Source organism: Bufo bufo, chromosome 8, assembly GCF_905171765.1.
Source record: "Bufo bufo chromosome 8, aBufBuf1.1, whole genome shotgun sequence".
Taxonomy (NCBI): Eukaryota; Metazoa; Chordata; class Amphibia; order Anura; family Bufonidae; genus Bufo; species Bufo bufo.
The window spans coordinates 65,588,703-65,732,881 of NC_053396.1; the positions used below are offsets into that span (position 1 = coordinate 65,588,703).

General features: G+C 44.3%; 1 protein-coding gene across 2 annotated transcripts; it reads left to right on the top strand.

Annotated features, from left to right (window-relative positions):
• Positions 1-36,962: 36,962 nt before the first annotated feature.
• On the top strand, positions 36,963-104,281 carry PIN4 (peptidylprolyl cis/trans isomerase, NIMA-interacting 4). 2 transcript variants are annotated; one of them, XM_040405903.1, is made up of 4 exons: positions 36,963-37,091; positions 54,995-55,065; positions 61,345-61,464; positions 104,090-104,281. In XM_040405903.1, exons 1-4 carry the CDS (start codon positions 37,061-37,063, stop codon positions 104,246-104,248), a joined length of 381 nt encoding a protein of 126 aa, XP_040261837.1. In that variant the 5' UTR covers positions 36,963-37,060; the 3' UTR covers positions 104,249-104,281. The 2 variants fall into 2 exon arrangements, with proteins under 2 accessions (XP_040261837.1, XP_040261838.1); XM_040405904.1 differs by having other exon boundaries at positions 36,979-37,091; positions 54,998-55,065.
• Positions 104,282-144,179: the final 39,898 nt, after the last annotated feature.

Consider the following 144,179-nt stretch of genomic DNA (forward strand, 5'->3'; position numbering starts at 1 on the left):
CTACCTGCTACTGGACAGTTTTGGTCCTGCAAGGGAAATAAAACGGAGAAAGGCCAATGTTAGTAACACACAGGACACATTGAAAAGCATTGCTTAATACTAATCATCCTAAAGATAATCCTTATTAAGTCCAATAGGTTGTAAAGTACACAGCCGGCGAATCCATGACATCTCTCTCTCCCGCAGCACCGCCTGGCGATCACCTCCTCTTCTCAGGGGAGGAATCCAGCCAATTACCTGAAATCGTAGTTGGCTGATGGCGTTTTTGTGTCCAATGAAATGTTCGACTAGTGGAGCGTCAGTCTTTTTGGTACGAAGAGGTGGGTAAAAGTCGGGCCCTTGGTAACATTGCTGCATTGGGTGCATGAGTGACAAGGGTATGTGCCATTAATAGGGGAGCCTGTGATGGTGGTCTGAATAGAGGTGCCCTTACTGCTCCCAAGATCGGATTTCACTAGTAAGTCTCTGATGTTTTTTGCCCTTTTGTAAGACATTAGGGGCATCTCCTTGAAGACATTGGGAAAATTATTGGTAAGAATATGCCAATTTTGTTCACAATTCTTTTAATATCTCCTTGAAGACATTGGCATATTCTTACCAATAATTTTCCCAATGTTTGTTCCCAATTCTTTTAATATCCATACTCTGGTGCGAGAATGTAGTCACACTAGGGATCCGTTTCTGAGTGGATGTTTGGGTACGCAGTTTAGGTGTCAGTAAATTACCTCTTGAGATATCTATTACTTTGTGGGTATGTGTATCAACTGTGATCGAGGTAACGACCGGAACAGGCCTGGGGGGTGAAAGCTATTGAACCTAAGTAGGCTATTTCTGTCCGTCGGTTTGGTATATAAGTCAGTGTTGATAATGTTATCTTTTACCTTGAGACAGACACCTAAGAAGGCGATTTCCGACCGGCTTAAGGAGAGAGATAGAGAGAGAGATAGAGAGAGAGATAGAGAGAGAGAGAGATAGAGAGAGATAGAGAGAGATAGAGAGAGATAGAGAGAGATAGAGAGAGATAGAGAGAGATAGAGAGAGATAGAGAGAGATAGAGAGAGAGAGAGAGAAAACACTTGAGTTGATGTCCTGGTGAAAGAGAAGGAGATCTTCCTGTGTACCCTGCCAAATACAGAAGAGGTCATCGATGTAATCGAACCCAACAATAGGCAAAATCATTGAACATAGCATGAGGATAGACAACTTTTTCTTCGAAGGAGTTAATATAAATAACGGCAAATGTAGGCACTACGTTACAACCCATCGCTGTCCCAGATGTTGGCAAATAAAATTGGTTTGAGGACAAATGACAGCAGGGACAGTATGAATTCCTGTTCACCCGTGGAGAATTCCACCCGTTTCAGCAATGCGGTCTTGACGCACTCAATGTCTGCATCCGTGGGTATATTGGTATACAGGCTTGTGACATCCATGGTTACTAGGAATGGGGCATTATCACCTAGTTGGACCTTTTGGATTTTATTCAAAAAATCTGTGGTATCCTGGATGAACGATCTACCACTAAGGGCATAGGGTCTAAGCAGATTATCAAGCATTTTTGCTGCTGCCTGGAACACAGAATCGCACCAGGACACGATGGGTCTCCCAGGGGGATTTTCCCTATTTTTGTGGACCTTTGGTAGGGTATAAATTATGGGGATGCGAGGATGTTGGGGAATCAGGTATTCTACCATCTTACTGGTCAGGATACCATTTTTATGGGCATTTCCCACAATCACAGATAGCTCTGTCAGGAACTCTCTAGTGGGGTCATGATCCAGTGGTACATACGTCCCATGGTCCCTCAAGTTGTCCCAGAATTTCAGTTTTATACTTAGAGCGATCCATTATTACTACCCACGAGCCTTCGTCAGCCGGCTTGATTACTATGTTCCTGTCGCTAGAAAGGTTCTTTAAAGCACATTGCTGTCCTTTGGACAGGGTAAATCTCACCTTTCTTGAAGATGGTCTTTTCTCAAGGCTATTCACCTCATCTTGAACCTTCGATATATAGGATATCTGTCTAATTCCTGTAGGTTGATCTGGTCTGGATTGGTTCCCGTGATTGTGAGCGGTAATTCTGTCCGCCTCTTCCTGTGTTTCTTCCCCGCCCTCCTTGGCGGCCTCTGCTCCTGGCAATGCCTCTGTCTAAAAAATCAGTGTCACTGGCACTAGAGGAGCCTGAGGTAAGTGCAGTGGCAGTGCCTGAAGTGGGAAAATTCCGGGTAACCGTACGATAAACCTGGTTCGTGGTATAATCCTGGATATCTCTCTGGAACTTAGACTTTTTACGTTGCTCCATAAGTATGAGCTCTTACTCACAGGAGTTTTGTTCTCTGTTATTTATATTTACATATATTTTCAGCCTGCTTTCTGTGATGTGGCTTGGTGCTTAGAGCAGGTCTGCGGTAGTTTTTGCCGCACGCCTGGTCTGACCTCCCTGCCACCTCTTTTAAATCCATTTGTTATATGGATCATCCCATTGCCTGATCCTGCTGCCTGTTCATATACTTTATGGCATTTGATTATGTTTAGGGCCCATGTACCCTCCCATTTCTTTGGACCCTGTCTCACCAATCATGTCCTAAATTTTGAACAGACATATAATCATGTCTTAAAGAATATACTATCAACTACCACTCTATTATCTGTTTATATACTCCATGGCAGTGGTGGCGAACCTATGGCACGGGTGCCGGAGGCGGAACTCAGAGCCCTCTCTGTGGGCATCCACACCCTGGAAAAGGTTTAAGGTGTACCAATATGCCTTAGACTTTTCCTGCCATTCATCAGTGCAGGGCGCACTATGAACAATGCAGGCAGCGCATTAAATGTAGGGAGGTTATTATAGCTCAATGATAAAGTACATGGAAGATATACTATACTGGACTGTAGTATTCAGGCTAAATTGCCGCGTTGGCACTTTGCGATAAATAAGTGGGTTTTGGGTTGCAGTTTGGGCACTTGGTCTCCAAAAGGTTCGCCATAACTGCTCTATGGCATATCATGATGTTTGGGGCTCAACCTGCCCTGTTTTGAACCTTGTCTCATCAATTATGCCCTATCTTTGAACAGATTTTTTTTTGCAACATTGTATAATCATGTCTCATAAATTTATTATGAATTACCATTCTATGAACTATTTTCTGTATATTATGTTTTGTCAGCCTGATGAAGAGTGTATGTTAGCCCGAAACGTTAGACGCAACTGATATACCACTGTCTCCGGTTGAAATAATATGAAATAAATCACTATTTATCATCATCACGGAGTGCTGTCTAAATATCTGTGTGATATCTACAGTTCTTGAGGTGGAGCAATAGAACACAACCCAGACGTGCACCCACCCCTGCAATTGTTTGAAAAGAGTGCTGTGGCCTATTGAAGAACACTGCACCACTGTTCCACGTGCACCATTCTTGACTTATTCTAAATGTCGTTCCTTAATGCAAATACGCAACACGACACTAGTGGAGTTTTTTCGTTCTCGGAGGAGGACGCAAGAAGAATAACCTCTTCAGTTACAGCATCTAATGAGTTCTTATCCAACTCTAACCCAAGGGCTTCTGTGAATTCACTTGAGAAAGCCTATAGAAAAGCAATTTCCTTGGAGCTACACATGGTTACCTTAGCGGAATACTATAAGAGGAAAATTATTCTACGAGGTCTCTGCTGTAATCTCTGACCAACTCTGTTCTCAGAAGATTCTGAGTTCTGTCTACAATTTGAGAGAATACTCATCAAAGCATCGTTCGACATTATCCTTTAAACTCTTGAGAGTGCTACCAAAGAGATTAAGAAGACGAAGGAGGAAATCACCACTTTGGAACATAACCTATTCCAGGAGGCCCCTACGGAAGAAGCAACATCAATTCGAACCAACCTCATCCAAAAGAATAATCACTTTAGACGTAATTTAGAAGAACGTAAAAAGTCTAAGTTCCAGAGAGATATCCAAGATTATACCACGAACCAGGTTTATCGTACGTTTCCCCGGAATTTTCCCACTTCAGGCACTGCCACTGCACTTACCTCAGGCTCCTCTAGTGCCAGTGACGCAGATTTTTTAGACAGAGGCGTTGCCAGCAACAGAGGCAGAGGCCGCCAAGGAGGGCGGGGAAGAAACACAGGAAGAGGCGGACAGAATTACCGCTCACAATCACGGGAACCAATCCAGACCAGATCAACATACAGGAATTAGACAGATATCCTTCATATTCTGAGGATTTAACCATCAACCTATCGAAAAGTGTCCTCTCGACGGATGAAGTGTCTGCACTGAATTTGGGTCTTGGCTTCGTCACGAATAATTTCACTAACCCATACCTACTGGACAAAGAAATGTCTCGCTTCTTCCGTTCCATCAGATTAAGGGCTTATTTGGACATTGAGAAACCATCTTGGATGCATGACCAACTACCACTATCTTCACCATTCCAAGTACGGACCAAGGGATGCAAACCACCAAGCAAGTACATGCCACCGAAAAGATATGACATGATTGAGAAATATATATCGAAGGTTCAAGATGAGGTGAATAGCCTTGAGAAAAGACCATCTTCAAGAAAGGAGAGATTTACCCTGTCCAAAGGACAGCAATGTGCTTTAAAGAACCTTTCTAGCGACAGGAACATCGTAATTAAGCCGGCTGACGAAGGCTCGTGGGTAGTAATAATGGATCGCTCTAAGTATAAAACTGAAATTCTGGGACAACTGAGGGACCATGGGACGTATGTACCACTGGATCATGACCCCACTAGAGAGTTCCTGACAGAGCTACCTGTGATTGTGGGAAATGCCCATAAAAATGGTATCCTGACCAGTAAGATGGTAGAATACCTGATTCCCCAACATCCTCGCATCCCCATAATTTATACCCTACTAAAGGTCCACAAAAATAGGGAAAACCCCCCTGGGAGACCCATCGTGTCCGGGTGCGATTATGTGTTCCAGGCAGCAGCAAAAATGCTTGATAATCTGCTTAGACCCTATGCCCTTAGTGGTAGATCGTTCATCCAGGATACCACAGATTTTTTAAAATAAAATCCAAAAGGTCCAACTAGGTGATAATGCCCCATTCCTAGTAACCATGGATGTCACAAGCCTGTATACCAATATCCCAACGGATGCCGGCAATGAGTGCGTCAAGACCGCATTGCTGAACCAGGCGGAATTCTCCCCGGGTGAACAGGAATTCATACTGTCCCTGCTGTCATTTGTCCTCAAACGCAATTACTTTCTATTCGAGGACCAATTTTATTTGCAAACATCCGGGACAGTGATGGGTTGTAACGTAGTGCCTACGTTTGCCGTTATCTATATGAACTCCTTTGAAGAAAAAGTTGTCTATCCTCATGCTATGTTCAATGATTTTGCCTATTGTTGGGTTCGATATATCGATGACATCTTCTGTATTTGGCAGGGTACACAGGAAGATCTCCTTGTCTTTCACTAGGATATCAACTCAAGTGTTTCCTCCATCTCTCTCTTTCTGAGCTTCAGCAGGTGGAAAATCTCCTTCTTAGATGTCTGTCTCAAGGTAAGAGATAACACTATCATCACTGACTTATATACCAAACTGACGGACAGAAATAGCCTACTTAGGTTCAATAGCTTTCACCCCCCAGGCCTGTTCCGGTCGTTACCTCGATCACAGTTGATGAGGGTGAAACGTATTGTGTCGGATCCATCCATTGTAGATATAAGACTAAAAGAAATGTCAACTAAATTTATTGCGAGTGGTTTTCCGGCCCATATCCTACATACACATACCCACAAAGTAACAGATATCCCAAGAGGTAATTTACTGACACCTAAACTGCGTACCCAAACATTCACTCAGAAACGGATCCCTTGTGTGACTACATTCTCGCACCAGTGTATGGATATTAAAAGAATTGTGAACAAAATTGGCATATTCTTACCAATAATTTTCCCAATGTCTTCAAGGAGATACCCCTAATGTCTTACAAAAGGGCAAAAAACATCAGAGACTTACTAGTGAAATCCGATCTTGGGAGCAGTAAGGGCACCTATTCAGACCGCCATCACAGACTCCCCTATTAATGGCACGTACCCTTGTCTCTCATGCACCCAATGCAGCAATGTTACCAAGGGCCCGACTTTTACCCACCCTACGTCAGGAAAAACGTATAACATCCAGGGCCACTTCTCATGTCAAACTAACTTTGTCATTTACCTAATTAAATGCCCTTGTGGGCTTGGCTATGTAGGTCAGACTATTCAAAAAAATTAAGGAACGTATTTGCCAGCACAAGTCCAATATTCGTACCAAAAAGACTGACGCTCCACTAGTCGAATATTTCATTGGACACAAACACGCCATCAGCCAACTACGATTTCAGGTAATTGACTGGATTCCTCCTCTGAGAAGAGGAGGTGATCGCCAGGCGGTGCTGCGGGAGAGAGAGATGTCATGGATTCGCCGGCTGTGTACTTTACAACCTATTGGATTGGACTTAATAAGGATTATCTTTTGGATGATTAGTATTAAGCCTTGCTTTTCAATGTGTCCTGTGTGTTACTAACATTGGCCTTTCTCCTTTTTACTTCCCTTGCAGGACCAGAACTGTCCAGTAGCGGGTGGTGACATCCACCAAGCACATTCTACGGTCCCAGCATCCTCCATGGCTTACCATTACTTTAAGTATCCCATACGTCATTTTGAAGTGACCTATAGCTTATGTAAACATTGTTTCACACAACGCTAGTGCAATGGTTTTTGCCCTATCCATTTATTTGTATGCAACAATGGCCCTCCGTATTTCAACTGTGGTTGGCCCTGGAATTATATATAATGATTCATGTTCCTATAATCTTATAATTCCACGGCCACACTTATTTGTATGGTTTCCTCCACTAAGGTTGGCCCTGGAGTTATATATTGCTAAATATGTTTTTTTAAGTATATAGTTCCACGGTCACATTTCCTTGTGTATACTCTAATCACATATTTTTGCACCTATTGCTATATCTAGCAATATGATGAGTCTCCCCTGATGCCTGTATTTTGCCACCTTGTAAGATGGCTGCCAATGAACACTTAGGGTGTAGCGCATGCGCCATGAAGGTGTGGCCCTCCGCTTCCTTGTTACCCCGTCTTTTCAATTCAAATTGATGGCGTGAGAATACTTATGTAGAGTTACATGTCCATTGACACACATTGCATTGTTTTATTTGGTGGGTTAGTGCGACTCCGTGACAGACACGTCACTTATTCTATATGTATCCCTTTCCCCACTCACCAGTAGTTCCGCCCATCTGATTTGAATAGGCACGTCTCTTCCGTCCTGCTCTGATCCCGTGATGTATGGGTCACATGACGCGCATGTCATATCCCCTCTGCGCCAGCCACTTTGCGTCCCTAGCCTTGTTTTGGGTATGGTACCGCCCACCGAGGTTGTCACATGCCGCTGAACCACCAATGAACATCCCCTAGTTGCTATTTAACGTGGCGATCCGCATTCTATGGTAGCGCCGGCCATACACTTGCTGTGGTTCCAATAGTGGTGAGTTTCTGAGCCTGCAGCTCCTACATTTTGGCATCATTAGGGACTTATCTATGTTCTATATAAATAGAATATTGCTTCCACTGTTCTCCTGCCTTCTTGTTCTCTTATCGGTTCTGCTCCTATGCTTTGTAGCATTGCTCCATAAGTATAAACTCTTACTCACAGGAGTTTGGTTCTCTGTTATTTATATTTACATATATTTTCAGCCTGCTTTCTGTGATGTGGCTTGGTGCTTAGAGCAGGTCTGCGGTAGTTTTTGCCGCATGCCTGGTCTGACCTCCCTGCCACCTTATTTAAATCCATTTGTTATATGGATCATCCCATTGCCTGATCCTCCGGCCTGTTCATATACTTTATGGCATTTGATTATGTTTAGGGCCCATGTACCCTCCCATTTCTTTGGACCCTGTCTCACCAATCATGTCCTAAATTTTGAACAGACGTCATATAATCATGTCTTAAAGAATATACTATCAACTACTACTCTATTATCTGTTTATATACTCTATGGCATATCATGATGTTTGGGGCTCAACCTCCCCTGTTTTGAACCTTGTCTCCTCAATTATGCCCCAACTTTGAACAGATTTTTTTTTATAATCGTGTCTCATAAATTTATTATGAATTACCATTCTATGAACTATCTTCTGTATATTATGTTTTGTCAGCCTGATGAAGGGCGTATGCTAGACCGAAACGTTGCATGCAACTGATATACCACTGATATACCAGTCTCCGGCTGAAATAATATGAAATAAATCACTATTATCATCACGGAGTGCTGTCTAAATATTTGTGTGATATCTACAGTTCTTGAGGTGGAGCTACAGAACACAACCCGGACGTGAACCCACCCCTGCCATTGTTTGAAAAGAATGCTGTGGCCTATTGATTTGAAACTTGGCAATATGTATGTTTCTGTGGCCAAGAGCAGATGGGTTTTGACTTGGGACATCGCTCTCGAGTCACTAGCTGTTGTGTTAATCTTTTGTCTTCGTCGTTGCCCCACTTGTCCCTGCAGGCATGAATGCCATGCTGCTCAGTCTGTTGCCTTCGCCCCCGCTTGTGTCCTTCTGCTAGCAGTGGTACCAGCCACTGGCCTTTTTAGTGCACCTTTGGCACATGCTTGTTCTCAGCCTCTTAATGGGCCAGTGCATGCACATCCTAATCCTTCCCCAGCCTATGACTATTGGTAACTGGGTATTTCAGGCACCTTTCCCAAGGGGAGCGTGCTTGAGCTGGATAGGTCATGATTATCTGTTCAGTTGGGGTCCAACAGACAGACCCCCGCCAAAGAACTGTTTGAGAAGGCACCAGCACTCGCAGTAGTGCCAAGGCTTTTCTTAGCAAACCAAGCACAGCTCCATACATAGTATAGTGGCTGTGCTTGGTATCGCAGCTCGACTGAGCTGCACCTAGTCCATGTGACCAATGAACATGATGTCACATGGCCTAGGGAAAGCTGAAAAAAAGCCTCAGCACTACAGCCCAGGTGTCAACCCTCACCAATCAGATACTGATGGGCTATCCAGAGGATAGGTCATCAGTGTAAAACTCACAGAAACCCCTTTAAGGTTTCTAATATCTAGTTATCCTGTGAAGGTGCATTATTCTGTTTAACTACTGGCTTAACAAACTTCTGTCTGATAACCGAATAATTCTCCGCTAGCCCATCCTGACCTTAGCCCATTTCTTGTATTGACCTACTGTCACCTGCCCTGATATGGAGTTGTTTCCCGAATATGTTGGTACGCTTCCTGCCCTGACCTCGGCCTGTCTCAAATGAATATAGTAGCCTGACCCTTTGGTGCCTCGCACCGGAGTCTCTGAGCACTGTGGTCAGCGCCGTTAACTACAGCAGGGCTATCTCAAGAGGTTGTGGCAGGGTGACTAGTCTGCAGCGAAAATCAGATCCCTGTATAGGATGAGCATAGCTGAGTACAGTGCTCGCTTATCTCCAGAACTCTCATAGAAATTAATGTAGCGGCCGCATGCATGCCCGTACGGCCACTCCATTCATTTCAGGAGACCTCCTCAGGGTACAGGGTCCACATTCTCATGATTGGTGGCTGTCCCAGTGGCAAACCCCACAGATCTAATAGTTCTCCCCTATCCTGTGGATAGATGGTTACTTTACATAAACGGAATACCCCTTTAAGAGTAGCCCCAAGTAAATTCTGTTTGACACATTGGTTCCACAAACACTGCAGTAACCGCGGCCCTGAGAAGTGCAACAAAGTGTTGCTGGCAGACATGCACAGTAACGTTACAATAGTTATATACATTTCCGTACCCGCCCCAGACGTGTGTAGCATAGAGCACACTTCGGTAGGCGCACTGCTTGCGGCGGCTGTAATATGTGCCTCTCAGATGTTGAGGTCTCCGCCCCTTGGAGACGGCCGGCTGCCTGGATGGTTATCTTGCAGTATTGACACGCCGCTGTATTAAGCGCTTCCTGGAACTGCTCAGTCATGTGACCGGGGGTTGAACAGGTGATGCCTCACATGACCTGGTCGGATGACGCTGTATGACGTAAGTGGGCTGGAAATGAGCGGAGCAACACGGCTTTTAGAAAGAGCTGCGAATGTCTCTCCATTGCTACTGCCACATGCAGGACGCCGAGGAGCAGCATCCGCCTCATCGATCTGTGGACAGTTGACATCCAACACTGGACAGATGAGTGGTTTTTGATTTTGTGCTTATATATCATTGCTGTTTAGCACTTAAGAGCACACGCCATTGAACAGTCTCTGAACATTTCCTGGTGTGATTAGACCAGGAGAGCTGTTTCAATGTGTGTTAGCTAATACCTCAATGAACAACATTGGATGGAATTAGATCTAGGTTGCGTTATTTGTACCTGGACAATATTCACACCGATGAGTAAATTTATATATCAGTCGTGATTGGTGACCTGAAGACGTGTGGTCACATGAACTGAGGGGAGACTTGGCCATAATTGTCTGGAATTAAGTTGACGTATGGTTGAGGTTTACCTAGAGACCTGTTGGTGATTTGACTGGTAAAAGGATACTGCATAGGCACCAGCAACCAGGATTGATTGCAGTGCATAATCTTGGAGTTTTGTATAAAGCCGGGTCTTCTATGCACTTCCCACTTGAGCAAAGTGACCTAATACCAAGGGGTCACTGATATAAGATTTGGTCCCCTGAGGAATCAGCAACTATTGAGGAAATGCGTCAAGACTCTTTACTAACTTGTTAGCAACATAGTTACCATTGTAAATGTTAGAGTGTTGATTGCACTGAGTATTGCGGGCTTCTCACAGCCACACTGCGACTTAGTCCAATCAACCTCATTATTCTGTCAGTTCAATTGCTTTCCTTATAACCGGTAGATTAGTTTGGGATCCTATGGACCTTATTCTGTCTGTCGGGCAAAGCTGGGCAGTCCATTTTTAGGGAGGGTGACGGCAGGGACATTATATTAGATAAGGAGGACGAGCGATAGAGTTAGGGACACCTAGGGTGTTCGACCCAGCACTGTGTCTCTCTGTCTGTGCGTCTTTTCTTCTCACTCTATTTGTTTTTGACACTGCTATCCCTGCTTTGGTCCTCTCCCATCTTCTTGTTAGCATTGCTTCCAAAGGAGATTAATGCAGCCAATTGGTTGTATTCTTTGTTTGTTTCATTATTTCAGGGCCTACTATTTTATTCTTGGACATTATTAAATGTTAAGTTTTAATAAGCTACCCACTAGTTGTGAATATTATATACATTTCCGTAGCCAAATTTGTACTGATTATAATCAATTATATTTGCTTCTGGCATATATGTAATGCACTTTCCTTTATTATGATTGAAAGTACATCATATTGCACTGTATTAAACTCTCCCACTACTTTTTCATATAAATAAATGAATCTGGAGAATTGCCTCTCAGACTCTGAATATACACTATAACTGCATTTTCCATGTTTCATTGGCTCCTGGGCAGTGAATATCTGTGATTTGAAACCACCAAGACGAGCGGAACTCAGTAGGTCCCAAGGTTTACTTTTATAATCTTCTATGTTGTGGATAGTTAATAAGTTGTCTCAATAAGACAACTCCTTTAAACAGGAGCTAACATGCCACAACCTTACCAGAGTTCACATATTCCTATGTCTATAGATTTCAAGAGGACCTTTCATCTGTTTTACTTATAGCAGCTAAATACCTGTACTTGCGGGGTACCCCTCACTGATGCTGCCACACAGTTAGGAGCGATGTTTAAAAAAAAAAAAAAAAAATGGTGGCAGCATCAGCAAGTACAGGTATTTAGTTCCCATAAGTAAAACAAATGAAAGGTACTTTTTAACTTGACTGGTTTTGTGGGCAACTGATTAACTTTAGCCATTGTTGCCTATTCTTCTGGATTGTGTGGGGGTATCCTATAATATCAGGAGAACTATTGAAGTGTTCCAATAAATAATGTCATACATAGATTCCCCTTAACGGGGTATTCCTGTTTCATGATATTGATGACCTAATTTCATCAATATAAGATCAGTCAGGGTCCAACATCCAGCACCACTGTTGATCAGCTGTTTGAATACCCTGGGTGAATTCCAGGAAAACCTCAACTACACTAACCGCAGCATCACTGTTGAAGAGATGCAAGAAGAATCAGCCAACATAATCCAACGTGCCCAAAGATACATGAACGGGGACCACTTTCAGCATAGTTTGTCACTATGGGTAATAAAAAAAAAAATCCATTTGCTTGTTCATCTTGTCATACTATTGCTGGAGGCAGGCTACTTTTTCGTGTGCAACCCTGTAAAATATAGTCAGCATGCAAGAAAACACTGAAGAGTCTGCTTCAAACAGACCCCCACCAATCTCATATTAAAAACTGATCCTGAGGATAGGTCATCATCATAAATCCAGAATACTCCTTCAAAAGGGTTGTTCAGGATTAGGAGCAGAACCTGTAGAGCAGGGGTAATCAACAGGGGGGCCACAGTCCGCATCCGGACCTTGGATGCCGGCTGTCCGGACCCCTGCATGTCCCGCATCCAGCTGTATGTGCTTCCTGAGCATGCAAAAATAGTTGAATACAGGGCCGGACTGGAGATAAAAACCAGCCCTGGAAAAAGTTGCATACCAGCCCCACAGCATTGCGTCATTATTTACTTGTTTATAATAGGAGAAAGCATTCATTTTAAAACACGTGTGTAAACACTAATATGAACTTTGCCCCACGATAGCTCTTTTGTAGAACCCCCATTGTTCATATTATCACAGTGTTTTCCCAACCAGGATGCCTCCAACTGTTGCAAAACTACAACTCTCAGCATGCTCAGACAGTGTTTTACCATGCTCTTTGACCCGACCCGTTTTTTGTTTGCCACCTATTTAATGATTGTTGCATGCAGCATTTTACTTGACCAGCTATTTTAGATATTCTACGGCAGTCCTGTTGTCATGGTCTTACCTTCTTGCTGTTCTCCTTCGTTTGACATGTGCTGGCGGCCATCTTGGTTTCTGGGTTTCTTGTAGCCTTCCACCCTGCGGCTCCTCCTTCCCACTGGGAGGAGCTGGATGCCTAGCTCATATATATAGGAGGTCTGTGGCTTCAGTTCCTTGCTTGGTCCTCTTGTGTTCACATGCTTCTAAGACTGCTGCTGCTTCTGGTTCCTGATCCTGGCTTCGTCTGACTACCCTGCTGGTTCCTGATCCTGGCTTCGTCTGACTACCCTGCTGGTTCCTGATCCTGGCTTCGTCTGACTACCCCTCTGGTTCCTGACCTCTGGCTTCGCAAAGACTCTGCTCGGTTTCACCATCCGTTTGGACTTTTGCTTTACAGCTTTATTTTCAATAAAGCCTTCTTATTTTCTCTTATCTCTTGTTGTACGTCTGGTTCATGGTTCCGTGACATTAGGACCAAGCCATGACTTCTGACGGTACAGGGCCATCCTCGCTACCCTCGCTGGTTGCCAGACTTGATCAGCAGGATCACCTGTTGGGTCGGTTCGCTGTGGCGTTGCAAACCCTGCTTGAACGCACGGCTCATTTCGCTCCCGTTGCCGATGGGTCGGTTGTCGCTCCTGGGCTCGCTCCTACTGCCGCTCCGGTTGTTGCGCCAGAGTCTACCCCGACACCTGTTGTTGCGCCTGCGGTGTTTCGGGGTATGACCGGTTCTGCCCCTCTTCCACAGCGCTTTGGGGGAGAGTCAACTCAGTGCCGAGGTTTCCTTAACCAGGTGGGCATTTATTTAGAGTTGCTGCCACATGCCTTTCCTACTGAGAGATCAAAGGTGGGCTTCTTGATCTCGCTGCTCTCGGACAAGGCCTTGGCCTGGGCCAGCCCTTTATGGGAGAACAACAATCCGGTGGTTGCCGAGTTTTCCGGTTTTGTTGCTTCTCTTCGGAAGGTATTCGATGTGCCGGCTCGTGCTGCCTCTGCTGCGAAGCTCCTTATGTCCATCAGACAGGGTTCACGATCCGTAGCTGAATACGCCATTGAGTTTCGTACCCTGGCAGCAGAGGTGGGCTGGAATAATGAGGCTCTGGTCGCTGCTTTCTCTCATGGTCTCTCGGATGCCTTGAAGGATGAGGTTGCAGCTAAGGACCTACCAGTTGAGCTCGAGTCTCTTATTTCTTTCCTGATTTTGATTGACACCAGACTCAGGGAGAGACCTTCCTTTAAGGAGAACCTGCGGAGGTCTTCTAACAGATTGGTGCCTACGTTTGCTGTCCCACCCGTGCCTCCCTCTCCTCCCACGCCTCCTGGGGATGACTTGTCTGGGGGTGAACCCATGCAGCTGGGGTTTGCTCGCCTGTCCGAGGGGGAGAGGGCACTCCGGAGACGCGAGGGCCGATGCATGTACTGTGGTCTCGGTGGGCATTTTCGGTTGGCATGTCCGAACCGTCCGGGAAAACGCTCGTACCTGAGATCCTGTCGGGGGCAGATCTTGGGTGGAGTCTCCTCGTCCCCGGTTTCCCGTGTTGACAAACCACTGATCACTGTTGTCCTCTCCTGGGTCGGGGGCTCGGTGACGACCCAGGCGTTGGTGGACTCTGGTGCTGGTGGTTTGTTCATTGATAGTGTGTTCGCTGCCGCCAATTCCATTCCTCTGCAGGCTCGAGGTTCCCCACTGGCTCTTGAGGCGATAGACGGCAGACCCCTTCTGCCGCCACACGTGACTCATGAGACCCTTCCAGTGGGGATAGCCATTGGTGCCGTTCACAGAGAGTCGGTCTGCCTCCAGGTTATTTCGTCTCCACACTACTCGGTGGTCTTGGGGTACCCCTGGCTCCAGAAGCATAATCCGACTTTCGATTGGAGATCGGTCGAGATCCTCTCGTAGTCACCGCAGTGTGGGGCTAGTTGCATCCATGGGTCTGTCAAGTTGCTGTGTACTTCCTCTGACTCTCTGTTGCCTCCTGAATACGAGGAGTACCGGGATGTATTCGATAAGGTGCGCGCGGTTGCCCTACCTCCGCACCGCCCATACGATTGTGCCATAGAGTTACAATCTGGTGCCGTTCCTCCTCGTGGCAAAGTCTATCCACTGTCGGTAGCGGAGAATGAGGCCATGGAGGAGTACGTGAGGGAGGCGCTTTCACGCGGACACATTCGCAAATCTTCGTTTCCGGCAGGGGCTGGATTTTTCTTTGTGAAAAAGAAGGGCGGTGAGTTGAGGCCTTGCATCGATTACAGGGGTCTCAATCGCATCACGATCAAGAACGCTTACCCGATACCCTTGATTTCCGAGCTGTTCGATCGCCTTAAAGGGGCCACGGTCTTTACCAAACTCGACCTGAGGGCGGCATATAACCTGGTAAGGATCAAGGCGGGCGATGAGTGGAAGACCGCGTTTAACACCAGGACCGGTCATTATGAATCCTTGGTTATGCCCTTTGGGTTGTGCAATGCGCCCGCAGTCTTTCAGGAATTCATCAACAATGTTTTCCGTGACCTGTTGCAGCAGTGTGTGGTGGTCTATTTGGATGACATCTTGGTATATTCTGAATCCATGGAGGCCCACATTCTGGATGTCAGACGAGTGTTGCAACGGTTACGAGAGAACAAGCTGTTCGGTAAGCTTGAGAAATGCGAATTTCACCGATCCCAGGTAACCTTCTTAGGTTACATCATTTCCGCTGAGGGGTTCTCCATGGATCCTGAGAAGGTTTCGGCTGTCTTACAGTGGCCCCAGCCCAGTGGTCTTCGTTCCCTGCAGCGCTTTTTGGGCTTCGCCAATTATTATCGGAAGTTCATCAGGGACTTTTCCATGCTGGACAAGCCTCTCACGGATCTGACCAGGAAGGGCAGTAATTCCCAGGTCTGGCCGCTCGAGGCCATCCGAGCTTTTGAGGCCCTAAAGTCCGCCTTTGTGTCGGCTCCGATTCTGTCGCATCCCAACCCTGGGTTGCCCTTTGTCCTCGAGGTGGACGCGTCTGAGACGGGAGTAGGCGCCCTTCTGTCTCAGCGTAGAACACCAGAGGGTCCTCTGCTTCCTTGTGGGTTTTACTCCCGGAAACTGTCTTCCGCGGAGTGCAACTATCAGATTGGTGACAGGGAGTTATTGGCCATCGTGCAGGCCCTTAAAGAATGGAGGCACTTGCTCGAGGGTTCGGTGGTTCCGGTTCTCATCCTGACGGACCATAAGAATCTGACCTACCTTTCTGAGGCCAAGAGATTGACACCACGTCAGGCCAGATGGGCTCTGTTCTTGTCACGTTTTAATTACGTGGTCTCCTACCTACCCGGTTCCAAGAACATCAGGGCGGATGCCTTATCACGGCAGTACTCCGAGCTGTCCAGGGAGGAGTCGATTCCGACTTCGGTCATACCTCCGAATCAGATCCTGGCCGCCATTCGCACCAGCCTGACCTCTCCCCTGGGTGAGCAGATTTTGGCGGCTCAATCTGGTGCTCCCTCTGGGAGACCCAACGGCAGATGTTTTGTGCCTGAGGAGTTGCGCACTCGGTTGTTGCGAACCTACCATAACTCCAAGACCGCGGGGCATCCTGGAAAGAATCAGCTGTCCTGGGCTGTTTCACGTCTGTTCTGGTGGCCTTCCCTACGTTCCGACATCGCCGCATATGTAGCGGCATGCTCCGTTTGTACCCAGAGTAAGTCCCCTCGGCACCTTCCGTTGGGCCTTCTGCAACCCATAGCCACCGGGGAGCGCCCATGGTCACACCTGGGGATGGATTTCATTGTGGACCTCCCTGCATCCCGAGGCCATACGGTCATTCTCATGATTGTGGATCGGTTTTCCAAAATGTGCCACTGTGTTCCTCTCAAGAAGTTACCCTCTGCACAAGAGTTGGCCACGATTTTTGCCAGGGAGGTCTTCCGGTTGCACGGTTTGCCCAGGGAGATTGTGTCGGATCGGGGGAGTCAGTTTGTGTCCAGGTTCTGGCGCGCCTTTTGCTCCCAGTTGGGGATTCATCTCTCCTTCTCCTCGGCCTACCACCCTCAGTCCAATGGGGCCGCAGAACGATCCAATCAGGCCTTGGAGCAATTCCTTCGTTGCTATGTCTCCGATCACCAAGACAATTGGGTTGACCTCCTGCCTTGGGCTGAGTTTGCCAGGAACACGGCGGTGAACTCTTCCTCTGGGACGTCTCCCTTCATGGCCAATTATGGGTTCCAACCTGCCGTGTTACCGGAGGTATTCTCTCCCCAGGATATTCCGGCTGTGGAGGATCACCTTTCCGTCCTACGTGCTTCTTGGGTACAGATCCAGAAGTCCCTTGAGGTCTCTGCGCAGCGCCAGAGACTCCAGGCTGATCGCAGACGAGCGCCTGCTCCTTCCTACCAGGTCGGAGACCGTGTATGGTTGTCCACCCGCAACCTCAACCTTCGAGTGCCCACTCCCAAGCTGGCGCCTCGCTTTGTTGGTCCCTTCCGAGTGCTTCGCAGGGTAAACCCGGTAGCCTATGCCCTTGCGCTTCCTCCTGGCATGCGGATCTCCAACGTGTTTCATGTCTCCCTGTTGAAGCCACTGGTGTGTAATCGTTTCACTTCCTCGGTTCCTCGGCCTCGTCCGGTCCAAGTGGGCAATCGTGAGGAATATGAGGTGAGCAATATCCTGGACTCACGCCTGGTCCGCGGTCGGTTGCAGTTTTTGGTCCATTGGCGTGGTTATGGTCCAGAGGAGCGTTCCTGGGTTCCCTCCGCAGATGTCCATGCTCCTGCCTTGCTCCGAGCCTTCCACGCACGCTTCCCTCAGAAACCGTTTTGTGCTCCGCGGAGGAGGGGCCCTTGAGGGGGAGGTACTGTCATGGTCTTACCTTCTTGCTGTTCTCCTTCGTTTGACATGTGCTGGCGGCCATCTTGGTTTCTGGGTTTCTTGTAGCCTTCCACCCTGCGGCTCCTCCTTCCCACTGGGAGGAGCTGGATGCCTAGCTCATATATATAGGAGGTCTGTGGCTTCAGTTCCTTGCTTGGTCCTCTTGTGTTCACATGCTTCTAAGACTGCTGCTGCTTCTGGTTCCTGATCCTGGCTTCGTCTGACTACCCTGCTGGTTCCTGATCCTGGCTTCGTCTGACTACCCTGCTGGTTCCTGATCCTGGCTTCGTCTGACTACCCCTCTGGTTCCTGACCTCTGGCTTCGCAAAGACTCTGCTCGGTTTCACCATCCGTTTGGACTTTTGCTTTACAGCTTTATTTTCAATAAAGCCTTCTTATTTTCTCTTATCTCTTGTTGTACGTCTGGTTCATGGTTCCGTGACACCTGTTACAATCCCCCCCAATGAGCCTTTCGACCAAATAATAAAAATATTTATAAAATCTCACCCATATGCTGCAAAAAAATAAGAAATCTGCAATGTAAAATCGATAATAAAGATCAACTACAAACATAAACATATTTCACATGAAAACTTACAGTTACTTGGCTTGGCCCTTGGGGATCTCGGACACCACTTCAACACTTGGCTGGGGGACTCGGCGGAGCGGATGTTGTGTTTTATCCTAACGAGAAAGATTTCATAATAAGGATTTGGAGAAGGGGCAGAGGGATAGCAGAGCAGGGAGAGGCTGGTGCTGCTACTAGGGGGTCATACCATGGGGGAGTAATAAAGCCCACCATAATGCCCCCCCCAGTAGAAATAATTCTCCTTATAATGTGCAAAACATACCCCTTTGTAATGCCCCCAGTTGAGCTAATGTTCCCATAATGTGGCAATATAAAATACCCCTTCTCAGTGCCCCCGTAGATGACCCCCATAGTGCTCCCCCCCTTCCCCATCGTACCCACCATAATATGTCCCAGTATAAAATGCCCCTATACAGAGCCCCCCATATAAAATACCCCTTCTTTTTAGCCTCAGTAGATGCCCCTATAGTGCCCCCAATCATGTGCCAGTAAGATGTGCCCCAATAGATGCCCCCCAATCATGTTCCAGAAAGATGTGCCCCAATAGATGCCCCCAATCATGTGCAAGTAAGATGTGCCCCCATCATGTGCCAGTAAGATGCCCCCCAATCATGTGCCAGTAATAATAGCCCCCCCACCATCATGTGCAGCAGCCAGAACCCCCCATATCATGTGCCAGTAGCCCCCCCTTATGTGCCAGTAGCCGCCCCATAACATGTGCCAGTAGCCCCCATATCATGTGCCAGTAGCCCCCATATCATGTGCCAGTAGCCCCCATTATCATGATCCAGTAGGCCCCCCCTTATCATGATCCAGTAGGTCCCCCCTGCACCGGCCTCTGATAGGCTGCCGGCCTAGTGCTGGCAGCCTATCAGAGGAACAGGAGGGGACACACCTCTCCCACCCCTGCCGCAGCATAGACATCTATATCACCGTCCTGAGGACGGCGATACAGATGACTATGGAGAGGAGCGCTTCCACAATGGAAGCGCTCATCTCCTGCTGCTTTGCCCTGCCGCCCCCACTTGCCACCAGGGCCGCGGCCTTGCGGCACTCAGGACTGCCGGCCTACCGGGAAATTTCCCGGTATCCCGGCAGGCCAGTCCGGCCCTGGTTGAATACCATGGTGAAGCAGGGAGCCAGCAGCTCCCTGCTCCACCATTTCCTGGTCGGTGATCTCTGACCGCAGCAGCAGATGGAATGAGATGAAGTCATCACTCCAGCTCAGTGAGGAGAAGCACAAGGTCCAGGATGATGTGCTCCATTTATTGGTAGAGTAGTTACCGTATTTTTCGCCCTATAAGACGCACCGGCCCATAAGACGCACCTAGGTTTTTGGGGAGGAAAATAAGAAAAAAAATATTTTTAACCAAAAGGTGTGCTGTGTGTTTGGTGGGTTTGGAACTAATGGTGGTCTGTGGATGGCACTATTACTGGGGATCTGTGGATGACGGATACTGTTATGGGGGGATCTGTGGATGACGGACACTGTTATGGGGGGGATCTGTGGATGACGGACACTGTTATGGGGGGGATCTGTGGATGACGGACACTGTTATGGGGGGGATCTGTGGATGACGGACACTGTTATGGGGGGGATCTGTGGATGACGGACACTGTTATGGGGGGGATCTGTGGATGACGGACACTGTTATGGGGGGGGATCTGTGGATGACGGACACTGTTATGGGGGGGATCTGTGGATGACGGTCACTGTTATGGGGGGGGATCTGTGGATGACGGACACTGTTATGGGGGGATCTGTGGATGACGGACACTGTTATGGGGGGGATCTGTGGATGACGGACACTGTTATGGGGGGGATCTGTGGATGACGGACACTGTTATGGGGGGATCTGTGGATGACGGACACTGTTACAGGGGGGGGGGGATCTGTGGCTGGCACTGTTACAGGGGGGGGGGATCTGTGGCTGGCACTGTTACAGGGGGGGGGGATCTGTGGCTGGCACTGTTACAGGGGGGGGGGATCTGTGGCTGGCACTGTTACAGGGGGGGATCTGCGGATGGCACTGTTATATATGTGCCATCCACAGACCCCCTAGCCCATAACAGTGCCATCCACAGACCCCCCCCCCAGCCCATAACAGTGACATCCACAGACCCCCCCCCCCAGCCCATAACAGTGACATCCACAGACCCCCCCAGCCCATAACAGTGACATCCACAGACCCCCCCAGCCCATAACTGTGCCATCCACAGATCCCCCCCCCCCCCCCGCTGCCGCCAGTATACAAATATAAGATGTTATATTCATTTATTGGTTATTAAACTTGCCCCCTCAGTCCTATTACTACCTTACATCCTAATCGCTTCTGTAGAATTCAGGCAGCCCAAGCCGGGCGGCCGGCGCGTCTCTCAATGACGTCACTTCGCTGCGCCGCCTGCATCATTCAGGCAAATGATAAGAGTTACGCTGCAGCCCGGCTTGGGCTGCCTGAATTCTACAGATGCGATTAGGATGTAAGGTAGTAATAGGACTGAGGGGGCAAGTTTAATAACCAATAAATGAATATGACATCTTATATTAGTATACCGGAGCGGCGGGGCGGGCTATACTACACTGACTGCACCGCCCCGCCGCTATTGCCGGCCCCCAGATCCTCCTCCCAGTCCCTCCCCGAGTCCCCGCTCGCTCGTACATCGCAGCTTGCGATGTAAAACGGCAAGCATTCGCCCCATAAGACGCAGGGGCATTTCTCCCCCATTTTGGGGGAAGAAAAAGTGCGTCTTATGGGGCGAAAAATACGGTAGGTAGTGCCCTTAGAGGAACGGGCAATTTTCTGTTTTAGCTTCATAACTTTTTTATTTTCCGTTCACATAGCTTTATGAGGGCTTATTTTTTGCAGGACAAGCCGTATTTTCTAATGGCACCATTTATGGTTACATACAATGTAGTGAAAAGTGGGAAAAATGGGGTGGAATTGAAAAAAAAAATGCAATTCTGCCACAGTTTTATTTATTTTTTATGGCGTTCACTATGCGGTCAAATATTTTCATTTTCCAGGTCAGTATGATTACAACGATACCCCACTTGTATAGTTTTTCTTGTGTTTTAATACTGAAAAAAATGTAAAACTTTCATCATCATATTCTGACCCCTATAACTTTTTCTATAGTTATGCATAGGGAGCTGTGTGAAAGCAAATTTTTTGCAGAGCGATCTATACTTTTCGGTGATACCATTTTGAAGTGTATGTGACTTTTTGATCACTTTTTACAAATGTTTTTGGGGACTTGAAAATGACAAAAAATAGTGAATTGGCCATTTTTTTCCCCGTTACACATTTGCAGTATGGGATAAATATTATTATATTGCAATAGTATGGGCATTTTTGCATTTGATGCCCATGATGTTTATGTTTTTTTATTGGTTAAGTATTTTTATTTTGTGGAAAGGGGGTGATTTGAACGTTTATATTTTTGAAATACTTTTTAATTTTTTTTTTACTGCGGGGGGCATCACTTTGTGTTGGGGGCACTTAAATGGCATCACCCTGTGGGGGACAATTATAGGACATCACCCTGTGGGGGACACTTAAAGGATGCTACTCATTGTAGGAGAATTAAGGGACATTACTGTGTGGGAACTGCTTAATGAGATATTAATTTAAATGGCGGGCAATTTAAGGGATCATCACTGTGAGGGGGACACTTAACGGACATCCTAGTAGACATGTATTTAGGATCATCCTACTCTGTGGGGGCATCTCTAAAGGGGCATCATACTGTGTGGGAAGGCACATGATTAACCCCTTAGGGACTTAGGATGTACCGGTACGCCCTAAGTTTAAAAGTAGATTGCGGCGGGGGTTAATCGGTGCAGGATGCCCGCTGAAATCATTCAGCGGGCATCCTGTCACAACGCCGTATCGGCAATTCAGACCTGCGGCTTGCGGCTTTTACCTGCGGTTGCATCGGGTCTCCATGCGGCTGTGGGGGGGACCCGATGGCATGGAAGACATCGCTCTGCCTTCCGGTGACGAGCCTGTGAGATCCAGCCCCCTGGATCTCACAGGCCGGAAGCTGTATGAGTAATACACACATTATTACTCATACAGCCAATGCATTCCAATACAGAAGTATTGGAATGCATTGTAAAGGATTAGACCCAAAGTTGGACAAAAAATATTAGACCCAAAGTTGGACAAAAAAATAAAGTGAAAAAAAAAGTTGAAAAAATAAAGTTTTCCCCCCAAAAAATTAAAAGTTTCAAGTAAAAATAAACAAAAACGTAATTTTCCCCAAATAAATTAAAAAAAAAATTGGTAAAAAATAGAAAAAAAAAAAAAAAAAAAAGTATACATATTAGGTATTGCCGCGTTTGTATCGACCGGCTCTATAAACATATCACATGACCTAACCCCTCAGATGAACACTGTAAAAAATAAAAACTTTGCTAAATAAACAATTTTTTTGTCACCTTACATCAAAAAAAGTACAACAGCAAGCGATCAAAAAGGAGTTTGCCCACCAAAATAGTACCAATCTAACCATCACCTCATCCTGCAAAAAATGAGCCCCTACCTGAGACAATCGCCCAAAAAATAAAAATAAATGGCTCAGAATATGGAGACACTAAAACATAATAATTTTTTTTGTTTTAAAAAAGCTGTTATTGTGTAAAACTTACATAAATAAATTAAAAAAGTATACATATTTGGTATCGCCGCGTTCGTATCGACCGGCTCTATAAAAATATCACATGACCTAACCCCTCAGATGAACACCGTAAAAAATAAAAACTGTGCTAAATAAACCATTTTTGTCACCTTACATCACAAAAAGTGTAATAGTAAGCGATCAAAAGTCATATGCACCCCAAAATAGTGCCAATCAAACTGTCATCTCATCCCGCAAAAATCATACCCTAGCCAAGGTAATCGCCCAAAAACTGAAAAAATTATGGCTCTCAGACTATGGAAACACTAAAACATGATTTTTTTTTGCTTCAAAAAAGAAATCATTGTGTAAAACTTACATAAATAAAGAAAAGTATACATATTAGGTATTGCAGCATCCGTGACAACCTGGCAGTGCTCCAGACAAAAAAAAATGACCAGGAGCCATTGGCTCCTAAACTAAAAAATTTAGGAGCCAAATTACATTTTTTAGTCGCCAAATTTAAAATGCATATATTTTTTAATATTTTAATAGCTCACACTTTTTGGGACGTGGCGATATGTAATATGTTCTTTATTGTTTGTAAATTTTATATGTAAAACTGGGAAGGGGGCCATTTAAACTTTTAGTATTTTTGTGTTTTTTTTTACTTTTTATTTAACAACCATTTCTTCCCTTAGGGACTAGAACCTGGATCTTTTCTTCATCCCTTGTGCTATTCACCCTGATAGAGCTCTATCAGGGTGAATAGGATCTCACATCTCCCTGCTGCCCTGTGCTCTGTGCACACAGCAGCAGGGAGCTGAACATGGCAGCCAGGGCTTCAGTAGCGTCCTGGCTGCCATGGTAACTATCTGAGCCCCAGCAGTGTAATCTGCCACTGCCACCAATGAAGGGGATGGGACCCTGTGGCCACCATATAACAATGGGAGGGAGACGGGGATGACTTGTGGCCAGTGATAATGGGGGGGGGGGGGCTTTGGAAGAGCGCACTAGAGGACCTTTCATGGGTCCAAAGAATCTGAACTTATCAGCAGGCTGCATAGAGCGGCGCCCAGGGATCTAAGTGCACTTACTATTATTCCTGGGCGCCGCTCCGTTCGTCCGCTGTGGCCCCCGGTATTTTCAGTATTCAGAGGAAGGAGGAGGAGACGCCAGTGTCTCTCCGTCTCCATAACAGCAGCGCTGTCCAATCGCAGCGCAGAGCTCAGAGCCAGGGAGAAAAAACCTCCCTGGCTCTGAGTTCTGTGCTGTGATTGGACAGCGCTGCTGTCAGGGAGAAGGACAGACACTGGCGTCTCCTCCTCCTTCCTCTGAATGCTGAAAATACCGGGGGCCACAGCGGACGAACGGAGCGGCGCCCAGGAATAATAGTAAGTGCACTTAGATCCCTGGGCGCCGCTCTATGCAGCCTGCTGATAAGTTCAGATTCTTTGGACCCATGAAAGGTCCTCTTTGACTCCTTCATACAATTGTCTGCAGCGGTATCGCAGACCGGGCACCCGGCCTCAATAACAGGGCATGCGATCTGTGGCACCTGAAGGGGTTAATTGCCGCGGATCGCCTGCCCTGTTATTGAGGCCGGGTGCCGGGTCTGTGATACCGCTGCAGACACTTATGTTTTACATTCATTTCATTGGCGGCGCAGTGGCGACAGCTCCTCCCCTCCTCCTCCTCCCTGCTATATCCCCATTGGTGGTAGTGGCGGCAGCGTCACAGTGGAGAGGGAGGGACTCCTTCCTTCTCCACTGTGCGGTGTGCTAGTGAAGGGAACGTAGGCTGCGCAGGATCGCGGCGGGACAGTCGCAAATGGCGACAAGACTAAAAAGTCTTGTCGCCATCTGCAAATTTTAAGGCGCATTGGCGACCGTTTTGGTCGCCATCTGGAGCCCTGCCTGGTCTATAAAATATCACATGATCTAACCTGTCAGATGAATGTTGTAAATAACAAAAAATAAAAATGGTGCAAAACAGCTATTTCTTGTTATCTTGCCTCACAAAAAGTGTAATATAGAGCAACCAAAAATCATATGTACCCTAAACTAGTACCAACAATACTGCCACCCTATCCAGTAGTTTCTAAAATGGGGCCACTTTTTTGGAGTTTCTACTCTAGGGGTGCATCAGGGGGGCTTCAAATGGGACATGCTGTCAAAAAAACCAGTCCAGCAAAATCTGCCTTCCAAAAACCGTATGGCATTCCTTTCCTTCTGCGCCCTGCCGTGTGCCCATACAGTAGTTTACAACCACATATGGGGTGTTTCTGTAAACTACAGAATCAGGGCCATAAATATTGAGTTTGGTTTGGCTGTTAACCCTTGCTTTGTAACTGTAAAAAAATTATTAAAATGGTAAATCTGCAAAAAAAGTGAAATTTTGAAATTGTATATCTATTTTCCATTAATTCTTGTGTAACACCTAAAGGGTTAACGACGTTTGTAAAATCAGTTTTGAATACCTTGAGGGGTGTAGTTTCTTAGATGGGGTCACTTTTGATGTAGTTTCTATTCTAGGGGTGCATCAGGGGGGCTTCAAATGGGACATGGTGTCAAAAACACCAGTCCAGCAAAATCTGGCTTCCAAAAACCGTATGACATTCCTTTCCTTCTGCGCCCTGCTGTGTGCCCGTACAGTAGTTTACGACCACATATGGGGTGTTTCTGTAAACTACGGAATCAGGGCCATAAATATTCAGTTTGGTTTGGCTGTTAACCCTTGCTTTGTAACTGGAAAAAAATTATTAAAATGGAAAATCTGCCAAAAGTGAAATTTTGAAATTGTATATCTATTTTCCATTAATTCTTATGTAACACCTAAAGGGTTAACGACGTTTGTAAAATCAGTGTTGAATACCTTGAGGGGTGTAGTTTCTTAGATGGGGGTCACTTTTGATCGATTTTCTATTCTAGGGGTGCATCAGGGGGGCTTCAAATGGGACATGGTGTCAAAAACACCAGTCCAGCAAAATCTGCCTTCCAAAAACCGTATGGCATTCCTTTCCTTCTGCGCCCTGCCGTGTGCCCGTACAATAGTTTACGACCACATATGGGGTGTTTCTGTAAACTATGGAATCAGGGCCATAAATATTGAGTTTGGTTTGGCTGTTAACCCTTGCTTTGTAACTGGAAAAAAATTATTAAAATGGAAAATCTGCCAAAATAGTGAAATTTTGAAATTGTATCTCTATTTTCCATTAATTCTGGTGGAACACCTAAAGGGTTAACAAAGTTTGTAAAATCAGTTTTGAATACCTTGAGTGGGGTAGTTTATAGAATGAGGTCATTTTTGGGTGGTGTCTATTATTTAAGCCTCGCAAAGTGACTTCAGACGTGAACTGGTCCCTAAAAACCAAATTACTTACCGGTAATTCCCTTTTCATGAATCCTCCATGACGGCATACCATGAGAGATGACCCGCCTCGAACCAGGTAGGGACAGGAAGTATAAATTAGACCCTCCTCCAGTTCTTCCTCAGTGTCTTTCTGGACCGATAGCCTAGAGAGTCTTATCCTCACATATAAAGGATTATTATATATCTACAAATATTTATTTATTTATTTTTTGCATTCACACCTTCACCTAATTTTTTGGCCTATATGTGGGCCTGTATGTAAATATTCCTACATATATTTATTCATATACGTAATTAGGGTGGGAAATTTGTGCAGTCATGGAGGATTCATGAAAAGGGAATTACCGGTAAGTAATTTGGTTTTTCCCTTTCATCCTCCATGACGGCATACCATGAGATATAACAGATTATTACTCTTATTGGGGGGGGGGGGGGGGGGGGGGGGGGGACTATGGCCTGAAGCACCTTCCTGCCGAAAAGAGAGCTCCTGACTAGCTGTAGTATCCACTCTATAATGTTTAATAAATGTATGAGGACTTGACCATGTCGCTGCTTTGCATATCTGTTCTAATGAGGCACTTGCCCTTTCTGCCCAGGATGCAGCCACAGATCTTGTGGAATGTGCTGTAAAGGACTTTGGTGGAGGCATATTTGACACTTTATATGACTCTGAAATTGCCATTTTTATCCATCTGGATAAGGAGTTTTTTGTGTCTTTCTGCCCTTTATGTGTTCCACTGAACTGGACAAATAGATAGTCTGTTTTCTTGAACGTTTTTGTAACTTCTAGATAGAGTAACACAGCCCTACGTACATCTAAGGCTACTTTCACACTAGCGTTCGGAGCGGGTCCGTCTGATGTTTCATCAGACGGATCCGCTCCTATAATGCAGACGTTTTCATCCGTTCAGAACGGATCTGTCTGCATTATAACTTAGAAAAATTTCTAAGTGTGAAAGTAGCCTGAACGGATCCGTCCAGACTTTACATTGAAAGTCAATGGGGGCGGATCCGTTTGAAGATTGAGCCATATAGTGTCATCTTCAAACAGATCCGTCCCCATTGACTTACATTGTAAGTCTGGACGGATCCGCTTGCCTCCGCACGGCCAGGCGGACACCCGATCGCTGAGCGGAGGCTGAACGCTGGTAGACTGATGCATTCTCAGCGGATCCGCGTCCACTGAGAATGCATTAGGGCTGGACAGCTGCGTTCGGGGCCGCTTGTGAGCCTCTTCAAACGGAGCTCACGAGGGGACACCCGAACGCAGGTGTGAAAGTAGCCTAAATTGTGAAAATTCCTTTCCCCTTATGTTTTTGGGTTTGAGCAGAATGATGGGACAATAATCTCCTCCTGCCTGTGGAAGTTTGATATCACTTTAGGAAGAAAAGAATTGTCCAGTCTGAATACAATTCTGTCCGGAAATATGGTGCAAAAAGGTTCCACTATTTTTAGAGAATGGATTTCACTCACTCTTCGCGCTGAGGTGATTGATACCAGGAATAAAGTTTTCAGAGATAAATATCTCAACAAGGTTTCTGACAGAGGTTCAAACGGGGCGTTTGTCAAACCTAATGGCACTACATTGAGATCCCAAGGGGAAACTGTAGGTCTTAGGAACGGTCATAACCTATCTGCTCCTTTTAGAAAACAGATCACCCAAGGATGTTCCGCAATTTTTTCACCGAACACTGCGCTTAAGGCTGATATGTGAACTCTTAACGTGTTTGGGCGTAAGCCTTTTTGAAAGCCGGACTGCAGGAAACCTAGAACTGCTTGGACTGAGAACTTCTGTGAAGAAGTTTTTTCCTGGATGCACCAACAGCAGAATTTATTCCACACCTTACGATAAATTTTAGAAGTTACATCTTTTCTGCTGGCTGACATAGTGTTAATAATGGCTTCTGATAGGCCCTTAGCTCTCAAAATCATCCTTTCAGGTTCCAAGCCGTTAGGTATAACCTTTCTATCTGGGGATGGTAGATCAAGCCCTGGGACAGTAGATCCTGTTGCCAAGGAAGGATCCATGGGCTCTGGACTGAAAGAGTTTTCAGTAACGGAAACCATGTTTTTTTTGGCCATAGAGGGGCTATTCGTATCACATGAGCCTCGTCTAACCGAATCTTTTTTAGGAACCTAGGAATTAATTGAAATGGGGGGGGGGGGGAAGGCATATGCTAGTTGAAAATCCCATTTTTGGGACAGTGCATCTACCCCTATGTTCCCGTCGAACGGATTCAGAGAAAGAAACTTTTTTAGTTTTGTGTTTGTGGCTGAAGCAAAAAGATCTACTTGTGGGGTTCCCCACAATTTCGTGATTTGGAGAAAGACGTATCTTTCTAGGCTCCATTCTGTTGTTTTTAAGGAAGTTCTGCTTAAAAAGTCTGCTTCTATGTTTAGGGATCCTTTTAGATGGATTGATGATAGGGATCTTAATTAAATCTCCGCCCAGGAGAATATTTTTTCTGTTAGTTTGCTCAATGCTAAACTTCTTGTCCCGCCTTGATGGTTCAGGTAAGCAACTACTGTTGTATTGTCCGTTCTTACCTGAACGTCTTTGTTTTGTATAAGGTGGGCAAACACCTTTATCGCTTCCCAGACTGCCGTGAGTTCTCTTTGATTTGACGACAGAGATTTTTGAGTGACAGACCACTCTCCTTGGGAATAGAGATGAGAACAATGCGCTCCCCATCCCCAAAGACTTGCGTCCGTCGTACGACTAAGTGTTCGGGGTCCCAAGGAACTCCCTTTAACATCTGGTTTGACTGTTTCCACCACTGTAGGGACTGAAACACTGGTCCAGGAATTAGAATTTTTTCCTCTAGAGAATCTGGGCTTCTGTTCCAACACTCTAAAATCCATTGTTGCAGGATCCGGGTGTGGAACTGAGCCCATCTTACAGCCGGGATGCATGATGTCAGAGAGCCCAGTCGTTTCATTGCTTCTCTGACCGTACATACAGGTTGATTTTGCCAATTTGTTGCCTTTTCGCATATCCCCATTACCTTCTGGTCTGTAAGAACTGTCTCTTGGTGAATCGTATCTAGATGAACCCCCAGGAAGGTTAGTGTAACGGACCGTTTCAGCAGACAAGGGGTTAAAATCCGTTTAGGCGATGTGCCCCTTTCTGAGAGACAGGCCCAGCTACTGCAGAACACCAATGTCCCGAACTGGATACAAAGTAGCCCTCCAAACTGGAACCTCACGAATAGCTGCTAGCAGACGAACAGGAATCAGCTTACACTCCTGGCAATCAGTCTCTAACAGCATACAGCGGATCCCCCCAATAACGAGACAAGGCTCCGTGTTGAGGGTCAAGCAGTGGTCTGAGGTGCTGGTACACCCAGCCTGGTTTTTATTACAGTCTTTTCAAATACAGGACCGCCCACAGGGAGGTATAAAACAACCAATCACATATCAGTTACATCCCACATATTCCCTCCCCTTATCCTGAGAGGAAACTCAATTACACATACAGTTAAAACATACTTTCTACCTAACTTTCATAACTCTAAAACCATACATCACATTCACATAAAAATTACATATTCACAATCAATCCATTCAGGGGAACAACATATTACAAAATGGCATGAATCAGACCAGGGGTTGAAAAGTTAGTAAAAGTATCTTTTGGGCCCTGGCTGGCAGCATGGCAATCTGGCTCAAGCAGGTTTTACAGAGACAATACATCCCCACAATGCATCATGGTTTCCTCCTCTCTGCCCTGGAGACACCCGAGGCGTAATCCAATTATCTCTCAAGACAAAGAGGAATCACCAATACACATGTGTAGACAACAGGACAGACATCACAATTTAAACACACAATGGGACAATGGCACAATAGAAACACACCCAGCATATTCCTCCCAAGCTGACAAGTTACACTTATTATAAATTATTACAACTTTGTGAGTTTACATTGGCCATACATATAACTTACATCAATTTAAACAGTATAACTTGGTATAGTGAGCTTAATCAACTGATGTGCACGTAAAGGATACTTGACTAATAACGACAGGCCTGTCTAGGAATTGCCTCAGCCCGACCAGGACCTCCGGCAAGCATAATCAGCTGACCGGCAAGGAAAGCCTCCTCCACATCACGTGAGACGCTGCGCCGACGCTTGCTTCATCACCACGCGGGACGCCGTGTGAAGGGTGAGGAGGAGCAGGGCAGAGGAGAACGCCGTGAAGCGGGAGGCCGGTAAGAGACGACCGATTACTGGGAGGCGGGCGAGTGGCACATCGAGAGTCTGGTAAGAGACATTCACTTTTAGCTCCGGACAAAATAATACATAGCCGTCTGGCTGATCCACCTAGCGCAGCTCAACCGAGCAGCAAGGTTGAACTGACTGTATGGTGATATCGGAACACAACCGGAATAAGATACACAAAGCTGTATGGACTGTTCTCATTAATTGATTATACTATTACACCTTAAATGAGAGATGCATCATCACGCTATATATTGAATAGCCCTTCCAGAGAAATATAGTGCTGCAAATTTAAGGACTAACTTTCCTTGACCCTAAGGAGGAGTTGTATATAGTGGATTATTTTCTATTTTAGCATTGTATTTTATGATTAATTGAAGTGTTTTATGATTGGGTAATATTTTACCATTTTAATTATTTACTTTAGGGCAATATTATTGTTACAGTGAGGTTAATAAATATCGAATCTTATCATATCCAGATTGTGTGTGATCCCGTATGTAGAGAGTGCCCCTCTTATTTCCATACAAATATTCTCTCTTTATATATAGGCCTGGGGTGAGGCCTCTAGAGGCGAGCACCTCTTATCCAAAGCCGATTGGTGGGTGTAGCCGCTGTTTGTTACTTTATATACATACATATAACTTACATCAATTTAAACAGTATAACTTGGGGACAAACCTATCCAAAATTCACTTGAATAGGTTCAGGGGTTTAAAAGTTAGTATGGGCCATAATCCTGAGGCAAGAGGCTGATAAACAGGCCTCTCCAAAACCCAGTGGCGAGGTTGGTTTCGCCACAGTTAGATTCTGAGATGGGCAAGGATTTGACTTTTTCCAATTTATTAGCCACCCTGTACGGTACAGAGTTTGGCAAGTCAGACACAGAATGTTTTTGAGATCTGTCTCTGAATTGCCTACGATCAACAGGTCATCTAAGTAAGGGAATAATCAGGATGTTTCGTCTTCTTAAGTGAGCCACTACCTCCAACATTACCTTGGTAAATACCCTTGGTGCAGAGGTAATTCCAAAAGGAAGCACCTGAAACTGTAAATGACAGTTTTTTTCCTAAGAAAACCGCTATGCGGAGAAACTTTTGAGATTCCTCGCAAATTGGGACATGGAAATAAGCGTCTTTTAGGTCTATTGATGCTAAAAAATCTCCTTCTTTTAACAGGTTTATTATGGACCTTATTGTTTCCATTTTGAACCGGACGTGTTTTATGAATTTGTTAAATTTTTTAAAGTTTATTATTAGTCGAGATTTTCCATCTTTTCTTTTTTACTAGAAAAACAGTTGAATAATAACCTCTCCTCTGTTGAGAGAGAGGAACCGGGACAATGGCTTTTTGGGCCAACAACTCCCGAATCCCCCTTTCCAAATTTTTCTGTAACACAGCCGATCTTTGGATGGGGGTTATTCTGAATACATTTGGGGGAGGAGGAAGGCGAAAGGTAATATTGTAACCTTTTGAAATGATGTTTAACACCCAGGGATTTATTGTGATATCTTCCCATTTCTTTAAGAACAGCTTCAGTCTTCCTCCTACCTCTCTGGCGTCATTGTTTAGTGGAATCTGTATTTCTTGGGGTAAATAAGAAACCTCTGTTACCACTTTTTTGATTTTTCCCTTTTGACCAAGGAGTATCCCTAGAGGTTCTCTTGGCCTGGAAAGAACTCCCTTTTTTATTCCTACAAAAGGGAAATTTCCTTTTGTTTGTATCTTTGGGAAATGATTTTTTTGAGTCCGCGGCCTTCTCTAAAATGGATTCAAGATCTTGGCCGAACAGAAGGTTCCCATGAAAGGGCAAACTACAAAGCCTTGTTTTTGAACCGGTATCACCGGACCAGGATTTTAACCAGAGAGCTCTCCTAGCTACAACTGCTAGGCCCGAGGTCTTAGCGGCCATTCTGACTGACTCTGCCGTGGAGTCTGACAGGAAATCAACTGCTTTTTCACTAGTAGGGGAAAGGAGTCTTTTAAAGTATCATAAGAGGCTCCTTCTTTCAGGAGAACCTCTAACTGTAACAGCCACCGTTTTAAAGACCTTGATACAGATGTGGCTGCCAGATTAGGCTTAAAGGGTTTCTATCACTTCGTATGACATATTTAGGTGTCAGACACTAGCGATCCGCTAGTGTCTGCTCTGCCCAACCATCCTAATATGATAGGTTTTGGGGCAGCCGTTTTGCTAAAATAACAACTTATATCTATATGCTAATGAGCCTCTAGGTGCTATGGGGGCGTCATTAGCACCTAGAGGCTCCGTCTACCTTCATAAACTGTCGCCGCCCAGCGCGTCCCTCTAGCCCGCCCATCTCCTGCTGAATGCGATCCTCTCCATGCGCGTCTCTGTTCTGCGCATGCGCAATGAATGTCTGACCGCTTCCCTGCTCAGACATCTCCACTGCGCCTGCGCCGATGACATCATAGTGCTCCGAGGAACAGGCGCAGTGGAGATGTCTGTGCAGGGAAGCGGTCAGACATTCATTGCGCATGCGCAGAACAGAGACGCGCATGGAGAGGATCGCATTCAGCAGGAGATGGGCGGGCTGGAGGGACGCGATGGGCGGCGACAGTTTATGAAGGTAGACGGAGCCTCTAGGTGCTAATGACGCCCCCATAGCACCTAGAGGCTCATTAGCATATAGATATAAGTTGTTATTTTAGCAAAACGGCTGCCCCAAAACCTATCATATTAGGATGGTTGGGCAGAGCAGACACTAGCGGATCGCTAGTGTCTGACACCTAAATATGTGATATGAAGTGATAGAAACCCTTTAAATAGTGCTGTGCTAGCCTCCCAGACATTTTTAAGAACCTGATCAGTTTTTTTGTCCATGGGGTCCTTTAGGGTCCCCATATCTTCAAATGGGAGAGCATTAGCCCCTTTAACAAGTTTGGATAGAGATACACTTTGGGGCAAGTTGTTAATAGGGCCTCGTCTTCTTTACAGAATGGGAGGCAACGTTTCATCGTTTTTGGAATAAATAGTTTTTTATCTGGGGATTTCCATTCTCTTTTAATTAGTTCCATTATGTTTTTATGGACCGGAAACACCCTCTTTTTCCTTTGTTCTAGACCGCTATACATTTGGTCCTGGACAGACCTCTGCACTTTTTCATCTGAGAGCCCCATAGTAGCCCTAATGGCTTTTACTAACTCCTTCGTGTCCTCAGAGGAAAAAAGGAAGTTTTTATACTCTGAATCAGACCCGGAAGAGATCTCGGAATCTTCATCCTCCAAATCCGACTCAGGCTCTGAGTCAGAGGATGACGACCTGGAGATGCTCAATTTAGGATCTCTTTAGAGCTAGATGTTCCAGGAGTAACCACCGGACTTTCTGCCATAGCAGATTTCATTTCTTCCCGTATTACATCTCGTAGCTCCTCTCTAATTGACGGAACTAAGTCCTTCACCATATAAGGCTACTTTCACACTAGCGTTCGGAGCGGGTCCGTCTGATGTTTCATCAGACGGATCCGCTCCTATAATGCAGACGTTTGCATCCGTTCAGAACGGATCCGTCTGCATTATAACTTAGAAAAATTTCTAAGTGTGAAAGTAGCCTGAGCGGATCCGTTCAGACTTTACATTGAAAGTCAATGGGGGACGGATCCGCTTGAAGATTGAGCCATATAGTGTCATCTTCAAGCGGATCCGTCCCCATTGACTTCCATTATAAGTCTGGACGGATCCGCTCGCCTCCGCACGGCCAGGCGGACACCCGAACGCTGCAAGCAGCGTTCAGGTGTCCGCTCACTGAGCGGAGCGGAGGCTGAACGCTGGCAGGCGGAACGCTTCAAACGGAGCTCACGAGCGGACACCTGAACGCAGGTGTGAAAGTAGCCTTAGAGGTACATTTTTTGCAAAGTTTTTTGTTATAAGTGTCGGGCAATCTAGCTGAACACATAACAATTTTTTTAGTTTTTGGACTAGCTTTTTTCTGAGCTATATCCATGTCACCGGTTGGAACGCACGTGAACCGCATAGGACTTCCGGTGGCGTTCATTGCGAGAGCCGAAACTATCGGATCGCGATGAGGAGCTTCTAAACAGACTGGAGGGACTACCTGAGTGTCCGGTCGCACATGGACCTCCACGCCCGACACGCCATGCGGGAGGTAAGGAGCAGGGATCCTGACAGTCTTTTCAGCCCCTCAATAGCCAACTAGGGCACGGGTGCTGTCTGCTTCCCTCATGTGCTTTAACCTCCTCCCGTCCGCCCATAGGATATAAACGTCCTATGGGTGGACCTCTATTTCTGAAAGCACGTTTTAAAACGTCCTTTCAGAAATAGCAGCTGCACGCTAATCGTGCAGCTGCTGATCGGGTTGCCCGCTGTCAGTGACAGCAGGGCAACCCTTAGAGAAGGCAGGGAATGTTCCCAGGTGTCCCTGCCTTGTGGATTGCTGCATACACAGCACTCACCGAGCGCTGTGTATGCAGAGCAGGAAGCGCTGTGCGCTTCCTGTTCCGGCCCGGCGGTCATGTGACCGCCGGGACCGGAGAGTGCAGGAGCTGTGTGAGGTCATCCACAGACCTCGATCAGCCCTGCTCTGAGGCTGTACAGCGCTGGATTGCTGCTGTACAGCCTCTCTAGGGGTGCATTTCTTCTGTCAGCCCCAGTTACAGCAGAAATCAACAGTGAAAAAAAAAGAAAAAGTGAAGTAGATGTCCCCCAGAGGTCTTGTATGACCTTATGGGGGACGAAAAGTGTAAAATAAAATTAAAAAAAATAAAGGGTTGAAAAAATAAAATAAAAAAAAGTTTCTCATGTAAAAAAAAAAAGTCCCCAAGTAAGGAATAAAAAAAAAAAATTTAAAATAGAAAAAATAAAATGAAATCTTCCAGTATTCCTCTGTCTCCTGCTGCCAGACTAGTCATCAATAGGAGTCACTGGATTGAGTGGGTTTGTGACATGACATCACTATATCAGTGTGAACGACCTACCACACTACTTCGGGACCTGCAGCAGCGCAAGTAACTTGTCCGTGTTGGGACACAGGACTGACTTTCTGTTTTTTGTATATGACATCACTATGGATGATAGTAGAATTTGTTCCCATTTTTTACAATACGGGGCACATTTACTAATGGACACTGTGACACTTTTAAATGTAAAAAGTGTCACAATTCCTCTTTTCTGTCCGGCCGTGTGACACAATTTTGGGACAGTTTGTTTTGCGCCTTATACGACAGCTGGGCGTGACAGGGACGGGGGCTGATACAGCACCAGCAAATTTACTTATATTTGTGCCTGGAAATAATGTTAGTGACATCATTTTTTACTCCAGGGCAAGGACTGCCACAGTTGCACCTAATTTATCATAATGTCAAAGACAGGTAGCACTTTTGTATTTTTCTACCTCGCTGCCCATCTTGGCCAAATATATTTATCTTAAGGCAAGTAAATAAAACCTATTTTTTTTAAATCCATTCGTGTCTAAGGCAAGTAGGGTATTTGCTATAGCCAAGATAGGCAGTGAGGTAGAATAATTTATGAGGAAGAGCACATGGCAGCGCAAAAGCCGATGTTCTGCCAGATTTCTATACCTTGCCAGAGCGCTATACCGGAAGTGACGCGGCCGCACAGGAATCAGCTGGAGGAGGGTGTGTGCGGCGCTGCACAAGCATACATCGACTGGATTAGCAAAAAATCATTGCAGCGCCGCGGTAGAAGGACTTCATGCGCATGTGCGAAACGTACACCGCAAGTGCGCACTTAGGGGTAGGTAGATTTTCCAGCTCAAAATGTTCCATGAGATCTCCCTACCCGTGAGTGCGCACAAATCATAAGGAGCAGTTCTTCATTACCGCAGAGCTGAGTGCAGAATATCGAGGTCTCCACATAGCAGAGCTGAGTGCTGGATATTGGGGGACACCACTTATGTGGTGACACCAATATCCACCACTCAGCTCTGCGGTAAGGATGAACTGCTCCTGATGATTTGTGCATAACTCAGGGGTAGGGAGATCTGATCTACCTATCCCTAAGTGCGCATGCGCATGAAGTCCTCCCACGGTGAAGTAATGATTTTTTGCTAATTCAGTGGATGTGCGCTTGCGCAGCACACACCCTTCTCCAGCTTATCCCTGTGCGGTCGCGTCACTTCCGGTATAGCGTTCTGGCAAGGTATAGAAATCTGGCAGAACACCGGTTTTAGTAAATGTGCCCTTGTATGCTTTATAAGTGCATGGTGCAGTGCTGTGTGGGTCTAAAGCATACAGTGCACAGCTGCAACCCCAGACCTATCTCTCATGACACACACACACACACCTCTGTCACCAGCGCTTCTGTGAAACTTCCGGTCTCCAACTCCTCCCACACATGTGACTGATCACATGTTTATGACATCATCAAGGTCCTTTAGCCTATTAGGATTTATCATCTACCCTACCACCAACATGTCACTAATGACGTAATCAAAGGTCCTTTAGCCTATTTGGATCTAGCAGATACTGCGGACTCATGCCCCCCAAAGGGAAAGGTGGAGCAAAAGGTAAATAGTTTATCAAGAATCCAAGCAGCAACTTGTGTGTTAGGAAGGAGGTACTCATCTCTTTTTCTGGTAGTCCCATACAAGTGAATGGCGTGCTACCTGGTCACTCATGGGCGCCAGTGCTCCCTTCTCATAGGAGATTCTTTTTTTTGTGAGTTGGACACCCATCTGTTGGGTCCTTTACTAGTTATGGCATTTCCTCAGTGTAATCCATCCCTATTTGGGGTATGGGGGTTTGACGCAACTCGAATTTGCAGGGACTGTCCCTAATTTTCATAGACAGCCCAAGTCTGAAATGGGCTAATATGAGGCAGCAGTTGCTTTGTAATTCGGCAGTTTTTTCACATCATTCGTATTTTATTTTTGTACTCAATTATGAGAACGTTTAACCAGTAATAAAATAAGTTGCAGTGAGCAGTCCTGCAGTAAAATCAGTTGAAAGCAGCATTAAAACAGAAATGACTGGCACATAAATGGGCATCAAAGTGTGCTCAGAAGAGTGTGGTTAAAGAGTTAAATGAATTTGGCCTACTGATCTCACACTAAGAACACACAGAGGGTGTTACCCCGCATCATATGAAATTGAGTTCAGCCTGGCCCAAACAGGTTCTGAACGAGAACTAGCAGACGGACACCTTTTCCGGTTTAAATAAGTAGCTGGTGTTTATATAAGGTTAAATGAATTCACTGCACCATAAGCAGTTCAGTTCAGCCTGGCTTGAACAGGTTCTTGGTACAATAACTGAGAGAAAACATGGCACGTGAATCAGATTGCGTTGTCAGTCAAAAGACACCAAACCTTATGCTAAAAACATACGAGGTGATGATCACAATAATGTGTCTGAGGTAAGAGATTGTTCTAAGTGCCAGGTAGTAAGCTGGAAAAGTTGCATCGTTTGTGCTTATGTCTTGAATGAAGCATTTGCATGAAGGAGTCCCATAGTATAAAGAAAGCCTAAACCTTACGTTCGTTTTGCAGACTAGCACTAATCAAATCCATACTTAACACACACCCACACCAATTTTTGAAGAAAGAGTCTAAGAAAGGGCTCATATACTTGGCCTATGTTCTATATTTTTGAGGATTCCTCTGAATGGACAATGTGTGCTGTCCGTATCTTTTGTTGCCCCATTAAAGTGAATGGGTCTGCATTGGATGTGGACCAAAAACACGCTTATGTGCATGAGCCCCAAGGAAGGAGGTGGGGGTTGGTGGGAAAGCCATTCCTGCAGAATAGACTTTCGTGCAACTTTCTTGACTGCTCCCGTACTGGGACATACATCATGATCTGTGTGGCCCTGGGGTTAGAGGGAGAAGGTTTAACAAGGAAGTACTTGCAAAGGCAGTCACCTGTGTCCTGAAGTTACGTATGGAGGGAAAGCCCCAAAAACTTTTAGACAGGTCTGTGTGCAAGGCATTACATTTCAGTTATGCAGATATAGGTGTCTTTCCATAATGTCATTGCAGTGCATAGAAAGATAAGCTTTGTAGGCAATCTTAATTGTCATATCCCAGTACAAGGCTGCTGGGAAGTAACTGTGTGCTTTGTATAAAGAGCCAGTAAGGTCTTTAGTGGAAAGGTTAGGGAAATGCTGCAACCAGGTCACCATGCAATGTTTCTATATGGACTATTCTAAAGTTGTTCTGATAAAATAATAGTATTCGGAAATTAGAAATTAAATGTTTAACTTTTTTTTTTTTTCTTTTTAAACTTTTTAATAGTTCCGCCCAGGGAACTTAAATAAGCAATCATTGGATTTCTTCTTTCATAGACCCCAATGAATTAGCATTGGAGTCTGTGGGGATTACACTATGGGGGTAATTTATTAAGACCTGTGTTTTAGACGCCGGTCTTAATAACCCCGTGTACTAGCGGTGGATCTGCCAAAGTTATGTAGAGGTGTTGACCTCTACATAACTTTGGCGCATCGACCACCGGTCTAAATGTAAGGCTACTTTCACACCTGCGCTAGGTGCGGATCCGTCTGCACAGACGGATCCGCACCTATAAATGCAAACGATGGTATCTGTTCAGTACGGATCCGTCTGCATACACTTAGTCCAAAAAAAGTCTAAGTCTAAGTGAAGTCAAACGGATCCGTCCTGACTGTACATTGAAAGTCAATGGGGGACGGATCCGTTTACAATTGCACCATATTTGTGTCAATGTAAACGCACCGCTGCAAGCAGCGTTTTGGTGTCCGCCTCCAGAGCGGAATGGAGGCGGAGCGGAGCCAAACTGATGCATTCTGAATGGATCCGCATCCATTCAGAATGCATTGGGGCCAAACTGATCCGTTTGGGGCCGCTTGTGAGAGCCTTGAAACAGATCTCACAGGCGGACCCTGAAACGGCAGTGTGAAAGTAGCCTAAGCCAGCTTCTTTGCTTGCTTCAATGTAGACCATTTTCTACGCTTAAAACAGGTATAGTAAATGATAAATAAGACAGAAAAGATAGGTTGGTGGTTGGCTCACACCTGGGTGGTTATGGACAGGTGCTGCTAACTCACAACTTGGGTGCCCGGACCCAAAGAAAAAGTAGATAATAGAAAAGAAAGGAGTGAGCACTCACACCATCTGGACCATAGGATATATTTATTAAATAGTACCAGTTGTGTCCAATAGATCATTCATATATATGCAGTTGCACTCAAATACAATAAAACTTAATAAAAATGGTAGTTGGTACCAACACATAAAATTACACTGATAAATGGTGAGTGTGCAATCCTTGTGCTATTAGTATTCAAAATTGGCACTTTGCACCGCCTAGAATTTTGCAGTAGGTGGACCACTGTTGGTATTGGTAATACCGCAAACCGCAGTCGGAAATTAGAATGTCCCGAAAGAAAGTACCTATAACTCCAAATGGTATTTAAGTCTCCTCGTGCATGTAAACATATATTTCAACAGAAAAGTCTCTCCAAAGTTGATTTGGTATAACCGCCCAGGACTATAGGTTTCACGCCACTTTGTGCTAGATTAGCAGTTCAAGTTCCTACCTGGTTCCAAATTGTCCCCCGCTAAGCCGTCCTTCCACGAGGAGCGAGTGATGCCGGCTGCTACGGCGTCTCACGTCGCAAGTATCGGGTTACTGACGTCACTGTATCGCGGGATTCGGCAGGCAGGGATAATACTTCGTCAGTGGCACCTGTAGTTGTATCCTGTATCCTGGAGCGGTATTTGTAATAGTGGGTTTCCTTATCGCATGGCCATGCAATATCTTTAGTCAAGGTCCAGTGGATTAGGTGGGCGCTTTTCTTCCTGTCACCAGACGTGTTTTGGGGCGTCTACACCCCTTCCTCAGTGGTAAAAGCGCAAGTCCTCCTTCTCCACCTTTTATAGTCCATTCGGTATTCTAGAAAATCTGGATTTTGGACATGTGTGCTCCATTGCGGTTTTCATGCGGTATCATTGCGTTTTTTTTTCAACCTAGTTGCGTTTTTCCAAAAATTAGGTTGAGAACATTGTAGGATTGAACCATACCCGATTTATACGTTAAAATAACATTTTAATAAATATAAAAACACAATAATAAGCCTAAAAATACAATATAAAAATATAAATAGACATACATCTCAATCATACAAATTTTCCCTATATTCAATCGGCTGAAGGGTATATATGTCAAAAAACATATAAATGTTCATGTCCGAGAATCTGGCAGTAATCTTGGACAACAATATCAGATGGTAAGGTTCAGATGTCCGGGGTGGTGGTACCTGCTCCGAGGAGGGACCCCAGATCCAAGAAATGGTAAACTCTGGGACCCCTCACCGGGGATGGGACCACCATCCTATAAAAAGCCAAAAATCTCCAAATCCGAATTTAGGCCTGCCGGTAATAGGCAGCCGAATTCATAGATGTGTTTAGATTCAGCTCTGGACATCTTCTTGATATAGTCCCCACCTCTCCAATGTTTATTAATTTTCTCTAATGCTGTGGAGAATAGTTTAGACGGGTTCCTGTTATGTACCTCATCATAATGTTTGGAGAGTGAGTGTTTTGCGTATCCCTTTTTGATATTTGTGATGTGTTCGCTGATTCTAGTCTTGAGTAACCTTTTAGTTCTACCAATATATTGGCGTTAACAAGGGCACTGTAGCAGATAAATGACTCCAGATGAATTACATGTAAGGCAGTCATTTATCTCCCAAGTGAAAGAATTGTGTGCTGAGTGTACTGTGTCTATCTTTCTTTCTTGGAGATTCATTTTACATCCTATACACCTCCCGCACTTGAAAAACCCTTTTAGATTCATAAAGGAGCCCAAATTTGATATGGATTTTTTCTCTTTCACTGACGGGGCTATTCTAAGTTTCAAATTCGGGGCCTTCGTATATACACTGCTCAAAAAAATCTAGATCTGAATTAATTAAATATTCTTCTGAAATACTTTGTTCTTTACATAGTTAAATGTGCTGACAACAAAATCACACAAAAATTAAAAATGGAAATAAAATTTTTCAACCCATGGAGGTCTGGATTTGGAGTCACACTCAAAATTAAAGTGGAAAAACACACTACAGGCTGATCCAACTTTGATGTAATGTCCTTAAAACAAGTCAAAATGAGGCTCAGTAGTGTGTGTGGCCTCCACGTGCCTGTATGACCTCCCTACAACGCCTGTGCATGCTCCTGATAAGGTGGCGAACGGTCTCCTGAAGGATCTCCTCCCAGACCTGGACTAAAGCATCTGCCAACTCCTGGACAGTCTGTGGTGCAACGTGACGTTGGTGGATAGAGCGAGACATGATGTCCCAGATGTGCTCAATTGGATTCAGGTCTGGGGAACGGGCGGGCCAGTCCATAGCATCAATGCCTTCATCTTGCAGGAACTGCTGACACACTCCAGCCACATGAGGTCTAGCATTGTCTGGCATTAGGAGGAACCCAGGGCCAACCGCACCAGCATATGGTCTCACAAGGGGTCTGAGGATCTCATCTCGGTACCTAATGGCAGTCAGGCTACCTCTGGCGAGCACATGGAGGGCTGTGCGGCCCTCCAAAGAAATGCCACACCACACCATTACTGACCCAATGGCAAACCGGTCATGCTGGAGGATGTTGCAGGCAGCAGAACGTTCTCCATGACGTCTCAAGACTCTGTCACGTCAGTCACATGTGCTCAGTGTGAACCTGCTTTCATCTGTGAAGAGCACAGGGCGCCAGTGGCGAATTTGCCGATCTTGGTGTTCTCTGGCAAATGCCAAACGTCCTGCACGGTGTTGGACTGTAAGCACAACCCCCACCTGTGGACGTTAGGCCCTCATATCACCCTCATGGAGTCTGTTTCTGACCGTTTGAGCATACACATGCACATTTGTGGCCTGCTGGAGGTCATTTTGCAGGGCTCTGGCGGTGCTCCTCCTGTTCCTCCTTGCACAAAGGCGGAGGTAGCGGTCCTGCTGCTGGGTTGTTGCCCTCCTAAGGCCTCCTCCACGTCTCCTGATGTACTGGCCTGTCTCCTGGTAGCGCCTCCATGCTCTGGACACTACGCTGACAGACACAGCAAACCTTCTTGCCACAGCTCGCATTGATGTGCCATCCTGGATAAGCTGCACTACCTGAGCCACTTGTGTGGGTTGTAGACTCCGTCTCATGCTACCACTAGAATGAAAGCACCGCCAGCATTCAAAAGTGACTAAAACATCAGCCAGGAAGCATAGGAACTGAGAAGTGGTCTGTGGTCACCACCTGCAGAACCACTCCTTTATTGGGGGTGTCTTGCTAATTGCCTATAATTTACACCTGTTGTCTATCCCATTTGCACAACAGCATGTGAAATTGATTGTCACTCAGTGTTGCTTCCTAAGTGGACAGTTTGATTTCACAGAAGTGTGATTGAGGCCTCATGCACACGACCGTTTTTTTTTTTGCGGTCCGCAAAAACAGGTTTTGTTTTTCCGTGATCCGTGACCGTTTTTTCGTCCGTGGGTCTTCCTTGATTTTTGGAGGCTCCACGGACATGAAAAAAAAGTCGTTTTGGTGTCCGCCTGGCCGTGCGGAGTCAAACAGATCCGTCCTGACTTACAATGCAAGTCAATGTGGACGGATCCGTTTGACGTTGACACAATATGGTGCAATTGCAAACGGATCCGTCCCCCATTTACTTTCAATGTAAAGTCAGGAGTTAATATACCATAGGATCGGAGTTTTCTCCAATACGATGGTATATTTTAACTTGAAGCGTCCCCATCACCATGGGAACGCCTCTATGTTAGAATATACCATCGGATTTGAGTTAGATCGTGAAACTCATATCCGACAGTATATTCTAACACAGAGGCGTTCCCATAGTGATGGGGATGCTTCAGGTTAGAATATACTAAAAGAACTGTGTACATGACTGCCCCCTGCTGCCTGGCAGCCCTTGATCTCTTACAGGGGGCTGTGATCCGCACAATTAACCCCTCAGGTGCCGCACCTGAAGGGGTTAATTGTGCGTATCATAGCCCCCTGTAAGATATCAAGGGCTGCCAGGCAGCAGGGGGCAGACCCCCCTCCCTCCCCAGTTTGAATATCATTGGTGGCCAGTGTGCGGCCCCCCCTCCCTCCCTCTATTGTATTATCATTGGTGGCCAGTGTGCGCCCCCATCCCTCCCTCTATTGTATTATCATTGGTGGCCAGTGTGCGCCCTCCCTCCCTCCCTCTATTGTATTATCATTGGTGGCCAGTGTGCGGCATCCCCCCCCCCCCCGATCATTGGTCGGGAGCTCCTCCTACTGGTAAGTGACAGGTCTGTGCGGCGCATTGCTTAATGATCTGTCACTTACCAGTAGGAGGAGCTCCCGGCCGGTCACAGACAGCGCAGCAGGTAAGTATGATGTTTCTAATATTGTTAAGTAACCATGGCAACCAGGACTGCAGTAGCGTCCTGGTTGCCATGGTTACCGATCGGAGCCCCAGCGATTAAACTGGGACTCCAATCGGAACTCTCCGCTGCCACCAATGATCGGGGGGGGGGGGGGGAGGCCGCACACTGGCCACCAATGATAATACAATAGAGGGAGGGAGGGGGGCCGCACACTGGCCACCAATGATAATACAATAGAGGGGGGGCGCACACTGGCCACCAATGATAATACAATAGAGGGAGGGAGGGGGGCCGCACACTGGCCACCAATGATAATACAATAAAGGGAGGGGGGCCGCACACTGGCTACCAATGATAATACAATAAAGGGAGGGAGGGGGGGCCGCACTGGCCACCAATGATATTAATCCAATAGAGGGAGAGGGGGCCGGGGGTGGGGGCCGCACTGGCCATCAATGAAATTAAAACTGGGGAGGGAGGGGGGTCTGCCCCCTGCTGCCTGGCAGCCCCTGATCTCTTACAGGGGGCTATGATACGCACAATTAACCCCTTCAGGTGCAGCAGTCATGTACACAGTTCTTTTAGTATATTCTAACTAGAAGCGTCCCCATCACTATGGGAACGCCTCTGTGTTAGAATATACTGTCGGATTTGAAAAAGCTTTTATGCAGACGGATCTTCGGATCCGTCTGTATGAAAGTAGCCTACGGATCACGGACACGGATGCCAATCTTGTGTGCATCCGTGTTTTTTCACGGACCCATTGACTTGAATGGGTCCGTGAACCGTTGTCCGTCAAAAAAATAGGGCAGGTCATATTTTTTTGACGGACAGGATACACTGATCACGGAGGCGGATGACAAACGGTGCATTTTCCGAGTTTTCAACGGACCCATTGAAAGTCAATGGGTCCGCAGAAAATCACGGAAAACGGAACAACGGCCACGGGTGCACACAACGGTCGTGTGCATGAGGCCTGACTTGGAGTTATATTGTGTTGTTTAAGTGTTCCCTTTATTTTTTTGAGCAGTGTACTGTATATTGAATTGGGTAATCCTATGGGAAAAGTTCTTTGAAACCCTATTTTTTTTCCTTTATGGTCAATTCCCAAAACTCTTCTTGCTGGGGGTTTATAGCGTCTTTCCATTTATGCATTAAACTATTGACTGCTTTTTTTCTTGGTCTTTTGATGTAACAAACATTCATAAATTTTAGAAATTAATTTCCCCCCTGGTGTTAACTTGAAGATATTCATTAACGGCTGCGGGAGGGTATCAATTTGTGTGCCTTTTCCTAGCAAAGTTTGCAGTGCTTGTTTTAGTTGCAGATAGAAAAACCTCAGCTCTATATTACCCAGATCATACTCCTTTTTAAGATCTTCATATAGTATTATGTCCCCCTGTCTCCATACCGGACCCAGTTTGTAGACTCTGTTTCCACCAAATTTTCTGCTCGATTGACTTTAATTCTGTAAGGTGGGTGTTATCTCTCAATAAGGTGTCGGCATGGGGTCCAAGCTGGGACCACAACACTCTTGCTTCCTTCCAGACCCTATCCATCAATTCAAATATCGGAATCTTACTACTTCCCTGTTGTGGCAAAATTCCCGCTTCTATTAATTGGAAGATATTACAATTTTCTAGCCGATAATTTATCCCTGTGATCATAGACTTATATCTTAGCGTATTACTCCACATTATCATGTTTTTTATATGGCCAGCAACAAAATAAAGTTCCAAATCTGGGACGGATAAACCGCCCTCCCTCTCTCCATATAAAATCCATTAAGAGGCTAGCTATTATTTTTTAAAAATTTTGGGGGATTATTACCCGAGAATTCCACAATATACAGGGTGGGCCATTTATATGGATACACCTTAATAAAATGGGAATGGTTGGTGATATTAACTTCCTGTTTGTGGCACATTAGTATATGTGAGGGGGGGGAACTTTTCAAGATGGGTGGTGACCATGGCGGCCATTTTGAAGTCGGCCATTTTGAATCCAACTTTTGTTTTTTCAATAGGAAGAGGGTCATGTGACACATCAAACTTATTGGGATTTTCACAAGAAAAACAATGGTGTGCTTGGTTTTAACGTAACTTTATTCTTTCATGAGTTATTTACAAGATTATGACCACTTATAAAATGTGTTCAATGTGCTGCCCATTGTGTTGGATTGTCAATGCAACCCTCTTCTCCCACTCTTCACACACTTATAGCAACACAGCATGAGAGATGCTAGCACAGGCTTCCAGTATCCATAGTTTCAGGTGCTGCACATCTCTTATCTTCACAGCATAGACAATTGCCTTCAGATGACCCCAAAGATAAAAGTCTAAGGGGGTCAGATCGGGAGACCTTGGGGGCCATTCAACTGGCCCACGACGACCAATCCACTTTCCAGGAAACTGTTCATCTAGAAATGCTCGGACCTGACACCCATAATGTGGTGGTGCACCATCTTGCTGGAAAAACTCAGGGAACGTGACAGCTTCAGTGCATAAAGAGGGAAACACATCATCATGTAGCAGTTTCGCATATCCAGTGGCCTTGAGGTTTCCATTGATGAAGAATGGCCCCATTATCTTTGTACCCCATATACCACACCATACCATCATTTTTTTTTTCTTCCAACAGTCTTGGAGGGATCTATCCAATGTGGGTTAGTGTCAGACCAATAGCGGTGGTTTTGTTTGTTAACTTCACCATTCACATAAAAGTTTGCCTCATCACTGAACAAAATCTTCTGCGTGAACTGAGGGTCCTGTTCCAATTTTTGTTTTGCCCATTCTGCAAATTCAGTGCGCCGATCTCGGTCATCCTCGTTGAGATGCTGCAGTAGCTGGAGTTTGTAAGGGTGCAATTTGTGAGTAGCTAATATCCGCTGAAGGGATGTTCGACTAATGCCACTCTCCAGTGACATGCGGCGAGTGCTGCGCTGTGGGCTCTTGCATTGAAATCTGCTGCAATGACCCGGTTACTGCGTTCACCAGACATCAACACAATTTCTATCCGCTCCTCACGTGTTAACCTCGGCGACATGTCAATGGCTGTAAACAAAGAGAAACTTGGAAATAACTCATGAAAGAATAAAGTTACGTTAAAACCAAGCACACTATTGTTTTTCTTGTGAAATTCCCAATAAGTGTGATGTGTCACATGACCCTCTTGCTATTGAAAAAACAAAAGTTGGACCACCCTGTATAATTCAGGGAAGGTAGTAGGCACATTTTAACCAAAGAGATCCGTCCTGCCATCGAGACGTATCATCTTTTCCATGCGTCTATTTTCTTCCTAATTTCTTGTATTTTAGGGGCCACGTTCAACTGAATATAATCCTTGGGATTTGGGGTTATTTGAATGCCCAGATACTTGACGGGTTCATTGATCTTCTTAATTTCCAGTGCTCCTGGTATAAAATTGTTCAGAGGATCAATCTGGATACCGGCTGATTTAGACCAGTTTATATTAAGCCCAGCATATTTGCCATATTGGTCAAATACCTGGAAAATCTTCACAAGTGATCTATGAGAGCCTACAAACAGCATAATATCGTCTGCATATAAAGCAATTTTTTCCTCGTGTTCACCAAACTTGAAACCCACAATTTATTCATCTTGCCTAATAATATCAGCTAACGGTTCTATTGCTATAGCAAAAAGCAGCGGGGAAAGGGGGCATCCCTGTCTAACCCCCCTGCAGATATTTATATTATCAGAGTATTCCCCATTTAATATCACTTTTGCTGAGATTTCTGTATATAGCAGTCTTACCCATGATATAAAATTGTCGCCAAATCCCATCTTCAGCGTTGTAATCAAGAAGGGCCATTCTATAGTATCAAACGCCTTTGAGGCGTCTTTGGTAACAATCAATCGTTCGCCACAATTTGTGGGTTCAAGCTGGGTGTTCACAAAATAACGCATAATATTATCAGTTGTAGTTTTGCCTGCCATAAATCCTGTCTGATCCTCATGAACAAGCCCCAAGACCACACTTCTAAGTCTCGTTGCCATCTTAGCCAATATTTTATTATCAGTATTGATTAATGAGATGGGGCGATATGAATCCAGAAAAATTGGATCTTTCTCTGGTTTTAAAATCAGTGTAAGGGTCCATTCACACGTCCGTTATAACACTCCTTTTCCGTTCCGAATCAAATCGGAACGTTTTTTCGGAACCATTAATTTCAATTGCCTCTGCAAAAATGCGGACACCAATCATAGTGCTGTCCGAATCACGGAATCTGTTCCGTTTTCCTATTTTCGAGTATGCGGATTCTGAAAAAAAAAATTAAGCTTGTCCTACTTTCTGTCCGTTTTTCGGGTCCGTTGTCCATTCAAGTCAATGGATCCGCATAAATGCGGATGACATGCACAAAACCATCTGAATGTCATCCGATTTTGCGGATCCGTTGACAGGAAAAAAAATATATATATGAAGCCCAGCCCTCTGTGCCTGTGGTGAGAGAAGTTCAGGTCATCTTCTGCTCTCCTTCAAAATGGCATATGAAGTGGACCGATTGATCACTATGATCCAGGAACGGCCCTCTCTATGGAATAACAGACAAAATATGTCGCTAAAGGACCGGTGTTGGGAGGAAATTGCCCATGAACTTTTTCCATCCTCCTGGGACTCAGGCAACTTAGCCAAGAGGGAAAAAATAAGTGAGTAAATATATTATAATATGTGTAATTTAACTTTTCCATCTGTCCTAGAGCAGTATACTGTACGTGCTTGTCATTTTTTTTTGTGCTAATTAGAAAATTGCAGCTTCCAGACATGTGCATTCACTGGTACCCTAGCAACATCTATTCCTCCAACTCTTTTTTTCTTTTGGAAAAAAATATATAAAAAAAAATGGAATAACGGAAACCCGGAACGGATTCAAAAGCACTTTAGTAAAAAAAACGGAAGGTTGTACTGAAAAACGGTTCCGCAAAAATAGGAACGTTTATCTGGAAAGGTAAAAATACTGACATGTGAATGGACCCTAATTAAGGCTTCTCTTAATGATTCTGGCAGTTTTCCTGCCGTCCTCGCCTCATCCCACATTAGTAATAATTTTGGGGTTAATATTTGTTTATATTCGGCATAGACTTCGAACGGGATACCATCTATACCTGGGGCTTTATTCTTTGTCCACTTCCAAGGCATTTAAGGGGGCTTCCAGGGTTTCACATTGTTCTGTTGTTAACCTAGAGATAGTAATTCCCTCCAGAAACTGTTGTATTTGGGCCAGATTCGTATTTATCTTACTACTATATATATCTTCAAAATATTCTTTGAGCAGTTCTAATTTGGCCGCTTGTTCAATAATTTTATGTCCTGATTTGTCTACTAAGCAATGGATATAGTGTTTTTTTATTTTATTTTATTTTTTATCTGGGTCGCTACCAAAGCTGCCAGCTTTTTGCCTGGAATATGAGCGTAGATATAATTTATCTCTCACATAATTTTCTTTTTGTTGTTCCGCCAGTAAAAACCGCTCATCTTCCAGTTTGGACACTTTCTCTATCCACTCTTCATAGTTTTTGACTATGGGGTTTTCAATATACTTTTTTTTTTTTTTTATATTTTTTTCAGCCTCTTGTTCCAAATCCATTATTTTTTTTCTTGTTCCTTTGTTATATATTGCTGTATATTTTATAAATATCCCTCTAATATAGGCCTTTGCGCCCTCCCATACTATATTATTTACCGCTGACCCTTCATTCATGTAAAAAAACTCCTTTATCTCTTTAAAAATCGTGTACCCCTAATATATTTATCCACCCTATGTTTTTTGTGCATCCCTCATGTTTTTTTTTTTTTTATCGTGTTTTTACTTATAATAATTGGATTATGGTCCGAGATCCCACGCTGTCCGTATTTAACCTGTTCAATCTCAAACGAGCCTTTGTTATTAGTGAACACTAAATCTATCCGTGATCAGCTCCTATGGGTCTTTGAAAAACATTAGTATTTTTTTTAATTTAGGGTGCATTACCCTCCAAATATCAATCCAGCCCATTTCCTCTGTGATATTTTTTAGCTTAGAACCTGTGCAGGAAATTTGATTATTACCAACTGTACATCTATCTTTTACTATCCATAACATTATTGAAGTCGCCCATTACTAAAAGTGGTTTATCCCCTACCTTAAGCACAAAATCATGAATTTTTAATAAGACATCTGTTTTAAAGGGTGGCGGTGTATAAAATATTTGCTAATGGTCTTCCTTCCAATACAGTCAATCAGAACATATCGACCTTCCTCATCTATCGCTGTTTTTCCTATTTTAATATCTATATCACGATGTATTAATACACTCACCCCTCTGGCGTATGATGAATAGACTGAGTGAAAAGAGTGTTGTATCCACTGCCTAGACAACCCGTTTATCGTTTCGCCTATCAAATGTGTCTCTTGTAAACAAACTAAAGCAGGTAGGGATCTATGTATTGCATCAAAAACCTCCACTCTCTTTACACCCCTACTCAAGCCCCTGATATTCCAAGAGATAATTCTCATAAAAGCCTATTTATATATCTAGCCCTTTCCAAAGTGTAGTAGGAGGGGCCCCGAGGGAAAGTGGGCAGAAAGGCAGAGGAAGAAAGAGGAGAAGGAGGGGAGAAAAAACAAAACAAAAAAAAACAATCTCCACAAAAACGAGCAGTACAATGAAATAACTAACCTACCCCCCCCACCCCCACCCCCCCTCTCCCTTCTGATTGAGCCAGGCTAACTTCAGTCCTGGTTCTCTATCTTAGCAATTCACCCTCCCAGCCAGCCCCCAACCCTCTTATCCCTCAACTCCTTATCTTTTCTTTGATCCATGTTTTAACCGCTTCCACTGTATCAAAAACCCAATTTTTTGTTTCCCATTCAATCCTCAATTTAGCCAGGAAACATCGAATATTTCACATTATTCAAACGCAAAGTTTTTTTCACTTCAATAAACCAACTTCTTTCCTTTTACCGTTTCTTTTGCATAATCAGGAAATAACATTACTGTTGTGCCCAAATATTCTAGCTTCCCTTTCTTCCTTGACCAGCGCAATATCTCCTCTTTGTCCCTAACCGATAATAAATTAAATATTATGGGTCTCGGTCTCATTTCAGGTGGGGGCAATTTTAGCGGGAGTCTATAGGCCCTTTCCACTAAATTTTTGTAATCCGAGATGTCCTGGCCCAGTTGTTCCATCACCCAAGGTTGCATAAAAGTACAGGGATCTTGTCCCTCCACACCCTCTGGGATCCCCAGACATCTCAGATTAGACCTTCTGGAACTATTTTCTAGATCAAGTAGTTAATTTTTCAAATCCCTGTTTTCTTCCTTTAGGGAGTTTTTTTCTTTAATCGTTATCTGTAAGAGGTCCTCAGAGTCAGATGCCTTTTTCTCTATTTCTATCAACCTTTCTTTATATTTTTGTACATCCGCTCTGAGGAGCCCCACCGACTCCCTAATGTTTCCAGTCTGGAGAGAGAGGTTCTGTATTGCCAAGCTACATTTTTTTATTTCTTGGAAAATATCTTGCAGGCTAGGAACCTGCTCCTCTTTAGTAAGGGCATTTCCTCCAACTCCTTTAACTGTTTACTGCCGGTCTTCCCAGACTGGAAACTAATCTCGGGTACTTTCAGGGCAGAATTTTCCTCTAAAATAGACTCGCCCTCTTCGCCTAAACCCACATTCCCCCTTTTTTATTTTAAGGGACTAATCTGTCCGCGCATATTGGATAAAACTACTTGCTTGGATCTTTCAGTTTTTTTTTAAACATTGGGGAGATTGGGTATTTAGCTCGACTTGCCCCTTGGCCTTTTTTCCTGCCCCCTGTCTAGCCATCTGTATAATTCTCCCTGCACTTCCCCTTCCTCCGCTCACCCCTCCCCACACCCCCTCACTGTTCCACCAGATAAACCACCCAAAGAGAAAATCGTACAAGCCCAAAAACACAATAGGTCAGTCAAAATGTTCATAAAGATGATCAGCTGCTTTCAGTAATTAATATGTCCATGCGTTCACTGATAGACCATCACTGCCTTAGTCCGTTATGATGCTGTTAAATTGATTGTAATACCATATTATTATAGGACTCGCAACTCGGACAGTTAATGGCAAAACGGTGATTAACAATAGCTTAATTAGTTTGGAAAGTTAATTCAAACAAACAGTTTATCCAGCCATTTCATATTCAGTAGTATATAAGCCGTAACAGTGCTCTCATGATTGTAAGGTTCGGGACCCAGACAGTTAATAGCATAGAATGAAGGAAGGAACCGGCACTCCTTTGTACTGCAATTATATCAGGTTTATTCACCACTCATAGAAGAGGGGATGCGCGTTTCGGCACATGCAAGTGCCTTTATCTGCTCACATTGTTTTGATAAAGGCACTTGCATGTGCCGAAACGCGCGTCACCTCTTCTATGAGTGGCGAATAAACCTGATATAATTGCAGTACAAAGGAGTGCCGATTCCTTCCTTTATTCAAGCATCCGGGGTGACATCCGCTAACCGCGCACTATACCTTCACGCAGTGCCGCCCGACTATTCGTAACCTGTTAATAGCATAGTCAATATCAGTCACTCTGTTATTTTTCAGCATTAGTTAAGTTTAATATCAAACCATCAATTCATCCAACCGTCTCATATTTAGCAATATATAAGCTGTGGCTAGGCTCCCGGTAGTTGTAATATTCTCAGCACTGACAATTAGCCATAACAGGTAAGCAGCCACACTTGATTGGTTTGCAGAGTTAGTCGGGTTAATTCAAACTTTCAGTTCATCCAGCCATTTTAAGTTAACAGCTCGACAGTAGCAGTCCCTTATTTCATAGCTAGTTAAGTAGCTCTCCACAAACTTTACGCAGGCCTTCAGGGAGGGAGGGGGGCACCACTCAGATCCCGCATGTATACCTTTAGGACCCGTTCCGTGACCCCCTTCCGACACCCCTCAGCCTGTTCCCTCTCTCCACTACTGTCCCAGCCTGCCGACGACAGGCCTCCAGATCTCCAGACGAAAGGAGAGGCTACAGCACATATCACCACATATTCGCAGAGAGGAGGGGGGGGGGGGTGAAGGCACTCACAAACCACCAAGTTGGCTCGGCTCTCCCACGGTCCTGCGATCGGCTCCGGTTCCACTTGCTGTACGCCTCTCATGCCCCTCAAGGGCAGGACAGCCGGACGATAAATTAGCGGCAGGTCAGCGATGTGACGGCGTGTCAGAGCGGCAGGCGGGGGGATGGAAGAGCATCAGGCTGGGAGCTCCATGGATGGGAGGGAGAATGAGCGTCACCTGCGTGCACACGCCCACATGCCAGTAAAAGCTGTACAAGCATCATTGACTCCTGTTCAGGCCATTTTACTCTCTGAAAAAAGTCCAATACTCCTTAGACTTTTCCCTATGATTCATCAGTGCAGGACGCTCTGAACGGCACAGGCAGCGCAGCGATGTCTTAATGGTTGATCCTGGTGACAGAGCCTCTTTAAACCGCTCTCCTGGCACAGAGCTTCCCGCTCACTCGTTATCATCCTACTGTAGTCAGGCATTTTCTATAAGACACTCCTATCTTTACCACAAATGAAACAAAACAGGGAGGGAACTCATTGGTGCCACTAGAAAGGAGGAGAAAGGTTTTCATGGCACACCATCTTTTACCACTCACTCCATGGCCAAGTCTATGTGCTCGCTTACCTGTAGGTTGATAAAGAAGTCTGTTCCCAGAATACCCATCTGTACAAAGCCAGATGCAGTACTCTATCTTATAGGACCTCACCCTTATCTGCTAGGACTTCTGTCTATGCTAGGACTATTACCACCCACTGCACAGCAACTGCAGCCAAGCCAGTACACTGCTTAAGGCTACATTCACACGACCGTATTTGTTTTGCGGATCCATTGTAGCAATGCCTATCCTTGTCCGCAAAACGTACAAGAATAGGACTTGTTCTATTTTTTTGCGGGGCTAGGGAACGAACATACAGAGGCGGATAGCACACGGTGTGCTGTCCGCATTTTTTGCGGACCCATTGAAATGAATGGGTCTGCATCCTATCCGCAAAAAAATAACGTAACGGAAACAAAATACATTCGTGTGAATGTAGCCTTATACACATTAGATTGCAATAGTAAATATAACCGGGTTCCATCAACAGAGCATCACAGTTCCTATTAAACTTAACGGTTTAACATGATTTAACAGCAGTGCATATAAGGTACAGTTAGACAATACAAACATAGGTAAAAGAATAAGGAATTGCATAAAACTCATGTTCCTAAAGATGTTGTTCAGGTAATTCTGCCAGTGGAGTGTGCCATTCAGTTTTGTCTGTTATCCAGGAAGCTGTGTTCTGAAGTTATCGCATGACTGCACACACAACTCTCTCTACACACATGACCAGGTGGGTTTTTTAAAACACTGGCTGTAGAAAAACACACCCAATATTTTCTTTGCCTAATCATATGGTTAACACAGAATGTTTTCTGATATGTCCTGCCCTCTAGCCAATCCATTTGGTAACCGGAGCTAAATGGATTTGAGGCTCATCTACACTGTCTTCAACAACGGCAAAATGGTGCCTGGCAATCTCATAATCCTCCATTCCCTTGTCCACCTTCAGAGAGGAATGTGAGGCCATAAAACAGCAGGGGTTCCATATTGGCCAACACACTACAATACAGCCATTAACCATTTGAAAGGGAATGTCTCAGAAAATGACTTATTGTTTAAATCATGTTTTTATGTTTAACATATTTTTATAGAATTTTTGATGATATTTAAAATTTTCCAGGTCAAGATCTATATTTAATCAAAATCATAAAATCCTGTAATAGCGAATATAATAAAAAAAATCTGTAATCAGAAAATAAAAACAGATGAGAAAAAAAAGGATGTGTGTTGCCCTCTGGTTTTAACTGGCAGATAACATTTTCGGTGAAATACTTCCTTTTGAAACATCAAGCATGGAGTGTAGTGAGTCCTTGACAACTGTCAATTTATTGTGATTTGTATTTATCTACATTTTTCTAATCTGAATTCACATACCACATAATCTAATGATTTATGAAATTTAAACCCTTTCTCTTTATTTTAAGCAGGTGGCACCTCTGGAGGCGAACCTGCTGACAAGAGAGCCCAAACCTCAAAAGGTGGAAATGCCATTAAGGTACCGCTGTGCACCGATGATTGAGACTGGATAAGAAGTCGATAGGCAGGCACCTCTTATAGTGGCTCATCTCCCCAAAGGACTGAGCATGGAGAAAATCGATATGCCTAATCCATGTTTACCCACCCACCGGCAGGGAACAATGGGTTGAGTAATGTAAATATATATATGGGCGGTTTAATGTAAATATATATTAAACAGTGCCACACCTGTCCACAGTTGACCTGCAGAAAACATTGATGGGTGTAGCACCCAATAGCAGCCTGTGATGGGAATGAGCCTCCCTAGCATCGCGGCCTGCTATTTGCTGCCCCTCCCCCCCCCTTCCCTCCCATCGCCGGATGTTTTGATCCACGCGAGTGGGAGATGGAGGTGGCGGCTGTGCGGGGATCAGGAGCAACACAGGTGCCAGGAGCAGGTAAGTATAATCTATATGAGGGGCCTGGGCATTGGGTTTCATGTGTTAGACTTTGGATAACCCTTTAAAGGGTTAAAACATGTTAAACATATTTTTATATAATTTTTGGTGGTTATTTTTAGGTGAAAAAATAAATAAATCCTGCAGTCTTCGCACTAGCTGGTAATCCTAATAGTAGTCCATGTCTTGCTCTCTACTAATCACTTTACTGCATTTATCTGCTTATCATTACATGCAGGATTAGAATGGCAGATATCAATCATATATAGATTTCAAGGATCCACCATTCACAATAGGAGGAATCACAGTTTATCTACTATCCGCCTGACCTTTACACAAGTCACAGAGCATGCCTAGAAAACTCTTCCCATGGAAGTCAATGAGTCATCCTGTCCATTGTGTTTATATGGCTCATGGTGGCTACTGTAAAGCATATTTCTAAATGCTCTTAAAAGCAGCTCAGGCAAGATGGCCTCCTCCATAATCATGTTCATGAAACAGAATACATAAATCTGCAATCAGAAAATAAAAAACAGATTAGAAAAAAGTGTGTGTGTGTCACTATCTGGTTTTAACTGACCAAAAAAATGGTGACTAATCCCCTTTAACCACCTCAGGACCGCTGTACGCAGGATTGCGTCCTGGCGGCGGCCCTGTTATTCCTCCTGGACGCGCCGATGCGTCCTCTCGCGAGACGCGAGATTTCGAGCATAGCCGGCCCGCACTGCACATGTAATCTGCGCAGGAGAAGGGAAGGGAATTGGCGCAGGAGAAGTTCGTCACCAGCCTGCCAGCCAATGATCATCGCTGGCAGGCTGGTGACTTTTGAAAAATCGAATCAGAAGCCATTTAACACCTTATATTTATAAATATAATGTGTTAAATGGCTTCTGTGCTCTCTGCCGGTTCCTTTTCGTCGGTTGGTCCGAGCAGAGAGCACACATCACTGTGAGTACACCAAACACTTCACACTTAGCCCCAGATCACCCCCCTATCACCCCAATTAACCCCTTGATCACCCCTGTCAATCACTAGTGAAAGGGAAAAAAGTGATCAGTGTAAACTGTCACTTTTTTTTCCCACCAGTATTGACTATTAGGTTTAGGATAATTTAGGCCCCTTTGGTAGGTAGTAAGCGGCGGTTAGCGCCCAGCCCACCGCACTGCAGTCACTGATTCGCTGATTAGCGTATCGCTAATCAGCATTGGTACTTTTTATAGTATCTGTAAGTGATCAGAACTGATCACAGTCAGATCTATAATAGTATTAGTGTGACCTTAGCTCGCCCTCCACCCAAAACGCAGTGTTTGCCCGATCAGGCCTGATCGGTCGCCCACACGTGCGTTCTCCCACGCCCGCCCCGCCGCAGTGACAAAATTTTTATTTCTTTTTTTATCACTGCACAATCACTTCACAAGCGCTGCGGCGATAAAAAAAAATCAGTTTTGATATTTTTTATCAATCGCAGCGGCTTCCTGTACTTCGCTAGCCTCCCATTTGTAAGACAGGCTTGCTTTTTTGATTGGGTAGTCTCAGAGAATACCCCTAAATTTAGTTGACCAAATGGCAAATAAGGGGTATTCTTCTGAAGAGGCCTACAGGATTCTGACCCAGTCGGATGAGGAATGGGAACCCTCATCCGACGAATCCGGCAGGTCAGAATACAAACCTGTAGAAAGCAGTGGCAGTCTGACCCAAAGTTCGGACGATGAGGTTGAGGTCCCTGATACCACCAGGCGTACCCGGCCCCGTGTTGCTAGACCAGGATCCGCTTCAAGGGCAGCAGAGTGGGTCTGGCGCTGTCGAATTACGTGGTGAGGCATACACCAGCAGCGCAGCCCATCCTGGACCTAGTACCAGCACTGCCGTAGAACATGGTGAAGTGGCGAGCACCAGAAGGGCAGTTGAAGCTGGTACGGTGGCATGTGCATTAGTTCCCCCGTCGCAGCCACCGCACAGACATGTCCATAGAGCCCTTAGAGTCCCTGAGGTGCTGGCAAACCCTGATTGGCAGCCCCCAACTTCAGCCGCACCAGTAGTTCCCCCTTTCACCGCCCAGTCTGGAGTTCGGGTTGAGACAGCTCAGATCGGATCGGCACTGGGGTTTTTTGAGCTGTTCTTGACTGCGGAGCTCTTGGACTTAGTCGTGGCAGAAACAAACCAATATGCCACTCAATTTATAGCCGCCAACCCGGGAATCTTTTATGCCCAGTCTTTCCGGTGGAAACCCGTCCAAGTTTCCGAATTTAAAACTTTTCTGGGCCTTATCCTCAACATGGTCCTGACAAAAAAGCATGAATTGCGGTCATATTGGTCCACGAACCTAATTCATCACATGCCCATGTTCAATGCTGCCATGTCCAGGACACGATTTGAGACCATCCTGCGTTTCCTGCACATTAGTGACAACAGCACCTCTCGTCCCAGAGGCCACCCAGCTTTTGACCGGCTCCACAAAATTCGGCCCCTCATAGACCACTTTAACACCAAATTTGCAGATTTGTATACCCCTGAGCAAAACATCTGCATAGACAAGTCCCTTATACATTTTACCGGGCGCCTTGGCTTCAAACAATACATCCCAAGCAAGCGCTTGGGGTATGGGGTCAAATTGTAAAAGCTCTGTGAAAGGGCCACAGGCTATACGCACAAATTTCGAGTCTATGAGGGTAAAGATCAGACCCTGGAGCCGATCGGTTGTCCTGACTACCTGGGGAGCAGTGGGAAGACAGTCTGGGACTTGGTGTCACCCTTATTTGGCAAGGTGTACCATCTTTATGTGGACAATTTCTATACAAGTATGCCCCTCTTCAGGCATTTGTTTTTAGAACAGATTGGCTGCTGTGGCACCGCGCGACCTAGTCGCCGGGGCTTCCCCCAACGGCTCGTTACCACCCGTCTTGCAAGGGGGGGAGAGGGCTGCCTTGTGTAACGAAGAACACGACAATCCAAATAGAACGAGCAACCCGTGTCATTGAAAAGCCCCTATCGGTCCACGACTATAATTTGCTCATGGGAGGGGTGGACTTCAATGACCAGATGTTGGCTCCTTATTTACTTTCCCGCAGGACCAGACGCTGGTATAAGAAGGTGTCTGTATATTTAATTCAATTGGCTCTGTATAATAGTTTTGTTCTCTACAGTAAGGCTGGGAGAACAGGATCCTTCCTCAAATTTCAGGAAGAGATCATCGAGAACCTCCTGTATCCAGGAGGTTCCGTGGCCCCATCCACCAGTGTAGTGAGCCGTCTACACGAGCGACATTTCTCCAATGTCGTTGCTGGTACCTCAACTCAAGCGCCACACCGAAAAAAAAATTGTGTCTGTAGCAGGAGTGGAATAAGGCGTGACACCCGCTATTTCTGTCCTGACTGCTCTGACCACCCTGCCCTATGCTTAGGGGAGTGTTTTCGGAAGTACCACACACAGGTACACTATTAGCATAGCATTGCGTGACACAGGACAGGCACACAGGGCTCTTAGGGCCCTTTCACTCACAGCTGCTGCAAACCTCTCCTTTCACCTGGGACAAAGTGCATAATGTACTTCGCCACATCTCTGGGCGATTTGCGCTTTGCACATTGTCCCATGGAGAAGGAGAGGTTTGTCCTATAAAATGTAAAAAAATCACCGGTAAGCAAAAAAGTTAATGTTCTGTTCCAAAAGTTCAATAAATTTTATAAAAGGTAATGTTCTGTTCAAATGTTATATAAAGTTAATGTTAATAAATTTATTGCGTTGCGGCCTGTTTTTTTTTTTTGTTTTGTTTTTTTACCTTCTAGGTGGACCAACCGATGAACCAGCTGCAGCATTGATGTGCATTCTGACAGAAGCATTTCGCTGCTGTCAGATTACACAAAAGTCGGTGTATGTGGCGCTGCAAGACGAGATTTCTCCTCTGCAGTAAAAAAGATATGTTTGCCGAGGCTTATGAGCTGAGGGGCGGTGTTTATATGCTTTGGCAAACACTTTGTATATAAAAATAAATAAATCCCGGCAATGATTTATTCATCCACATCGATTGATGTGAATGGAGAAATCGGGTTTGCCAGGGCATACGGGCTGAGTGGGTTTGTATGTTGGGCGGAGCTCCTATGTCCTGGCAGACGCCTTTCCCCTCCTTTTTTTTTTTTTGGCAGAGATTTTTCCATCCACATTAATCGATGCGAATGAAAAAATCTGTGCCGTTCATTTTTTCTTTCAGCCCAGAGGCTGAACGGAAAAAAAAAATCTCATTAGCCGTATGCTCAATATAAGGAGAATAGCAGAAACTCCTAATGCTGGCCATACATGTAATGATTGCGGAGACCCTCAAATGCCAGGGCAGTACAAACACCCCACAAATGACCCCATTTTGGAAAGAAGACACCCTAAGGTATTCGCTGAGGGGCATATTGAGTCCATGAAAGATTGAACTTTTTGTCCCAAGTTAGCGGAAAGGGAGACTTTGTGAGAAAAAAAAAAAAAAAATCAATTTCCGCTAACTTGTGCCAAAAAAAAAAAATCTTCTATGAACTCGCCATGCCCCTCATGGAATACCTTGGGGTGTCTTCTTTCCAAAATGGGGTCACATGTGGGGTATTTATACTGCCCTGGCATTTTAGGGGCCCTAAAGCGTGAGAAGAAGTCTGGAATCCAAATGTCTAAAAATGCCCTCCTAAAAGGAATTTTGGCCCCTTTGGGCACCTAGGCTGCAAAAAAGTGTCACACATGTGGTATCGCCATACTCAGGAGAAGTTGGGCAATGTGTTTTGGGGTGTCTTTTTACATATACCCATGCTGGGTGAGAGAAATATCTCTCTAAAATGACAACTTTGTATAAAAAAATGGGAAAAGTTGACTTTTACAGAGATATTTCTCTCACCCAGCATGGGTATATGTAAAAATACACCCAAAAACACATTGCCCTACTTCTTCTGAGTACGGCGATACCACATGTGTGACACTTTTTTGCAGCCTAGGTGCCCAAAGGGGCCCCAATTCTAAAGAGCACCTTTAGGATTTCACAGGGCATTTTTTAGGCATTTGGATTCCAGACTTCAGGTGCATTGTAGAACCTCAGGAAACATGACAGGTGCTCAGAAAGTCAGAGCTGCTTTAAAAAGCGGAAATTCACATTTTTGTACCATAGTTTGTAAACGCTATAACTTTTGCGCAAACCAATAAATATATACTTATTGCATTTTTTTTTATCAAAGACATAAATTTAGAGAAAAATGTATATAGAAATGTAGTTTTATTTGAAAAATTTTACAACTGAAAGTGAAAAATGAATTTTTTTTGCAAAAATTTCGGTCAATTTCGATTAATAACAAAAAAAAGTAAAAATGTCAGCAGCAATGAAATAACACCAAATAAAAGCTCTATTAGTGAGAAGAAAAGGAGGTAAAATTCATTTGGGTGGTAAGTTGTATGACCGAGCAATAAACCGTGAAATTATTGTAGTGCAGAATTGTAAAAAGTGGTCTGGTCATTAAGCTAGGGGAGCTGAGGTGGTTAAAGAATCCTTTTGTCCTGTATTCAAATCAGCACTGCTATACTGTATTTTAACCGCTATATTTTATTCACATGAGGTTATTTGGTGCAAAACAGCATTCCAAATATGAATAAGACAAATCTGCAATACCGTGCACAGCTACCTCTAAGTACATGGCGTGTAGTTTAAACAATGAAAAGGCTGCAGCAGTCACCTGAGTAAGACGCCGCCAATTTGATTGTGATGGCCTTTCCTAAGGATAAGGGTGGGCCATCAGTATTGTAAATTCAGAATACCTCTTTAGCATACACAAAAGTAATGCTCTTTACATTTCTTTGATATTAATGCAGGCAGAATGAACAGTTGGATTGTGTTATTTTTTCAGGTGAGACATATTCTCTGTGAAAAACATGGAAAAGTTATGGAAGCCATGGAAAGACTGAAGTCTGGAGTGCGATTTAGTGAGGTGGCTACACAGTACAGTGAGGATAAGGCCAGACAAGGGGTAAGCTGCACGTTACATTTTAGACTTCCCATGTTATGCCTAAACTATTTTACTGCAGCCAAAGTGGTGCATCAGGTCTTCAGTAGTCGCGATCTGAGATTTCTCCGCATTGGAGCCTTTTGAAAGCTCCCAGGACAGCCACAGTTAACCACTTGCCTACTGCCGTCATAGGGATAGGCAGTTAACTACAACCCTTGTATAAAAGCATCGGGTTACAATACAATCTGCTACCACCCCGTGAAGCAGCAGATTGCTGGGACCACACTGTTATTAGACTGCTATGGTCACAGTTAAGCTCCTGGAGACCAGTCAAAGTGGTCTCTAGGTAGGTGTTCTTTGTGATATGGTGAGTATAAAGCCAGCAGGGGCACTTTAAAGGGCTTCTGTCAGCCCACTAAACCGTTTTTATTTTTTTTGTTTATTAATAATCCTTATACTACGAGCTCTGCATACATAAGTTAAATAATCATTTTTGTTCAGCAGAATTTGATAAAAAGCGATTTATAAAATATGTAAATTACCTTGCTACCAGCAAGTAGGGCGGCTACTTCCTGGTAGCAGCCGCATCCTCCGACCCTAATGACGCCCCCTCCGCATTGTGATTGACAGGGCCAGGGAACGGAATCGTTCTCTGCTGGCCCTGCCTGTTAGCATTCAAAATCTGGCGCCTGCGCTGCGGCCGTACGTATCTTCAATCTGCGCAGGCACACTGAGAGGCGGCCGCTCTCTCCTCAATGCGCCTGCGCCGGGTGTAGATGTGACGTCATCGGCGCAGGCGCATTGAGGATTGAGCGGCCGAGCGAGTGGCCGTCTCTCAGTGCGCCTGCCAGATTGAAGATGCGTACGGCCGCAGCGCAGGCGCCAGATTTTGAATGCTAACAGGCAGGGCCAGCAGAGAACGATTCCGTTCCCTGGTCCTGTCAATCACAATGCGGAGGGGGCGTCATTAGGGTCGGAGGATGCGGCTGCTACCAGCAAGTAGCCGCCCTACTTGCTAGTAGCAAGGTAATTTACATATTTTAAAAATCGCTTTTTATCAAATTCTACTGAACAAAAATGATTATTTAACTTATGTATGCAGAGCTCGTAGTATAGGGATTATTAATAAACAAAAAAAAAAAAAACGGTTTAGTGGGCTGACAGAAGCCCTTTAAAGTGCCCCTGCTGGCTTCTTTAGCAAGGCTGTGGTCGCCTTGAAGGTGTGTTTGAGGTCATTATGTTGAAATACTGCCTTGCGGCCCAGTTTTCGAAGGGGGGGGGGGGGGATCATACTAGTATGTCACAGTACATGTGATAAAAGAACTGGGCACTCTCAGGATATAGGGATCATACAGATATTTATTAGAGCTAGACGCGTTTTGGGGCTTAAGCTTGCCCCTTCCTCAGTAGCTACCAGTCCCCCTAAAAATGCTTCCTTTTCTAATCCTAGACTACTTCCTCAAAACCCGTCATGGATCCTGACCGGAATCGGGACCCACAGTTTACTGGAGCTAATATTCGCTCCTAAAACACCTGGAGCTTTTGTCTTTATGCTTCTAGTGTTTTAAGTTTATAAGCATTAGTATTCAATAACACACAGCCTGTTTATACAAAAATTATTAAAAACACATCAAAGCAATATCAGTTTTAAAAATTATTCATACCAGTGACTTGTCTCTCTCTACTGGTTGTATTGCACCAAAAAACGCATCTGCACCCATGCGATTTTGGTGCGATTTCCATGCGTTTTTTTTATTTTATTTTATTTTTTTCCCCTCTCTCTATGCGTTTTTTACAAAAAACATCTGCTCATATTCCCTGCTGTCTGTTGGGTAGTAGTACAGATGAGAAAAAATAAAAAACAAATTAGAGTGTGTCAGTCAAACAGATTACCTCTTCTGAAAATTTATCAGTAAGAGGATCATGAATGAAGGGCACGGAAGGGCGCCAGAGGTCGGACGGAGATTAGAAGAAATAAAAGGTATTCAATATATTTATTTGTGCTATGGAGGATTAGGCAAAAGGATGTAGGAGAGAGGGGGATCGTGCAGGCTGCCAGGGTAGGTTGGTGTGAAGTATAGGCACTATCACAATTAGTGAAATGGAAAGCAGGAAAAAATACAACCTTAGCTACCGGAAAAAAGAAAGAAGGTGTCCGGCGCCACGCACCCCTAAATGTATAATAGTTGCTGATGGAGACTGTTGTATTATAATATAAATGGGACTCGCTAGTAGTAGATAAAATAGAGAGCGACCATACAGGTAAAGATGTAAACAGAAAAGTACGCAAACATAAATGGTGCGGGATACACACCCTGAATGGAGGGCTTTATAATGATTCCCCCGTAAAATAGTTACACACGGCAATAAGTTCAGCAGTAAAATCAGACTTACTTCACCGGGGAGGAATCCAATAGGATAAAGCTCAAGGCACCTATTGGGTATTCCCCCCTTGCCTAGATCGCAAGTAGAATGGTAAGGGGAAGCAGCAGGTCCACACTTGATTGGAGGGCTTTATAATGATACCCCCGTAAAATTGTTTCACATGGCAGTAAGCTCAACAGTAAATCAGACTTACTTCACCAGGGAGGAATCCAATAGGATAAAGCTCAAGACACCTATTGGATATTCCCCCCTCGCCTGGATCGCAAGTAGAATGGTAGGATGAAGCAGCAGGTCCACACTGGGATCTTCTTGTAACTTCCTTTATTCAAAATACAGGCAATAGGTGGGCTCAACACGTTTCGGGGTCTATTGAACACCCCTTCCTCAGGAGCAGCAGTATCTATAGTGTTCAATAGACCCCGAAACGCGTTGAGCCCACCTATTGCCTGTATTTTGAATAAAGGAAGTTACAAGAAGATCCCAGTGTGGACCTGCTGCTTCATCCTACCATTCTACTTGCGATCCAGGCGAGGGGGGAATATCCAATAGGTGTCTTGAGCTTTATCCTATTGGATTCCTCCCTGGTGAAGTAAGTCTGATTTACTGTTGAGCTTACTGCCATGTGAAACAATTTTACGGGGGTATCATTATAAAGCCCTCCAATCAAGTGTGGACCTGCTGCTTCCCCTTACCATTCTACTTGCGATCTAGGCTAGGGGGGAATACCCAATAGGTGCCTTGAGCTTTATCCTATTGGATTCCTCCCCGGTGAAGTAAGTCTGATTTTACTGCTGAACTTATTGCCGTGTGTAACTATTTTACGGGGGAATCATTATAAAGCCCTCCATTCAGGGTGTGTATCCCGCACCTTTTATGTTGGATAGTAGACATTACATAAAAATTGAGTCTATAACTCCAAAGTAATAAAAACAATTATTTTAAGAACATATTTATAAAAATTACAAAATACATCCATAAAAGCTACTAGGGAGCAGTTTCAATATGACTTTTGGTCTTGCTGTTAGGTATTTCCAATAATTTCAATGTTTCGTAAAGTTGTGGGGGGGGGGGAAATATGAGGAAGGGAGTGGGAGCCCACTGCCAAGGACCATCCCACCTAATAGACAAAATTGGTTGGGTTGGCCTTCAGCAGGGGGCACCCAGCCCTGCTTTAGAGAAAACCAAACAACTCAAATTCTGCATTTAGCCCTCCCGGGAGTAGAGTGTTTAGTTCGAAGATACGCTGTGTCTCCAACCTTGACATTTAGTTGATGTGGTTGCCCCCCCTCCAATCTCTATTCACCTTATCAATGGCCGCGAATTTCAGACCCTTTGGATTTTTATTATGTACTATTTTAAAATGATTGGATAAGGAATGTGTCTCCAATCCTTTTCTGGTATTGGCCATATGTTCAGAAATCCGTTTTTTCTAAGTCCTTTTCGTCCTCCCCACATATTGTTTTCTACAAGGACATTCTATAATGTAAATTACATCAGTGGAATTACATGATAGAAATTCTTTAATTGGGTGTTCATGCTTATTGGTGGTGGAGATAATTTCACTGGTTTTCCGTGGAAAATCTGTATTTTTGCAATTACCGCACTGCCCACATTTAAAAAAACCATTAATATTTGCCCACCCTTGGACTGAGCACCCCTGCTTGATTTGCTGTTTAATCGTTGGGGCTACTTTATTACTTAGGGCTCATTCAGACGGCCGTATGCTGTCCGCAAAAATACTGAATGCTATCCGTTTTTTTGCGGATCCGCAAAAAAACGGATCTGCAAAAAAACGGATAGCATTCAGTATTTTTGCGGACCCATAGACTTCAATGGGGCCATGTCCTGATTTTCACGGACAAGTATAGGACATGTTTCATTTTTTTTGCGGATCCGCAAAAAAACGGATAGCATTCAGTATTTTTGCGGACAGCATACGGCCGTCTGAATGAGCCCTTAGGCTGGGGGCTTTTGTGAATGTAATCAGGGGATTCACAGGAATGGCAGGGCCTACGGTTTTATCCTTTTGTATTAGGTGCCAATGCCTCCGTATTATTTTTTTGTACCTTTTTATAATACCATCCGTATTTCTCCTTCTCTTTCCTTAAAAAAAAATCTTCCCTCTCCATATCCCTAACCTTATTAAGGGCTCCTTCCAGAAGACCCTCAGGGTAATTTTTCTCCAGAAATGCATCCTTCATTTCTTTTGCTTCTATTTCGAAACGCTCCTTTACAGTTGCGCTTTAACCTTCGGAATTGGCCCTGAGGTATATTTATTAGCCAACTCGGGAGGTGGCAACTGCTATATAAAATATAGCTGTTCCTAGAGGAAGGCTTCGTATAGGTACAACATTTCACCCTACTTTCTTCCGCATAAATATTTAGATCTAAAAATTCCACTTTTTCAGTACTAATGGCTCCCGAAAATTTAAGATTATATTCATTAAAATTAATTTCTGCTAAAAAAAAGTCCAACTGCTCCCTTCCAGACTTCCATATAAAAAATACACTGCTCAAAAAAATAAAGGGAACACAAAAATAACACATCCTCGAACTGAATTAATTAAATATTTTTCTGAAATACTTTGTTCTTTACATAGTTGAATGTGCTGACAACAAAATCACACAAAAATAAAAAAATGGAAATCAAATTTTTTGACCCATGGAGGTCTGGATTTGGAGTCACACTCAAAATTAAAGTGGAAAAACAAGCTACAGGCTGATCCAACTTTGATGTAATGTCCTTAAAACAAGTCAAAATGAGGCTCAGTAGTGTGTGTGGCCTCCACGTGCCTGTATGACCTCCCTACAACGCCTGTGCATGCTCCTGATGAGGTGGCGGACGGTCTCCTGAGGAATCTCCTCCCAGACCTGGACTAAAGCATCTGCCAACTCCTGGACAGTCTGTGGTGCAACGTGACGTTGGTGGATAGAGCGAGACATGATGTCCCAGATGTGCTCAATTGGATTCAGGTCTGGGGAACGGGCAGGCCAGTCCATAGCATCAATGCCTTCGTCTTGCAGGAAGTGCTGACACACTCCAGCCACATGAGGTCTAGCATTGTCTTGCATTAGGAGGAACCCAGGGCCAACCGCACCAGCATATGGTCTCACAAGGGGTCTGAGGATCTCATCTCGGTACCTAATGGCAGTCAGGCTACCTCTGGCAAGCACATGGAGGGCTGTGCGGCCCTCCAAAGAAATGCCACCCCACACCATTACTGACCCAATGCCAAACCGGTCATGCTGGAGGATGTTGCAGGCAGCAGAACGTTCTCCACGGCGTCTCCAGACTCTGTCACGTCTGTCACATGTGCTCAGTGTGAACCTGCTTTCATCTGTGAAGAGCACAGGGCGCCAGTGGCGAATTTGCCAATTTTGGTGTTCTCTGGCAAATGCCAAACGTCCTGCACAGTGTTGGGCTGTAAGCACAACCCCCACCTGTGGACGTCGGGCCCTCATATCACCCTCATGGAGTCTGTTTCTGACTGTTTGAGCAGACACATGCACATTTGTGGCCTGCTGGAGGTCATTTTGCAGGGTTCTGGCAGTGCTCCTCCTGTTCCTCCTTGCACAAAGGCGGAGGTAGCGGTCCTGCTGCTGGGTTGTTGCCCTCCTACGGCCTCCTCCACGTCTCCTGATGTACTGGCCTGTCTCCTGGTAGCGCCTCCATGCTCTGGACACTACGCTGACAGACACAGCAAACCTCCTTGCCACAGCTCGCATTGATGTGCCATCCTGGATAAGCTGCACTACCTGAGCCACTTGTGTGGGTTGTAGACTCCGTCTCATGCTACCACTAGAGTGAAAGCACCGCCAGCATTCAAAAGTGACTAAAACATCAGCCAGGAAGCATAGGAACTGAGAAGTGGTCTATGGTCACCACCTGAAGAACCACTCCTTTATTGGGGGTATCTTGCTAATTGCCTATAATTTCCACCTGTTGTCTATCCCATTTGCACAACAGCATGTGAAATTGATTGTCACTCAGTGTTGCTTCCTAAGTGGACAGTTTGATTTCACAGAAGTGTGATTGACTTGGAGTTACATTGTGTTGTTTAAGTGTTCCCTTTATTTTTTTGAGCAGTGTATATCATCGATATACCTTTGCCAGAGCACCAGGTCCGTCCGCAGTCGGGGGGTGATGGTGTGCTCCTCCCCTGACTGGGGACGGACCTGGTGCTCTGGCAAAGGTATATCGATGATATATTTTTTATATGGAAGTCTGGAAGGGAGCAGTTGGACATTTTTTTTGCAGAAATTAATTTTAATGAATATAATCTTAAATTTTCGGGAGCCATTAGTACTGAAAAAGTGGAATTTTTAGATCTAAATATTTATGCGGAAGAAAGTAGGGTGAAATGTTGTACCTCTACGAAGCCTTCCTCTAGGAACAGCTAGATTTTATATAGCAGTTGCCACCTCCCGAGTTGGCTAATAAATATACCTCAGGGCCAATTCCGAAGGTTAAAGCGCAACTGCACTGTAAAGGAGCGTTTCGAAATAGAAGCAAAAGAAATGAAGGATGCAGGGTCCTGAGGGTCTTCTGGAAGGAGCCCTTAATAAGGTTAGGGATATGGAGAGGGAAGATTTTTTTTTAAGGAAAGAGAAGATAGAGCAAAAGATAAAGAACAGACGAAGGAGAAATTATTTATAAAATAATATAAAAGATTATAAAAAGGTACAAAAAATAATACGGAGGCATTGGTACCTAATACAAAAGGATAAAACCGTAGGCCCTGCCATTCCTGTGAATCCCCTGATTACATTCATAAAAAGCCCCCAGCCTAAGTAATAAAGTAGCCCCAACGATTAAACAGCAAATCAAGCAGGGGTGCTCAGTCCAAGGGTGGGCAAATATTAATGTTTTTTTTTAATGTGGGCAGTGCGGTAATTACAAAAATACAGATTTTCCACGGAAAACCCTTGAAATTATCTCCACCACCAATAAGCATGAACACCCAATTAAAGAATTTCTATCATGTAATTCCACAGATGTAATTTACATTATAGAATGTCCTTGTAGAAAACAATATGTGGGGAGGACGAAAAGGACTTTGAAAAAACAGATTTCTGAACATATGGCCAATATCAGAAAAGGATTGGAGACACATTCCTTATCCAATCATTTTAAAATAGTACATAATAAAAATCCAAACGGCAAGACCAAAAGTCATATTGAAACTGCTCCCTAGTAGCTTTTATGGATGTATTTTGTAATTTTTAGAAATATGTTCTTAAAATAATTGTTTTTATTACTTTGGAGTTATAGACTCAATTTTTATGTAATGTCTACTATCCAACAGACAGCAGGGAATATGAGCAGATGTTTTTTGTAAAAAACGCATAGAGAGAGGGGGAAATATTTTTTTTTTTTTAAAGAATTAAAAAAAAAAGGAAATAAATAAATTTAAAAAACAAGAACAAAAAAAACGCATGGAAATCGCACCAAAATCGCATGGGTGCAGATGCGTTTTTTGGTGCAATACAACCAGTAGAGAGAGACAAGTCACTGGTATGAATAATTTTTAAAACTGATATTGCTTTGATGTGTTTTTAATCATTTTTGTATAAACAGGCTGTGTGTTATTGAATACTAATGCTTATAAACTTAAAACGCTAGAAGCATAAAGACAAAAGCTCCAGGTGTTTTAGGAGCGAATATTGGCTCCAGTAAACTGTGGGTCCCGATTCCGGTCAGGATCCATGACGGGTTTTGAGGACGTAGTCTAGGACTATAAAAGGAAGCATTTTTAGGGGGACTGGTAGCTACTGAGGAAGGGGCAAGCTTAAGCCCCGAAACGCGTCTAGCTCTAACAGGACCCTGAACTTTGAAAGTGTGAGGACCAACAGATAGTGCCGGAACTGCGTACCACACCGCTCAACACCACGATAAGGTTAAAGTATAAGAAATTTGTGACGGCCTACAGCAGAGACCAGGCTGCACATGCCAAACTTTTACCTACGTGGGATTTCAACAACCTGACCGCTCAAAAAAGTCTGGAGGTAATTTATAAAACGCGACCTAGCAGAGCGACGGTGTGCAGCGAAGTGGTGAGGAAATATTTTTTCCGGTAAGACTATCTTTTTCATCAAATATTTGCTGGCAGGAGATTTAACAAGACTTGAATGTTATTCGCCCAGTGGGACGCTACTGGTTGAATCTAGAGCGGGACGCCGTTATACCTGTTTGTTGTGGGACTATCACGCCACGTGCCTTTAATAATTGTTACTTTGGAGCTTTTGAGAATTTTATCAGTGAGTTTGGGAATAACTCGCCACACGTGACATTTGGAGTTTTCCCAGTGAACATTCAGCGTTCACGCTATTTATGCGTTTTTTCTTGTGTGAAATTTTTTTTTTCTTGTGTGAATAATTTGTGATTTAGCGATCGATTGTACCATTTTATTGTCGTTTTATTTCAGGAATATGCCATACAAGCTATTAGTACTTATCTAGATTCATAGTGCTAGTAGTGAGGAAGTGCTGTTTAGTCCAATAGGAGGGCCATAGTCTCTCTTTGTATTGTCCTTTCTTATTGTCTTATACTTAATAAATATCTGTATGATCCCTATATCCTGAGAGTGCCCAGTTCTTTTATCACATGTTTTACGTCATTTTAGTGGACTGGGTGAGTCCACTTTACTGAGTGCACCTCTGGTTGGTCTGGGTGTGTTCCTGTGCGCCTCATCTACTATTTTTATGTCACAGTACATGTTGGCATTCATGGTTCCCTCAATAAATTGTAGCTCCTCACAGCTGGCAGCACTCATGCAGCCCAAACCATGACACTCCCACCACCATGCTTTACTGTAGGCAAGATACATTTGTCTTTGTACTCCTCACCTGGCTGCCACCACACATGCTTGACACCATCTGAACCAAATACATTTATCTTGGTCTCATCAGACCACAGGACATGGTTTCAGTAATCCATGTCCTTAGTCTGCTTGCAGGCTTTCTTTCATCATCTTTAGAAGAGGCTTCCTTCTGAGACGACAGCCATGCAGACCAACTTGATGCAGTGTGCAGCGTATGGTTCGAGCACTGACAGGCTGACGCACCACCCCCTTAACCTCTGCAGCAATGCTGGCAGCACTCATACGTCTATTTTGAAAAGACAATCTCTGGATATGACGCTGAGCACGTGCACTCAACTTCTATGGTCAACCATGGCGAGGCCTGTTCGTAGTGGAACTTGTCTTGTTAACCGTGCTGCAGCTCGGTTGAAACGTGTCTTGTTTAACGTGCTGCAGCTCAGTTTCAGGGTGTTGGCAATCTTCTTATACCCTAGGGCCTAGGCCATCTTTATGTAGAGTAACAATTCTTTTTTTTCAGATCCTTTATAGAGTTCTTGCCATGAGGTGCCTTGTTGAACTTCCAGTGACCAGAATGAGAGAGTGTGAGAGTGATAACACCAAATTTAACACACCTGCTTTCCATTCACACCTGAGACCTTGTAACACTAACGAGTCACATGACATCGGGGAGGAAAAATGGCTAATTGGGCGCAATTTGGCCATTTTCACTTAGGGGTGTACTCACTTTTGTTTCCAGCGGTTTAGACATTAATGGCTGTGTGTTGAGTTATTTTGAGGGCACACCAAATTTACACTGTTATACTAGCTGTACACGGACTACTTTACATTGTATCAAAGTTTCCGATTTTCAGTGTTGAAAAGATATAATACAATATTTACAAAAATTTGAGGGGTGTACTAGGGATCGACCGATTATCGGTTTTACCGATATTATCGGCCGATATTAAGGATTTTGAACGTTATCGGTATCGCCATCTACTGTATTATGCCGATATACCGATAACGTATGGGGAACAAGGATCGCGCTGCTGTCAGCGCTCTCCGTGTTCCCTCAACAGCACAGGGGAGAAGGAAGCAGTGTCTCCCTCCCCCCTGTGGTGCTGCTGCCGCTGCCACCAATGAGAGGAGGGAGGACAAGAGGTGGGGCGGCAGGGCTGTGGCCACTGCGCCACCAATGAAGATAAGTCTCTCATTAATTCATATACAGGAGGTGGGAGCTGGCTGCAGAATCACATAGCTGATTCCCGACCTCTATGAGCGGTAGCTGCGATCCGCAGTAGTTAACCCCTCAGGTGCCGCGGATCGCAGCTACCGCTCATAGAGGTTGGGAGCCGGCTATGTGATTCTGCAGCCAGCTCCCGCCTCCTGTATATGAATTAATGAGAGACTTATCTTCATTGGTGGCGCAGTGTGCCCCCCCCACCCCAGTATTAGACATTGGTGGCGCAGTGCGCCCCCCTTCCCCCCCCCCCCCCAAACCCAGTATTAGACATTGGTGGGGCAGTGCGCCCCCCTTCCCCCCCCCCCCCCCCAAACCCAGTATTAATCATTGGTGGCGCAGTGCCTGGGGCTCCGATCTGTTACGATGGCAGCCAGGACGCTACTGAACCTCTGGCTGCCATGGTAAGCTCCATGCTGCTGTGTGCACTATGCACAGAGCAGCAGGGACAGTGTGAGGTCCTATTCACCCTGATAGAGATCTATCAGGGTGAATAAAACAAGGGTTCTAGTCCCTAAGGGGGCTAATAGTTTGTAAAAAAAAAAAAAAAGTAAAAATAAAATAAAACACCAAAATATTAATTATAAATCAGTGATGCCCAACCTTCGGCCCGCATGCCAAATGCGGCCCCCGAAACCATGTCATGCAGCCCGCGCTGTGACCTGGACTTTATCAGCACAGGGAGCGCTGCGAAACGGCACAGGCACCAAAGCGATGCTGCCTGTGCCTGCAATCTCCCCGCCCCGCCTCCTAGCTAATTTATTCACTGCACTTGCCTTTGTGAAATTGAAGAGAAGCGCCGTAATCTCGCACAGGCGCACTGGCAGAGGCATTGAAGTGCGCATGCATCGTGCGAGATTACGGCGCTTCTCTTCAATTTCACAGAGGCAAGGCAAGTGCAGTGAATAAATTTGCTAGGAAGCGGCTCTGGGTGGGGGGGGGGGTGTATCTGTGGATGACACTGAGGGGGGGTGTATCTGTGGATGACACTGAGGGGGGGTGTATCTGTGGATGACACTGAGGGGGGGTGTATCTGTGGATGACACTGAGGAGGGTATATCTGTGGATGACACTGAGAGGGGTATATCTGTGGATGACACTGAGGGGGGTATATCTGTGGATGACACTGAGGGGGGTATATCTGTGGATGACACTGAGGGGGGTATATCTGTGGATGACACTGAGGGGGGTTTATCTGTGGATGACACTGAGGGGGGGTATATCTGTGGATGACACTGAGGGGGGGATATCTGTGGATGACACTGAGGGGGGGGATATCTGTGGATGACACTGAGGGGGGGGATATCTGTGGATGACACTGAGGGGGGGGATATCTGTGGATGACACTGAGGGGGGGGATATCTGTGGATGACACTGAGGGGGGGGATATCTGTGGATGACACTGAGGGGGGGATATCTGTGGATGACACTGAGGGGGGGGTTATCTGTGGATGACACTGAGGGGGGATCTGTGGATGACACTGAGGGGGATCTAGGGAGGGGTGTGGGGATGTTGGGGTGGGTGCTCTGGAAGGGGTGGGAGGTCAGATAGGTATGTGGGGGTGGGAGATCCGGGAGGGGGGGGGGCCCATACATTTTTTTGCTATTGGGCCCAGTCATTTCTAGCTACGCCCCTGATTGGTAAGATTGGGCGGGCACTGGAGCGATAGAGCGCCCTGCTGTAGGAGAAGCCGGCGGGAGATGAAAGGAGGAGGGGCCAGCTCCTGGTGGTGTCGGGCACACGGCGCAAGTATGGCGGTGGAGGATCTGACTGAAGCCTAAAGACCAGACATCAAGGTAGACCTGCAGATGAAGGTGACAGCGCAGTATGTGATGTATACATGTGTGTAATGTATGTAGTGCAGTGTGTGATCATCACATACTGCACTATATACATTACACACATGTATACATCACATGCCCCCTGACAGTAATAATGCCAAGATATGTGCCCTCTTCACAGACGTAATGCTCACACATGCCCCCTCACAGTAGTTATGCCCAGATATGTGCCCCCTCACAGTAATAATGCCAAGATATGTGCCCTCTTCACAGTAGTAATGCTCACTCGTGCCCCCTCACAGTAGTTATGCCCTGATATGTGCCCTGTTCACAGTAGTTATGTCCTGATATGTGCCCTCCTCACAGTAGTTATGCCCTGATATGTGCCCTCCTCACAGTAGTTATGCCCTGATATGTGCCCTCCTCACAGTAGTTATACCCTGATATGTGCCCTCCTCACAGTAGTTATACCCTGATATGTGCCCCCTCACAGTAGTTATGCCCAGATATGTGTCCCCTCACAGTAATAATGCCAAGATATGTGCCCTCTTCACAGATGTAATGCTCACACATGCCCCCTCACAGTAGTTATGCCCAGATATGTGCCCCCTCACAGTAGTTGTGCCCTCCTCACAGTAGTTATGCCCTGTTATGTGCCCTCCTCACAGTAGTTATGCCCTGATATGTGGCCCCTCACAGTAGTAATAGTAATGGAAGCGAGCACTCACTCTATGGCATTACTCAGATAAATTTAATATAATCTTTCAATAAAATAATACATAAAATATACAGTAACCATAAAATACAATCAATATAAAATACAATATAGCCTAAAACTAAATGGTCGACCATAAAAATGACACTATTGAGATAGCAACAAATATCATTCAATATAAATAATGGAAGTGATAGCAGCTATACATATATATATAACGTGGAAAGTTCTGAATTGTGTCCTAAAGTGACACGGATTGGTGTTACAAAAATTAATTAGGTAAATGAAGTCCTAGATTCAGGATTGTGCACATGTGATAGTATCCATAAGATGAGAAAAAATGGTGGATAAATATAAAACAGTGTGTAAAAAAAGGTGTATCAAAAGAAAAAAGAAGGGACACCTATTGGATCCCTGCACGTTGGTGTACGCTGATATACTTATAACACTTCCTCTGACAAGTAGGGGCGTCCAGATCAATGCATCAACCCATGAAATTATCCTCATGAAACGCCATAGCTGTAGTATATATTCGGCTGTTAGGCAATTAATTTATATAGAAAGTCTCAAATATCGGCCAGGCACTTACCTCTGAATAGAGGATGGCCTTTGCTGGTTGAGGAGAGGGTTATCTTACCTCTTGTGATGTTTGTTTGAAAAACTCTTCCTTAACGAAGTCCAGGTAGTACGCTGGAGACACCACTCCGTCCTCACAGCTTGCAGACTCTGACAATCTCGCCCAATCTCGCGATACTAAGAGTGGGACTTCCGTCGGGTCTCTGTACTCACTCGGATGTTTAGGTCGATTCAATTGTCGAAGAGTTTCATTATTCAGTTTGAAAAATCTTTTTCTTTATAGCATGGCCATGCAAAGATTCTTTCAGCGGAGGTTTCAGCAGAGTGTCTGATATTCCAGACACGTTTCGGGATGATTCCACATCCCTTCCTCAGTGGTCATATCCGGCACTCCTAACCTCCTCCTTTTTAAGCGTTTTTGAAGTTCTCTCTAAGTTGCGGTGATCTAATCTGGAATTGGATTGTGATTAACAATTTTTCGCCGCGATGCGGTTATAATGCGTTTTTGTTGCGTTTTTTTCTTGTTTTCAATCCTATTCATTGCGGTCTATCTATATGTCATAAAGACTTGATACAGTGTTGCAAATATCATAAAATTTAATAAAAACATGATATAATTTGTGTAAAATTCATATGACTATTCAGCAGCATAAAATATATATTAAATATATAAGATATATATATAAGAAAAATCATCTACTATGGTCCATTCGGTATAGAAATTCTGTAGATAATATAGATTCCTGTAAGTATTGCTGTACAGACATGGAGTTGGTCGAATTAGGTGGGGGTCCCAAACCAGAGGGCGAGTTCCAGCGCCGATAAACGGCCAAGCTTGGGACTCGCCATCGGGGATGGGGCCCGAACCTCATAAAAAACCAAACAGTTCCATGTCGGAATTCAATCCAAATGGTAGTAGGGATCCAAATTCATATATCTGCCTAGATTCTGCTCTAGACATTTTCTGAATGTAGTCACCTCCTCTCCAATGTTGATTAATTTTCTCTAGTCCCACAAATTTTAGGTCCCCTGGATTACTATTGTGTGTTTCTTTGTAATGCTTTGACAATGAGTGCTTGTCATATCCTTTTTTGATATTGGAGATATGTTCCCTAATTCTTGTTTTCAGGGGTCGTTTCGTCCGACCTATATATTGGCGATTACAAGGGCATTGAATTAAATAAATCACCCCAAATGTATTACAAGAGATGCAATCGTTAATTTCCCATGTATATTTATTCTGGGTTGAACGGACCTCCAAAGTTTTCCGTGACATATTATTCAGTTTGCACCCTATGCATCTTCCACATTTTTAGAATCCTTTCATCTTCATAAAGGTACCTAGAGTATTGTCTTTTTTCTTTTTATTTGGGACAGACGGTGCTACCTTTAAACCCAAATTAGGGGCTTTTGTAAATGTTATTTTCGGTGCATGTGGTAGGAGGTGACCTATTGTCTTGTCACTCAGTAGATATGGCCAATGGGACCTGATCATTTTCTGAATCTTCTTATAATTAGTGTTAAAAGGGAGTACAAGTCTGATGCCTAGGAGTGAGCTGTCTACTTTTACCTGTGGTTTTTCATTAAAAAACTCTTGCCTATCTAGCTGTCTCACAGTATCTAGCGCTTCATTAATCGATCCTATGGGATATTGTTTATCCACAAAATAGCATTTCATTTTTATAGCCTCCTCCTCAAATTTTGTGTCTTCAGTGCAGTTACGTTGAATACGTCTAAACTGTCCAGTGGGAACATTAATCAACCACCTTGGGAGGTGACATCTAGAAAAAGGGATAAAATTATTAGTCGCTGTTGGTTTTGAAATGTACTGCACTTATACCTCCCATCTAGTGCCTCTATCAATAGGTCTAGATATTCTGTCTTGTTTTTGATATTTGAGGTGAAGTTTAAGCCTTTGTCATTTACATTCAACATCTTCAGAAATTCTTCTAATGTTGAACTGTCCTCTCTCCAAATAAAAATGACATCATCAATATAGCGCCGGCATAGGACCAGGTCCCCCCCCCCCAGTCTATGGTCTATAGTGACCGCCTCCCATTCAGCCAAAAACAGATTGACATAACTGGGGGCGAACCTGGTGCCCATGGCGGTGCCCTGTTTCTGTAAATAATAGTCTCCCTCAAAATAAAAATAATTGTGCTGCAAAATATATTTAATGGCCTTCAAAATAAAAATCAATCTGAGCGTTTTCCAAAGAGGCATCTTTAACCAATTGTCTTTGGATCGCATCCAGTCCCTGTTGGTGATCAATCACCGTGTACAGGGACTGGATGTCCAACGTACCCATAATCCAGCCAGGCTCCACCCTCAAATCCTCCAAGATTTTTATAATGTGAGTGGTGTCTGGCACATATGATTGAGATTTTTTCACCAATGGTTGAAGGTGAGTATCAATAAACTTGGATAGATTTGAGGTAATGGAACCTATGCCGGAAACTATAGGACGTCCGGGGGGGGGGGGGGGGGGGTTTTCTAGATTTTTGTGAATCTTGGGCAAACAGTAGAAGGCAGGTAGCCTTCCCTGTGTGCCCAATATAAAATCAAATTCTTGTTGGAGAAGAATTCGATCTTGTAATCCTTTTTCACATAATACCTTTAGTTCTTGTTTAAATTGTACTAATGGGTCCTTTGATAGTTTCAAATAGGTAGTAGTGTCTTTCAACTGTCTCCAACATTCATCGTTGTATTTCCCAGTATCTAATATTACTGTAGCCCCCCCTTTGTCCGCAGGGCGTATAGTAATTTCTGTCTTTTTCTGAAGTTCTTTAATCGCTGAGATTTCTCTTGTAGTCAAATTGTTAGTTACGGCCCTATTACTCATCTTTCTTAGATCTCCCTCCACACATTTTTGGAAGGTGGCCATTTCTTTACTAATTTCGTTTCGTGGATACATTTTTGACTTGTTTCTCAGGGTTGTATAATGAAACAAATTGGTTGGTTGACTCCTTATAGTTTCTAAAGGATTTTTAATAAAATGTTTCTTCAAGCAGATCTTTCTAATAAATTTCTGTATCCCTATATATGTAGAGAATTTATCTATTTGGGCAGTGGGGGCATATTTTAAACCTTTGTTTAATATAGAAATTTGCGCCTCTGTAAGGTTGGTGGAGCTAAGGTTCAGAATAGCATCCTTATTTGATATTATTGATGCTTCCTGTATTTCGTTTCTCTTCCTTTTGCTCCTCCTAGTTTTCCTTCCTCTAGCTGATTGTGGTAATGAGGCCTCTTGGTGTTTGTTTGTTCTTCGTTTGGTCTCCCATAATGTTTCCGAGATGGGGGAGTGTGATAGAAGTTCTCCTCTCTCGGCACTTGATGTGGGGGATTTTTTTTGTCTCAGGTTGTAATGATGAGTGGGTGATTGTTGGCGATAATAGTTCGGTGATTGTTCCCTTTGTCTCATTCGAGTTCTGTGGTGTGCAGGCGTGTGGTCTAAAAAAAGATATTCTGATAATAGGTCATATCTATTGCTAATTGGTATAGCATGTTGAATCTCCCTATTCCCCTCCTGTCTATTCATTGCTCTATCTTCATTAGTATGCGTATGTGTCTTTGGCATATCAGATTTATGAGCACTCTCTCGATACTTAGTCCCCTGAGTCTCTGTGTATTTTTTAGTTTTTTTGTTTATAATATCTGCCTCTGTTTTATCTAATCCTTTGCAGATTCTATCTTGCCACATTGTATATTCATCATTTTTTGGAATTTTGTCTAATTGTTCCTTCAGTTTATCTATTTTCTTATTTAGGTCTTCTAACATTTCAGTTCTCCTTTTAACAATTAGATTCATTAGAGCAATAGATTGGGAAAACAGAAGAGTATTCCATTCATTCTCAAAAGTATTGTTGAGAAGATCTTGTGCTGGAATTTTATTGATCTGTAATCCTTTGGGTACTATCCCATGTTCAATATAATGTTGTAATGCTCTGATTTCCCAAAATTGCCTCAATTGCATTTGAAGTAGGCCTTCTAATTCCCTAAAGCTAGTTGCTATAGATTTCTCTCCCTCTATAGATAAATGTTCATTAGCTGAAAATCTGTAGGATTCTGCTTTGAGTTTTTTGCTCTGAATATGATGCCATAGATCCATCCTGCTGACAGAAGAAGCTCACAACCAAGTGGGCGTTTGTAATACAAAATAGTAAATTGGATGGAGTGGCTCACTGCTGGTAGCGGGAGGTACGGTGCTACAAACTAAAATTGAGGACACCCTACCTCAATGTAATGGATATGTTTGAAATAGTAATAGAAGCGAGCACTTACTCTATGGCATTACTCAGATAAATTTAATATAATCTTTCAATAAAATAATACATAAAATATACAGTAACCATAAAATACAATCAATATAAAATACAATATAGCCTAAAACTAAATGGTCGACCATAAAAATGACACTATTGAGATAGCAACAAATATCATTCAATATAAACAATGGAAGTAATAGCAGCTATACATATATATAATGTGGAAAGTTCTGAATGGTGTCCTAAAGTGACACGGATTGGTGTTACAAAAATTTATTAGGTAAATTAAGTCCTAGATTCAGGATTGTGCACATGTGATAGTGTCCATAAGATGAGAAAAAATGGTGGATAAATATAAAACAGTGTGTAAAAAAGGGTGTATCAAAAGAAAAAAGAAGGGACACCTATTGGATCCCTGCACGTTGGTGTACGCTGATATACTTATAACACTTCCTCTGACAAGTAGGGGCGTCCAGATCAATGCATCAACCCATGAAATTGTCCTCATGAAACGCCATAGCTGTAGTATATATTCGGCTGTTAGGCAATTAATTTATATAGAAAGTCTCAAATATCGGCCAGGCACTTACCTCTGAATAGAGGATGGCCTTTGCTGGTTGAGGAGAGAGTTATCTTACCTTCTGTGATGTTTGTTTGAAAAACTCTTCCTTAACTAAGTCCAGGTAGTACGCTGGAGACGCCGCTCCGTCCTCACAGCTTGCAGACTCTGACAATCTCGCCCAATCTCGCGATACTAAGAGTGGGACTTCCGTCCGGTCTCTGTACTCACTCGGATGTTTAGGTCGATTCAATTGTCGAAGAGTTTCATTATTCAGTTTGAAAAATCTTTTTCTTTATAGCATGGCCATGCAAAGATTCTTTCAGCGGAGGTTTCAGCAGAGTGTCTGATATTCCAGACTCGTTTCGGGATGATTCCACATCCCTTCCTCAGTGGTCATATCCGGCACTCCTAACCTCCTCCTTTTTAAGCGTTTTTGAATTTCTCTCTAAATTACGGTGATTATAATCCGAAATTGCGTTTTTGTTGCGGTTTTTTCACTGTTGATGCGTTTTTTCTTGTTTTCAATCCTATTCATTGCGGTCTATCTATATGTCATAAAGACTTGATACAGTGTTGCAAATATCATAAAATTTAATAAAAACATGATATAATTCGTGTAAAATTCATATGACTATTCAGCAGCATAAAATATATATAAGATAGATATATATATATATATATATATATATATAAGAAAAATCATCTACTATGGTCCATTCGGTATAGAAATTCTGTAGATAATATAGATTCCTGTAAATATTGCTGTACTCCATGTCCGGATTATATCACCGCAACTTAGAGAGAACTTCAAAAACGCTTAAAAAGGAGGAGGTTAGGAGTGCCAGATATGACCACTGAGGAAGGGATGTGGAATCATCCCGAAACGCGTCTGGTATATCAGACACTCTGCTGAAACCTCCGCTGAAAGAATCTTTGCATGGCCATGCTATAAAGAAAAAGATTTTTCAAACTGAATAATGAAACTCTTCGACAATTGAATCGACCTAAACATCCGAGTGAGTACAGAGACCGGACGGAAGTCCCACTCTTAGTATCGCGAGATTGGGCGAGATTGTCAGAGTCTGCAAGCTGTGAGGACGGAGCGGCGTCTCCAGCGTACTACCTGGACTTAGTTAAGGAAGAGTTTTTCAAACAAACATCACAGGAGGTAAGATAACTCTCTCCTCAACCAGCAAAGGCCATCCTCTATTCAGAGGTAAGTGCCTGGCCGATATTTGAGACTTTCTATATAAATTAATTGCCTAACAGCCGAATATATACTACAGCTATGGCGTTTCATGAGGACAATTTCATGGGTTGATGCATTGATCCGGACGCCCCTACTTGTCAGAGGAAGTGTTATAAGTATATCAGCGTACACCAACGTGCAGGGATCCAATAGGTATCCCTTCTTTTTTCTTTTGATACACCTTTTTTTACACACTGTTTTATATTTATCCACCATTTTTTCTCATCTTATGAACACTATCACATGTGCACAATCCTGAATCTTAGGACTTAATTTACCTAATTAATTTTTGTAACACCAATCCGTGTCACTTTAGGACACTATTCAGAACTTTCCACATTATATATATATGTATAGCTGCTATTACTTCCATTATTTATATTGAATGATATTTGTTGCTATCTCAATAGTGTCATTTTTATGGTCGACCATTCAGATTTAGGTTATATTGTATTTTATATTGATTGTATTTTATGGTTACTGTATATTTTATGTATTATTTTATTGAAAGATTATATTAAATTTATCTGAGTAATGCCATCGAGTGCTCGCTTCCATTACTATTTCTACATATACATCAAATTGAGGTAGGGTGTACTCAATTTTAGTTTGTAGCACCGTACCACCCGCTACCAGCAGTGAGCCACTCCATCCAATTTACTCCTCACAGTAGTAATGCTCACACGTGCCCCCTCACAGCGTTTGCATTTCTTTCTGGCAAAGCTACCTGGTTCCGGCCCGCGAAATTCATACCAAGTCTAGTGCGGCACCACTGTTATAAATGAAAAAGAAAGATTTACAAAAAAAACAACTACACGTTAACAATAAACATTCATTTTCAGCAGATTTGAGTAGGAATTTTATTTTTTCAAAAATGAAAATTCACAGAATATTGGTATAAATTATCGGCTATCGGCCGGAAAGTTCACCGATTATCGGTATTGGTATCGGCCCTAAAAAAAACTATATCGGTCGATCCCTATGGTGTACTCACTTTTGTGAGACACTGTAAATACCTTAGGGGGGTCAACAGAAAAAGTCACTTCAAAGGAGTTTTCCAGTACGTCCCTCCATGACAGCACCCACTGGAGGATTTCCTATTGGTCTCTGTAGGGACAGGAAGCGAGTGAGATTAAAAGGCCCCTCCACACCCCCACTCTCCAGTGTTCTTCCTGTCCCTACGGGGATAGGAGCAGAGAGGAGTCCTTGCTAAGGGATGAAGAAAGAAGATATGTAAGGAAAAGGCTGAGGCTGGGTCGGGGGTTTTTTGCTTCTCCTCTCAGCCTCCGGTAGCCTAGGCTAGCACCCCTCTGGGAAGGGGTCCCCTAGCTCTTCCCCGATACCTGAGGGTCTGGGACCATTCCTGGACACCTTATTCAAGCCCCCGTCCAGGTCATGTAACCTCAAGTTCACCACGGTATCGGGGACGCCGATGCCGCTTCTCCTGCTTTGGGTGCTCTGGGTTCGTCTGCGGCTCCTGCAGTCCTCTAGGCGCACAATGGTGGAGGATTGCCGAGCCGGACCACGTTACCGGAAGTGCACGTTTGCAGTCACCAGAAGAAGATGGCAGCGCACATCGCATACTGGAGGCCTCAGTAATCTGAGGCCTCGCTTGGGGGTTGACTCTTCCTTGGGATGAGTCCCCCAGGAAGAGGAGTCGAAGCTTCGCGGCAGCGGGGGGATCGGACCAAAATGGGGTAAGTCCATGTAAGTGATGATGGCTGAGTGTTCAGTTGTGCATCATCGAGGTTCAGATGTCTGGAAAGCAGGAGGCTGGTACAGACTTTCCCATCCAGAGTCATGTAAGTTAAACTCCCTGCCCTGTTTTGTCCGGTGTTATAGAGAGTTCTATATGAACCTAGCTCTCTCTCTCTCTCTCTCTCTCTTCTGCCTTAGGCTGAGAAAGAGGCAGGACACATCCCATGGGGATTCAAAAAAGAAAGCTAAAAAATGTGCGACATGTCCAAAAAAGCTATTGTAGTCGTATAAGAAACCTCTATGTCCAGAATGCTTGTCTAAAATTGTTAAAGAGGAACAACCTTCCTTTATGTCAGAATTAAAAACTATAATAAGAGAAGAAGTCCAGATGGCAGGATTAAACCAGGTCCTTACCCCAGTCCCCTCTCCACCACCCTCCTAACTTCTCAGATGGACTCTGATTCTGAGGATGATGGCTTATATTACTCAGAAGAGATGGAAGAAGAACATCCCTCTTCCTCTCTCTCGGATGAACCAGGAAGATACTTATTTTCCGGAGAAGACTTAGATCCCCTCCTAACAGCAATAAGACAGATGAAATGTTTGGGGGCCCGAGAGCAAAAAAGAAGAAGCTTTTTCCAGTAAATTCAAATCTGAAAGAATTAATAAAAGGCGAATGGGAGGAAGCAGAAAATAAACTATATGTTCCACAGGAATTTAAAAGCAGACCCGGAAGAGACAAAATTCTGGGAAGAGATCCCTAAAGTCGATATTCAAGTGGCAAAGAAAAACACAATTCCATTTGAGAATTCATCCCAGTTGAAGGATCCGATCGAAAAATAGACGGCTTATTAAAAAAAAGCATGGGAATCTTCGGCTGTGTCCATTAACACAAATATTGCGTCCACATCCGTGGCCTGGGCGATGTTTCTGTGGCTCGAACAACTGGAAAACCATCTCAAGCTAAAAACATCCAGGGAAGAAATTTTGGAGTCACTACCATATTAAAGATGGCTACTTCTTTCATGGCGGATGCCTCAGCAAAATCCATCCGGTTTTAAGCAAGGAATGAGTCACTAACCAATACGGCAAGACGGGCGCTCTGGTCAGGGGATATAGCTTCCAAGAATAGATTATGTGCAATCCCCTTCACTGGCTCTTACCTATTTGGACCAGTCCTGGATTCTATTCTGGAGAGCGCGGCAAGCCCTCTAGACAATTCCAAAACACAACGACTAGAGCAGGGGTGCACAACCTGCGGCCCGGGGGCCACATGCGGCCCTTGATACTATTCTGTGCGGCCCCCAACCATCTGGTAACAGACATGTATGCCTATGTCTTGTGGCTGCTCACATGTATTTTTCATGTATTTCTCCCATTAGATGGGAGTCCTGGAAGTGTAACTAGATATTAATGGTATATAATGTGTGTTCAATATGCCATAAGTACAATATTTCAGTTGTTAATGCACCTTTAAATTTTAATTTCGGCCCTCGTCATTCGTTCAGTCTGGCAATGTGGCCCCCAACCAGGAAACGTTGTGCACCCCTGGACTAGAGGGAAGGGTAAGACGGGTAGATGGAGCTACCCTAAGGGAGGAAGAGGATTTCTCTTCAATACAAATACAGGAAAACAATGACGCCAGGTCAGTGGGGGGGAGATTGCACTTCTTCTGGCAGAGATTGGTGTGAGTCACACAAAACCAATGGATTCTAGACTCTATCCGCCAGGGTTTCAGAATAGAGTTCCATTGTCCTCCCCAGATTTTTCAGATCACAGAGTTTCAGACAGATTCTCTGCAGAGTCAACTTCTGGCAGACGTACTGGTAAGACTGGGAGCGATAATTCAGGTGCCTCAGCAATAAGAATTCAAAGGACACTACTCAAAGTTGTTCTTCATAAAGAAACCAGACGGGTCAATCAGGATAATTATCAACCTAAAATTCCTGAACAAATGGGTGGTATATCCCAAATTCTAAATTAAATCAATAAGATCAACAATGCCACTAATAACTCCATGTGCGTTCCTATGCACCATAGAATGTGTCGGCAGATAAGAACCATTTGGCCCATCTAGTCTGCCCAATATACTGAATACTATGAATAGCCCCTGGCCCTATCTTATATGAAGGATGGTCTTATGCCTACCTCCTTCACTGTATTTGTAGCTACCACTTCTGCAGGAAGGCTATTCCATGCATCCACTACTCTCTCAGTAAAGTAATACTTCCTGATATTACTTTTAAACCTTAGCCCCTCAATTTAAAACTATGTCCTCTTGTAGCAGTTTTTCTTCTTTTAAATATTCTCTCCTCTTTTACCTTGTTGTTTCCCTTTATGTATTTAAAAGTTTCTATCATATCCCCTCTGTCTCGTCTTTCTTCCAAGCTATACATGTTAAGGTCCTTTAATCTTTCCTGGTAAGTTTCATCCTGCAATCCATGTACTAGTTTAGTAGCTCTTCTCTGAACTCTCTGCAAAGTATCAAGATCCTTCTGGAGATATGGTCTCCAGTACTGCGCACAATACTCCAAATGAGGTCTCACTAGTGCTCTGTAGAGCGGCATGAGAACCTCCCTCTTTCTACTGGTAATGCCTTTCCCTATACACCCAAGCATTCTGCTATCATTTCCTGCTGCTCTATGACTACTGTCTGCCTACCTTTAAGTCTTCTGAAATAATGACCCCTAAATCCCTTTCCTCAGATACTGAGGTTAGGACTGTATCACTCAATAGAAACATGGACTTAAAGGATGCTTACAACCACATCCCCATACATCAGCAGCACCAACGATATCTAAGATTTGCGATCAAATACAAGGGAAGAATTTACCATTACCAGTTTCAATGCCTGCCGTTTGGGATATCCTCAGCCCCACGCATATTCACCCTCAACTCCAGGACAATCCTCTCAGAGAAGGGAAAAAAACTCCCTATCCTGGTGGGTGAACCCGGAAAATCTAAAGAAAGGAGTTCCCTGGAACATGTCTCCAGCAATAGTAATTACCACGGATGTGAGTCAGAGAGGCTAGGGCGCCCATTTGAGAGATTGCTTCTTTCAGGGAAAGTGGTCCTTAAAGGACAGTCAGAGGTCATCAAATTTCAGAGAGTTGAAGGCGGTACTGGAGACGCTAACGGCAGCAGAGTATCTACTTCAAGATACTTTCAGACAATATGACCACGGTCTGCTATCTGAAGCGTCAGGGAGAAACAAGAAACCCTCTCCTTCAGAATCTGACAATCCAAATATTTACATGAGCAGAAAAGAGAAACATTTCCATCTCAGCTATTCACCTAAAGGGAGCATTCAACTCCACAGCTGATTTCCTGAGCCAATACAAATTCAACCCAGGAGAATGGATGCTCAACAGGGAACTATTCCAATCGATTTGTCACAGGTGGGGCTGTCCACAAATAGACATTTTTGCGTCAAAAGAGAATTCTAAGCTGGATTGTTTCTATTTACTAAATCCAAGAGACAATCCAATGGGAGTAGTTTCTTTAGCTCAGGAGCGGAATATGGACCTGGGATATGCGTTCCCACCTTTACCTCTGATTCCTGCGGTTTTAAAAAATTGAGAGTGAGTTCAACAACTCTAATCTTAATAGCAATCTGCCTGGCCCAAGAGAGGCTGTTCCCAATTCTGAATGAGATGTCTATTGCGGAACAATATCTTCTACAAGGTCCTTTAAAACATCCGGATCTCGAGAAGTTGAATCTAACAGCCTGGATCCTGAGAGGCCTCTCAGACAAGGTAATATCTAACTGGTAACTTCAGCCATATATAACAAAATATGGAAGAAGTTTACTTCATGGTTGTCTCTTACTCATCCAGTTAACACTTCACCTTCAATGGTTTGCATTCTGGATTTCCTTCAGATGGGATTTGATATGGGACTAAAACCAAGTACCCTAAAAGTCCAGATTTCTGCATTAAGTTGTTTTCTAGACACCCGATTGGCAGATCACAGATGGATAAAAAGGTTTGTAAAGGCAGTGTCCAGGATTAGACCTACTTTTAGACAGTCGGTTCCTGCTTGGGATTCAAACATAGTCTTAAATGGCCTTTGTTGCCCCCCCCTTTTGAACCAGTTGATCAAATTTCGGATAAGATGTTGTCCCTTAAAGCTGTGTTCCAGGTAGCGATAACTACAGCTCGTAGAATAGGGGAGATCTAAGCCTGTCAATAATGGAGCCATATTTAACGATTCTAGACGATCGTATAATACTGAAACTGGATCCGTCCTTCTTACCTAAGGTAGTTTCGCCCTTTCATAGGGAACAGGAAATAATGCTTCCTTCATTTTGTGCCCCCTAAAAATGTACAGGAGGAACGATTCCATTGTCTGGATATTAGAAGAACAATTCTGGCTTACCTTCAAAGGACAAAATACGGGAGGAGATAGACTAATCTATTTGTCTAGTTCGGTGAAAGAAAGAAAGGCAACAAGGCTTCAAAACAGACCTTAGCACGATGGATAAAAGAGACTATCAGAGAATCCTACACATGTCAGAATATAGTCTGCCCTTTAACTATAAAAGCCCACTCTACCAGAGCCTGTCACGGCTGAGGATGGGGGAAACCCTCAGCCGTGTGCCGAAGGATGATGGTCGCTGCTTGACCAGGACAAACAGGATTAGGGAGCAGGTCACCTCCTACAGCGTCCCTAACCTGACCCTAACTCCTACCTGCATGGGCCGACCTTGAAGGTAGGAGGACCCATGCGCAGGAACCTCGGATCCCTACTCGCCCTCCGCCGGTCCCTAGGCTAGGAGTCAGAGTAAGACATCCTGTTCCTTCTGGATCCGGAGGAACAGGAGTCTCACTGGCCAAGCTGCAAGCAAGGGAAAACAAATGCAACCTATGGCAATGGCAGGTACTTGCCACAAGCATAACAGAGACCTACCACAGACAACAAAGCCTGGAACCCATGTGGATGTACTGCCCACAGACAGCAGGACTCAGCACACAAACACACAACACACAGGAACCCAGGACCACAGGTGAAATAAAGAAACATAAAACCAAACACATCTTCCAGACACCAAAGGACATATATTTAGCTTATGACCAGAAGGTTGGCCCCCACTGGCAGTTGGTACGTTACCAGGAGGATGTCTACAGCCAGCATGGCTGAAACACCCTCTCTGGCTACTGCCTACAACTGAGGCTTTATAGGGCCAAGAGGCCACACCCAACAATCAGACACACCCCGTGACTGACACACACTGAAAGGGAGTTAACCCTTCCAAAACCACAGAAGGGAAAACATAACTTAAAGGGGAAGTGCGGCAACGACATGGGTGGCAAGCGTGTCCTGGGAGTCAGCCCGAAGGCCGGGACACTGCCACCACATGTACATAATACAACCAAACGTTGCCCCGGACAGCCACAGTGATGGGAAAATGTCAGTGCACACCAAACATACAAAAGTGCTTACAAACGCGCACACAACTCCGAAGGAACCGCACACATAGCTGTTGTCCGCGGCAACCGCACTTGAGGCTAACAACCTTATGCCTCAAGCTGCGGTTGACAGTACAACCCAAAACCACGGGCAACAGTATGCGGCTCCCAAGGAGTCACGGCCAAAACCGTGGCCGTGACAGAGCCATGGCAGCTACGTGGGCAGAGAAAGCCGAGGCCTTGGTTGATCAAATTTGCAAGGCCGCAACATGGTCTAGTTTCCTGACTTTTGCTAAACACTGTAGGCTAGATGCTCTAGCCAACCAAGATCTGGCATTTGGATGGAAGGTCCTCCAGGCGGTGGTCCCCCCCCTAGTTTCTGTCTAACTTGGTAGTTCTCTAATGGGTGCTGTCATGGAGGGACGTCCTGGAAACTAAGATTTAGTCTTACCGGTAAATGGATTTCCAGGAGTCCGACATGACAGCACCCGGTATTACCCCCCCTTTTGCTTTGTTCTTTGTTGGTTGATCTGACTATGTACCACAGTGATGTTAAACATGGTGATTTCAAATAAATAAGTTGGATCCTATCCAGTGTAATACGTTGGAAAACACTGGAGAGTGGGGGTGGGGAGGGTCCTTTTAATCTCTCTTGCTTCCTGTCCCTACAGAGACCAATAGGACATCCTCCAGTGGGTGCTGTCATGTCGGACTCCTGGAAAACCGTTTACCGGTAGGACTATATCTTAGTTTTAGTATTTTGGCACTGTACATCTGTTCTTACATATGGTGCCATAGAACCAGCAATAGAAAAACAGGCCGCAAAAATCCCAAATGCTATCCAGTACAGTAATGCTTTTAGAAATGTTTTGCCTTGAAATATTTTATAACAGTTAGAAAAAAGTTGAGGTCAGGGCTCTGTGCTGGCCAGTTAAGTTCTTCCACAACAAACTTGCCCAGTCTTATGGACCTTGCTTTGTGCAGTTGGGCACAGTCTTCCTGAAATCGTAAAGGGCCTTCAGGAAACTGTTCCCACAAAGCTGGAAGCATACAGTTATCCAAAATGTCTTGGTATGTTGAAGCACTAAGATGTGCCATCACTGGAACTAAGTGCCCTGGGCTACCACTGAAAAGCAACTCCATATCATTATCCTTCCTCTGTAAAACTTTACAGTTGCCACAATGCAGACAGGCAAGAAAATCCTCCTTGCATTTGTCAAACCCAGACTTGTCCATTAGACTGCTAGATAGAGAATTGCGATTTGTGACTAAACAGAACCGGTTTCCACTGTTCCAGAGTCCAATGGTGGCATGCTTTACAGCACTCCATCTGATGCTTGGCATTTTATTTGGTTAGGCAAGGCTTGCATGCAGCTCCTCGGCCATGGAAACAGGTGCAGTTAGACTCTCAGCACTCAGTTTTTGTGCTGATCTCAGTTCAAGATGAGGTTGGGAACTCTGTAGTTATTGAATCAGCAGAGCCTTGGCGACTTTTATGCAGTATGAGCGTAAGCACATGACCCACCCTGTAACTTCGTGACTGAGTTGTTATGGTTCCTGAACATTTATACTTTGCAATAATACCACTCACAGTTGATGCTGAAATATCTAGGAAGGAAGAAATATCACAAATTGACTTACAAATTGAGTTACAACATTGACATCATATTAAAGTACCTTTGCTGGAATTCAGTGAGCTCTTTAGAATGAGCCATTCTTTCACAAATGTTTGTAAAGGCAGGTGCTTGATTTTATAAATCTGTATCAATTAGACTGAATTCAGAACTTGAATTCTATGATTAACCCCTTTCAGACCTTGCGCAAAAACTGAAAATCACAATTTTACTTCCTGCCTTCCCAGAGCCAAAACTTTTTTTTTTTCAGTTCACATAGCCATATAAGTTTTTTTTTTTTTTTTTTTTTTGTGGAACAAGTTGTATTTTCTAATGGCACCAATTGATATAGCTTACAATGTAGTGAGAAGCTGTAAAAAAAAATTTCAAGTGGGGCAAAACTTCCATATTCTATCCCCCATCATTTTTCTATGGTTATGTCTACAGTGCTGTGTAAGCATTGCCACAGGCATGGCTCCATAGGAACTATTGCTGTGGTAGGCTTGAAACCTTCAAAGGGACTGAGGCTACCACAAGAAAGGAATGGCTCCCTCTTATAGAGACCAAGGCTTTTATATAGAAGCAACACCTTCCCCAATCCCGGCACGGGGAAGTTGTTGAAGACCCTGGAGCACAGCACTTCCCTGCTGGGGAAAGCTGCCTCAAGATGCCTTGATCACAATTGACCACAGCATCTAAGGGGTCAAATCTCTGGGATTAAAAGGTGTGTTCAAATATTTTTGTCCTTGTAACATAGTAACATAGTACATAAGGCCGAAAAAAGACATTTGTCCATCCAGTTCGGCCTGTTATCCTGCAAGTTGATCCAGAGGAAGGCAAAAAAAAAAACTGTGAGGTAGAAGCCAATTTTCCCCACTTAAGGGGAATAAAAAATTCCTTCTCGCCTCCAATCAGGCAATCAGAATAACTCCCTGGATCAATGACCCCTCTCTAGTAGCTATAGCCTGTAATATTATTACACTCCAGAAATACATCCAGGCCCCTCTTGAATTCCTTTATTGTACTCACCATCACCACCTCCTCAGGCAGAGAGTTCCATAGTCTCACTGCTCTTACCGTAAAGAATCCACCGTAGTGAATGTTACTATATATTTATTGTCAGCGCTAAGCACTGGAAGCTCCTTTCTCCACTGTCTTCCCTGCAGTCAGTAACTGAGAGAAGAGCAGGGAAGAGAGACATGTTCAGAGCTGTCAGCAATTCAGATAGGTAGAGACACAGCAATGATAGTTAGGGCACATATAGTGAGGCAGGGACTGGGGTAGTGAGCTGGAGGATGGAAGCTGCCTCTGTGTATTCCACACAGTCTCCAGCGCTCTGTACAGCACTGAAGAACAACTCTCCTTAGGAATGCTCAGTTGGAAGACACATGTTTCTCTAATATAGTATATTAAAAAAATGTTTACCATTCTTCCCATACACTATATTAAATATAAACCAAAATGACAGTTGCCTTGAAAAATTTGGATTACGTTGCCTTTCAGTATGCCTAAAAGGGTGGCTTTGATTAATATATTTCTACTACCAGGTGTTATACACATCCTGTGAAATTCTTCAGTGTGTAGTTTTTAAAGAGTTGAATAGCATACATGGCCTTTAAATTCGGAAAGGCAAACTGGCTAGACTTAGCTTCTTGCCAGTTAGAGAAATTTCAGGGGCCCCAAAGATCCCAAATTTTAAGTTATATTTTATAGCTGCTCTGTTGAAATATCTTAAAATTTGGGATGAGATGGCCTCCAATATGATTATGCATTATGTAAATAAGGGGCTCAAATCTTATACAGTGTTCCAGGACAATTTGAAGTGGCTGTCTCAGCAGAGGTCAACGAAAACTGATAAGTGGGGGTCTGACTCTCGACCCATCTGTGCTCAATGAGAACAGTGAGTTCCCACATTGCTTTAAACTGGATGGCGTACCTCTGCAATTTGCTATGACTTCATGCAGATGACTAGATGTGCAATTCCCGGTGCACTGGATTGGGCATAGAGGGCCGATAGAATGGCCCCCAAAGTCTCGGTACTCCTTTGGACTTTATCTGTGGGGTCATTTGTGTATGCAGAAAAATATACATAAAATGGCTCACTTGAAATAGTGCTGTTGAAGAAGTATCACTTGTGGTTCTTCAACGTGTTCCCGTAGGCTGGATTAAATGTTTAACTGTGTGCATCTGGCACAGTAGTGGACACTTTGAACACATCAAATAAAAGGCTTTAGGAAATCTTGACCTCGCTTAACACCTAAAGAGGTAAACATACATCAAAATTGACCTATATTTGATTGTATATGGTCGGTTTCAAAATGGCGGCTGAAAATGTTTCCTCCACCAAGTAATGCAGCCTTTTTCCAATGAATAATTTGACACGTTTGAAATCAATTTTCACTAGTTAAAAAGGTGTATCCAGACATTTGCTCCACCCTGTACAGCGCTGTGCTTGTTAAGGTTGGGTGCACATCACGTTTTTCCCATCCGTTTAACATATACAAAAAATGTATACGTTAAACAGACACCTCAGACTGATGCCATACAGTGGCATCCATTCACCATAGAGTTTCACTGTAAAAAAAAATACAAAAAGTATACTTTTATTTTTACCGGACTGCTGCATTTTTGTATCCTTTTTTTTTCTTTCTAACGTATACATCAAACGGAGGCATAAAACGTGATGCAAACCCACTCTAAGCTGTGAGGAGGCCGCAGTGCTCATTAGAGTGCAACAGCCTCTTCAAATAGCTGATTGGAGCACCCTTCTCAGTGCAGCCTACAGCACTCACCTCCAACATGCTTCTCAGCACTCGCCCCGGGTCATTGTGGAGCTGTTTCTGGAGATCTGTTGGTAGCAGAAGCCACAGCAGCAGCACAATTCTTGATATGCTAAGATGGCAGTCCATACTATGGGGCACCTCTCACTTTGCTTGTGCCAGAGCAGAGTAATAAACAAAGTGCTCATTATCCACTCTGGCCTCTGGTCCAAGCCATTTCAGTATATCTTCTTGACCAGTACAATAACTTGCTCATGTCTTATAGACCTATACCGAAAAGGAACTAAGAATAACCAGGTATAACATCAAAATATATATATATATACAGTACAGACCAAAAGTTTGGACACACCTTCTTATTCAAAGAGTTTTCTTTATTTTCATGACTATGAAAATTGTAGATTCACACTGAAGGCATCAAAACTATGAATTAACACATGTGGAATTATATACATAACAAACAAGTGTGAAACAACTGAAAATATGTAATATTCTAGGTTCTGAAATGGTTTTCACTTCACAGGTGTGCCCTGTCAGGTTTAATAAGTGGGATTTCTTGCCTTATAAATGGGGTTGGGACCATCAGTTGCGTTGAGGAGAAGTCAGGTGGATACACAGCTGATAGTCCTACTGAATAGACTGTTAGAATTTGTATTATGGCAAGAAAAAAGCAGCTAAGTAAAGAAAACGAGTGGCCATCATTACTTTAAGAAATGAAGGTCAGTCAGTCAGCCGAAAAATTGGGAAAACTTTGAAAGTAAGGGCTATTTGACCATGAAGGAGAGTGATGGGGTGCTGCGCCAGATGACCTGGCCTCCACAGTCACTGGACCTGAACCCAATCGAGATGGTTTTGGGTTGAGCTGGACCACAGAGTGAAGGCAAAAGGGTCAACAAGTGCTAAGCATCTCTGGGAACTCCTTCAAGACTGTTGGAAGACCATTTCAGGGCACTACCTCTTGAAGCTCATCAAGAGAACGCCAAGAGTGTGCAAAGCAGTAATCAAAGCAAAAGGTGGCTACTTTGAAGAACCTAGAATATGACATTTTCAGTTGTTTCACACTTGTTTGTTATGTATATAATTCCACATGTGTTAATTCATAGTTTTGATGCCTTCATAGTCATGAAAATAAAGAAAACTCTTTGAATGAAAAGGTGTGTCCAAACTTTTGGTCTGTACTGTGTCTGTGTATATATATATATATATATATACACGTTATTAAATACAAATTACATAGATAAAAAAGAGAACATGATACATCAGATCAGTGTCCACAGTTGATATGTATATAATATATATTCATATGTAACACCCAGCAAGACTAAAGTGCAAGCGCATATTATCAATTAAATCTCCATATCAACAAATAGCCACTTAGTAGCACAGCAATAGGGCTACCATAATTGCCCAAATACATATATAGGGTAACAAAATGTGGGGGCCAAGACTAGAATAATATATATCAAATCCGTGAACAATCACAACACTAAAATCTTAAACCTCACAGTACCCCCAGAGGAATGCGTCGGGGTACGTGGCTCTCCTGAGGTGGATATCCCTAACATAATGGGTATGTGATTATACTATGTATTAGGTTTCTTTCACACTACAGTATGTCGATTTCAGTGTTTTGCATTCCGTTTTTCACGGATCCTTGTTCCGTTTTGTGTTTCCGTTCCGTTTTTCCGTATGACATATACAGTATACAGTAATTACATCGAAAAAATTGGGCTGGCCATAACATTTTCAATAGATGGTTCAGAAAAAAACGGAACGGACACGGAAGACATACAGATTCATTTCCGTATGTGTTTCGGTTTTTTTGCGGACCCATTGACTTGAATGGAGCCACGGAACGTGATTTGCGGCCAAATATAGGACATGTTCTATCTTTCAACGGAATCAACAAAACGGAAATACGGAAACGGAATGCATACGGAACACATTCCGTTTTTTTTGCAGATCCATTGAAATGAATGGTTCCGTAAAAAAAACGGTAGTGTAAAAGAGGCCTTACTGTGAGGTTTAAGATTTTAGTGTTGTGATTGTTCACGGTGCAGTCCACTTTTTTTATCTGATGTATCATGTTCTCTTTTTTTATCTATGTAATTTGTATTTAATAAAGTATATATATATTTTGATGTTATATTTGGTTAGTCTCAGTTCATTTTCGGTATAGGTGTATTATGTACACTGAGTATGTTTTTTATTTTAGGGTCTTACTTCACATAGGGCATAAACACAATATTTATAGGTCTATGTGAATTTTGTATTTTGTAACCTGTATATATTAATCATGTCTTATAGAGCCAGGTCCCAAGCCCAGAGATCATCTTCCTTTGTATCCTCAGGCCATTACATTATCTCCTTGTTCATTTTCGGGAAGATCACAACCTCTACTTATAATAAACATCTTGGTCTTTTGTCCATCCTTAGATTTTGTGTCTGGTAATCTTTGCTGTTCCCACCTTTGCTAACTAGTTTGTGAAGCGGAGATGACTCGAGGGTCCTTCATACAGCAACCAGACAATCCAGGTGGAGCTTAATTATTTTATTTGTAATGCAATATTACAATGATGTCGCAGAAGATGGCTTCAATACATCTCCCCGACCAAGAGATCATCACACAGCAACAACTACTAACCCCCACTTCCACATCTTTTCTTCATTCCTTGTGACTGATTAGCCCACTTAGGGGCCTGAACAATTACTTTTCCCCCAACCATTCTTCAATGTTCATGAGCAAAAGGTGATAAAGTCAGTGCCGTTCCCCAGTACATTTCAGAGATAAAAAATAAATAAAAAGAGATCAAAAAGCCAAAAGTACCCTAAAATTGTGCCAATAAAAACTACAGCTTGTACTGCAAAAAATAAGCCCTCACGCAGCTCAGTCAACAACAAAAAATAAGGTTATCCCTCTTAAAACCATGTCAGAAAATTCCATGTTAGAAACTTTAAATACTGCTCAAAATTTTCATTTTCAACAACCAAGTATTTTAAATTCTATGAAACACCTGTTGGGCAAGTGCTCACTATACCTGTTAAGAATTCCTTGGGTGGTGTAGTCACTTTTTGAGGGTTTTCACTGTAGGGGTACCTCAGGGTCTCTTCAAATGCAATGTGGCATCTAAAGACCATTCCAGCAAAATCTGCCCTCCAAAAACCATCTGGTGCTCCTGTGCCCATACAGCGGTTTACAACCACATATGGGGTGTTTCTGCAAACTGCAGAATCGGAGTAATAAATATTGAGGTTTGTTTTGTTGTTAACCCATGATGTTTTACAGGAAAAAATTGATTTAAAATAGAAAATCTGCAAAAAAAAGTGAAATTTTGAAATTTCCTCTCTATTTTGCTTTAATTCCTGTGGAATACTTAATGGGTTGACAACTTTACTAAAACCAGTTTGTTTTGAATAGTTTGAGGGGTGTAGTTTCTAAAATGAGGTCATTTATAGGTAGTTTCTTTTATGTGAGCTCATCAAAGTGACTTAAGAACTGAACTGGTTGATTTTGGAAATTTTCTTGAAAATTTCAAAAATTGCTTCAAAATAATTTTTTTTTATAATTAAAGGTAAAACATATTGACTCAAATTTACCATTAACATGATGTACAATGTATCACAAGAAAACAGTCTCTGAATGGCTTGGATAAGTAAAAAGCATTCCAAAGTTATTACCACATGAAGTGACATATGTCAGATTTGCATATTATGCCTGGTCAGGAAGGGGGCAAATGGCCTGGTCTGGAAGTTGTTAAAGGGAACCGGGATTTTGTATATAGAGCTGAGGACATGGGTTGCTAGATGGCTGCTAGAACATCCGCAATACCCAGTCCCCATAGCTCTGTGTGCTTTTATTGTGTAAAAAAAATGATTTGATACATATGCAAATTATCCTGAGATGAGTTTTGTCCCGGGCCTGGTTAGCTAAGATCCCTGGCTGTGTGTAACAGCCAGGATCTCGGCGTTGTCACCATGGTGATAGTTTGCTGCTATGACGAACCTGTACGTCATGGTGGCTTAAAGGGAACCTGTCACCAGTTTTATGGTGTCCTAACTAAGGGCAACATAAATAAGTGACTGATTCTCTTAGCAAAATGCTGGCTCACTTTCTTTAATTGACCCAGTCAATCTGCCAACATCTTGTATTGAAAAGCTCCATCTCATAATGGTGAGTCCTGAATATTCATGAGCTCCTGACTCTCCCCGCCTACCTGCTGCTGATTGACAGTTGTACATCTAAGGCACTTTTTAGTAGTTAATGATTGTATATAATTAGTTAGATTATAATCAAATATCCACATGACAGGTTCCTTTTAAGGGGTTAAAGAGGCATGGACTCGTGGGACAGGGATGTAATATTACCACTTTACATACAGTTCAGTTCTGGCCATCAATCCATACAAAGGATGCCCTGGAGCTGGGAAAAGTACAAAGGAGAGCAACTAAACTTGTGGCGGAACCCGCCTCGCCACTGGGCATTGGAGAGGCCTGGCTGCCCACCTCCTACCTGCTGACTATGGCCCCTGGTAAATTGGTACGTTTGAATGCAATATTTGGGCATGTGGTATTTTATATTGCTGCTACTGGCCCTTTAATGGCCATCCGTGGACATATTATGACTTTTAGGAACAATGCCCCTTTAAGACTGTGTAGCAGATTGCATTCAGGCTGTCTTAAATATTATGTGTGTTATTATGGGTTCGGTTAAATTGTATTTCTATGTATTGTAAACTGTAATGTTTACTCTGTTAAAGGCATTGCTTTTCTGTGCCTCTTCTCCTCACCCTTTTTCCTGTCCCATTGTTTCCCCAGCAATGTGTTGTTGCAGGGACACTGGGAGACCAGTTTAAACCAGCTGCTCTGTCCCTCCTCAATCTCCCATCAGCCCTTGCTATTGTCTGCCCCCCCCCTTCCTTGTACCATAGTCAACTAGATGCCCTATTGTATGTAAATGAGGCTGTTGGGGGGTTTAAAGTAGGTGTGCTATGTCTAAATAAAGAGTTCCTGTTTTAACCCTCAAGGTCAGGTGTCGTCTTATTCTTGGGGGAGGATTTATTGTATGCTGTCCCAGTATGCTGGGAGTGTAAACCTATTTGTATGGTTTCCTATTCAACTGCCTACTAGTTAAACTGCCTACTAGTTAAAGAGGATATATATGCTTCTTCAGTTTGGTGATTGTGGTGTCTGCCAGAGTGCTTGGAAACCTCAGGAAACGCTAAGAGCATCCGTCAACGGAGGTACTCAGTCGGGGTGCCAGGTGATCCGTTACAAAACTGATAAGGGGCATGGAGGGTCTTAGTTATGAGGAAAGATTAAAAGAATTTAATTTATTTAGTCTTGAGAAGAAACGTCTAAGGCTACATGCACACAGTGAAAACGGACATGTGATGGACTTTTTCTTTCTTTTTTTTACTGCCATCACACGTATGTTTTGAGACCAATGGTAGTCTATGGGGTTATTCACACTGCAGTTTTTTTTGACTGTCGGTGAAAAACGGATGTCAAAAAATAGAACATGTTCTATCTTGCCTGTTTTTCACTGACCGACCCCCCCATATAATTGAATGGGTCCATTTTTAATGTCTGTTTCTCAGAAAAGCATCAGTGAAAAAAAAGTCTGTTAAAAATGCACAGTTTATCTGTTTTTAACTAAGGTGTTTTTTTTTTCCACTGTCCTGTGCATGTAGCCTATACAGATATATCTTTTTTTATCGTCCATTTATATATGGTGAAAAGCTGTTCCATGTAAAACCCCCTGAAAAGACAAAGACATGGGATTGAATTGGAAAAAAACGCAATTCTACCACAGTTTTGGGGCTTTTTACGGTGGTTTTTATTTACAGTGTTCACTATACAGTAGGACTGATTTGCGCTCCTCCTTCTCCAGGCGATACCTCATATCTATAGTTTTTCTTGCGTTTTAATAATAGGGGGAAAAAAACTTTGTAAAAAAATTACTTTTTCATTGCCATATTATTACTCCCATAACTTGTTTATAGTTACGCCTTCAGAGATGTGTGGGGGCTCAGTTTTTGTGGGACTATCTGTAGTTTTTTATAATACCATTTTGACTATGTATGACCTTTTTTGATCACTTTTTATTCAATTTTTTGGACGATAAAGTGATGAAAAAACTTTGAATTGACCATTTTAACTTTTTTTTTCCGTTATGCCATTCACCGCATGGGCTACCTTTTTTAATAGTACAAGAGTCTTCAAACATGGCAATGCCCATTTTTTTAATTGTTTATTTAGATTTTGGGGAAAGGGGGTGATTAGAATTTGTATATTTTTTTTTTTGTTTTTCAAAACTTTTTTCCTTTTTTTTTTTTTTTTTTTACTTTTGGTAGACCACAACTTGCGATCATCAGATTAATGGAAAATGGTCCATTATTCTGTACAGAAATTACTAGATCTGCCACCTGCTGGCCTGAACTGGGATATACTAGTACAGGCTCCTGCTTATTATTAGAACAGGGCACTTTCCCCAATCTTCGCACTTCAGGGTTTTAGTACTCTCTGACACCGTAGTCACATTTGACCATTGTATCTGAGGGGTTAAATGTCCGCAGTCAGCATTACCGCTGATTGCAAACATTAGCCGTGGGTGCATAATGTATGGAAACAGCAGGCACCCAGTTGTATGGCACCCGGTCCATTCCGGAACAGGCCCCATCTTTAACGACCCAACATCCCCTGTACATGTATGGCGGATGTCGGGAAGCTGTTTAAAAGAGCTTATATGCAAATCCCCGCTATCACCTCCACGTCCCAGTACAAATCTCCTTCTGCAAATTTCTGCAATCCTTTAAACCTAATACCCATTCCTCTGACCCCTTCTCCTTTGGTTACTCTTGCAGAAGGATTATGGAATGCACGCTCTGTCTGTAACAAACTGTCCTACATTCATGATCTTTTCATCTCTCAAAAACTTTCCTTTCTGGGTCTCACAGAAACATGGCTGAACCCTCTGACACCTCCTCCCCTGCTGCACTCTCATAGAGTGGATTTCATTTCACTCACACACCCCCACCCCGGATGCAAACATGGTGGAGGAGTTGGTCTTTTCCTTTCAGACACCTGCTCCTACAGCCCAACTCCACTGCCACCCTCCATTATGCTCACCTCATATGAAGTACACTCTGTTCGGATCTACTCTCCCTCCAACCTTCAAGTAGCTGTCATTTACCGTCCCCCAGGCCCAGCCACCATCTTTCTTGACCACTTTAACACCTGGCTACTACACTTTCTTTCTGCCGACATCCCCACTATCATCATGGGTGACTTCAACATCCCTATTGACACCTGCCACTCAGCCCCCCTGCATACAAGCAATCCCTCCTCATATTCAAATCCTCACTCGCTGATGCAAAACAGGCCTACTTCTCATCTCTCATAACTTCCCTGGCCCACAGCCAAAAACAACTTTTTAACACTTTTAACTCCCTTCTCCATTCCCCAGCGCCCCCACCCTCTCCTCTCATCTGAGGACTTTGCCGCATACTTCAAACAAAAGATAGTCAACATCAGAGAAAGCTTCCGTACACAGACCCGCTACACAACTGCTCGGTCCTCTTCTCCCAAAACCCACTTCTCCAACATTACAGAAGAAAAACTCTCCACTCTACTCTCCAGATCACATCTCGCCACCTTTGCACTTGACCCAATCCCATCCCGCCTCATCCCTAACCTCACCACAGTGTTTATCCCAGCCCTAACTCCTCTCTTCAACCTATCACTAACCTCTGGTGTCTTCCCCTCTGCTTTTAAACATTCTACCATTACACCCATCCTCAAAAAGCCTTCACTTGACCCATCTTCTTTATCCAGTTATCGCCCCATATCACTTCTTCCGTATGCCTCAAAGCTACTTGAACAACATGTCCATTCTGAAAACTCCTATCACCTTTCCTCCTGCTCCCTCTTTGACCGGCTACAATCAGGCTTCCGACCCCACCACTCGACTAAGACTGCCCTTACCAAAGTCACCAATGACCTACTAACAGCCAAAACCAGAAAAACATTAATCTGTCCTCCTTCTCCTTGACCTGTCCTCTACCTTTGACACTGTCGACCGCTCCGTTCTGTTGCAAACTCTCATCTCTTGGCATCACTGCCCTGGCCCTCTACTGGATCACATTATAACTCACAGATCAGACATTTAGCGTCTCCCACTTTCACACCAACTCCTCGTCTCATTCCCTCTCTGTTGGTGTCCCACAAGGCTCTCTCCTAGGTCCCCTGCTCTTCTCTATTTACACATCTCATAGAGTCCCATGGTTTTCAGTATCACTCTTGTGCTGACGACACACAAATCTACCTCTTTGGTCCAGACATCACCACCTTATTATCCAGAATCCCACAATGTCTATCTTCTATATCATCCTTCTTCTCCTCTCACTTTCTAAAACTTAACATGGATAAAACAGAATTAATCATCTTTCCCCCATCTTGCTCAACCCCCTCAACAGACCTATCTATCACGATCAATGGCTGCGCACTCTCCCCAGCAAGCAAGTCCGCTGCCTTGGAGTGACCTTGGATTCTGTCCTTTCCTTCCAACCGCACATCAAGCCCTTTCCACCACCTGCTGCCTCCAACTCAAAAACATCTCCCGCATCAGCGCTTTCCTTAACTTTGAATCTGCGAAAATGCTTGCACATGCCCTCATCATCTCCCGCCTAGACTACTGCAACATTCTCCTCTGTGGCCTTCCATCTAGCACTTTCAAACCCCTCCAATCTATCCTCAACTCTGATGCCCGACTAATCCACCTCTCACCCTGTTACTCCTGCCTCTCCTCTCTGCCAATCCCTTCACTAGCTCCCCATTGCCCAGCGAATTCAGTTCAAAATGCTAACAAATACATACAAGGCTGTCCACAACCTGTCCCCTCCCTACTACTACCCGAGCTACTTTCCCGATACATCCCCACACGCACTCTCCGATCCTCACAATCACCTCCAAGATTTCTCCCGAGCATCCCCCACACTCTGGAACTCGCTACCCCAACATATCAGACTCTCACCTACAGTGGAATCCTTCAATAGAAACAAAAAACCCACCTCTTCAGACAAGCCTACAATCAGTGACCCTGCTGCCTCTATACCGCCATGACCAGCTCCCCTCACCTACTGTGTCTGTAACGGTCACGTCCACACACACACAGGGTTAAGGATAATGACCACTGCGCTCCACCCTCACCCCTGGCCCTGCCTACTTGCCTCACGAGTCCTGATGACAGGGGACAACTGGACGACAGTCCCTAACTTAGGATATGTGCAGGGAAGACAGACAAGACAAAATACGGAACATGAACGGACCGGGTCAGAACCAAGAAAGCTACGCAGTACAAAGTATTAAGCAAAGAATGGTCAGGAGAAGCCGGGGTCAAATACCAGGAGAGCAGAGAAGTACAAGAGGAGTCCTAAGAGAGTAGTCAGGTGGGAGCCGAGGTCACAATACCAGGACGGATGCGCAGTACAGGAGGAGCAGGCAAAGGATCGTCAGGGAACAGGATCAGGCAAGTATTCAGTAGTCCAACAAATAGCCAGGAACCTAGAAATTAACAGGCAACCTGTAGCCAGCAGGCTGCCTTTATTTATAGTGGGGAGTGAGGGTCATGTGACGTGGCCAGCGTCACATGACCGACAGACCAACCAGTCGAGCACCGAGTGATCAGCTCGGCGCTCAAGGCAGACTAGGAGCAGGGAACCACTTAGCTAGTAAAGCCGCCCTGGGAATGAGGTCAAACACAGATCCTCATTCCCAAAGCTAAGCAACAGGTCTGCGGGAAATGGGGGACCGAGTGCACCTTCGGAACCCCGTGACAGTGTCCTTCTCCAATACCATGTAGATTGTAAGCTCTCAAGGGGAGGGCCCTCTCTCCTTCTATACCAGTTTGTAACTGGTCTTCTTTATGCTTAGTGCAATTGTCTGTATTATGTATATGTACAGCGCTATGGAAATAATGGCACTTTAATAATAACTGGGAGTGACAGCTGACAGCTATTGAAGGGGCATCGCCTTTAGGTACAAAGAGCCCAGTTTCTCTTGCTTCTTGCTGCATGCATTTAGACTATTAGATGTGCAAAGAGATTGCAACAGAGTTTAGCAAAACATAAGTGACAAATTTAGATGAGCAAATTGATTCTAAACTAATCAAATTCAACCTGAATTCTGTAAAAATTTGAGTTGCATTAAAATTAGAATTTTTGGTGATTCCATTTTGGCAAATTTGAGAACGTAGGAGAGAAAAAAATTGAAAAGTGAGCAGTCAGAGAGAAAAAAATGAGCCCTAGAAGACCTCAGAGTGTCATACACACATTTTCAGGCCATATAGAAATCTGGTGTTTTATTTTTATTTTTTACTATGGTAAGATAATGCTTTTAGATTTGGTGTATATTGTCAGGGCAATGACCCCCTACTCTGATTTATGCTGAATTCCAAATAAGTATGGCAAATAGGTAACGAGTACTCAGAGAATTGAATAACACAAACATCAAGGTTGTATCTAAACAAGTCTCAGTTTATTGCTTATGGAAAGCAAATACTTATACCACATTGGGGCCAGTTCCGGTTATACACCCACGCACTTTACATGAAAATCATGAAAACATCTGGACATATAGAAATGCTTATGAAGCAGAAGGTATAAATGTCAGTTAACCGCAGACTTTCTATACAAAAACAAGACATACATTTATCAGAATAGAGGAAGTAGATATATCACACCAAGCAGTTTCCATTTCTCGAGAATAGCAAAGGTGGGGGCTAAGTTACTCCTTCCCATATCTGCAGATACTGACATAAAAAAAGTCATACAATGTAAAATGGCCGCTGTAGACACAAAGATGGAGTCTCATCCCTCACAATATATATTAATATACTATATATGGAGCATGTGTATAAAGTGTGATTAGGATATTATAGAGCTTTGTCGGTGTGTGTAGAGTGCATATATTAATGCTATCCATGTAATAGGCATGTAGCATAGCTTTCTGTGTAATGGCTCATGTAAGGGCTCACGCAAAAAATGGATCCACAAACATTACTTATGAGGTTTGTGTGCATTCTGTATTTTGCGGAATGGAACAGCTAGCCCCTAATAGAACAGTCCTATACTTGTTCCTAATGCAGATGATAATAGGACATGTTCTATTTATTTTTTATTTTTTTTAGAACGTACATATGTAAATGGAATGTACACGGAGTAACTTCCGTTTTTATTGCGGACCCATTGAAATTAATGGTTCTGTATACGATCCGCAAAAAAATAAAAAATGGACATAGAAAGAAAATACGTTTGTGGGCATGTAGCAATGTTGTGTGTGTGTGATGGGCGGTGTATGTAATATGTATATAGTAAAGCTATCTGTGTAATGATCATGTAATAAAGCTGTGTGTGTAATGGGCATGTAGCAGACTGTGTATATAATGGGCATGTACCAGAGCTGTGTATGTAATGGGCATGGGAGTGTCAGATTTAAATGTCAATCTCAGTTATGGTTATGCCCTTTTCTGATGCGATTTATTTAATCTTATCTCATATTTTGCTACTTCTTTACAGGGCGATTTGGGCTGGATGATAAGAGGCTCAATGGTTGGACCTTTTCAAGAAGCTGCTTTTGCGCTCCCTCTAAGCTCAATAGACAAACCTGTTTACACTGATCCTCCTGTAAAGACCAAATTTGGGTATCACATTATTATGGTGGAAGGAAGGAAATAAAATCTAATAATAAAGGATTTCTTACTTGCTGAATGTTTGAGTCTTCACTTTTGAAACTGCAACTTAAAATACATTATTATTTTGAATAGTTAACTCGCAGTGCTCACATTAGCACCGCGGCCTTCTCACAGCTTTCCCTAGGCCAGTGACGAAGTTTAGCAGTCACGTGGCCTAGGTGCAGCTCAGCCCCAGAGAAGTAAATGGGGCTGAACTGCAATACCAACCACAGCCGCTATACTATGTACGGCGCTGTACTTAGTGCCACGGGGCTCACAGGAATGTTGATGCCTACTCAAAAAGCTGATTGGCAGGGGTGTCGGACCAGAGGATAGTTCATCAGGATTAAAGTCCTGGAAAACCCTTTTAACAAATTATACCTTTATTTCCTTTTTCTGTGTATCTGATGTTCAAAAAATGAAGTTTGATATATGCTAATGAGTTTGCAAGTGTCCAGGAGCGTTTCCTATTGCTGCAAGTGCATGTCGTTGATGGCTCCTCCTATGTCTTACTGTAAGACAGCCCAGTGTCCTTAAGTCACCGTCTCTGTTCCCTCAGATCCCATGCTAGCTAACTTGACTGTGAGCCAGGCCCAAACATGCAGCATACTCTACCCACTGTGGGCAGCGGCATCAATGAAATGACCATGCATGCCTGGGCCAAGCAGTGAAGTGAGCTGTCACTGGATTTCAGGGAGCAAAGCCAGTAACAGAAGGACACTGGGCCTGTCTTACTGTGATACATAGGAGAAGCTATTAACAACAGTCTCCTAATGGCCCTTACACAACACCCTAAGGCCTCTTATTATCAGTCCGCATCCATTCCACATTTTTTCTGGATTGAATGCAGACCCATTCATTTCTATGTTGCTGCAAAAAATGTGGGCGCATGGATGTGCAGTCTTCATCTGTATCGCCATGCCGCAACTTAAAGAACATGTCCTATTCTTGTCCATTTTGTGGACAAGAATAGACATTTTTACAATGGGGACCCCGAAAAGTGCGGGATGCATATGGACTGCATCTGTATTTTGCAGATCCACAATTTGCGGCCTGCAAAATAGATATGGTTGTGTGCAGGAGGTCTAGTTGCTGATTTTCTGCTGAGTAATTACAAGCAGAAAAACCACAGTGTTTACAATAGCAACACAGTGGAGGAGACTGAAATTTTATCTGTGCGGCAGAAAAAAATCTGCATGGAACCAACATGGAAACTGACCTGGGGTGGGAATTTTAAATCTGTTGCGTGTCAATTTATGCTGCAGATTTTCACCCTTTAGGGTGTCATTTGCAGCAAATCAGTGATAAATCGTTGCGTAACTCAAGGAGATTTTGCTGTGGATTCATTGCTAATTTCTCTCTCCACTGGGCAGATTCCCTGTTATACGCCTTTGCTCCTTTGTGGCTTCTTCCCAGGGTGTTGCAGAAATTGTGATAAGAACAAGTAAGTGTCATTCTGATAGTCTTCTTCTGGCCACAAAGAACATTGTTTACCTGGCTAAGGAAGATGTCCTTGTCAGACCCATGGATCCTTATCACAAAGCTGGGTCTCCATTTCCAGGGCCCAGTGTATTACCCGGAGTGAGCGTTCACCTAACTGCTTGGAACTTGAGAGGAGGATTTTAAAGGGTATGGGGTTGTCGTAACAGGTTATCTCTACCCTTCTTTCTACTCTTTACTAATGTATTATCGCGAGATTGGAAGTTCAGGGAAAAATAGACTTAAAACAGTGCATAAAGCATTTACTAAACCATTAAATATATATATATATATATATATATATATATATATATATATATAAATATATAATATCCAAAGGATGAGTCAGCACTCCAAGTAAAGTGAAAAAAGTGGATCCTTTATTCCCCTCTGTGCAACGTTTCAACCGTCTCAATGCGGTCTTTTTCAAGCATACCACAAGGTGTCATACACGGGTATATACAGTTGCAAAAAAAAGTATGTGAACCCTTTGGAATTATATGGATTTCTGCACAAATTGGTCATAAAATGTGATCTGATCTTCATCTAAGTCACAACAATAGACAATCACAGTCTGCTTAACTAATAACACACAAATAATTAAATATTGCCATGTTTCTATTGAGCACACCATGTAAACATTCACAGTGTAGGTGGAAAAAGTATGTGAACCCCTAGATTAATGACATCTCCAAGAGCTAATTGGAGTGAGGTGCCAGCCAACTGGAGTCCAATCAATGAGATGAGATTGGTGGTGTTGGTTACAGCTGCCCTACCCTATAAAAAACACACACCAGTTCTGGGTTTGCTTTTCACTAGAAGCATTTCCTGATGTGAATGATGCCTCGCACAAAAGAGCTCTCAGAAGACCTACGATTAAGAATTGTTGACTTGCATAGGGCTGGAAAGGGTTATAAAAGTATCTCCAAAAGCCTTGCTGTTCATCAGTCCACGGTAAGACAAATTGGGCCAGATTTATCATTAGCTCAGGTCAGAATAATGGAGTGAAAAAGTCCCAAACGCTAAAACTGCCCAAAAATTTGCGACTTTTTTCTGCTCTGCACTATGCTCGCCAGTTTTCTGAAAGTGGGCGTGTTTTCTTATGTAAATGAATCTCTAGACAGATTTACTATTGGGACTATTTAAAAAGTCACAATTTCACTCCAGTGAGGACCATGCTTTTCTTATGAGACTTTTTAATAGAACATGCGACTTTTTCATAAAAACTTGCGACTTTTTCGTAAAGATGTGCGACTTTTGTAAAGCTGCTTACTGACGGATAAACTGCTACCGTCAAACCACATTTATTATAGTCTTAAAGGGCCGATCATAAATCTGACTTGGCTAAAACTGACTTTAGCCATATGTGAAAGTGGAGTGAGCTGTCAGAGTCATGATAAATCTGGCCCATTGTCTATAAATGGAGAAAGTTCAGCACTGCTGCTACTCTCCCTAGGAGTGGCCGTCCTGTAAAGATGACTGCAAGAGCACAGCGCAGACTGCTCAATGAGGTGAAGAAGAATCCTAGAGTGTCAGCTAAAGACTTACAAAAGTCTCTGGCACATGCTAACATCCCTGTTAGCGAATCTACGATATGTAAAACACTAAACAAGAATGGATTTCATGGGAGGATACCACAGAGGAAGCTACTGCTGTCCAAAAAAAACATTGCTGCACATTTACAGTTTGCACAAGAGCACCTGGATGTTACACAGCAGTACTGGCAAAATATTTTGTGGACAGATGAAACCAAAGTTGAGTTGTTTGGAAGAAACACACAACACTATGTGTGGAGAAAAAGAAGCACAGCACACCAACATCAAAACCTCATCCCAACTGTGAAGTATGGTGGTGGGGGCATCGTGGTTTGGGGCTGCTTTGCTGCGTTAGGGCCTGGACGGATTGCTATCATCGAAGGAAAAATGAATTCCCAAGTTTATCAAGACATTTTGCAGGAGAACTTGAGGCCATCTGTCCACCAGCTGAAGCTCAACAGAAGATGGGTGTTGCAACAGGACAACGACCTAAAGCATAGAAGTAAAAAAACAACAGAATGGCTTAAACAGAAGAAAATACGCCTTCTGGAGTGGCCCAGTCAGAGTTCTGACCTCAACCCGATTGAGATGCTGTGGCATGACCTCAAGAAAGCGATTCACACCAGACATCCCAAGAATATTGCTGAACTGAAACAGTTCTGTAAAGAAGAATGGTCTAGAATTACTCCTGACCGTTGTGCATGTCTGATCTGCAACTACAGGAAATGTTTGGTTGAAGTTATTGCTGCCAAAGGAGGTTCAACCAGTTATTAAATCCAAGGGTTCACATACTTTTTCCACCTGCACTGTGAATGTTTACATGGTGTGTTCAATAAAAACATGGTAACATTTAATTCTCTGTGTGTTATTAGGTTAAGCAGACTGTGATTGTCTATTGTTGTGACTTAGATGAAGATCAGATCACATTTTATGACCAATTTGTGCAGAAATCTATTTCATTCCAAAGGGTTCACATACTTTTTCTTGCAACTGTATACCCACAATACATAGCAAGCAATTAAAGTGACAATTATTCAATACAGAGTATAATAAAGTAAATAGTGCTTTATACAATATATATAAAACTGACGTGATATACACTCACCTAAATAATTATTAGGAACACCATACTAATACGGTGTTGGACCCCCTTTTGCCTTCAGAACTGCCTTAATTCTACGTGGCATTGATTCAACAAGGTGCTGATAGCATTCTTTAGAAATGTTGGCCCATATTGATAGGATAGCATCTTGCAGTTGATGGAGATTTGAGGGATGCACATCCAGGGCACGAAGCTCCCGTTCCACCACATCCCAAAGATGCTCTATTGGGTTGAGATCTGGTGACTGTGGGGGCCATTTTAGTACAGTGAACTCATTGTCATGTTCAAGAAACCAATTTGAAATGATTCGAGCTTTGTGACATGGTGCATTATCCTGCTGGAAGTAGCCATCAGAGGATGGGAACATGGTGGTCATGAAGGGATGGACATGGTCAGAAACAATGCTCAGGTAGCCCGTGGCATTTTAACGATGCCCAATTGGCACTAAGGGGCCTAAAGTGTGCCCAGGAAACATCCCCCACACCATTACACCACCACAACCAGCCTGCACAGTGGTAACAAGGCATGATGGATACATGTTCTCATTCTGTTTACGCCAAATTCGGACTCTACCATTTGAATGTCTCAACAGAAATCGAGACTCATCAGACCAGGCAACATTTTTCCAGTCTTCAACAGTCCAATTTTGGGGAGCTCGTGCAAATTGTAGCCTCTTTTTCCTATTTGTAGTGGAGATGAGTGGTACCCGGTGGGGTCTTCTGCTGTTGTAGCCTATCCGCCTCAAGGTTGTGCGTGTTGTGGCTTCACAAATGCTTTGCTGCATACCTCAGTTGTAACTAGTGGTTATTTCAGTCAACGTTGCTCTTCTATCAGCTTGAATCAGTCGGCCCATTCTCCTCTGACCTCTAGCATCAACAAGGCATTTTCGCCCACAGGATTGCCGCATACTGGATGTTTTTTCCTTTTCACACCATTCTTTGTAAACCCTAGAAATGGTTGTGCGTGAAAATCCCAGTAACTGAGCAGATTGTGAAATACTCAGACCGGCCCGTCTGGCACCAACAACCATGCCACGCTCAAAATTGCTTAAATCACCTTTCTTTCCCATTCTGACATTCAGTTTGGAGTTCAGGAGATTGTCTTGACCAGGACCACACCCCTAAATGCATTGAATCAACTGCCATGTGATTGGTTGACTAGATAATTGCATTAATGAGAAATAGAACAGGTGTTCCGAATAATTCTTTAGGTGAGTGTATATGACATCATAATTTACATGACATGATGATCTACAAAGTGTAATACAATGTGCACAAACGTATTAATCATAGTGACAGCATAACTGTGAATTAATTCATTAATCAACACAATATCATATCACCTGTGTGCATATAAAGAGTGATTAAATCAATAAAATTAAAAACAACTCACACGGCGGCGCATGGACAGAGGCGCCAAGATCCGCGTCCACACAGCCGAACTACGCATGCCCAAAGTTTCCGTCACGTCACAGGAGCGACACCCCCGGAAGAGAAGCCAAGCGCCGTCACCATGGAGACGTGGAGACCAGATGACCAGAGCGACCATCACGTGACCACTCAAGCGGAGGCGCCGGGCAGAAGCCCCGCCCACGAAGCCGGACGTGCGTCGCCCGGCCAACCATATCAGCGTTGTTGCCCCGGCAACAACAAGTCCAGCAACGTGCGCAGAGGCCCGCCACAGGCAAAGGACAGGCATGGACTAATGAGAGTAGGGAGCGGCAGGGGGGAAGGGGGGAGAGAGAAATACTGGCGAGGGGAGAGAAACAACGGGCACAGCAATATATAAATAAATAAACAGATAGGCGGGGGCCAATGAGCTCCCCACTGGGTCACTATTTGCATGAGTTAGAAACAAGAGTGAACGTGGTATGGAGTATATCGGCACTTGGGGGAACACCTACATAACCTGTGCCATACTCATATTACAAGACAACAGGACGGGGGCCAAAGGTCACACCGTTCTCACGGCTAAGACCCCAGGTCCATTACGGGCATGGGATCAGAGACACGTCCATGCCAAAGAGCCCGAAAGCCGACCCCTAAGTCTATAAAGTAAATTAAAGAAGAAAAACCACCACTCAAAGCAACCAATATAGTTACAGTTGACCCACATAGTATGTAGCATAAACAATATAGATGCGCCCCCAAGAATCTCCCCCAACACCATAATCTCATCACAAAGACGCAGAGGAAGACGCACACCGTCCATGAACATCGCCAATGGAGCACCAATAATCTGGAGAAAGAGAGAAAAAAATTGTATAAGCAATAAAACAGTAAAACTGTACATCTATATAGAGCAAATTGGTTACATAATTAATGACACCAATGAAAATTCACATACACCAGGGCATGACAGGGAGAGGAACCAGAGAGAACAGCAAATAGCCCCATCCTATACAACACTCCACTTAAAATCAACGTTGAGACCATGAGGTCTCAGTGTATTGAGGCGATGGATCCATCTCAGCTCCCTCTGTTTAAGAGCCAATGTCCTGTCTCCTCCCCTTCTAGACTGAGTGATCTGGTCCACTAACATAAATTTCAAATCCCTCTCCTTGTGATTGGCTTCTACAAAATGTTTTGGAACGGTCAGATCTTTCCTTTTTTCTCTAATAGAGAACCGGTGATTGTTCAAATGCACCTTCATGTCATAAGTGGTCTCCCCAACATATAGGAGACCACAGGGACAGGAAAGCACATAGATCACAAAGAAGCTGTTACATGTTAAAAAATGAGCAATCTCATATTGGATCTCCGTAACTGGATGAGTAAACTTGTCCCCCCTGGTCATGTAAGGACAATTAACACAACCAAGGCAAGAATAGGAACCCATCCTACAAGAGCCAATATGAGACTGTACTAAGGTTTTGGCAGGAATATCCGCCCGGACCAACTTGTCACGAAAATTGGCAGACCGCCCATAAGAAAGCAAAGGCGGCACAGTCAAAGCTGTAATATTGGAGAAATTACTCTTTAGTATTGACCAATGTTTACGGACAATACGAGCAATTTGGACACTCTGTTCCGAATCGGTAGATATAAAAGGTATCCTCTCCACTTTGTTGCATGTATCATCAGGTGGTACCTGTTGTGGATCTTTCACCCTAGTAAGATGTTTATTGATCATCCGAGCAGGGTAACCACGTTCTTTAAACTTATGCACCATCTGTGAAAAGCGAGTAGGGAGTAAATCCGGATCCTGTACCACCCTCTTAACCCTAAGTAATTGACTGTATGGTACAGAATTGATAATAGACCTCGGATGACAACTTCCGTAATGCAACAACGTATTGCAGTCAGTGGGCTTAGTGAAAATATCCGTAGATAATTGATCCCCCACTATAGTGACAGTGGTATCCAGAAATTGAACATGGGTGGTCGAGTGTACCAGGGTAAAACTAATGTCCGGGTCCATATTATTCAGAAAATCATGAAAGCCCTCCAGAGAAATGGAGTCACCATGCCAGATGAGGAAGACGTCATCTATGTATCGCCACCACGCCAGAACTTTGCTGAAGTGGTGGGATACATAGATAAGGTCCTCCTCGAGGAAGACATTGGCATAGGTGGGTGCCACATTAGACCCCATGGCGGTCCCTCGTAACTGGAGATAAAAACTCTCCATAAACAGGAAATAGTTATTTCTCAAGACCAAATCCAAAAGATGGAAAATAAAATCCTGGCAGTGTGAAGAGTGATTGCTGTCAGATAATTGTCTCCGGACTGCAGCCACCCCCCTATCATGGTCAATGGAGGTGTACAGGTTTGTGACGTCAAAAGACGCCAGGAGACAATCATCCGGCAACACAATGTCAGAGATTTTATCAAGAAAGTCACCAGTGTCTCGAATATAGGACCTGGCACTAACCGCATATTGTCGGAGTAGTCGATCTAGAAAAATTGAGATGTTAGAAAAAATGGATTCGGTGCCGCAATAATGGGGCGACCTGGCGGGTCCGTCAATGATTTGTGAATCTTTGGAAGCACGTATATGACTGGTGTACGTGGCTGTGACATAGTTAGAAATTAATGGAACTCACCATCAATAATGTCCTGACCCAAGGCTGTGTCAAGGACCTTCTTGATCCGTCGTGCAATATCAAACCTCGGATCACCAGCCAATACCCTGTATACACTCTGGTCACCCAGTTGTCTCTTAATCTCCTGAATGTATTTAGAGGTGTCCATGACAACAACCGCACCACCCTTATCAGCCGGTTTGATGGTGAGGCTGTTGTCACGGCACAGACCCTCCAAAGTGACAATCTCAGGAGTAGTCATATTAGGATATTTAAGAGGCATATTAATAACCTCATCACGTAAGGAGGCTATATCAATTGAAACAGCCTTCTTAAATGTGTCCAGTGCAGGTGAATTACTATGTGGTGAGAAATCACTCTTGTTAAAAAGCCCAAAGTCTTTGGTCTTGTGCTGCTGTGATTCTTTTTTGGTTTATATATATATATATATATATATATATATATATATATATATATACACACACAAAGATAAAGTAACAGTCACTGCAAGTCGTGCTGACAAATGAGTGAGCCCCCAGCGACCTACATGGCAATTGGCTGACACCCATATAATACAAAGATAGGTGATGGTAGCAAGACATCTTACCCTGATGAGATCTTCAATGGAGCTGCACTCTCTGTTCCAAAACTAATGGGGTCATTTATCAAATTGGTGTAAAGTAAAACTGGCATAGTTGCTCCTTGGAAAATGAAAGGTGGAATCTGATTGGTTGCTATGGGCAACTAAGCCAGTTCTACTTTACACCAGTTTGATAAATCTCCCCCAGTGTGCACAGTGTCAGTGTCCCATACAGAAGGTTGTGAGTTTGAAACTAGGTTGCTATATATATATATATATATATGTGTATATATATACACACTCACCTAAAGAATTATTAGGAACACCATACTAATACGGTGTTGGACCCCCTTTTGCCTTCAGAACTGCCTTAATTCTACGTGGCATTGATTCAACAAGGTGCTGATAGCATTCTTTAGAAATGTTGGCCCATATTGATAGGATAGCATCTTGCAGTTGATGGAGATTTGAGGGATGCACATCCAGGGCACGAAGCTCCCGTTCCACCACATCCCAAAGATGCTTTATTGGGTTGAGATCTGGTGACTGTGGGAGCCATTTTAGTACAGTGAACTCATTGTCATGTTCAAGAAACCAATTTGAAATGATTCGAGCTTTGTGACATGGTGCATTATCCTGCTGGAAGTAGCCATCAGAGGATGGATACATGTTCTCATTCTGTTTACGCCAAAATCGGACTCTACCATTTGAATGTCTCAACAGAAATCGAGACTCATCAGACCAGGCAACATTTTTCCAGTCTTCAACAGTCCAATTTTGGTGAGATCGTGCAAATTGTAGCCTCTTTTTCCTATTTGTAGTGGAGATGAGTGGTACCCGGTGGGGTCTTCTGCTGTTGTAGCCCATCCGCCTCAAGGTTGTGCATGTTGTGGCTTCACAAATGCTTTGCTGCATACCTCGGTTGTAACGAGTGGTTATTTCAGTCAACGTTGCTCTTCTATCAGCTTGAATCAGTTGGCCCATTCTCCTCTGACCTCTAGCATCCACACGGCATTTTTGCCCACAGGACTGCCGCATACTGGATGTTTTTCCCTTTTCACACCATTCTTTGCAAACCCTAGAAATGGTTGTGCGTGAAAATCCCAGTAACTGAGCAGATTATGAAATACTCAGACCGGCCCGTCTGGCACCAACAACCATGCCACGCTCAAAATTGCTTAAATCACCTTTCTTTCCCATTCTGACATTCAGTTTGGAGTTCGGGAGATTGTCTTGACCAGGACCACACCCCTAAATGCATTGAAGCAACTGCCATGTGATTGGTTGACTAGATAATTGCATTAATGAGAAATAGAACAGGTGTTCCTAATAATTCTTTAGGTGAGTGTGTATGTGTGTGTATATATATATATATATATATATATATATATATATATATATATATATAATGAAAAAGCAGGCAGTACGTATCCTGTGAGGCTGGGTTCCAGCGTACTAGATCCTGATGAAGAATCCAAATGAATATTTAGGGAACACCACATCACTCCAATGTCTTGAAGTATAGTGAAATTAATTCACCCATATCTCTGCAGCAGTTTTTCAGTCAAGCTGCTTGAAAAAGGATCTGAGATAGAACTGAAATGTTGCTGCTGAGACCTGAGCAAATAAACTTCACTATACTTTATTCAAGCCATTGGAGTGCTTTGGTCTTCCCTATAAAAATCTTAGTTTGTAATCCTGTTTCTGCACAGCATTAAAATGTATGGGACTACAAAGAACAGTCCTCTTATTTGGAAGACGGGAATGGTTTATGCTGAATGTCAGACTGCACACTGTGTGAACGTGTATGAAGACAGAACATACACACACTTGTAATAAAATGTATTACATGTAGCAAGAAAGCACACCAACAAAAGTGTATATTTAAAAAAAAAAAAGTACAGTCATAAAATTTGCGTGATCAACTGACTAAAGCAGATGTTGGTCCTAAAAATAGGATGATACAGACCATACTGACACAGCCGGGCAGAGGTAGTTTCCCCTGCCTGTGCTGTGTCAGTTGTCACTACATTTGTAGAGTTTAGACCCCCCAATACAGGAGTGGTATACCCCATTCGATACCACCTTACGTGTAACTCAAATTATGTCATATATGTATTAACATGTCCCTGCAAACTACTCTATATGGGGGAGACATCCACAGATTTTAAAACTCGATTAAGTAATTATCGGCTGTCCATATGTAAAAAATGACGCGACTTACCTGTACCAAAACATTTTAATGACTTCAATCACACAGAAAAAGACTTAATGTCCTGGATTCTTGACCATGTTCCCCTACCTAGGAGAGGTGGTAATAGAACAACACTTTAAAAAAAAAAAGGGAGATGCACTGGATTTATACACTCAACAGTCTCAAACCAATGGGTCTCAATGTTGAGTATAATCCAGGAGTGTTTGTATGGGATGGTTTGCCATCATCACCCTGTTTTATTTCGCTCCTATTACCGCTTTTGTATTTGTTGATATGCAGAATAACACAACCAATATTGTTTTATTGAATGAGTTGAACAAATAATCATTTATTTGTTCTATCTTTTTCTCCTTTTTTCTTTCGTTCACAGATGCTGTGATGGACCGGAGTGGGGATGTGGTGACCTTTGTGCATGGATCCATTGAAGTTGGATTGCGACCTTCATGTATATACTTGTCATAATTTATATTGTACTGCAGGTGCGCCAAAATATCACAATAATGGATGATGTTAGTGGCCCATAATATTGTGGGGAGAACCCTCAATAATTTGGTGATGGGGCTAGTTGTGGGACCAAACGGTATGTGCGCCTGATACTAAGGTGTTGTGCACTCATACAGATATGGTCCAATAGGGGTGAGGGTTGATGTCCTTGACAAGATGTCACCTCCCTCCTGCTCCTTTTTACACCATAATATGTGCACATATCCTTGTGCTAGAAGGATTTTAGTGACATGTACCTTTACCAAGATGGCGTTGTGTGGAACAACACACATGCGCCAGTTTGTAGTCACTTGGATACCACTACCAATATGGCGCTTGTTGGCTCACAGCTTGAGTGCACAGGCTCAGGGAGGAGCAAGCATAATCGCTTCCTGTTTGCATTCCTACGATGTTTGACGCAGGCGCAGTACTTGCTACAGCACGCTGAGATTTCGACGTTATGAATACATGAGGTCGCCTCCACACCTGAATGTTATGTACTGTCGTCAGTCCACTCCCATACTCCGGTGTGTTACACCATTATCTGGCCTTGTATCACCTGTTATTTATTATGCACTTATTAGGATGCACACCAAATAAACATTATGATTGCACTGTACTTGTGATGATTTTATGTATCAAATCACTTACATGATGGAAATATGTGATCACCACTGGATTTTATGCCTTAAATCATGTTTTCTGACGTGATTTCATTGTATTACCTGTCATTATTATCACTTATGATATTCTTTGATTGGTTTGACTATATATATGTCACTAGACACGTGTTATTTGCTTGAGAAAGGCTCTATGGATAAGCTGAAACGTCGCTGCTGCTATTTTGTTCCATATGGGTGAATACATTTTTCTATATTTTATAGCCTTGGAGTGCTGTCCCTTTTTCCATTTGTATTTTGGGCTATCAGCCTATGCCCCTGTAACGGTCGCGTACACACACACACAGGGGGAAGGGAAGTGACCACTGCGCTCCACCCTTACCCCTGGCCCTGCCTACTTGCCTCGCGAGTCCTAATGACAGGGGACAACTGGACGGCAATCCCTAACTTGGAGTAAGTGCAGGGATGACAGACAGACAAACAACAGGACGTGAACGGACCGAGTCAATACCAGGAAAGCTGCAAAGTACAAATGGAGCAAGCAGAGAATTGTCAGGAGAAGCCGGGGTCATAAATACCAAGAGAACAGAGAAGTACAAGAGGAGTCCTAAGAGAGTAGTCAGGTGGGAGCCGAGGTCACAATACCAGGACGGATGCGCAGTACAGGAGGATCAGGCAAAAGGATGGTCAAGGAACAGGATCAGGTAAGTATTCAGCAGTCCAACAAATACCAGGAACCTGGAAATTAACAGGCAACCTGTAGCCAGCAGGCTGCCTGTTTTTCTAGTGGGGAGTGAGGGTCATGTGACGTGGCCAGCGTCACATGACCGACAGACCAACCAGTCGAGCACCGAGTGATCAGCTCGGCGCTCAAGGCAGACTTAGGAGCAAGGAGCCACCCAGCTAGTAAAGCCGCCCTGGGAATGAGGTCAAACACAGAACCTCATTCCAAAAGCTAAGCAACAGTTCTGCGGGCAATGGGGGACCGAGTGCACCTTCGGAACCCCGTGACAGTACCCCCCCTTTTACGAGGGGCCACCGGACCCAAGACTTCAGGCGATGGCTTTTCAGGGTGTTCTAAATGAAATTTACGAACAAGTCTAGGAGCATGAACCTCCCTGGTAGGTACCCAAGATCTCTCTTCAGGTCCATACCCCTTCCAGTGAATCAGGTACTGCAAGGAATTACGCACCTTCCTGACATCCACTATTTTAGACACCACATACTCGACAGCATCATAATCAAGAACTGGCGGAGGCGAGGCTTTTGATGGTACTACCGGTTCAAAATATTTTTTAAGCAGAGATTTATGGAACACATTATGAATGTGGAATGACTCAGGCAGCTCCAACCTAAAAGATACCGGGTTAATCACTTCCGTGATCTTATATGGTCCAATAAAACGAGGAGCAAATTTTTTAGAAGTTACCTTGAGAGATAGATTCTTGGAGGACAACCATACTTTATCCCCAACCTGAAAGTTTACCCCCCTTGAACGTCTCCTATCGGCCTTGAGTTTTTGAGAACATTGAGCCTTTTCTAGGTTCGATTGAACCCGGGCCCAAACTGTGCACAGTTCGGAGGAGAGTTTATCAGCTTCAGGGTTAGAGGAGGAGACGGACGACCCAGAATGAAAACGGGGATGAAAACCATGGTTACAAAAGAAAGGGGAGACCCCAGCAGAAGAATTGACACGGTTATTCAGAGCAAATTCAGCCAATGGAAGGAATTTGACCCATAATTGCTGGTCATCAGCAACATACAACCTCAGGAATTGTTCCACAGACTGATTAAGGCGTTCAGTCTGCCCATTACTCTCAGGATGGTAGGCGGAAGAAAAAGACAACGAAATTTTACATCTTTGACAGAAGGCTCTCCAGAATTTGGACACAAACTGCACACCCCTGTCCGAAACAATATTTTCCGGGATACCATGCAATCGAACAATTTCTTTCACAAAAATAGACGCCAGGGTTTTGGCATTCGGGAGTTTAGACAGGGGAATGAAATGGACCATCTTGCTAAACCTATCCACCACTACCCACACTACAGTCTTACCCTCCGCCAGCGGTAGGTCAGTTATAAAGTCCATCGAGATATGGGACCAGGGTCTACTGGGAATGGGTAGGGGTCGTAGGTTACCAGCAGGGCGAGTCCTAGGTGTCTTGGACCTGGCACAAACCTCACAGGCTGACACATAGGACTTGACATCCCTAGTTAGAGTGGGCCACCAATAAGATCTAGAAACCAGATCCTTAGTGCCCTCAACACCCGGATGTCCACAAAAGGCAGAATCGTGACACTCACCCAACAGCTGGAGACGAAATTGTACGGGAACAAACAACTTATCTGTTGGGGTGGATACCGGTGCCAGATGTTGTTCCGACCTAATGCGAGCCGAGATATCCTGGGTAAGAGCTGCTAAGAAGATTTTTGCTGGTAGGATGGATTCAGGTGGTACCTCAGTAGGTTGAAAAGCCTGGAAGCTCCGAGATAATGCGTCCGCCTTCACATTTTTACTTCCCGGCCTGAACGTGATGGAAAAATCAAAACGAGTAAAAAACAGAGCCCATCTGGCTTGACGGGGATTCAACCTCTTAGCAGACTCGAGAAACATAAGGTTTTTATGGTCAGTGACAACAGTTACACAATGCCTTGCCCCCTCCAGAAAATGCCTCCACTCCTCAAATGCCCATTTAATGGCCAGCAGCTCCCTATTCCCTATGTCGTAGTTTCTCTCCGTGGGAGAGAATTTCCTGGAGAAGAAGGCACATGGTCTCAGATTAGTGAGGCTGGCAGGACCTTGTGAAAGGACTGCTCCTGTGCCGTTCTTGGACGCATCCACCTCCACAATAAAAGGTTTCTCCTGATCAGGCTGGATCAGAATGGGAGCGCTACTGAATGCCTTTTTTAATTTTTCAAATGAAGAAATGGCCTCAGTAGACCAATTCTCCAAATCCGCCCGGTCGGTCAACGGTTTAGCAATTACGGAAAAATTCATAATAAATTTACGATAGTAATTGGCGAAACCTAAGAACCGTTGTAAGGCCTTTAAGGATGAAGGTCTTACCCATTCCTTAATTGCTAGTACCTTACCAGGATCCATCTTGAAGGCGTGAGGAGTCAGAACATGCCCTAGAAACAGAATCTCCTGCACACCAAAGACACATTTCTCTTGTTTAGCGGATAGCTGATTCTCCCTCAACACCTCTAATACTTGTCTAACATGAGACACATGGGATTCAAAGTCAGGAGAGAATATCAAAATGTCGTCAAGATAGACAATAACAAATTTACCTAAGAATTCCCTAAGAATGTCATTCATGAAGTTTTGGAACACAGCTGGGGCATTGCTGAGTCCAAAAGGCATCACCTGATATTCAAAGTGTCCTACCGGAGTATTGAACGCCGTCTTCCATTCGTCTCCCTCCTTGATTCTGATTAGATTGTATGCCCCTTTCAGGTCAATTTTGGAAAACCAGGTTGCCCCCAGGACCTGGTTAAATAAATCCGGAATCAATGGGAGGGAGTATCTATTCTGGACAGTGATTTTATTTAATCTCCGGTAATCGATACATGGCCTATGACCACCATCTTTTTTCTTAACGAAGAAAAACCCCGCCCCCATAGGAGAGACAGAAGGTCTAATATGCCCTTTACCAAGGCTCTCCTTAATATAATCTTCCATGGCCTTGCGTTCGGGCATAGAAAGATTATAAATTCGTCCTTTAGGAAACTTGGCCCCCTCTACTAGCTCTATGGTACAATCATAAGGTCTATGGGGGGGTAGAACCTCTGGGGTTGGTGATGAGAATACATCAGAATATTCTCTAACAACAGAGGGTAAAGTATCAGACTTTACTGAGACCCCAGCCTGTACCACGGACAGGCACGAGTCACACTTAGGCCCCCATCTCACCAACTCCCCATTGGACCAATCTATAGTGGGGTTATGTAGTCGGAGCCAAGGCAACCCTAGTACCACCTCAGCAGGTAGGTTCTCCAGGACTAGAAGCGAACATCTCTCTGAGTGGCACACACCCACGGTTAGAGAAATCTCCGAGGTACATAAGCTCACCGTACCACCAATAAGAGGAGTAGCATCAATAGCCATGACATGGATAGGAGTTGGTAAGGCAAACATAGGAATACCCAATCTAACAGCATACTCAGAGTCAATAAAGCTAGCCGCTGAGCCAGAATCAATAAAGGCCTTACCCGCCCATTTATCTACTCCCAGAGAAATCGTAATGGGTACCGAAAGCTTACATTTAGAAAATTCAGGGTGTACCTGGTCTTTAGGTTGCCTTGCCTTAGGAGACTTGACAGAGAGGACCTTCTTAGGACACTGGTTGATCCAATGGTCAGAATCTCCACAGTAAAAGCATTCTCCACGTCTGCGGCGAAGATTCCCTCGGGTCATGCCAACCTGCATGGGTTCCTCCGTGGAGACCTCAGCATTGTCTCTGGGATAGGCCTCTGGCTGGACCACCATCTGGGAAGAGAACTGTTGTTCCTGTCGTCTCTCTCTAACCCGTCGGTCAAGTCGGACAACAAGGGTCATCATCTCCTCTAAGGTCTCTGGAAGTTGATAACTGACCAGAAGATCCTTTAATTTATCAGACAGACCTGACCTGAACTGACTCTTCAGGGCTGGTTCGTTCCATCCTGAGGGGACACACCACCTTCTGAATTGGGTGCAATAATCCTCCGCTGGTAAATTGCCCTGAACCAGTGCCTTTAGAGCCGTCTCGGCTACTAGAGCCCTGTCTGGTTCATCATAGAGGGTACCTAGGGCCTGAAAGAACCCCTCCACAGAATATAAACAACTGGCGCCAGCAGGTAAAGAGAACGCCCATTCCTGGGGATCACCCTGTAATCGGGAAATGATAATGCCCACGCGTTGACTCTCGGGGCCAGAGGACACGGGGCGCAAATGGAAGTAAAGTTTACAACTCTCCTTAAAAGAGAGAAACTTCTTCCGATCTCCAGAAAAGGTTTCTGGGAGCTTAATCTGGGGCTCAAAATGCGGACTGGAGGCCTGAGGAGTGGAAGAGCCTTGCCCTAACTCAAAAGAGCTGAGTTTTTCCCCTAACTCCTGCACCATCTGCGTCAGATTAGAGACATAGTCAGTCAGGGTCACCAGAGGATTCATAATACAGTGGTTATTGGGCCTGTTAATCTGTAACGGTCGCGTACACACACACACAGGGGGAAGGGAAGTGACCACTGCGCTCCACCCTTACCCCTGGCCCTGCCTACTTGCCTCGCGAGTCCTAATGACAGGGGACAACTGGACGGCAATCCCTAACTTGGAGTAAGTGCAGGGATGACAGACAGACAAAACAACAGGACGTGAACGGACCGAGTCAATACCAGGAAAGCTGCAAAGTACAAATGGAGCAAGCAGAGAATTGTCAGGAGAAGCCGGGGTCATAAATACCAAGAAAGCAGAGAAGTACAAGAGGAGTCCTAAGAGAGTAGTCAGGTGGGAGCCGAGGTCACAATACCAGGACGGATGCGCAGTACAGGAGGATCAGGCAAAAGGATGGTCAAGGAACAGGATCAGGTAAGTATTCAGCAGTCCAACAAATACCAGGAACCTGGAAATTAACAGGCAACCTGTAGCCAGCAGGCTGCCTGTATTTATAGTGGGGAGTGAGGGTCATGTGACGTGGCCAGCGTCACATGACCGACAGACCAACCAGTCGAGCACCGAGTGATCAGCTCGGCGCTCAAGGCAGACTTAGGAGCAAGGAGCCACCCAGCTAGTAAAGCCGCCCTGGGAATGAGGTCAAACACAGAACCTCATTCCAAAAGCTAAGCAACAGTTCTGCGGGCAATGGGGGACCGAGTGCACCTTCGGAACCCCGTGACAGCCCCAGAACATAGCAACCATTTATTTTCATTTTTTCATTTTCGGTGCTGTCAACTATTTCTTTCTATTCATAAACTTCATTGGCTTGAGCACGTCTCTTTTTTATAGATTATATTTTTGATATTTTTTCATTTTACTTCAACATGGATTTGAATCCAACATGTTGTTCCACCTATTCCCAGGAGGAAAGGGAGCGAATTTTACAGGGGATAGAGGGAGATGCCGCCTTCCTCCATACTCCATCAGTGAAGGAACTAAAGAAGAAATAGGAGTTTCTCTCAAGAAAAGCTGCATCTCTGCGTTTACATATAACCACTTTTGGAGAGTATCACAAAATGCAACGGATACCACGAGGTATGAGGTCGAGTTTACGATCAAATCTTTTTCCGGATAATCCGGTTTTTTTTTGGGTAAAAAATTTGAGACACTGTGTAACAGTCACTCCTTGGACTTTGTTTTACTTAATATAGAGTTTTTGCAACATGAGTTATCTAATAACAACATGGACATTGCTGACGTTGAACAGTCTTTATTAACATTGATGTCTGAAGATGAATGTAAACAGTTCAAGGATAATGTCATTACTAAAATACTGAAATTTAGGATGGATCCTGAGGAGGTGAAACGTTCTAAATAAGACAGAGATGCCGATGATTACAAAAAAGGAAATGTCTACATATGGCAGTTGGATAACAGCAACAATAAACGTAAGAGGAACATGCAGCAATCTACATCTGAACAGGGCTCTTTTTTAGGCAACAAGTTCAACAAGAACACTGCAGATGACCCCGGACTAGACGGTGTGGTCGCCGACACCACAGAGCTCGGAAAATTGAGGAACAACAAAACACGCATTGCTGTCAACAAAACACAGACATCCAGGAGGAGATGACGGTGATCAATTTGTCTTCCAGGGTTCTCACAACTGCGCAAGTGAGTGTCCTGGGCAAGGGACTTTCTTTCTGTCCTAACAGTATAGTAGATTGGTTTGATGTAGATTCTGATTTGAATGCCTTCTTCCGCAATATTAAACTCAAGGTCTGGTTTAGTGATAACTCACGGGTTAATATTCCACAATCAAGTGAACTCTCCTTAAAAATGTTTAATTTGTCCATCAAGAGTGGGTTCACACCTGAGGTGAATGAACCAGCTATTGATGCTTTCATATTTGCTGTGAAGGCCGACATTGCGGTCTTGAAGTCCACTCATGAAAACAAGGGATTTCAACACCCCAATCTCACTAGGTTAGAAGTGGAACCATTGGATTCATTATGAAATGACCCCCTCCTTACAGTCAAGCCAGCTGATAAGAGGGGTGCGGTGGTCATCATAGCTGAGATTATGAGACAATTAGGTGATACCAATGTCTATCAGATTATTGGTTCTGATCCTAAGTTTGCCATTGCCAGGATCATCAAGTATTGTCTGAGTGATGCTGTTGGGGCGGGGGTTATCGATGAGGGTCTTTGTGATTATCTTACGGTGGTCCATCCTGTTACACCAGTGATATATGTACTGCCTAAGGTGCACAAGTCCCTCATTGATCCCCCTGGCCACCCTATAGAATCGGGGTCGGACTACATTTTCAGTCACTTGGGCATATTCTTGGATAAGGTACTGTGTACTTTTTCTATAGGGGGCGAGTCATATATACAGGATACTACAGATTTTTTTGCAAGCTAGAGGCAATTGAGTTACCTGATACACAGCCTATTATTTTAGCCTCATTAGATGTTACATCGTTATACACCTCCATAGATCATGACTTGGGCCTCACAGCAGTAAAATGCATGTTAGACATGTCCACACTTTCCACAATGGCAAGTGATTTTATCATTAGATCACTTGACATTATTTTAAGATACAACTATTTTTTGTTTCAGGACAACTATTATAAGCCGATACGAGGTGTGGCGATGGGGTCCCATGTGGCCCCAACGTATGCCAATATTTTTATAAGAGTTTTTGAGGAGGATGTCCTCTATCTATCCCACCACTTCAGACATGTTCTGAGGTGGTGGAGATATATCGACGACATCTTCCTCATATGGACTGGTGATCCTATGCAATTGGTGGAATTTCACACAGCATTAAACAGTGTGAACAAGTACCTACAATTCACATTTGTATACTCAGATTTTGAGATACAATTTTTAGATACCACTGTTGGGTATCAGGAAGGAAGACTACATGCAAGTCTATACACTAAACCTACGGACAAAAACACAATTTTATGTTTTGACAGCAATCATCCCAGGAACACGATCAAACATCTTCCTTTTAACAGTTTCTGAGGGCAAAACGTATAGTTTCCAATGATAACATACTTGATACCACACTAGACACCATGACCGAGAGATTTAGGAAGAGGGGATACCCACATACCCTACTAAAAGCTCAAAGAGAGAAAGTATCAAGTATTGATAGAAAGGACACATTGATTAGTAAACAATCCAAGGAGAACTGCAACAGAATTCCATTTATTTCAGCTTATACTGAAAGCAGTACAGGGATCAATCAAATAATCAGACGACACTGGGGCATCTTGAAAGGGTGTCTAGGCAAGATCCCAGAATTTAAATTGCCTCCATTGTTTGCATATCATAGGACGAGGAATTTGCGTGATCAACTGACTAAAGCAGATGTTGGTCCTAAAAATAGGATGATACAGACCACACTGACACAGCCGGGCAGTGGTAGTTTCCCCAGCCTGTGCTGTGTCAGTTGTTGCTACATTTGTAGAGTTTAGACACCCCAATACAGGAGTGGTATACCCCATTCGATACCACCTTACGTGTAACTCAAATTATGTCATGTACAGTACAGACCAAAAGTTTGGACACACCTTCTCATTCAAAGAGTTTTCTTTATTTTCATGACTATGAAGGCATCAAAACTATGAATTAACACATGTGGAATTATATACATAACAAACAAGTGTGAAACAACTGAAAATATGTCATATTCTAGGTTCTTCAAAGTAGCCACCTTTTGCTTTGATTACTGCTTTGCACACTCTTGGCATTCTCTTGATGAGCTTCAAGAGGTAGTCCCCTGAAATGGTCTTCCAACAGTCTTGAAGGAGTTCCCAGAGATGCTTAGCACTTGTTGGCCCTTTTGCCTTCACTCTGCGGTCCAGCTCAACCCAAACCATCTCGATTGGGTTCAGGTTCGGTGACTGTGGAGGCCAGGTCATCTGGCGCAGCACCCCATCACTCTCCTTCGTGGTCAAATAGCCCTTACTTTCAAAGTTTTCCCAATTTTTCGGCTGACTGACTGACCTTAATTTCTTAAAGTAATGATGGCCACTAGTTTTTCTTTACTTAGCTGCTTTTTTCTTGCCATGATACAAATTCTAACAGTCTATTCAGTAGGACTATCAGCTGTGTATCCACCTGACTTCTCCTCAACGCAACTGATGGTCCCAACCCCATTTATAAGGCAAGAAATCCCACTTATTAAACCTGACAGGGCACACCTGTGCAGTGAAATCCATTTCAGGGGACTACCTCTTGAAGCTCATCAAGAGAATGCCAAGAGTGTGCAAAGCAGTAATCAAAGCAAAAGGTGGCTACTTTGAAGAACCTAGAATATGACATATTTTCAGTTGTTTCACACTTGTTTGTTACGTATATAATTCCACATGTGTTAATTCATAGTTTTGATGCCTTCAGTGTGAATCTACAATTTTCATAGTCATGAAAATAAAGAAAACTCTTTGAATGAGAAGGTGTGTCCAAACTTTTGGTCTGTACTGGATGTATTAACATGTCCCTGCAAACTACTCTATGTGGGGGAGACATCCACAGATTTAAAAACTCGATTAAGTAATCATCGGCTGTCCATACGTAAAAAACGACGTGACTTACCTGTACCAAAACATTTTAATGACTTCAATCACACAGAAAAAGACTTAAAGTGCTGGATTCTTGACCATGTTCCCCTACCTAGGAGAGGTGGTAATAGAACAACACTAATAAAAACGGGAGATGCACTGGATTTATACACTCAACATTGAGACCCATTGGTTTGAGACTGTTGAGTATAATCCAGGAGTTTTTGTATGAGGGATGGTTTGCCGTCATCACCCTGTTTTATTTCGCTCCTATTACCTTTTTTGTATATGGTGATATGCAGAATAACACAACCAATATTGTTTTATTGAATGAGTTAAACAAATAATCATTTTTTTGTTCTATCTTTTTCTCCTTTTTTCTTTCGTTCACAGATGCTGTGATGGACCGGAGTGGGGATGTGGTGACCTTTGTGCATGGATCCATTGAAGTTGGATTGCGACCTTCATGTATATACTTGTTATAATTTATATTGTACTGCAGGTGCGCCAAAATATCACAATAATGGATGATGTTAGTGGCCCATAATATTGTGGGGAGAACCCTCAATGATTTGGTGATGGGGCTAGTTGAGGGACCAAACGGTATGTGCGCCTGATACTAAGGTGTTGTGCGCTCATACAGATATGGTCCAATAGAGGTGAGGGTTGATGTCCTTGACAAGATGTCACCTCCCTCCTGCTCCTTTTTACACCATAATATGTGCACATATCCTTGTGCTAGAAGGATTTTAGTGACATGTACCTTTACCAAGATGGCGTTGTGTGGAACAACACACATGCGCCAGTTTGTAGTCACTTGGCTACCACTACCAATATGGCGCTTGTTGGCTCACAGCTTGAGTGCGCAGGCTCAGGGAGGAGCCAGCATGATCACTTCCTGTTTGCATTCCTACGATGTTTGACGAAGGCGCAGTACTTGCTACAGCACGCCGAGATTTCGACGTTATGAATACATGAAGTCGCCTCCACACCTGAATGTTATGTACTGTCGTCCGTCCACTCCCATACTCCAGTGTGTTACACCATTATCTGGGCTTGTATCACCTGTTATTAATTATGCACTTATTAGGATGTACACCAAATAAACATTATGATTGCACTGTACTTGTAACATAGATATGATTTTATGTATCAAATCACTTACATGATGGAAATATGTGATCACCACTGGATTTTATGCTTTTAATTATGTTTTCTGATGTGATTTCATTGTATTACCTGTCATTATCACTTATGCACTTATTCTTTGATTGGTTTGACTATATATACACAGTACAGACCAAAAGTTTGGACACACCTTCTCATTCAAAGAGTTTTCTTTATTTTAATGACTATGAAAATTGTAGATTCACACTGAAGGTATCAAAACTATGAATTAACACATGTGGAATTATATACATAACAAACAAGTGTGAAACAACTGAAAATATGTCATATTCTAGGTTCTTCAAAGTAGCCACCTTTTGCTTTGATTACTGCTTTGCACACTCTTGGCATTCTCTTGATGAGCTTCAAGAGGTAGTCCCCTGAAATGGTTTTCACTTCACAGGTGTGCCCTGTCAGGTTTAATAAGTGGGATTTCTTGCCTTATAAATGGGGTTGGGACCATCAGTTGCGTTGAGGAGAAGTCAGGTGGATACACAGCTGATAGTCCTACTGAATAGACTGTTAGAATTTGTATTAATGCAAGAAAAAAGCAGCTAAGTAAAGAAAAATGAGTGGCCATCTTTACTTTAAGAAATGAAGGTCAGTCAGTCAGCCGAAAAATTGGGAAAACTTTCATAGTAAGGGCTATTTGACCATGAAGGAGAGTGATGGGGTGCTGCGCCAGATGACCTGGCCTCCACAGTCACCGAACCTGAACCCAATCGAGATGGTTTGGGTTGAGCTGGACCGCAGAGTGAAGGCAAAAGGGCCAACAAGTGCTAAGCATCTCTGGGAACTCCTTCAAGACTGTTGGAAGACCATTTCAGGGGACTACCTCTTGAAGCTCATCAAGAGAATGCCAAGATTGTGCAAAGCAGTAATCAAAGCAAAAGGTGGCTACTTTGAAGAACCTAGAATATTACATATTTTCAGTTGTTTCACACTTGTTTGTTATGTATATAATTCCACATGTGTTAATTCATAGTTTTGATGCCTTCATAGTCATGAAAATAAAGAAAACTCTTTGAATGAGAAGGTGTGTCCAAACTTTTGGTCTGTACTGTATGTCACAAGACATATGTGTTATTTGTTTGAGAAAGGCTCTATGGATGAGCCAAAACGTCGCTGCTGCTATTTTGTTCCACATGGGTGAATAAATATTTCAATATTTTATAGCCTTGGAGTGCTGTCCCTTTTTCCATTTGTATTTTGGGCTATCAGCCTATGCCCCAGAACATAGCACCCATTTATTTTCATTTTCGGTGCTGCCAACTTTTTCTTATATATATATATTGTGGAGGGTTAGCTCTTTTTCGGGGGTCGCAACCACACACTTCTTGACGGACACCAGAATTTAGGGGCCAAACTGTGCTTTATTGTAGCAAAAGCACAAACAAACAGTACCCAGACGGGCAGGCTTTTATTTTGTACTAACTAAAACATAAGACGTGTCTCTCTGACTCACCTACAGTATACATCACAGTTCACACATTGTTTCAGGTGCGGCTTTCTCAGCCCAATAGTCCACCAATCCCCAGGCTGCAACACAGTCAGAATGTCTCCCAGCCTTGTGGTCTCACAGCCTTGCCCAGCTGAGACCACACTCACAGAGCCTCACCAGGTCTCTGTTTGCACACTCCACCCTTACTGACACCCTGGGAGGTGCTTTATGCCCGCCTGAGTACCTCCAGCTGGTCTGACATGTGGTGGAATAGGCGTGTGGCCCGCACTATCCACCCCTTCCTTGCCTCTAACCTGTGTCACTATCACTGTCTCACATACCCCCTCCCCCTTTGTTAAAGCCCGTGAGGGTGAACACATGCATAACCACGGGAGGCTGGTGAGAGGGTGGCCTATAACCTTCCCTTTGTTCTGCCAGACCCACGCCAGCAGAGCTTGGTTTATCAGTGTTATCACCAAAACTGACATCCAATAGAAACTGCCTAAAGGCCTCATGTACCCATCTCATGGCCAGATACTCTTTTTGTACTATTTCCTGGGTGATGATGATGAACTCTTGCACCCTTTGATCTCTCTCTCTTTTTAGATCGTCTGGCTCACGCACATGCTCCTCATGTTTTTTCTTGGACTGCTACAGTTCTTGACTGAACTGTTACCAGTCATGATCATGTCCAGACACTTTCTCCTTTGCTTTGCAGGGCTCCTTCAGCAGAGCATGCTTCCCCCTGCTTGCTTCTTTTACGTGCATCCCGTTTACTTCTTCCTTCTTTCCAGCAGTAGTTTCCCCAGCTATGGTGGCAGTTTCAGAGACCTCTGCTTCTTTAGTGGCTTTTTCGACTTCGGCTGCTGCTCCCTTTGTTTTAACTTTGGTCTCTGCAGCACCTGGGGACTTCATGTCCACCAACACATCGGCCATAACTTCTTCAGCCTTTGTCTTCTTGGAGTCTCTTTGACAGCCTTCTCATCCTTCTCGGACATGGCACCATACACTTGCCCTCTTAACTCCTCCCCCTCTTTCTCATCGAGGCAGGAGGCACCGGGGACCCTGGGGTCTTCAGCAGACTCCTCGTCTTCTGGCATTTTCTCCAGAATCTCACCCAGGACACTGTTCTTTTGGGGAGGAGTCAGGAGAGCCAGCCCATCGTAATAGCCAGGATCCAAAAACTGATCGTTCACCTCCTCGTACTTCTTCCCCTGCAGGCTGCTGGCTATTTGGAAGGCCTTGTATGCAGAGAGGACGTCTTCCATGCCCGGGCTACACTCTACCACGGGTCTGTGGTCTTCAGCATCCACAGCAGCCCCATCAACTGGTTCAGCAGAAGCATCTTCCCTCTTCTCTGCCTCAGCCAGCACCGCAGTGCCACCATCTCCAGACCCATTCTTAAATAGGCTCTATCTTAGACTTCTCCAACTCATAGACGTTCTTCCCGACGTCATCCTTTGAGCTCACGAGATCCTGTATCTCTGCTCTGAGTTGCTTGTTCAGCCGGCTCCTCAAACGCTTTTTTAAGGGCTCTAGCCAAGGAGAGGGCCTTGGTCTACTTCTCCCAAGCATCAGTCTTAGCTCGGTTACGTTCTTCATCATATCGAGCCGAGAGGTATTTCTCTTCAGCCAGGAGACGGTCAAATTTCTTCTGTTTCTTCTAGATATAATTTGCTTCTGGTGATCCAGGTCCACCATCAGATCATCCAATTCTCGCTGAAGTTTGTTCTTGGTTTTCTCCAACTTTTGGTATGTCAGACCCTTTTTCTCTAGGCACTGAACCATCAACTCTATGTTTTTCAGCAGTTTCTTTCCAGCTTTTCACAAAAGTCATGGAACAACGGGAAATCACGGCCCAACATTCCCTCATGTATGAGCATATTTATAAAATCAAGGTCACAAGTCCCAGTTCTTACTGGAGTCTCACACTGTGTGAGAACCACCGGATAGTCCTTATTATCCGCATGACTGTCCAGACCCTTTTATCACTTTATTAGTCTCAGGTTTCACTATCGTGCTACCTCTTACCCGGTCTAGCATAGGATCTCTGAGTTTTGCCATCCCAAACCTAGCTTTTGTTATGGGCAATTTAGGCAACACAGTAACCTTCTCCCCTGCAGACTCCTGTGGGGGAGCAACCACAACAGGCTTACCCGCCTGTTCAGACACTGCTTTTTTCACATTGTCACATATTTTTGTAGCAGTTTCTCGACTGGGTGCTTACCCCATACCGGCCCAGCAGGTAGCAACTGCCGCCGGCCCACTGTCACGGGGTCTGCCACACAATCAACAGGAACGTTCTTACTCCCTGATGTCACGTGTTCGGGAGACGAGGACATTCCAGGGACATCTCTACCGAGATCATCATCCTTCTTCCAGGTTTTGGAAGCCTGCCCCTGGTTCCTGGTACCACGATCACCTGCAGAATCCGTGATGCAACTGTTGCTACTGGAAACGCCCTGGCCTTGAGTCCAGACTTTTCCCGGACGGTCACTCCACCCGCACCCTTTAGTACTCTGTGCACATTTGCAGGAAATATAGGAACTCCTGAGAGCAAAAACCGCTCTCCACCTCCTTTTCTTCCCATTGGTTGCCCTTGGCAACGGCACATATCTTTGTCTCTAGAACTCCAACCGCAGAACTTGAAGCACTCTTGCCGCTCCATATCTTCCAAAAGAACGGAAAGTCTTTGCCCAGTATGAACTCTACCCTCAGTGTCTTGCATTTCAAGAGCTCCCACTGTATGGAGCCATAGTCTGTCAAAAAGATCAGTGACCTTGTTACAAAGTCCAGAATTTCAGGCAGGACCCAAAACACTTGATGGCGGGAGTCTAGAATGACCCCCCAGCGGGATTCCCCCAATCACTAACTTGCAGGATTTCTCCCACGGGTAATACCATTTTGCAGCCATTTTCAATGATCAGTCTCTTGTACTGGCCTTCTGGCCCTTTAAGATCCACACAGCAATTTCCTTTGCAACCCAGCAACATAAAAAAATAAAATAAATGTCCAGAACAGCAAGGACACTGCCCTTTGCTGCGATGTCGTTGCTCCTAGAAACCACTTTGTTTCTTACTTTCCATGTTGTCCTTTCAGCACGGACGTTGCACACATCCTCCACCAATTGTGGGGGGTTAGCTCTTTTTCGGGGTTGCTACCACACACTTCTTGACGGACACCAGAATTTAGAGGCCAAACTGTGCTTTATTGTAGCAAAAGCACAAACATAAACAGTACAAAATAAAAGCCTGCCCATATCGGTACTAACTAAAACAAAGACGTGTCTCTCTGACTCACCTACAGTATACATCACAGTTCACACACTGTTTCAGGTGCGGATTTCTCAGCCCAATAGTCCACCAATCCCCAGGCTGCAGCACGGTCAGAATGTCTCCCAGCCTCGTGGTCTCACAGCCTTGCCCAGCTGAGACCACACTCACAGAGCCTCACCAGGCCTCTGTCTGCACACTCCCCCTTACTGACACCCTGGGAGGTGCTTTATGCCCACCTGAGTACCTCCAGCTGGTCTCACCTGTGGTGGAATAGGGGTGTGGGCCGCACTATCCACCCCTTCCTTGCCTCTAACCTGTGTGAGATCTGTCACTGTCTCACAATATATGTGTATATATATATATATATATATATATATATATATATATATATACACACAGTGGAGGAAATAATTATTTGACCCCTCACTGATTTTGTAAGTTTGTCCAATGACAAAGAAATGAAAAGTCTCAGAACAGTATCATTTCAATGGTAGGTTTATTGTAACAGTGGCAGATAGCACATCAAAAGGAAAATCGAAAAAATAACTTTAAATAAAAGATAGCAACTGATTTGCATTTCATTGAGTGAAATAAGTATTTGAACCCCTACCAACCATTAAGAGTTCTGGCTCCCACAGAGTGGTTAGACACTTCTACTCAATTAGTCACCCTCATTAAGGACACCTGTCTTAACTAGTCACCTGTATAAAAGACACCTGTCCACAGAATCAATCAATCAAGCAGACTCCAAACTCTCCAACATGGGAAAGACCAAAGAGCTGTCCAAGGATGTCAGAGACAAAATTGTAGACCTGCACAAGGCTGGAATGGGCTACAAAACCATTAGCAAGAAGCTGGGAGAGAAGGTGACAACTGTTGGTGCGATTGTTCGAAAATGGAAGGAGCACAAAATGACCATCAATCGACCTCGCTCTGGGGCTCCACGCAAGATCTCACCTCGTGGGGTGTCAATGGTTCTGAGAAAGGTGAAAAAGCATCCTAGAACTACACGGGAGGAGTTAGTTAATGACCTCAAATTAGCAGGGACCACAGTCACCCAGAAAACCATTGGAAACACATTACACCGCAATGGATTAAAATCCTGCAGGGCTCGCAAGGTCCCCCTGCTCAGGAAGGCACATGTGCAGGCTCGTCTGAAGTTTGCCAATGAACACCTGAATGATTCAGAGAGTGACTGGGAGAAGGTGCTGTGGTCTGATGAGACCAAAATAGAGCTCTTTGGCATTAACTCAACTCGCTGTGTTTGGAGGAAGAAAAATGCTGCCTATGACCCCCAAAACACCGTCCCCACCGTCAAGCATGGGGGTGGAAACATTTTGCTTTGGGGGTGTTTTTCTGCTAAGGGCACAGGACAACTTATTCGCATTAACGGGAAAATGGACGGAGCCATGTATCGTGAAATCCTGAGCGACAACCTCCTTCCCTCTGCCAGGAAACTGAAAATGGGTCGTGGATGGGTGTTCCAGCACGACAATGACCCAAAACATACAGCAAAGGCAACAAAGGAGTGGCTCAAGAAGAAGCACATTAAGGTCATGGAGTGGCCTAGTCAGTCTCCGGACCTTAATCCAATCGAAAACCTATGGAGGGAGCTCAAGCTCAGAGTTGCACAGAGACAGCCTCGAAACCTTAGGGATTTAGAGATGATCTGCAAAGAGGAGTGGACCAACATTCCTCCTAAAATGTGCGCAAACTTGGTCATCAATTACAAGAAACGTTTGACCTCTGTGCTTGCAAACAAGGGTTTTTCCACCAAGTATTAAGTCTTTTTTTGTTAGAGGGTTCAAATACTTATTTCACTCAATGAAATGCAAATCAGTTGCTATCTTTTATTTAAAGTTATTTTTTCGATTTTCCTTTTGATGTGCTATCTGCCACTGTTACAATAAACCTACCATTGAAATGATACTGTTCTGAGACTTTTCATTTCTTTGTCATTGGACAAACTTACAAAATCAGTGAGGGGTCAAATAATTATTTCCTCCACTGTATATACACTGCTCAAAAAAATAAAGGGAACACAAAAATAACACATCCTAGATCTGAGTTCATTAAATATTCTTCTGAAATACTTTGTTCTTTACATAGTTGAATGTGCTGACAACAAAATCACACAAAAATAAAAAAATGGAAATCATATTTTTCAACCCATGGAGGTCTGGATTTGGAGTCACACTCAAAATTAAAGTGGAAAAACACACTACAGGCTGATCCAACTTTGATGTAATGTCCTTAAAACAAGTCAAAATGAGGCTCAGTAGTGTGTGTGGCCTCCACGTGCCTGTATGACCTCCCTACAACGCCTGTGCATGCTCCTGATGAGGTGGCGGACGGTCTCCTGAGGGATCTCCTCCCAGACCTGGACTAAAGCATCTGCCAACTCCTGGACAGTCTGTGGTGCAATGTGACGTTGGTGGATAGAGCGAGACATGATGTCCCAGATGTGCTCAATTGGATTCAGGTCTGGGGAACGGGCGGACCAGTCCATAGCATCAATGCCTTCGTCTTGCAGGAAGTGCTGACACACTCCAGCCACATGAGGTCTAGCATTGTCTTGCATTAGGAGGAACGCAGGGCCAACCGCACCAGCATATGGTCTCACAAGGGGTCTGAGGATCTCATCTCGGTACCTAATGGCAGTCAGGCTACCTCTGGCGAGCACATGGAGGGCTGTGCGGCCCTCCAAAGAAATGCCACACCACACCATTACTGACCCAATGGCAAACCGGTCATGCTGGAGGATGTTGCAGGCAGCAGAACGTTCTCCATGACGTCTCAAGACTCTGTCACGTCTGTCACATGTGCTCAGTGTGAACCTGCTTTCATCTGTGAAGAGCACAGGGCGCCAGTGGCGAATTTGCCAATCTTGGTGTTCTGGCAAATGCCAAACGTCCTGCACGATGTTGGGCTGTGGACGTCGGGCCCTCATATCACCCTCATGGAGTCTGTTTCTGGCCGTTTGAGCAGACACATGCACAATTGTGGCCTGCTGGAGGTCATTTTGCAGGGCTCTGGCAGTGCTCCTCCTGTTCCTCCTTGCACAAAGGCGGATGTAGCGGTCCTGCTGCTGGGTTGTTGCCCTCCTACGGCCTCCTCCACGTCTCCTGATGTACTGGCCTGTCTCCTGGTAGCGCCTCCATGCTCTGGACACTACGCTGACAGACACAGCAAACCTTCTTGCCACAGCTCGCACTTGTGTGGGTTGTAGACTCCGTCTCATGCTACCACTAGAGTGAAAGCACCGCCAGCATTCAAAAGTGACCAAAACATCAGCCAGGAAGCATAGGAACTGAGAAGTGGTCTGTGGTCACCACCTGCAGAACCACTCCTTTATTGGGGGTGTCTTGCTAATTGCCTATAATTTCCACCTGTTGTCTATCCCATTTGCACAACAGCATGTGAAATTGATTGTCACTCAGTGTTGCTTCCTAAGTGGACAGTTTGATTTCACAGAAGTGTGATTGACTTGGAGTTACATTGTGTTGTTTAAGTGTTCCCTTTATTTTTTTGAGCAGTGTATATAGTCAATTGTGCAGCATTAATATTGATAATGCACAAATAAACCAATTACCATAACATAAAAGAAAACACTTTAACCCCTTCACTACCAAGCCAGTTTTCACCTTAAATCCCCGTCTGATTTTTGAAAATATGACATGCGTCACTTTGTGTGCTAATAACTTTGGAACGCTTTTACTTATCCAAGCCATTCTGAGATTGTTTTTTCCCTTCACCCATGACAGCACCATAGAGAGAGATGGATCCGCCCCCACAATTGGACAGGAAGCCTCAGAGCAATCAAAAAGAGAACACCCACTTCGTCCCTCAGTGTGGTTTCCTGGTCTCTGGACGGAGGAGCCTGGAACATGCAGCCTCCAGGGCTGTGAAACAAGGACTGCCTTCCGCCGGATTGAACTTAGGTTATACAGCGAATATTTGTGTTATGTGCTTGGTATGAATCTGCTATGTTTGAATCTTTGATCATGGCTTTAAGGCCTGGTTGACTGCCTCATGGCTTCAGGGTTTGGTTGACTGCCTCATGGCTTTAGGGCCTGGTTGACTTCCTCATGGCTTCTGGCTGGCTGGCTGCCTTTGAGTATATGCCTAGATGCCTCATGTACCTATGGAGCTGATTGCTTCTGTGGTTATGCTTGCTAGGATGACTGCTCCTGCATCTTTGCATTGTAGCTGCCTGCTTCTGCTGCTGGGCTTATCTAGTGCAGTTCTGTTTGATCGGCTGTTTACTTTGCATGGCTGGTGGCTTCTGCGGCCGTGTCTACAAGGCTCATGCAGCAGAATCTGGATGACTGTACTTGGCTCTGAGTGGGTGTCTATGTGACCAGCTGTGCCTGAAGTGCTGCCATGTCTCGGTGGCGGTCTACCTTGGTGGCTATGCCTGCAGGGTGAACTAGTTCTGTGGCTATGTCTGGTTGAAAATTTGTAGTTTAACCGCCTCTGGACCGCCTAACGCAGGATTGCGGTCCGGAGGCGGTCGATTCAGGCACACCCACGCGCCGGCGCGTCATCTCGTGAGACGCGAGATTACGCTCACAGCCGGCCCACGCATGCGCAAGTTTGTCATCAGCCTACCAGCCAATGATCGTCGCTGGCAGACTGTTGATTTTCAAAAAAAAAACAAATCAGAAGCCATATAACACCGTATATTTATAAATATAAGGTGTTAAATGGCTTCTGTGCTCCTCTGCTGGTCCTTTTCATCGGTTGGTCCCAGCAGTGGAGCACACATCACAGTGAATACACACAAACAGTACACTTAGCCCCAGATCACCCCCCATCACCCCAATTAACCCCTTGATCGCCCCTGTCAATCACCTAGTGAAAGGGAAAAAAGTGATCAGTGTAAACTGTCACTTTTTTTCCCCACTAGTATTGACGGTTAGGTTTTAGGATAGTTTAGGCCCCTTGGTTAGGTAGTTAGCGTCGGTTAGCGCCCAGCCCACCGCACCGCAGTCACTGATTCGCTGATTAGCGTATCGCTAATCAGCATTGGTACTTTTATAGTATCTGTAAGTGATCAGAACTGATCACAGTCAGATCTATAATAGTATTAGTGTCACCTTAGTTCGCCCTCCACCCAAAACGCAGTGTTTGCCTGATCAGGCCTGATCGGTCTCCCACACGTGCGTTCACCCACGCCCGCCCCGCCGCAGTGACAAAAAAATTATTATTTTTTGATCACTGCACAATCACTTCACAAGCGCTGCGGCGATAAAAAAAATCAGTTTTGATATTTTTTTATCAATCGCAGCGGCTTCCGGTACTTCGCTAGCCTCCCATTTGTAAGACAAGCTTGCTTTTTTTCTTGGGTAATCTCAGGGAATACCCCCTAAATTTAGTTGACCAAATGGCAAATAAGGGGTATTTTTCTGAAGAGGCCTACAGGATTCTGACCCAGTCAGATGAGGAATGGGAACCCTCATCTGACGAATCCAGCGGGTCAGAATATGAACCTGTAGAAAGCAGTGGCAGTCTGACCCAAAGTTTGGACGAGGAGGTTGAGGTCCCTGATACCACCAGGCGTACTCGGCCCCGTGTTGCTAGACCACAGGTTGCGCAGGATCCGCTTCAAGGGCAGCAGAGTGGGGCTGGCGCTGTCGGATTACGTGGTGAGGTATACCACGTACTAGCACTGGACCTAGTACCAGCACTGCCGTACAACATGGTGAAGTGGCGAGCACCAGAAGGGCAGTTGAAGCTGGTACGGTGGCACGTGCATTAGTTCCCTTGTCGCAGCCACCGCACAGACAGGCCCGTAGAGCCCCTAGAGTCCATGAGGTGCTGGCAAACCCTGATTGGCAGCCCCCAACTTCAGCCGCACCAATAGTTCCCCCTTTCACCGCCCAGTCTGGAGTTCGGGTTGAGACAGCTCAGATCGGTTTGACACTGGGATTTTTTGAGCTGTTCTTGACTGCGGAGCTCTTGGACTTAGTCGTGGCAGAAACAAATCGGTATGCCACTCAATTTATAAAATTTAAAATTTTTCTGGGCCTTCTCCTCAACATGGGCCTAACAAAAAAAAGCATGAATTGCGGTCATATTGGTCCACGAACCCATTTCATCACATGCCCATGTTCTCTGCTGCCATGTCCAGGGCACGATTTTAGGCCATCCTGCGTTTCCTGCACTTTAGCGACAACAGCACCTCTTGTCCCAGAGGCCACCCAGCTTTTGACCGGCTCTACAAAATTCGGCCCCTCATAGACCACCTTAACACCAAATTTGCAGATTTGTATACCCCTGAGCAAAACATCTGCATAGACGAGTCCCTTATACATTTTACCGGGTACCTTGGCTTCAAACAATACATCCCAAGCAAGCGCGCCCGGTATGGGGTCAAATTGTATAAGCTCTGTGAAAGGGCCACAGGCTATACGCACAGATTTAGTGTCTATGAGGGTAAAGATCAGACCCTGGAGCCGGTCGGTTGCCCTGACTACCTGGGGAGCAGTGGGAAGACAGTCTGGGACTTGGTGTCACCCTTATTTGGCAAGGGGTACCATCTTTATGTGGACAATTTTTACACAAGTGTGCCCCTCTTCAGGCATTTGTTCTTCGAACAGATTGGCTGCTGTGGCACTGCGCGACCTAGTCGCCGGGGCTTCCCCCAACGGCTCGTTACCACCCGTCTTGCAAGGGGGGAGAGGGCTGCCTTGTGTAATGAAGAACTGCTCGCGGTGAAATGGAGAGACAAGCGTGACGTTTACATGCTCTCCTCCATTCACGCAGACACGACAATACAAATAGAACAGGCAACCAGTGTCATTGAAAAGCCCCTCTCAGTCCACGACAATAATTTGCTCATGGGAGGGGTGGACTTCAATGACCAGATGTTGGCTCCTTATTTAGTTTCCCGACGCACCAGACGCTGGTATAAGAAGGTGTCTGTATATTTGATTCAATTGGCTGCATATAATAGTTTTGTTCTCTACAGTAAGGCTGGGAGAACAGGATCCTTCCTCAAATTTCAGGAAGAGCTCATCGAGAACCTCCTGTATCCAGGAGGTTCCGTGGCCCCATCCACCAGTGTAGTGAGCCGTCTACACGAGCGACATTTCCCCAGTGTCGTTTCTGGTACCTCAACCCAAGCGCCACCCCGAAAAAGATGTTGTGTCTGTAGCAGGAGTGGAATAAGGCGTGACACCCGCTATTTCTGTCCTGACCACCCTGCCCTATGCTTAGGGGAGTTTTTCCGGAAGTACCACACACAGGTACACTTAGTATAGGGATTGCGTTACACAGGACAGGCACACAGGGCTGTTAAGGCCCTTTCACTCACAGCTGCTGCAAACCTCTCCTTTCACCTGGGAAAAAGTGCATAATGTACTTCCCCACATCTCTGGGCGATTTGCGCTTTGCACATTGTCCCATGGGGAAGGAGAGGTTTGTCCTATAAAGGTAAAAAATAAATAAAAAAATCACCGGTAAGCAAAAAAGTTAATGTTCCGTTCAAATGTTATATAAAGTTAAAGAGGACCTTTCACCAATTATTACACTGTGAACTAAGTATACATACATGTAGAGCGGCACCCGGGGATCTCACTGCACTTACTATTATTCCCGGGCGCCGCTCCGTTCTCCTGCTATGTCCTCCGGTATCTCCGCTCACTAAGTTATAGTAGGCGGAGATTCCAATCACTAAGTTATGGTAGGCGGAGTCTGCCCTTATTCTGCTCTAGCGCTGGCCAATCGCAGCGCAGAGATCACAGCCTGGGAGGTTATTTTCTCCCAGGCTGTGAGCTCTGCAATGCGATTGGCCAGCACTACAGAAGAACAAGGGCAGACTCCGCCTACCATAACTTAGTGAACGGAGATACCGGAGGGCATAGCAGGAAAACGGAGCGGCGCCCGGGGATAGTAGTAAGTGCAGTGAGATCCCCGGGCGCTGCTCTACATATCTGTATACTTAGTTCACAGTGTAATAATCGGTGAAAGGTCCTCTTTAATGTTAATAAATTTATTGCGTTGCGGCCTGGTTTTTTCTTTTTTGTTTTGCTTTTTTTACCTTCTAGGTGGACCAACCAATGAACGAGCAGCACTGATGTGCATTCTGACAGAAGCATTGTGCTGCTGTCAGATTACACAAAAGTCGGTGTATGCCACGCTGCAAGACGAGATTTCTCCTCTGCAGTAAAAAAGATACGTTTGCCGAGGCATATAAGCTGAGGGGCGGTGTTCATATGCTTTGGCAATCACTTTGTATATATATAAAAAAATAAAAATAAAAAAATCCCGGCAATGATTTATTCATCCACATCGATTGATGTGAATGGTGAAATCGGGTTTACCAGGGCATATGAGCTAAGTGGGTCCTATGTCCTGGCAGACGCCTTTCCCCTCCTCTTTTTTTTTTTGGCAGAGATTTTTTCATCCACATTGATCGATGCGAATGAAGAAATCTGTGCCGTTCATTTTATCTTTCAGCCCAGAGGCTGAACAGAAAAAAAAAAAAAAAAACTCATTACCCGTATGCTCAATATAAGGAGAATAGCAGAAACTCCTAATGCTGGCCATACATGTAATGATTGTGGAGACCCTCAAATGCCAGGGCAGTACAAACACCCCACAAATGACCCCATTTTGGAAAGAAGACACCCCAAGATATTCGCTGAGGGGCATATTGAGTCTATAAAAAAATTGAAATTTTTGTCCCAAGTTAGCGGAAACTGAGACTTTGTGAGAAAAAAAATTAAAAAAAATTTCCGCTAACTTGTGTAAAAAAAAAAAATCTTCTATGAACTCGCCATGCCCCTCATGGAATACCTTGGGGTGTCTTCTTTCCAAAATGAGGTCACATGTGGGGTATTCATACTGCCCTGGCATTTTAGGGGCCCTAAAGCGTGAGAAGAAGTCTGGAATCCAAATGTCTAAAAATGCCCTCCTAAAAGGAATTTTGGCCCCTTTGCGCATCTAGGCTGCAAAAAAGTGTCACACATGTGGTATCGCCGTGCTCAAGAGAAGTTGGGCAATGTGTTTTGGGGTGTCTTTTTACATATACCCATGCTGGGTGAGATAAATATCTCTGTCAAATGACAACTTTGTATAAAAAAAAAAGAAAGGGAAAAGTTGACTTTTAGAGAGATAAAAAAAAAAAATTCGAGGAACTCACCATGCCCCTCACGGAATACCTTAGGGTGTCTTCTTTCCAAAAGAAATATCTCTCTAAAGACAACTTTTCCCATTTTTTTTATACAAAGTTGTAATTTGACAGAGATATTTATCTCACCCAGCATGGGCATGTGTAAAAAGACACCCCAAAACACATTGCCCAACTTCTCCTGAGTACGGCGATACCACATGTGTGACACTTTTTTGTAGCCTAGGTGGGCAAATTCTAAAGAGCACCTTTAGGATTTCACAGGGCATTTTTTACACATTTGGATTTCAAACTACATCTCACGCATTAGGGCACCTAAAATGCCAGGGCAGTATAACTACCCCACAAGTGATCCCATTTTGGAAACAAGGCACCCCAAGGTATTTTGTGATGGGCATAGTGAGTTCATGGAAGTTTTTATTTTTTGTCACAAGTTAGTGGAATATGAGACTTTGTAAGAAAAAAAAAAATCATCATTTTCCCCTAACTTGTGACTAAAAATAAACAGCCACTTATGTTTCCTGATGATGAGGACATGGGAATACCACCTCAGCACGTCTCTGATGATGACGAAACACAGGTGCCAACTGCTGCGTCTTTCTGCTGTAATGACCGAAGACACGCACAGGGAGGAAAACAGGGAAAGCCCTGCCCAAGGGAGAGGGAAAGGTGGTGACCCCTAACTCACCTTGCGGCTGGCACCTGACTGCCCTGACGTCCCTAGACGGGTTCCTCACCCGTGCGGCGATCGCGTGCCTAAACCCTGGCTTTCCCTAATATGAGCCCTGGATAGTGAACAGGCCGGTGGGATCGCTAGTCCACACCACTATCACTAAGAGGGAAACACCAGGGAGAGGACAGACAAAACATACAAACACATACACCCAGGTGGGCGACCACAATAAACCAAAAAGGTCCAACAGGGATCCGGAGGGTAGCGTACTGGACCAACTACCAGCGAACGCAGCAACACAGCTCCAGAAGGTCAGAATAGATGTCCAGGCAGGAAGCTCTATCTCTGGCAACCAGAGAAGTGTGAGAGAGAAATATAAGGAGGTCTGGGAGTGCTGGACAAGGAACAGCTGAGGAGAAGGAGCTACGGATCCCTGAGTGAGCCAAAAGGGTTTGCTAAGCAAACCCAGAAAGCTACCATAAGGAAAACAGCCCTATCTTAAATAGAGCGTGCAGCCAACCGCTGCGACTTCCTGACCCCGGGTATAACGGAGTCAGGCGTGGTCCTCGACACCCTCGTGACATCTGCAGTGTGCAGACTGAACAGGAGGTCAGGGATCAAGACTGGGTGGAAGACGATGCAGGGGACGATGAGGTCCTATACCCCACATGGAATGAAGGTCGTGCCACTGACTTTCACAGTTCGGAGGAAGAGGCAGTGGTGAGACCGAGCCAACAGCGTAGCAAAAGAGGGAGCAGTGGGCAAAATCAGAACACCCGCCGCCAAGAGACTCTGCCTGCTACTGACCGCTGCCATCTGGGACCGACCACCCCAAAGGCAGCTTCAAGGAGTTCCCTGGCATGGCACTTCTTCAAACAATGTGCTGACGACAAGACCCGAGTGGTTTGCACGCTGTGCCATCAGAGCCTGAAGCGAGGCATTAACGTTCTGAACCTTAGCACAACCTGCATGACCAGGCACCTGCATGCAAAGCATGAACTGCAGTGGAGTAAACACCTTAAAAACAAGGAAGTCACTCAGGCTCCCCCTGCTACCTCTTCTGCTGCTGCCGCCTCGGCCTCTTCTGCTGCTGCCGCCGCCTCGGCCTCTTCTGCTGCTGCCGCCGCCTCGGCCTCTTCCTCCGCCTCTGGAGGAACGTTGGCACCTGCCGCCCAGCAAACATGGGATGTACCACCAACACCACCACCTGCGTCACCAAGCATCTCAACCATGTCACACGGCAGCGTTCAGCTCTCCATCTCACAAACATTTGAGAGAAAGCGTAAATTCCCACCTAGCCACCCTCGATCCCTGGCCCTGAATGCCAGCATTTCTAAACTACTGGCCTATGAAATGCTGTCATTTAGGCTGGTGGACACACACAGCTTCAAACAGCTCATGTCACTTGCTGTCCCACAGTATGTTGTTCCCAGCCGCCACTACTTCTCCAAGAGAGCCGTGCCTTCCCTGCACAAACAAGTGTCCGATAAAATCAAGTGTGCACTGCGCAACGCCATCTGTGGCAAGGTCCACCTAACCACAGATATGTGGACCAGTAAGCACGGCCAGGGACGCTATATCTCCCTAACTGCACACTGGGTAAATGTAGTGGCGGCTGGGCCCCAGGCGGAGAGCTGTTTGGCGCACGTCCTTCCGCCGCCAAGGATCGCAGGGCAACATTCTTTGCCTCCCGTCTCCTCCTCCTCCTACTCAGCTTCCTCCTCCTCTTCTTCCCCCTGCTCATCCAGTCAGCCACACACCTTCACCACCAACTTCAGCACAGCACGGGGTAAACGTCAGCAGGCCATTCTGAAACTCATATGTTTGGGGGACAGGCCCCACACCGCACAGGAGTTGTGGCGGGGTATAGAACAACAGACCGACGAGTGGTTGCTGCCGGTGAGCCTCAAGCCCGGCCTGGTGGTGTGCGATAATGGGCGAAATCTCGTTGCAGCTCTGGGACTAGCCGGTTTGACGCACATCCCTTGCCTGGCGCATGTGCTGAATTTGGTGGTGCAGAAGTTCATTCGCAACTACCCCGACATGTCAGAGCTGCTGCATAAAGTGCGGGCCGTCTGTTCGCGCTTCCGGCGTTCACACCCTGCCGCTGCTCGCCTGTCTGCGCTACAGCGTAACTTCGGCCTACCCGCTCACCGCCTCATATGCGACGTGCCCACCAGGTGGAACTCCACCTTGCATATGCTGGACAGACTGTGCGAGCAGCAGCAGGCCATAGTGGAGTTTCAGCTGCAGCACGCACGGGTCAGTCGCACTGTGGATCAGACCCACTTCACCACCAATGACTGGGCCTCCATGCGAGACCTGTGTGCCCTGTTGCGCTGTTTCGAGTACTCCACCAACATGGCCAGTGGCGATGACGCCGTTATCAGCGTTACAATACCACTTCTATGTCTCCTTGAGAAAACACTTAGGGCGATGATGGAAGAGGAGGTGGCCCAGGAGGAAGAGGAGGAAGAAGAGGGGTCATTTTT

Coding starts and splice junctions, on each gene's coding strand:
- PIN4 (XM_040405903.1), top strand. CDS start 37,061: ATGCCCCCCAAAGGGAAAGGTGGAGCAAAAG. Junction 37,092..54,994: donor AGGGAAAGGTGGAGCAAAAG/GTAAATAGTTTA, acceptor CTTTATTTTAAG/CAGGTGGCACCTCTGGAGGC. Junction 61,465..104,089: donor AGGATAAGGCCAGACAAGGG/GTAAGCTGCACG, acceptor ACTTCTTTACAG/GGCGATTTGGGCTGGATGAT.